A 125,989-nucleotide genomic window follows, 5' to 3' on the forward strand; every position below is an offset into this window, starting at 1 on the left:
TGAGGGCCAGTGGCCTTGTGGCAGGCTCAGAGGAACCAAGATGGGAAAGATATTTCCAAACATTCATGACTACACATTGTTTATTCCTGTGTGTCCTGAATTAAGGCGGTGCTGCAAACCAAATAGCATATTCTTAGGAAAATAAGGTATTGAACCATAAACAGACAGAATTAAATCCAAGCTCAGAGTAACGAAATAGCAAATACAGGCACATTTGGTGCAGCATGTCTGCCCTTGGCCATTCACCTGATATGTCCACAGGCACATGTGTCAGATGAATTGTGGTTAATCCCATAATGAATGTCCACAGGTTTTACTGACTTTATAAGGTTTGTTATTGTCATGAATACTGGTAGTTTAATTAATTCAGCCGAGTGCATTGAACTGATGCCAGTCCTCAAACTAATAGCTCTCCATGTATTGGTCAGTTATAAAGTAGGGCAGACAGGTTAAGCTTGTGTGGATAGAGGGGGTTACACAAATCACTTTGAAGTAACAATGCAACATTTCAACTAGCTGGTAGCTTAAGGTAACCTTGACATATCTATGTACTTGTTTGAGGAGGCTGAACTACTTATTTTATTCAACAATTAACAGGCCATTATCGTTTGGATAATTCATTACCATACGATTACATTCATATTTATTATATACATTTTACTTGGGAGTGAAGCTTCAGGAAAGTGCAATTTCATTCCCTTTCAATGGAATCAAGCAAGATATTTACGTTATGTTTATGCAAGCAATAGGTTCAACAAGCACACAAAACTGACTAAGCCAAAACTTTGAAATAGTGAAGACACAGCTTTTTGTATGGAAAACTCGTATTGCAAAACATAAAGGAGAGGAAATGGAATTACTTTCAAAACAACTTTAATAATTTGGGCATTGAATACAAAAACAAAAAGAATGTGGTCTTGGTTGGCTGACATAAAACCACAGTAAGTATTTACAGTCGCATATCTACAAGAAAAGGGTGGGCTGCTGAGAGATTTGCTTCACTAAATTAAAGTTAAGTGAACGAGGGAAAACTGGAGGGGGGTGATGGAAGTGCCAAAGATTTCTTAAGGGCCGGTTTGATGACGAGACAGCTCTCCAACTCATACACACTAGAGGGATCGCAAGAATGTTAAACTGCCAAGACCATATTTGTATGCATGTAAATCAGTATTTGCCTACACTCTTCACTGCAGCTCTGTCCGGAAGTGGCCTTGATTCACCCATGGGATGTGGCCAAGAGTGGGTCTCATTGTGTGCATCAAGTCCTCTGGATCTCCTGTCCTCGAGGGAACACCCCCACTCCCACTGGAGGAGCGCTTAGGAGGCCTCCTCGTCGATCTTGGGGGCCAGGTAGTATTTGACGTGACCCATGTCTGCGATTTTGTACTCGACCACTGGAAATAAAAATAAGTTTGGTTAGTTCGAGATAGGGGGGGACATGCATGTAGTAAAAAGAATGACGAATAAACTGATCCAATTGGCAAACATGATCTCCATCACTGACCTAGGGGGATATCTGCAGACATGCTGAGAATGACGGTCTTGGACAGCGGCGTTGCTTTGGTGAAAAAGTTCAGGTAGTTCAGGGCGAAGATCAGCTGCACCGGCTCGTTCATCTCAATGGTCACCTACAACACAGAAAACAAACGCGTTTTAATACAACGGGTTATGAGGCCAAAACCAGCCCACATGGCTTCACGGTGAACAGAGAAGGACTTACAGCCTCGTCCTCCTTGTCAACGTTGCTGGTCTGGGACAGCTTGACGTTCCCGGTCCCGAGCTCTCCAGTTGCGGAGAACTTGACTCCGTCCTTGGCACAGGAGATCATGACGGCGTCTCCGATCTGGGAGAGGTCCCGGCAGATACGGGCAAACTCCCCCGACGGCATCTTCACCACACAGCTGTACTCCTGCTCCTGGAAGCACAAGCAGACACACGGTTAGACCAAGCGCGTGGGTACCACCTAGTGGTGCTTCTCTGTAGTGTTTACATAAAAAATTGTTTTCTTCCTTGAAATATGTGCTTGTGCCTCCCCCCCCTCCATAACAGAATCTTAAGCATATTAAATAGCTTAATGTAGCAAACACTTACTGGGATCCCCAGTTGCTCCACATCAAGGTCCATGAGCTTCATCTCATAGTCTGAGACTTTCTCCTGGTCTGAAATTGGAACATGGAAACATTTAACAATTGTATTTTGGGGACCGTGACGTCAAGGTAAATACACAGCTGAAAGGCTGACACTTACTGATGGTTTCAAACACAAGAACGAGCGTGTCAGCATTGTCTTCTGCTCTGAGGGTGATGATATCTTCATTTCCAGCACACTTCAGGATCTTTGACATACTGTGAGAAAAACAAAAAAATAATCAGAAATGTGCAACATACTTTTAGAATGACTGAGAATGAAAATGTATTCTTATGGATGAAGATCATAGCAGAGTTGTTTAGAGCACATGGCTAGTCATCGACAGCAATACAAAAAAAAGGGGCAAATGATCGAATGAAGTTTAACTGTGCGTTTGGTCTTGCAGCATAGTGAACCATATGGACAAAGAGTTCAGCGGCTAAAGCTGTCATACATGTGAAGCGGAAGGAGAAGTTCCCGGGTTCAATATTTCCCGCCATCCACCAAAGGACTTTGGCGCTCGAATGACGTAGTGAATAAGGACTTCGAAGCGCGCCTAAGGTTTCGAACCACAACAATGGATTTGTTTCAACCTTGAGAAATCGTGTGGAAGACAATAGAACTATTCGAGAAACAAAATAAATATAACTACGATCTCTGATGTCATGGGCGAGAACTCCGTTTACGCTCCAACCATAAAGGCTTGCTCGGGCAGCTCTCTCCAAGCAAGATGGCTTCTTTGTGACATAAGCTTTAGGAACTAGCCATCTACGTACGCCTTTACAATAAAAGCGCACGGACATTTAGCTCGCATTTATTGACCGCTTAAGGCTGGTAAATATATAAATAGCGCGAGTGAGTACAAATCCCCATCATTTGTCTTTACCAACTAGACTATCCACTGGCATTAGTCCAGGCACTGTGCTAACGGTACTCACAAGCAGGCCAAGTACCACCGTCACATAATATACAGTGAAACAGTAAGGCAGTTTAAAGAACAAATACAATCCTTGAAGAGGCACTTTCACACATGGTCAGATGTGTCATGATTAGAGTTCTCACCTGCTGAGGTTGACTCCCATGGCGAGGTTTCTGTCGCAGCGGTAGGAGTCAAACCCATCGCTTCGGAGTGTGAGCTGGACCAGAGAGACGTGAGAGGAGTCCATACTCTGCAGCGAAATACCGAACGAGCTGACATCCCAACACGCTTCTGTGATGAGATCCTTCAGAGCCTCCAATACTTTCTTCAGGATTGAGCCCTGGACCAAGCGTGCCTCGAACATGTTTAAAGTTGTATTTGTTGGCGTGAGTTAAAGAATCAAAACTTGCTGCGACCTTAGTCGTCGAATTTAGACAGCCGGCAAAGAAATAGGGCAGTCGATCAAACCTTGGCGGTAATAATGGGTTGTTTGTGGAGCAAAACAGCTAACGCTACAGCATCACACAGCAGTGGATAAAGAATGCTCGGAAAGCGCGCGCCAGCGTAAAGCTTTAAAGACTTGCGTAATAACGTCATTTCCGTGTTGCCAAACGTCCCTTCCCTCGACCAAAAGGAGTACATGAAGCGCGCCATTTTTAAGAGGTCGGATTCAGATCTGTATGCGTTTGCGAGTGTTATTCCCTTGTGTCAGTGAACTCTTCATATATTTAGTTCACTTATATAAATGAGCTAAAATACACTAAAAAGACTGTTATGCTATTTATTATTAAAATAATATAATTTGCTATGAATAACTGAGATGGGAAAGTACCTCATTATGCCTGTGGGTGGCTTTTCTTATCTTGTAGAAGACACTTTGTTGAGAACCTCAAGCTTCTAAAAAACATTGGATATTCTAAATGAAAACGACTGTGTGGAGATATACACAGGGTTATACCTCAATACGAAGTCAGTTCAACGTTACAGTAGCTAAACCTCTGTGCTTGTCTGCAAAATACACTAAAAGTTAAATAATTAGAGAATTTAACTACTCATAATACACACACAAAATAAAGGACTTAATCTAATCTAAGAAAACTCCAACAACTCCCCAATAAATGGATTCAGAAAACGAGATTACATTTAATTTTTTTATTGAGTGGAGTGCTTGTTATGGCAGTTTAGATTTAATCATACGGCCGTTCCCTTGATGACACACAGTAACAAAACACGCAATAAAAAAAATAAAAACGGTATTTGTGTAGTGCTGTGTCCCCGCACCTGAGTACATGGATATAGGCCACTTATGTTAAGAATGGGGAACATAGGCACAAACTGAGAAAAGGGTGCACCTTCCAAGGAAGGAGAAGACACAAACACAACTCAGATTCATGTTTGATCAGAGCAGTAGTCCATGTTGGACACAAACTACTGTAGTCTGATTTCCCTCCGTTTGATTGGCTCATGGGCTGGTGTTGAGCTCGGAACAAGCGTATTACAGATTGATATAGTGGGTTGCCATGGCGAGAATGGGGGCTCCTGTTGGGATCCCGGGGAAGGGGCCACTGGAGCCGGCGATGTCGATGTGGGAGTACGGCAGGGGCTTGTCCGAGTCCACACCGAACTGTTTTGGGGAACCAACACAGTACCAATGGGTTAGGAAAACAAAAGGGTAGAAACATGGGCAGGGAATTGACTATTGGTCAATCTTCAGCACCTCCAATGACATTAAGTGTGCCTCGCTTTGAATAAAAGCGTCTGCTACACAACTGAACAGTAATAGTAGTAATGGAGGAGTGACTCTGTACCTGGTCCAGCCCTGAGGCCATGATGAGGAAGGCAGCCGGTGCCTGGTGTCCTCTCGGAGTGGCTGAGGAAGGCAGGTTGTTGCTCTGTAGGATGTCCTCGTATTCAGACTGGCCCTTGTGGAACTCGTAGTCCTCACGCCTGATGCTGGAGATCTCAAAGACATCCCCCAAGACATCCCCGGCTGCCCAGGAAGGGGAAAAAAAAAAAAGGAACGAGAGAGAGAAACTGTTAGACGGAGGATGTGAACTTCAAATCAGGAACTCTCACAACTACACGTAAATACGAAGAGATGACCATATTGAAATCTGATGAAATGAGTCCTACCTTTCTGCCACTTGGAAGCATTTCCAGCACGATGGGCTGGACCATTATCCATGATGATCTATAGAATAAATGAATACAAAAAAATACAGAACTCAGCAAGCATTCCCTTATACTGTTGTCAATCCTTACCCAATTTGTGCAAGACTAGGATCAATATTCATGCAAATATATCGACTGAAACTCATTTTGCGGCTACACTTACAGAGTAGTTTGGTCCCATGGCCCTGATGGCATGGCCGGTCAGCGTGGCAATAGTAAACAGCTGTGGAGACACCTCACGCACAGCCTAAGGGAGGGAATACAAGCAGAAGAATACACGTAAACAAAGATCTACCACAGCAAGCTCGGAAAGCTGAGATGATTGTAATTGAGATGATTCATTGGTACAACTTTAAACTGGAAAGTTGTTTAGTAAACGAATAAACGTACGCGTGAGGTGTGTAGACGGTAAAGTTGAGGTTCTCACCTTCTCCTTCATCTCACAGAGCAGGTCCACCATGACCATGCGTCCCTCGGCGTCAGTGTTTCCAACCCTCACCCGTCGTCCGGCACGGGACACAATCAGCTCGTCGGCCACGTAGCAGTCTACCAGCCGCCACGGAGAGGAGCATGTCAGTGACAGAGCACGGGTCAATGCTAATGGTGACTGTGTATCCGATACTACGCCTGCACAGACGTATTTGGTAAAGAGCATCAGGACCAGACCAGAATGGCTTCACCTCACCTGAGCCTACGCTGTTCCTCACCATCGCCATGGAACCCATCACCTTTAGATGCTTGGGCTTCAACTTGGCCAGAGTCTAAACGACACAGGGAGGGACAGTTGGAAACACAACAGCCAGTGCAGGATGTTCTGAAGTCATGCCAGACAGGATGTTGCTCTACCTTCTCCACCATGTGTAAACCTAGGATTCCATTCTAATCAAATGTAACCCCTCCACAGTGATCCGAGCCCGGGACTACCACGGGACAACCATACGCTTGCTTTTCAAACCAATATGATCAGGGCTCTGTTCACCTGGAAGAAGCCAGCGACAGCAGCGGCTCCACACTTGTCCCTGTGCATGCCTGCCATGAAGCCTCCAGCTTTGATGTCGGCGCCACCTGTGTCGTAGGTGATCCCCTGGAAGAAAACAAGGAATTACATTGTTTTTAAATCATTAAAGCAATAGTATCATCACAGCATGTCAAGATATAATTAATCTAATGACGCCATGAGCTATGGTCTCTTCACGCTCCGTTAAACTCTTTCTCTGATGCCAACATGTCCTATGTCAGAAGGCGGGGGGGCCTCTCACCTTGCCCACCAGCATCAGAGTGGTCGTAACGGGTCCCTCTCCACAGTACAGCAGCTTGATGACTCTGGCCTGATGGCGCTGGACGGCTGCATCAGAAGGAGCAGAAACCCAGCCAGTTAGCGCCACGCACGTGTTCAGAGTGAGGCTCATCGGACTGGTGGCCGCTGATGAGGGGACCTACCGTGGGCACATCGGTTTACAGCGGCCAGGCAGGGGTATTCCTTCTCCAGGACCTTCACGTCACTCACTATCTCCACCTAGAGTACGGGCAGCACACAATACCCATCTTTGATATTTAATCCGACATCACACACACGTAGATAATAATTAATAGCCACACAAACAAAAGGTTGTTGATCGAATAAAGCCAACCGTCACAGGGCTGTCCTTGAAGAGCTCCTGCACATAGTCGGCCACACGGGGAGCCGCCATACGCTCAGGGTCTGAGCCACCGATGTCACGGCAAACCAGTCTGAAAGGACAGGACAAGACGGCAAGTGTTGGCCGAGCAGAGCAGGAAAGCAACCAAAAAGAAACATACATCCAAGAAAGGGATTGAACTCGCTCACCTGCCACTCTCAAGAGCAATGGCCAGATCAATAATTTTCTTTCCCTCCTCCTTCTTTGCAACCCACAGGCCCAGAACACACACCTTGTATGGAGTGGGGTTCGCATTCGCTTCCCTCACTTCAATGGGCTACAGCAGAGGGTGAAACACCAATATAAGATCACACTGAATGTTTAACACATGCCTTGGGGACCAGCGAGGCAGAGAGAACACACATAAATCCTGTTCACACAGTGAAACGCGTTTCGCACCATGTAAAGAGCATGAAGAGCCCCCAGGGCAGCCACCAGTGTGCTCGTCTCATAGTCTTTGTGTGGAGGACACACCAGCAGGGGGCGCTGCATACCAGCCTTCATGGCCCTGTAAAAGAGAAATTGGAGAAGGTTGAGAGTTACGTGCTAATAATAATTAATTGCATCGCTAAAGCACTTTTAAAACAGTAACAATGGCAATACAACCACCGTTTCCCCCGGCCTCCCCCTTCACGGAACCCACCGCTTGATGCCACAGATAGCCGCATCGCTGTAGCGCCTGACGTCATCGTAGTCACGGTTCACCGGGCCAGTGGAAGCAAACAGGAGCCGGTTGCCAGGGCAACCAGGGACCTGGAGGACAACAGCCTCCTCGCCCAAGGCACGGTCCACCTGCAGGGAGGAGCACAGGTCAGGCAAGTGCTCAGCAAGCAACAAAGTCAGACAGTCTACGAGCAAGAATACATTTATCTGATCATGTGACCCCATGTGTTGTTGCGCGCGAGCGCAACAACACATGGGTACAAACACTTACAACACATCACAGTTACATTGCCCCTTCAGAGGCTTTCACTTCCTCCCCTCTCCCCCTTATGGCTGTGTGAGTGTGTGATGGAGAAGCTAAGGAGAAGTAGTAAAGTAAAAGGGAGAAACACACCGAGCTGTAGTCCTCCAGAGGGGACTTCAGCCATTGTAGCTCTTCAGGCAGAGTTTTAATGCTCTGAGTCACCAGGACGATGCCATCAAAACTAGAAAATAAAGAGAAGAAATCATTAGTGAGCCATGGAAAACATTAACTAGCTTACAGAGAATCTGAGATCCGTCAAAACTCACTTCTGGTTCTTGCAGTCTGTGATCAACTCGATTGGTTGGATTCTGCAAATGAAAAATAAATAAATAAACATCTTATCTTCATCATCAATTGGGGTTTTTAATAGACGGAACATGATAAAGACCAATATTGTCGGAATATTAACCCTATTCCCTTTGTTCTTTATCTAGAACTATACAATGGATGAACAGTACAGTAGGTCAAAGTCTGGAACTCTACAAGCGCCATTAACCTCGTTTTAATTAATCTTCAACAGGGATTTGGGCTTTCCTGTTATTCCCCAGACGACAAGACTAACATTACGTTTAATAACGTTTCTTCACGCACACAAATATACGGCTTTTTTGTCCGCATAAGCCATTTGCACTTAGAAATATTTATAAACAGAAAGTGTAAGACAAGCCGATTATGAATAATGAGTCCAAAGTAAGCGAACCATATATTCCTAATGACACACACATACATCTAAATAGTTTGACCTGCTGGCAAGCTTACAGTACAAATATGTAGTTAAACATCAATTGGCTAGCAAACACAGCTAGAACCATACCTGGTACACATTGCAGCCTTCCTGCTCCGACGTCTTCTGTAGAAGAGGGACGTGAGACACTGATCGCTCCCTACCTTTCATCTGCTAACATGCGGATCACGTGATATTCTGGCTGGAAGCCGGGAGTTGTAGTTCTTTTGTATTTTCTTATTCAAGAATCATTAAAAAGAACAATAACGTTATGGTATTTTTTGCATGACTTAAATGTATTTATTTTCAGTCCACAATAAATACATAAATATTGAATACGCACTAGTTAGTACCGGTTTTAACATTATTGTTTATGGATGACAGGACTACAATTATTTAACCCGGATTGAGCGTCGAGCAGAAAGCACGTCCTCTCCTCTCCCTCTGCTGTCCACGCGATTTTCTGGGAGCTGTAGTTTTTTATTTTAAAGATAACTTCCAAAACTTAACAAGGAATACTTTTTGGTATGCTTTGAACATCGCTTTTTAAAACCACATTTACTAGCATCATGGTACGTGGGCATCTGTACATTGAATAATGGTCTCCATATTGACAGGAATAATAGCCTAGAAACACAAACCCGGAAGTTAGTTTACCTATTTGTCAGTCAAGACATAGGACGAGCTGCACAGTTTACATGACAGAAAACGTGAGTTACCGAGTCTAAAGTCCAGTTCAAGCTAGTAACTCTGTCATTTTCCTCTGACTCGGCAGCAGTGTCATGGTTATCTTGAGTTGTACGTAATTATACAAAGATAACTATTTGTGCACGTTCCAACTAGTTGCCTCCAAGCGTGTAAGTAGAGAACTGTTAAACCATGCAACTTGTGTCCATGTACCTGAACTAACGATACTATTATTTAGCCGACTCATTAAGTGGGAGTCTGATAAGAGTTTAACATTGTCTGATTGTCTTTGTATTTTTCCTCCCTCCTTTACATTTCTGCTTTTTTTTTTTTTTTTTTACTATTCCCTAACTATCTTCTGACAGTAATGTCACCTTTTCTCATCAATAGATGAGACTTGCTCTCCACTCGTTCCCTCTGTCGAAGACTTTCTATTCTACTCTAGTGAGAAACCAAGCCAGAGGCCTGTGTGGGGCAGCCATGCGACTGGTGCAGTTTCATCGCCACTGCGATGAAGGTGCGATAAGAGTGGGAGTCGAACAGGCTGAGGGACTCGGTGTGGTTGACCTCAAGACCTTTGACCCTTCTATGCCTACTACGATGAGAGGGCTTCTGGAGCTTGGTGAAAAGGGAATAGAGTGTGCCCAGAGGTAATGCAAAATCACCACAAGCAACAATATATTTCATTGTCGTTGTTGGCGGTGTTAGACTTATTAGCTACATTACATTTTGTTCTTCATCTGTCTTCCAGAGCCTTATCATCTGGTCAATGCGTGTTGAATAGGTCAGACATCAAGCTGCTTTCTCCCATTCTTGCCCCAGAGAAGGTGGTTTGTGTGGGCATGAACTACCGGGATCATTGCCTGGAACAAAACGCACCCATCCCTAGTGAGCCTATCATCTTCAACAAGTTTCCCAATGTGATTACGGGCCCATATGATGACATCATCCTGCCTTCCGAGAGCCAGGTGAAACGGTTCTCAGAAAACAGTCTTCCTACCGACTTACTTAAGTAGTACAAAAGAGTAGCCTACATTTGGTGGTGTTAATATAAACAGCCCGGGAAGAGTCAAGCAGGAACATGAAACAAGGAACAACTAGGAGAGAACTAAGATTATAATGCATTTTAGGTAAAATAATTATTAAATATATTTTATTTGTTTCTTTGGACGTTTTGGGCAACCGAGTGTTTGCGTTGTACTGTTGCATTTCACATTGAAATGTTTACATCATATATATTATCCTAAAACAAGCTTAGAATGATTACCCTTGCGGACTTTATCTCAATAACTCCTGTCACATCTTGAAAACCGACTGAAAGAATATCTTTGCTTTTGTGATATTACTCACTTCCATTAAAACAGGATATGAGGGTGACACTCGACACTAAAGACGGTGGAGGGATGTGTATGGCTCCTCCAGGGTTTGATGAGTGCTAGTGGGGGACATGATCATCACAACCTCCAAAACTGGTTTCCTCAATTGAGAGCAAATAAGCCAACAGGGTAAAAAATAATCATTTGTTGCCTGTTCATTTGGTCTTTCAGGAGGTGGACTGGGAAGTGGAGTTGGCCTTTGTGATTGGACGCAGTGGAAAACACATCAAGGTGACTGATTGCCACCCACACATGGTGGTTGATTTTTCATTTAACCTTTCATTTTAGCCTATTGATGAACCCATACTCAGAAAAGATCCACTCTAACTATCTTTTTTTTTGGCAGGAGGAAGATGCTCTGTCATATGTAGCAGGGTTCACTGTGGCCAATGATGTCAGTGCACGGGATTGGCAGATGAAACGCAACGGAAAGCAGTGGTTGCTTGGGAAAACATTTGACACCTTCTGTCCTCTTGGCCCTGCCTTAGTAACTACCGATGCAGTGAAGGGTGAGCGCCTATTATACCCATTATGAACGGAGCGAGGGAGAACAATCTATATTGCTAACTTCTAAAAAATCAAATTGCCATCCATCTTTTTTTTTTTTCTTTTGTAACTCCCAACATTGATCTCATGCTGAGATTTTCCGAAGCATCAACCAGATGCTAATGGACTAAATGTCAAGTCCATGTTATCCTGCTTCTAGATCCACACAACCTCGGCATTCGCTGTCTTGTCAACGGAGACGAAGTCCAGAGCAGTAACACTGACCAGATGATCTTCAAGACAGAACAAATAATAGCATGGGTCTCTCAGTAAGTCTCTAACTCTTGAGGTTTGGCTCATGTTTGGTACCTCCTCGGGCATCTGATGTAGTTTGTTGCTTTTTAGGTTTGTGACTTTAACTCCAGGAGACGTGTTTCTGACGGGAACGCCACCAGGCGTTGGAGTTTTCAGAAAACCAGCTGTTTATCTCAAGGTAACAGTCAAAACAAGTCATTGTCGATTTTATTTGCCCCTCAAATCTTAATCCAGAACCCATTTTACCACCAGGGGTGATGTCTTTAGTGAGGGTGGACTTTTATATATTTTTTATCTGATATTTGAATTAACCATTACACCTGCCCTTTTACCTGCATTGACATATTGTAATCAGATGTAGTGCCCATAAGACTAAGTCAAATTAAAAACCATAAGACGCGGTGTCTGGGCATTCTGTGTGGTCTTAAGTGTTTTGAGCAGATGTTTTCCCTTTGTTTTCCAGAGAGGAGATGTGGTGGAGTGTCAGATAGACCAGATAGGGTCTATAGTCAACAAGGTGGTCTAACGACGAGATGTCAACCACAAGAAGGTCCCTACAACTGTCCTCGATACCTCAAGTTTCTTGACAATGCAAACCCAAACAGACATATCATGTTTCAGTTGATTAGATGGAAGTTGTCTCTAGATATAGAACATTTGCACAACATATTATTAGCTAGTGATGACCTAATGGGAGCTTATCAAATTTGTGTTGTTTTATGACATGTTTAAATGTATTTTGTAACCAATTACTGCACATTCAAACTTTTCTTTTCACATAAGGCACCTGAATCATAATTTGACTCCATTTATCTTTCAACTATCATTGGTGTTGTATTCATCTGAAGGGGCATCATGGATGGATGCTTTATGACAATTCAGTCATAGTTTTTGTGACCGAACAAGAATTAATCTTTTTGAAGGATACAATTATATGACTCACCATGGGAGTGAAAACGTGTTCCTTTTGTCACCCTTTTCCACTTCCAGCCTACACCTCTTGAATAGCTATTTACCAGAGCCACCCAGCCAAATAATACGGACCCGTTGACTATATTTCATCAAGTTCGGGATGGTCATCATGTTATTAGATGCAATGTGAAGGGATGACAAATCCATCCACATTGCAAAAAAAATGATTAATACTTGCAAATTCACGTTATGCTTTTTCGTTTTGGATCATACATTCAATTGAGTAAAGTTAATAAATTGGGTATGGGTATAAAATACATTGTAATGTATAATATTTTATTCTATGATTTATTAAAAGGGAAGCAAAAGTGTTCCAAACCACGAATTTCTACATTCTCCAGTGGTTGAAATGGGTGGAGGTGATTTCACAATGAGTATTTCCTATGGAAGTTCCCCTCTCTAAAGTGTGATAAACAAAATCCTGATTTATATGGTTCAACAGATATTATATTTCAGATAGTATTTACAGTATTTAATAATGTGAAAGAAGTTAGTTGGGCTAAAGCTCCATACTGAATTCCTCATTTTTTGATTATTATCAATTGTCTAAATGAAAACGATATATTAAGTTGGACTACAATGTTGCATATGCAATTCACTAGCACAACCACCAGATGGCTCTAGTGTTTCTTTATAGTTATACAGAGATAAATAAATGATTATTCTGGTTGATGTGTTGTGGAGACCAGATAGGAAGGCTAGCAACAAACAACACAACCCAACCAGAATCCCCACATATTTAATGCTTATAGAGAAATCTGTCTTGACCCCCGGCCCCAACATTGATTTCTTCCTCTCAACCACAGGGTCGAAGGCAAATAAGTCTCCGGAGGACCAACTCAGCACATCCAAGACTTGGGGCAGATAGGGAGCTGTTCAGACTGCTAAACAACACTGCTGTAAATATTGTTCAAAGTTACTGTATAGCAGACACGCAACACAAACTATGTGAAAAAAATAAATGTGTTGATATGCGATTAGAATTTTAATGCTGACAAATTCTGAGAAATACAACTTAACAGATAAATAGAACACAAGCTCTTCAAAGGCCAAAATAAACAATGTTGTACGTTAAGCAGCGTTTACTAAATACGTATATCACATGAAAAACACATACAACACAAATTGAAACGTAATTTTTTTTTTTTTTTTTACAAATTATAGATCAATGTTAATGAAACCTCAAACGTTCCTACAACATCTCCATGTCACCCAGCACAAAAAAATACTATTACTGAAGCTGAACAAAACTCAATGGCCAACCTTTCAAAATCGTTCATAAACAACGACCCTTCAACAGTATAAAACAGGCCTCTGCTCGTGGGGACGATGGCGCTAACGCCCAGCCTTATGGTTGGCGCTGGGCCCTCAGCTGTAGATGTACTGGGTGATAAAGCGTTGCAGCTTCTGTGTGTTGTCTGGCAGCAGGAAGAGGGGACTGACGGCGAGGTTGGTCCCGTTACCCAGCGGCTCCTCCACCAGCACCTGAGGAGACACACCAGACCTGCATCACCACTGGGGCTGTCCTGACCGGTTCACCTTATAGTGGGAAACCTGATTAACATACTGCCTGATGCCCATGAATACAAGGTCAAGGTTTTTAATCAATGTCTGCACCAGACGCTTTCCTTCACGTGGAGATGAGGAAGTATGGTCAGAAATGAAACGTGCAAGGAAAGCGCAATGCGCTCTGACTAAGCAGTTTAAAAGTAGAGTCGGGATGGAAGGAAGAGGCACAAAAGAGGAAGATTATTTGACCTCTTGTACCAATGTTATCTTCTCTGCTTGGGAAATGACTTGAAAAATGGTTCAAGAGGAAAACGAGACTTTGAGGTATTAGGTTTATCTAAAAGGGAATTCATTCTGATAGTGGAGCTTCTGAGCCTGTCCCTTTGGTAGGAGTCTTTGTACAAGGACAAATAAATAGTAACGTGCAGTAGAAACAAAACAAGGAACCAGAGAGCCAGAAATAGCAGGTCAGTTGTTTAAATCTAAATCATTAGTGGAATCTTTGATCTAATTAATTCTATCACTATTTCCAAATCTTCGAAGAACGTCGCCTTACCCAAGCTTCTCAGATTCTAAGGGGAGCCCCCCCTTTTTTAAGTATGCAACATTTGGGTCTTATCCGCCATCCAGCTTTACTGTAAATCATCATCTTATCCAACAAAACCTGCTGACTTTCCTCAAGGTTTAATATATTCAGGACCAGATGTTGTATTTAACCCAATGCACTATTGGTAAAGAAAAGTCAATTATTTACGAATTGACAGACACTTTTGGCAGTGTTCTGATCCATTTAAAATAAACATAGGTCAAAATAGGGTAAGGTTATCACTTGGATGACAAGACGAATGAGAAGCAGCACGTTGTTGTCCCATGGTCATCTTGATAAAAGCATGATAAAACAACTTTTTGTATCCACTTTAAACACTGTGGGATGTGGGTAGCCTTATATTCTGGCACGGCATGATGGTTAAAAAAACAACAAAACAACTGTGAGTACCTTCATATTGAGGGTTCTGACCCTCACTGTACAGCAGTAAATGTGGTTTATTATGGGGTATTTCATGCAAAATCTGGCACTGCAGCCTTGACGGGAGCCAACTGAGATGCAGTGAGATGGGCTCTGACAGCCAACTGATGAGGAGGGATAAAGAGCCAACCGCGGCCTGTCCAAAATATGTTCCACCATTTACTTATTCATTTATTCGCTCACTCTGAAATTATTAGCTGCCAGGAGTATGTGTCTGATTTGATAAAATCCCATTACTCTTTTTAGTATTCCGAGTGCATAAAAGATAGCCAAGGAAATTCCTTCAGCTCCTCACACCTGGCCTCAGATGCTACGGTTCTGAGAATGTGGAGTGGGAGACACCACGGCGAGACAAACCACACAACGCCATTCATATTAAATAATTATAGTGGTTTCTGGACCAAAGTCTGACGTTGATGATGTGTAATGTTACATCATGACCAATGAGTATGAGTACCGTACCGAGTACTTTTTTTCCACCTGCTAACTTTATTAAGGTTGGCTTGTATTTCAGATTCAGCTTGAAGATGTTAATCAGAGATATCAGATACAAGCACTTGATCACAAATACATCTTAGCAGGAGGTATCTGGAGCCACACAGACTCCAACACTCCCCACTCTGCAAAGCAATCGCATCTTTAGGGATTCCTGAAGCACACACGCAGGTACGCAGACACACACGCAGAGTTACTCACCCCGAGGTCTGTCAAGGTTCGTACTGCTATGCGTGCCGCCTCCTCAGTGCAGCTCTCTGCGTCAAGAACAAGAGGCACTGTTTATCAATCCAACATTCCTAACAAAACAAACGGGAAGCCATGAAGAGTCCAGGATGGCCTTAATGACATTTATAAGGCTTCTAGAGCTATTCAAAGGGAGCTTTTACAGGGCTCGTTAAGCTCAGCAATTAGGGTATTAACATATATATATGTGTGTGTGTGTGTGTGTGTGTGTGTGTGTGTGTGTGTGTGTGTGTGTAAAAGAAGGTTTTATGAGGCATGGGGTTCTGCTCACCATATTGTTTGTCCTGGTTAGCCCTGCTGCACAAATGCAAGTGTATCACAGCTTCACATTGAGCCACTGCAGGGCGAAAGAACAAAGACAATTGATAATTGACTGATAATAGACGGCAAAATCAATGGAACGCTGTGAGAAGCAACCGAATTAGGATTTTCACATTTTTTGTTTTGAGATTGCATGACATCACACAGCTTGATGGCTCGTCTACAAACCACTCAGTGAATATATTAATAGGGGTGTCGCATGCCCGCACCAGCAGACGTACCCGGCATAGGTGTGGTCAGGTATTGGACCCCTTCAGTGGCCCAACAGAGCGCCCTTAGGTGGCCAGCTAGCATACTGCAGAGGAAGAAGAGCATCTTTGGACACTGAGACGGCTGGCTCAGCTATGGGAGAAGACAAGAGACAGTCAGGACGTTTACATGCACAGCTTAATTCGATTAAAGCCATAGATCGACTATGCTCCGCAATCGGACAACTGCAATTGTCCGATTATACATGGCGGTGAGAAAATCGATTCATTGGCCGAAGCATTTCATACCGCGCTACGATAGGTGGCGCTGTACCCATTTCAACTAGTGGTATGGAACCACTTGTTGACCTCTTTACGTCTCTAGCAACCACAAACTCAGGCGGCCTTTAAGAAAGATGTTTTCAGTAGACGGCTGTCAAGACTATTTCGGGTCCATGTCATTTCTCCGAAGCTCCATTGTTCCGACCTCTCGGTCGTATGCAGACTCCTCCGGCGGCGGCGGAGCAGCTACTCTGGGAGTCGGCAAACGGCAACAATCCCTTTCTCCTCCATGTAGCGTTTCAATCTGGACTTCAAAGAGTCAAGCCAAAGTTCCTTTCCCCTAATTCCTTCCCTCCAATTCCTTCTCCACCATGGCCGAGATAACCCTAACTACGAGTCTTTACTTGTTGCTGAAATACCAGAGAGTCGGAGAACCCGACGTAGTCTTCATGATTCATAATATCGGAGAATATCCCTGTCAGTTCGGCCGCGGCGCAATGAATGAATAAAGATCGTAAAAAAACAGATATGCCTGAAGTTACTACTTTACAACCTCGTTGAAGACCAACATTCAGAAAGATGATGTACTTTTAATTCAGCCTTGGCTGAAATCGAAGTGTTACACCTTTCCTGCTGTCGGCTCCCAGACCATAGTTGAGGAGCACAGGAGAGATGTTCCCTCCAGGGCCGATGTTCTCTCGGGGGTAACACCCTTCACTTTGACCGGCAGTGGGTCTGCTTATAGGTCAGAATTAAGCGGCCACCGATTATTGACAGGCTGGGTACCTTATTTGAAGTTCCCCTGACTTAACAGTACATGTTTGCACAGACACAACCAAACTCGTTCATTCACTAAACTGACACACGCAACCGCTTGCTCTCCTCGCTCGTCCACTCACTCGCTGAAGTCACTCACATACACACTGCCATTCTCGCGGGCACACATACGCTACTCTCGCAGCAGAAGCGTAGTGTGTATTGAATGCATGTTGTGATGATCTTATAGTTGATGCATGTTGATGATCTCGAGTATGTGCAGAACGCATAATCCAATTCCAATCCGATTTACCGTATAGATGCACGCTTAATTCGGCTAACAATCGAATAATCTAGGGGTCTTAATTCGACTATGAGTAACTCGATTCGATTTTAGTCAGACTAAGGTGTATATATGCATCTTAATAATCCAATCATAGTCGGACTAAGAAAATTATTGGACTTTCTTGAGTGTCATGTAAACGCACAGTGAGAACAAGACTGGCTCAGCTATGGGAGGAGACAGGAGACGTGAGAACAACACTGGCTCAGTTAAGGAAAAATAAGGGGTGAGGCAGGAAGTACGCACTCAAACCAAAGAATAAAGTTACGTAGTGACAAAAGCTAAACCTACATCTGACCTCAGGCCAGGCCACGGCAAGTTATTTCGTCAATCCATTATCAATGAAGGCCGTCAAGCACAGCGAGTAAAAAAAACTCCAGAAAAGTTTGTATGGGAGTGACTAGCGGTTACCTTGTAAGACCTGGCTTCAGGCTCCTCACAGTCAGAGTCGCTGTTGTACAGATCATCCATGGTGCGCCAGGACTGACCTACGCGCCTCTTCCAGCTATCACATACGGGGGTGTCTCTTGTTATCTGAACAGAACCAGAAGAGTACAAAAGAGCCAGATTACTACTGATGTTAATATACCAGAGCATGTTCAATCACGTTTTCTTGTCCCTAATCGCAAGTATTCCATATGTTACAGTACAATTGTGCTTTCCAAAACTTGGGCTAATGGTAGCCATTGTCCTGGATAGGTTATAAATCGCAAAAGGGGTTAGCTATGCTTACCAAGATAGTTGGATAGGTACTTTCTTCATCCCCAAGGGGAATTCATTGTAACAATTATCAACTAGGAAGGGTACATCCTTCCACCGTTCAACTGAAAGGGTTTGATTGTAAGGGCAGCTCCGGCGCTGAATAACATGGTAGAAATTGCTGCTTTGAGGGGCTATAAGGATCATATGACTCCACATGTGTCAACGAGGCGTGCAAGGGATAATGTGGGTACGGATTACAAAGGGACCAATGTCTCATTAAAGGCATTGGTGATAACGACAGGATTTCACCAAAATAAGTGCTAATTACAACGTGATTCCCTTGGAATAGCACATTGAAGGGGTGGGTGACAACGAGGCGGATGATTAGAGGTCTTCGTGAGCCCTAGCGTAGCGGCTTACTCCCTTACCTCCTCCATGACGAGGAGACCACAGCGCACCAGACTGTCCACCGCCTCCAGGGCAAAACTTTGGGATGACTGGCAGGGCTGGAGAGTAGAGAGAGGTAGAGCATTAATGAGAGAGAGAGACACACTGAGAGAGAGAGAGAGAGAGAGAGAGAGAGAGAGAGAGAGAGAGAGAGAGAGAGAGAGAGAGAGAGAGAGAGAGAGAGAGAGAGAGAGAGAGAGAGAGAGAGAGAGAGAGAGAGAGATGTAAAGCGAAAGGCAATTGATATTGAGGAAGAGTAGGTGGGAGAATCATGGGAAGAGAGCAAGAGAGTGGCAAGGAGACAGACAGAGCAGAGAGTAGGGCGACAGACAGGGAGAGAAGGACGACAGTGAGAAAATGGGATGAACAGTGATAAGGATGAAGATAGGTGGGAGAGCGAGGAGAGACAGTAAGGAGATTGGATGAGCCTCATCCCATCACTCAGCTCTTTCTCGCCTCGGCGGGGAAAGAGACGTGATGTTATAAGGCTAGTTTCAACACCTCACATATCTAGTTAGTGCGGGGGGGGGGACGGGGGGGACAACATCAAGTGTTTTCCAGAGATGTTGTTAAGATCAGAGAGGGAGAGGCCAGCCAGGGGGGAACTAGAGGGAAGACAGATGTTATTTGGTGGGGGAGAGAGAGAGAGAGAGAGAGAGAGAGAGAGAGAGAGAGAGAGAGAGAGAGAGAGAGAGAGAGAGAGAGAGAGAGAGAGAGAGAGAGAGAGAGAGAGAGAGAGAGAGAGAGAGAGAGAGAGAGAGAGAGAGAGAGAGAGAGAGAGAGAGACTGTTAAAAGAGACAGGTCAGTGATTATTAGAGCTTGGTGAGCTCAGAGAAAAGGAGGTAGTCTTTATGGGAAGGATCAGGAGATACTGGATGTGGGTTGAAACACACACACACTCACACCACATTCCCACACAAACAGAAATCCACGCACACAGACACACAAACCCACACACACAAACAGATGCACCGCATTACAACACAAATCCACACACGCACCCCAACCCACCCACCCACCTACACACACTAGGAGCAGGGGTTGTTCTGCTCCATTTAACCCTCCACTGGATGCCAAGCGCTTGATAGGGGGCGCGTGAGCGGGTCAGCGGTGGCGAAGGGCCCACGCGGGACGTGATCAGAACACCAACTCACCGGGATGAAGCCCGGGGGCAAGAGATGGTAGAGCTGCAGGCTCCGTTGAGTCAGCTGCGTCTCACAGAGCGCCACGTCAAACTCCATGTCGCCCCTGACCTCCTCGCCGCGCTGCCCGCCACTCCTGACTCGGTGGCTGACGCCGCTGGACGCCACCTCGCTCAGCATGGCCGACACTGCGCACGCTGCACACAACAACAACAACACAATGCTCACACTAGGGCTGTCAAAACGAACTTCGCTATTCGAATACAATTCGAATTTTCCAAAAAAGGAGAACATTCGAGTGCGGCAACTAACGTTAATAGCAAAAAAAAACTAACGTAATTTTTAGCAAATTTTATTGACAAGTCAAGAATTACATTTAACTTTTGCCTAGCAACGACGCAAATCAAAGTCAACGTTGTGCGTCGTGACGTTCGGCATTGTATGCTTACAATATGGCGGGGAGCAGCGCGCGAGCAGACAGAGCTGGAAAGCATAGGTACGAACACACCAAACGCGTACCCGCGTAAAGATTTACGCGCGTAAAACGCAGCTAAAATGTTGCTTGACCATTTTGTGTCAAAAATGGTCCTACGCAGCTACGCGCCTACGCGCCTAGATGAATCCATGTCCATGCAAGTGAACGGAGCGTTCCCTCTTCGTCATAACTATCAAACCAAACATCCTTCACATTCACCGAGCGAACATTACGAAAGTAAAATGCACATTTCTCGCTAAAAATGTTTCCATAAACGCATTTAATGGCGTAACTATGTTACTATTTCCACCCAGAATAAAGAAAGTTGTCGGCCGTGGCTGCGCTGGAGTCCGAGGTAGGAAACCCAAACGCCGCCGTGTTTGGGTGATAGAGTTTAGATCGGGTTAGATTAAATAATCTCGGATATAAATAACAATAATCGGGTTAAATAACTTCACATGGTGTGTCTGGTGTATTTCCAGCATTCGTAGTGTTGATCAGCAGATATATAGTCCGCCAAGACGTTGAGGTTGCTTAGTAACCAGAGACTCTGTCCATGCAAGTGAACGGAGCGTTCCCTCTTCGTCATAACTATCAAACCAAACATCCTTCACATTCATCTCGTTGTCTGCCAGCTGGGCGGCAGACAACATCTTCATTAAACATCATTGCTTGAATATTTCTGGCGTTATATCTTACCTATTTATATACGTTTTGTATTGATTTTGTAAAACTTGTTGCAAATGTTACATAACAGATTTGGTTGACGCGCCCTCTAGTGGACGCGGGACGTAGGCCTAATAATAAGATGGTATCGGTGTATATAATGATATAATAAAAAAAACATTAAAATATTCGAATATTATTCGAATATTCAACATAGGAAGCATTAGAAATTCGAATATGATTTGAGGGGAGGATTGACAGCCCTAGCTCACACCATGCGGCCGACCCCTGTCTGAGTGCGTGACCCCTGCTGTTGCCACTCAGCAGACTGGCCGGAGAGATCTCTCCCCGGCAGAACAGCCTGGACCCAGAGACGACCGTCTGGGCTTCTGCCGCTTGGTTAAGGACTCTCGGGTCTGATGGGTTCCTGCTTCCAATGGGTCTTGAAGGCAGACGGGGAATTTCCTGTCCACGGCACGGCACGGCACGGCCGATAGATTATGTCAAAATATGTCCGTTTGCCGACATCAATGCTAGACACAGATCAACACGATTGAGAGACTTCTGACATTATTCATTTATTTACAGTTATTTCAGAACTTTTCACCTTTAGACACGTTGTTTATGGGTTATTATTTGCCTGCTTAGGGCTGTCTTCAAATTTCGTTTTAAAGAGGGCTTCTGAAGCCCGTTTAGACGGAATATAAATATGACATTTAAGATGGGGGATGTTGGACTCGGAAATGAGCTTAAAAATTATGCATAGACACAGTTTGATCAAACTTTGATCGTGTGGTTTTGGAAATAGGACAAGACATCATCAGAAAATGACTGTGACTGCAATTGGAAATAATTAAAATTAAACTTAACATGGTATGAGCAATGAGGCAACCCGCCCACCAGGCTCTGCAGCGGTAGAGGAGCTAACCCCAGCCGAACCCAGACGGCCACAGAACCAGGAACATATGACGGCACCCCAGAGAAAGACAGTTGGCCGACACGCTCAAAAGTTAAGTTGCCGACACCAAGGCATAAACAACTCACCCCCGACCGCTTCCGCTATGAAGGAGTGGGTGACAATCTGTGTGGGGATGGAAAGGCTGGTGATGGCGTCCACGGAGGGCCTTGGAACAACGAAGATATCTTTCCTAATAAGAGAACGGGGTGTTGAGGAGAAAGACAGACATTTTGAGTGTATAGATACACAGTGATATTGACACATTATTCTTTCACAAAAAATCAAGCAGATGACAGATTGTAAGCTCTGACTGATGTGTAACTACATACATATACAGTACATTAACATATATATATGTCATATACATCATACCAGCTGGACATCACACATCAGTCATAGCGTGTTCTTATTGGTCGTAACCAATAAAAACCAAAGAAACGTTCAACCAAAGAAAGCACACAGAGGGACAACCTGGAGGCGGTAGAGATGATGGTGAGGTGAGGGCCAAGCAGCGCTAGAGCGTAGCATACCACCTCTGGCAAGCTGCCCCCAAAGCCCACGTCTTTGTTCCTGAACAGAAGCTCCTCTGTCAGCCAGGCAACATCACGACACAGAGCAGACGCATGCACTCCCTGGGGAGCAGAGATAAACGCAAAATAATCACGCATGAGGCGAACGATGAAGCCAACCCAAAATGAACGTTTGCTGTTTTTTACCAGCTAAATGGTCGCAATGAAGGAGAAACATTAGCCAGCAACCCCCCCCCCCTTCAATAACACAGCTTAGACAGAGCCTAGCGAGCATGACTCAGCCAAACCCGGTGGCACTATGACGCACCACCAGGACTTACTGGAGGGGGTCCAAGGGTGTACCAAAAGAATAAAATCATTAACATCGGCAATGGGAAATGTTGCCAAGCAGTCAGAATATCATAAAACAAGCACATGCAGTTGCAAACACAAACACACAAACACACACACACAGTACACATACCTTGCGGTGTCTATGCAGCATAAGAGTTGCTACCAGACTGGTGGACATCACAGCCATACAAGAGGTCGTAGCTGAACACGAGGAGAACAATAAATAATTGAGTGTAACAAGGGGGCATTGAGGGGCGATTTGCATGTTAGGATGTAAAGATACAAATGAGAGACACATGACCGACCCTAGGTGAGGATGAGTGTATGTAAGCATATGTGAGCAGCATACAACTATGATCGGTTTAGGGTGAAAGGTTATACATCTCCAGTAGGTGAGGTGGAGGGTGTTATAGCTACAGTAGGTGGGCTGGGTGGTGTTATAGCTACAGTAGGTGGGCTGGGTGGTGTTATAGCTACAGTAGGTGGGCTGGGTGGTGTTATAGCTACAGTAGGTGGGGTGGAGGGTGTTATAGCTACAGTAGGTGGGGTGGGTGGTGTTATAGCTACAGTAGGTGGGGTGGAGGGTGTTATAGCTACAGTAGGTGGGCTGGGTGGTGTTATAGCTACAGTAGGTGGGGTGGGTGGTGTTATAGCTACAGTAGGTGGGGTGGGTGGTGTTATAGCTACAGTAGGTGAGGTGGAGGGTGTTATAGCTACAGTAGGTGGGCTGGGTGGTGTTATAGCTACAGTAGGTGGGGTGGGTGGTGTTATAGCTACAGTAGGTGGGGTGGGTGGTGTTATAGCTACAGTAGGTGGGGTGGAGGGTGTTATAGCTACAGTAGCTGGGGTGGGTGGTGTTATAGCTACAGTAGGTGGGGTGGAGGGTGTTATAGCTACAGTAGGTGGGGTGGGTGGTGTTATAGCTACAGTAGCTGGGGTGGGTGGTGTTATAGCTACAGTAGGTGGGGTGGAGGGTGTTATAGCTACAGTAGGTGGGGTGGGTGGTGTTATAGCTACAGTAGATGAGGTGGGTGGTGTTATAGCTACAGTAGGTGGGGTGGATGGTGTTATAGCTACAGTAGATGAGGTGGAGGGTGTTATAGCTACAGTAGGTGGGCTGGGTGGTGTTATAGCTACAGTAGATGAGGTGGAGGGTGTTATAGCTACAGTAGATGAGGTGGAGGGTGAGGGCTGTGCTGAGGTCCCTTTCGGACTGGACCAGTTCAGGAGTGTAATGTGACGGCAGGATCCAGGACATCTTCCTTTGCCCCACTATCTCCTCCGTCCTTGGGGGGGGGGGGGGGGGGGGGGGGGGGGGGTGATAAGGAAAACCTTTGTATTTGACGATCGTTGAGCACTGTCCCAGAACAAGCAAGCGTTGTGGGAAAACCATCAATTACATGCTTTCGTGTAGTGGTCGTGCATTTAATCAAATTGCGTTTATTTTAATAGATTGATAAGAACACTCAATAAAACCAAGATTCAATCACATGGTGAGGAATAATGTCCAACAAATGGCAACTGTATTATCTGCAATCAATTCAGACTAACACATTATCGATAGCCATGATTGATTCTCCATGATAAGGGGAGAATACGCTGTAAGTCACAATGATACATTTTCTACCAGTGTGTAAGACAATGTGATGTATAGTGTAGCCCTAGTGTTGGCTTCCTCATATTGAACTAAAGCAATACTGTGGGTGAATGAGATGTATGCGCTGAACTGAGTGTATGTGAATGTGAACGTGTGTGTGTGCGCGTGTGTGTGCGTCGGTGCGCGTGTGTGTGTGTGTGTGTGTGTGTGTGTGTGTGTGTGTGTGTGTGTGTGTGTGTGTGTGTGTGTGTCTGTCTGTGTGTAAAGGTATTAGAGAGACGGCAACATGACAATTTGTCTCCAACAATAAAATGCTATTAGGATTGACATTGTCATTTTCAACCACAAACAAAAAATGTGTGTACACCTGTATACGTACTCTTTAAAAACACTAATAGATGCATGTGAGTAGGTGTTTCAATATTTGCAGCATTGCAGCACTCCACGGCTGTGCATTTGTAATTTGTGAAACCACCAGAGGAAAAGGGAAATCTGAGTGTGGCAGATGCGAAATGGAACAGAACGGAAGCTTTTTAATAACTCTAAAAACCTCAACGATTTCTCAAACGCTGATAAGAATTTGCGTCCCACTCCATCACTGCGTCGTTACAGCTCTTATATTCGTTGTCTTTTGTGTTACGGTTGCCGCCTACGTCTCTAACACAACAATTTAAATACGCACACAAAAAAAAAAGATTTCAACCAAGATTGAGCAGAGATGATAAAAAATGTTGTTATCTTTTCCACTGGCTGGCAGAGTATCTTTGGTGGCAATTAGAGCGGGTCTAAGAGGATGAAGGCTTGGAGGCAACTCGCTGCTGTGCCAGATCTAAGCTTAAGAGTGAACTTTATATCAAAAGTTTACACAGAGAAAACTTTTCAATTTCACAGGTATTAGACACAAAACAAGCCTGCCCCGCCCCCCCCCCCCCCCCCCCCCCCCCACACCCCCATGTAGTAAGGTGCAGAAACAAGGAAGCGCACACATATGCAAACACACTGGCCTGATTGGCTACCTGCCGTAGAGAACAGCGGGCAGAAGCAGTTCCTGTAGAGGGCGCCATCCATCCACCCGGCATCTCCCTGTGGCGCACGTCTCCTGTGAGGGGGCACACAGCCAATCAGACACATTTATGCTGGTTAAACGCGTGCAGGCACTTACACAAGGTTGTTCAGTGAAGTTCATCAGTGCTCCAGCAAAACGTTCAATGATAAAAATTATAATAATACGCGAGTGAACAGTTTTAACTGATCAGGGAAATTAAAAGAAACACGCAACCACTTTGCGTGGGTAACACTGCCTTAGCCTCCTCAGCGGCTATCAAGCGCTGACGGTAACTTCAAGTCAACATCCCACACTTTGTGACGGTTTAGTTTGACATGCGTTTAACTGTCCGGGTAAATGTCAAAACGCTGAGAGTGGTCAGCATTCGACCCTGATTAGTATGCATATTATGGACACAATGCTTGGTTCCCCACGTACCTTGAGAGAGAAGGGTTGGGCAAAGTGAACCCTCAAACTGCTGCTCGGCTGGGACCAGACAGCAGCCCAAAGGCGTCTGAATAAAGAACCAAGGCCAACCTGTAGAGTAGCACAGACTTAATAAGCACATGCAGTTTACATAATCAACGGGTAAAGTTGTAATAACGTAATGAGAAGCTGTCAGTAAGAGGTCCAATACAACACTGTCATGATGAGCAGGATACACAATGAGTAACACCTCCCAACAGCCTGCTCCAGAGAGCATGTGTGCTGTGTGTGTGAGTGAGTAATACCCTGCTGGTGGTTTTGGCTCCTTAAGAGGACCTTATTTTAGTATTATAACAAACACCAAACAACACCTTCTCTTCCCCAGCCCCCCCACAGAGCACAATCAGCTTACTAATACAAAAGGGCACACGTGATTACCTGCTACAGTCCCCACGAAGATGCTCCAAGCCTCACATCTGAAGCTTGACTGTTCATTGGCTATTTTTAAGTCTTCTGCTATTCTGAATGTTCTCTTATGACCCATAGGACATTAGCAATACAGATGGTAGCCAATAATAAGAGCTGCATGTCTCTGTGTGTGTGTGCTTGATCTGTTTACATTTGTTTGGGGTAGTTTTGTGTGCCATTTGTCTTTTTTCATCAATGTGTATGCACGTTTATTTTGGTTTACACATGCGTGTGTGTGTGTGTGTGTGTGTGTGTGCATTCATGGGTGTCTGTTTCCATCTAAATGCATCTGAGTTTGTTCATGTCTACGCATTTGGTAGTTTGTGTGTGTGTGTATTGATGGGTGTCAGTTCTGTGCCTGTCCATATGAATGTGAGCATGTTTGCTTCCACATCTGTGCATGCATGCATGTGCCTTCATGGGTGCGTGGGGGACGTCTGTGTGTGTGTGTATGCATGTGTTTGTACGCATGTTTGTGTCCTTTATTGAAACACACCGGGGTGCCTGTGTTTGGGATGCTGTCGTAGGAGATGCCCACGGGGACCAGGCTGACATCAGGCACCACTCCCTCTTTGATGATCTGCCTGATGCGCGCCAGCCACTGGCCACCGCGTCCGGTCTCCCTGCACACGCTGACACTTAATGCCTGGCCCTCGCAGAGCAGCTCACGCAGAAGCTAGAGAAAGAGGGAGGGAGGGAGGGAGCGGTTGAGTGACAGTGAGAGAACATATTTAAAGTCTCAGTGGAGCCTAAGAAAATCCCTTTTGGTTTTTTTAACTCTTTGTATTTTTTTCCTATGATCTTCAACGTAGAAAGTTATGCTATTTCACGCTGTGGCTAAGATAATAGTTGAATTCGCAAAAAAATGTGTCCCATGTTTCTGCGAGTCTCCGCCAATTGGTTTTGAACATTCTTTGGTGTTGTTGCCGAGAGGCTAAGGCCATGATGGGTGCGGAACTCTGTTTGGGCAGCGGTTAATGTTGACAACTGTCCAAGAGAGGTTCAGCTTCTCGGATACTTGAAGTATTACAGCACAGAGTGCATTTCATAAACAACATTGTTCGTTATAACGCTCATACTCAACAACATTACTAGCTTAAATAAACCCTTCGACAAATTTCAAAAATATAACCATATTATAATATAACATCCCCTCTCTCCTTTCTAGAACTCTCAGGGCAAAAACATTACTAAAAGGTTTAGTGTTCACATTGGGGGTTCATGAACACTTAAACCTAATAATTTGAATGGTTTGTCTTCCAAACCATTCAAAAATTGGAAATTGGAATATTACATGCTGCTATTGTACGTGTGCTTTTGATTTGTTTAATGATTACCTCTCTTTGTTTTGTTTATTCGCCAACTGATTTGGCATTGCAGGCGCATTATTTCACTGCCAATAAAGCTACTCGAACTGAATTGAATAACCAGAGGGTGCGGCGACAGAGAGGGGAATGGAGGACCACAACGGAAAAGATAAAGGCTTACAAAGTTGTGGGAGTATGGAAGCACGTAATTAACTTAAAGAGCCTTTGTGCATTTGAAAAATAAAAGCCAGTAAATACAGGCCAGCACTGCAGTAGAGAACAAAACACAAGCATAAATAGAAGCGGCTCTATGTGGGGAAGGAGGGGGGTGTTGGGACAACGGTGCTCAGAAACAAGTGGCGAGGCCAAGTCCAAACAGAACAGAGCTGAAACTCCGACAATCCCCAGGATAGATGTTACTGCCTCAAGTGTGCACTCCTTCGGATGGAAGGAGGGGAATTCAATTTGTATTGAACGGCAGCTGAGCAAGCCTACACTCAATCAGCAATAAAGGTCTATTAACATTGAAATACAGCCAACCAGCACCCTGCCTTCCCCGTCGCATCCAATATGCTAACTCACATAAATGGTCGATGTAAGGAAATCCTGTGTCCCAGCCTCGCACATAAACAACCTGCTCGTGCTCCATTGTGGCTAGGTCTTTTATACTAATGTCAGCATGAGCTATTTTATGGTGCCATATAGGACAACATTGATCTGATTAAATGCGGTAACTTCTCCAAAAGAAAAGCACTTAATTTGGCAGATAGATGTGTAGGGGAGGGAGCTCTCCACCCGGATCCAAAAGGCGCGCGGCGTCTTTGCGCGAAACGTGGGAACAAAATGATGCCCGTGATTAAAGGGAGAGTGGATGTCGCCGAGCGCAGAACCGAAACGTTGACGAAATGGGATGAATAGCTGAAGGACGGGCAGAACCCATTCACCATCTACCTCTTCCTCTCTCACACACACACTTTTCCCCCTCTCATCTTTCCCTTGCTCCTTCCAGGCCACTCGATGACTAGGCCTATAACAAAACCCCTGACGGTTGGTAATTTGTGGGAGAGAGATGGTGAGGGCGTCAGCGTAAGATGAGGCTGGGGAAAAGGGACAAGAGTAATACGGTTGCATTTTGATGAAGGAGCAGCCTGTGAAAATGCTATTCTAATAGTGGTATTGGGAAGGCTGGGAGCGTATGTGAGTGTGTGTGTGTGTGTGTGTGTGTGTGTGTGTGTGTGTGTGTGTGTGTGTGTGTGTGTGTGTGTGTGGAGCTGCCACCGATTAGACTGCACATGTCTTGTGTTTTTCTGACAGCATGCTTGTGGCGTGGAAACCAGAAGTGGGTGGTACTGAAACATTCTACCAGGGGAATCAGGCAAATCCTAATGAATCAGGATTAACGAGGGGAATGTATAATTTATGTAAAATGGAACTCAATGATGATGAAATTAGTGGGTTATAATGAGACAGACAAATGAAATGTGGGAGATGGAATCAACTGCCCCCGCACACTGCCAATCCGTAAGAATACTTCTACCTTCTTGGATCACTTCCATTATTTTATTTGGGGGAAATCAAAGGCTGGATATTGCATTAGGTCTACTTTCACGTTCGATGATTCGTCAAAATACATCATTGGTGTTTTTGGTTTTCAGGGTAATAGTGAATTTATTTGTCTGTTTGCTTTTTTTCCTGTGAACTAATAGAATATAAGCAGACACAGACTGCTTCTCCACTGTGTGCTAGCCAATCACACAGTAACACAAAATAGAAAATACAACAACCAACCATGCAAAACCAAGCTTTGTCCCCTCATAAATTTATCAACACAATATCTAGAAGATACTGATCATGATAAGGATCGATATGAGGTGAGAGCGAGCGAGAGGAGTGAGTCGTTAGAATCTATCATTATTATCCATTGGAGTTTGTACCCAGTTACTCACAGCTGTCATGGTTGGAGAGTACAAATCGTCCAACTCAGCATCGTCTTCAGTCGGCACATTAGGAGGTAGGAAGACCACGCCCACTTTCTGTAGGATTGACCTATGAGGGGGTTCGGAAAGAACAGCTGACTGCAGGGTAAGAACTCGACTTCTGTTGGATTTCTTTGTCTGTGTGTGGGTGAGGGGTGGCTTGGTGTAGTGTGGGGTTGTGTGTGTGGTCAGTCATTGTGTGGGTGTTCTTTTTACCGGAGCCAGGAGCAGTTCATCTGCTGGGGACAGAAGGTGTAAGGGACTCTAAGGTTTTGAGTGAAGAGCAGCAGGGGAATCAGGACGAAGTCAAGGCTGCTCTGACGCATAAACACGTACACCAACGGGGGGCCCTGAGTTAAGGAGGAAAAAAACGTCAAACGGTCCAAAAGTTAAAAGAGCCTGATGTTGTTTATCTGACCTTTGCCATGGGAATTATCCCCGTCGGTCAGAATATTATTAGGAGACTTGCGTCTTCTTTGGGTGCAAAATCCAGATACTATCATACAAAGTAAGGATTTACATGCATTTTTTTTATATTAGATTATTATATATGACATATATGATATGATGATCAAAAATATGCTCTCTCAATCAATCTGAAAAATCGCAAGAACCAAAATCTCTGGGCCAGGTGCATCTTGGGGCTTCTCTGGCCCTTTAGAAACCCTTAATTTCTAGACGTCCACAGCAGAGAGTACTTGGTGATTACATGCCTAATGACAAACACCGGTTTCATTAAACGGAGAGGTATAAAACTCATCTTCCCACCAACATTACCGACGACATTAGTCTGAGGAAAGCGGCATTACTTGCCGTAATCAAGTGTGTGTGTGTTGGATGTGCACCTGTTGTGACGCCCGGTGGAGCGCGGCCACATGGTTGAGGTTGACCTGGATGCTGCTGAACACCGATCCAAGGGTCTTCAGGCACAGCCAGCATCCAAAACTAAGCAGGAAATGAGGAGTCACTGAATGGCTGGTGGATAAGAAAGGGTCCATGAATAGACACTGGGTCATTTAAAAGCAATGATGATATTAATCTAAGATGGTGTCCCAACACCCTGGCTGGGTTTGGAAAGAGTACGGCAAACAAAAGGATGAGAGTCAGAGAGCGATGTTAATGAGATTCACAGATGACACCGATTAAAGTGGAAAATGGAATCAATAAATCAATATGGAGATTTCAATCAAGGAACACAATAGCAATAAAAATACTATGGGGAGAAGTGATGTGAGATTGACACAAGATAAGAACTGGAAAGATGGAAGACAAGCCAATACTTAGAGCGGGCTTTTTGTTTGGATGTATTTTAAATTTATTTATAATCCACTGTTGTGTTCTTTGTTCCCAATCTTAGAATGGCCCCTTTATATCTCCATAGGGAGCAGGTCGTCTTCCTTGGGGCCCGCCATGTTGCTTCAACATGGACGTTCAGTGGCCCAGAATGGACAAACAACCTATAGATTTACCGACTTAAAATCTAAATGCAATTTGTAAATCGAATGAAGGAACCCCATCACTTGACACTTGGCCACATGATGCTGACAATGACGTCAATTGGCATTCTTTTATCAGAAAGGGGAGGGCTTAGGGGTGGGGGCGTTCAATTGGTTGTAATCTGCAGCCTCACCGCTAGATGCCACTAAATCCTACACACTGCACCGATAAAGACTGGTTGGTTCCCTTCTCACTGCGCCATGACGAAAAACATTTAGCTGTCGCTTACGCAGAACACATGCCAGAACAATTCCACATTAATTTGAAATGACAAAGAGAAAACACAACTGGAGGACAGACATGTGCACAGCTGTCTAATGTAGTGTACATGGGGTCCAGTATGTTGGCCCTATGCATATCCCGAGGGTTACGTTAGGTCTTAATTATACTGTGCTGATTGGGAAAATTGAAATGGCTACTGCATAGGCCAATCGGCTAATTTGGACCATTTCTGTTTTACATTTGTTCATATGTTGTATTTATCATATGATGCATTTATCAACACACACACACACACACACACACACACACACACACACACACACACACACACACACACACACACACACACACACACACACACACACACACACACACACACACACACACCGTAGAAAGCCGGGGGAGATGCAGGTGTTGATGAGGGAGGAGAGGTAGGGGGGTAGGCGGCTGCTCTCCCCCTGGTGGCCCGGCCCTGGAGGGGCTGCGTGTTCCTCACAGAGAGCCTCTTGCACTCTGAGACGAGGAGTCACAGGACAGAGGGGTTATCCCGGCACAAAGGCCACCTTTGTGCAGCACATAGACAAACATTAACACCCACCTTCCAGTAAGACAACAACATCCTTTAAATAAGGAGGTTACATAAAGGTCAAACTCAATTACGTTGCAGGAGAGGAGAACAACAGATACTAACTGAATACCCACTGACACAGATCGGGTCTGACGACGTACCAAAATCATCCTCTTCCCCGTGTATCCACCCCTGTGCAGAGCCGATGTTGCCTTTATTTTCTATATCTGTCTCCATCTCTCATCATCCTCCCCTTTTCTCCCTTCTCATACTCTCTCTCCAGACAGCCAGGAACGCATTTCATTTTCTCTGCCTCCGCCTATCTCTTGTTTGCTCTTCTCTGGCATCTCTTTCCCCATCTGCGGTACCTGATGCTCTGACGGACTCGATCGAGCCTATCTCCGGCTGGACTCGGGGAGACACTGCACCCAGACACAAACAGGACACAGCAAACTCTGCGGACCAGCCATCCGCGGTACCTTTGGTTTACAAAAGCACAGGCATTTTAGGAAACGTAGATGGGTGTAGAATAGGTACTTTAATCGTCCAAGAGGAGAAATGAAGGTTCTTCGTAAATCTTATCGCATCGTAAAATACAATAGTTATAAAAAGTAACAATGGAATAAAATAAAACATTTTAATACAAGTAAGCTGAACTAAAATGTAGACCACAGCTAAACCAAAAAGTATCAAAAATGTCTAAAAAGTGGGTTCACAGACTAACAGGCTGTATAGATTTTCATGTAAACTAAACTCCACCTGATTTGTGTCTCATCAACAGCCAGGACATTCTGGAAACCAAGAGAGGCAGTCTTCTGTCCTAGTGTCTTGCCCTAAGCCATTGACCAGGGAAGATGAATGCAGAGGACAAACACACAGACGTGACTGTCTGACTAAGGCAGTGATGCAACCCATACCAAACGCAGTGGAAAATAAACCCCCTATATCACGTTAAAGAAACTTCTTGAGAACATCAAGAGTCCCCTGAAGGAGGGCATAACAACAAGGCAATCTATTGAGGTGCCCATGGGTTTACTGTATTCACTCTGTGCGTCAGGTCAGTGGCCTCTAAGGTCATCTTCTATCACCAACTTGTTTAACTTGTTGTTGTTCAATGGATCATGTGACTGGTGAGGCTCTTCAGGAGGGGACATTGTGAGCATGGAGAAAAACAACCATCAATATCCTGCCTTTTTTTCATTTCGACCTTACTCATCTCTCCCTCGGTCGCGACTGAAACTCCCTTCTGTGAAACGACATGACCCGAGCGCAGCAGGCATGTTTTCTGAAGGCTTAAACAAAGGCTGCTGTTTGCACACATCTCAAATGTTAACAAGGACTATTTTTTGAAGTTCTTCGCTTCGAACAAACCTTGGAGGAGCAAGGAGGGAGACGCGGAATACACAAACAAACAGACTGATACAGAGCAGAGAGCGGGGGCGGCAGAGCCTTTTACTGGGAATGATGGACGGAAGATCATTACGTCCCAATCTCCTACCGCAGCGGTGGGGGTCACAACGACCAACTTTGATTTAGCCAATCGATCACACACGTAGAAAACACATCAACATTGTTTGCTTGCATGTGCTCAGATATTAACTCTTCATCCCCCCCCCCACTCTCGCTCCCTCTCTGTCTGCTTTGCATAAGATGCTTGCTCACCAGACTGTCTGGGGTGCACTGATGGCAGCACTGGCCTACGGTGGGTCTGAACTTGCCCAGGTAGGGAGTGACAATCTTCAGCCTCTCCTTGACCTTCACTCCCCAGGAAGACTAACAGGCAGGAGAAACAAAACAGTACACACACTGTCAGACACAAAAAGGGGTTAGCGCCGCAACTACACAGAGTGTCTGGGTTGGAAGTTCTCCAGTGAGCAATGAATCTCTCCGGCTGCCAAGTCAGTCCACAGCGAATGTAAATATGATCCTGAAAAACTATAATTTAAAATAGTGCCGTCAGTGAGCTCACTGTGCTGTCTTTTTGTGCGCATGTGTTAGGCTTGAAGAAGTGATATTACTCTACCTATGCTTGACATGGAGGTGTTGCATTTGGATGCCAGATTGATTATCACAGCTAGGTCTGAATTAGGCTCATGAATCTCCTCACATCAGCGACAGTTTACTTCACAGTTGAATGGGAATGATGAATAACGCGTAACAAGAGTGGTTAAATGAAATACCATACATGACTAACAAAAGGTCAATTTCAACAAACATTACCATTAAAACAAGGCTAGAGTTTGATCATCGATAATTTTTGTCAGAGCTGAGCAAGTTGATCACACACACCCATACGTTTAACTGAAAGGTTTTCAGATTATCTGAGGAATAGGCCTTAACCATTAATCCACATCAACGTAAATCAATTGATTCAACACGATTAACGTTTCAATCCACAAGCAGCCCATTGATATTCACCGGGGTTGTTACTGTGAGCAAATGTTTTTCTGCAATATCAAATCAAGGGAAAATCTCATTATACTTGGGTGCCTGGGCTGTATCTTAACCTTTTGCGGCACTATAAAGGCATACCTCTAGCCTCTTGTCTTTCACGTCGTGAAAGACATGTATATATCGACATAAGCTAAAACAAATGATTACAGTCAGAGCAACATGGTGCAACCAACTTTGTCCATTGACTCAGTCAGTTAAGTGATCGGGAGCACGGGGGGCGAGTGCTTCAGTGCCTTTGGAAGAGGATAGCGGCGAGGCGTAGCGAGCCCGGCGCACATCCACAGGACTAGAATAAAGATCACTGTGATGTTGATTATACTCTAGCGGGAGATACAAGGTAACACTGTGTGCTGAATGAGGAGGTAGGCGTTGGGACAGAGAGGACCGTGTAGGAGGCTGCCGTTTTGTTATTTTTTTTCCCCGTCTTACCGCAGGTTTGTTTTGGAGAGCCGGAGAAAGGAACACCTCATCGTTGAGGTGGGCGTCCGCGTCCAGCACCATCCTGGGCTGCTCTTCACAGGTCTGCCTCTCTCACTGGCCTACCTACAACGTACGGAAACAACCGGAAGCTTGAGGATACTGTAAAGGGGCAATCCCCCCCCACCCACCCCTGATGTTTGACAGCAGTTCCATGCGTGTAAGTGCAGCTGTATGCAATGCGAGAGTGTGTGGGTTTATGTATTTTTTAACTCAGGGTTATGACACCAATTTCAGAGAGTGGGCTTGAGCCCTCCCAATTAAAGTAAACACAAACACACACACACACACACACACACACACACACACACACACACACACACACACACACACACACACACACACACACACACACACACCATTTGTGTGTTTGCTCTTAAAGACAGCCGTGGTGCTTTAAAGCGGATGTAGCATGAATTGATACATTAGCTACAATTGCACCTTATTGCTCACCACCGTAGGTTCTCACCCTCTTCCCTTTGGTCGCACATCTTCTCTCTTTTATTATCAAATCCCGCCTATCCCCTTTAGACTCATTCAGTTAATCTACAGACACGTTACCTTACCTAATACACTAGCTTGCCAATCCCTTTGTCTCAAAAGATTATTGGATTTGAGTGTGTGCGTGCGTGTGTATGCATGTGGGGAGGGATAGAGTTACGAATACCTTAGGGGTTATTCCATCCAAAGTAAATCGGGGGAAACATTTAATTATTCAAGTAGGGGACCGAGTTGTCGACTCAAGACCACTTTGGTGAGTGTTGCGCCCATGCCTCATTTCACAGCTACAGAAACACTGGGCTGAAGCGACACGCTGCACGGCAAAACACATCTAACCCATCCGTGCCATCCACCCAGGCACCTAAAGAGTAAAGAGTTAGCTATTAATACCCAGCGGATCTCACAAGGTCTCGCCTCTTTCAGGTGTATCACATGCATCCAATGTGTTATCAAAACGTTATGTGATGCATCACGTGACATAGGGTAGGAATGGGCGAGGGACTAGTGCTGGGCAATAATCATGTATTATTGTTTATTGTCTGAAATTAAGGTATCGACTTATAGTGATACCCAAATATATTGTCAAAAAGTATTGGATAAGATATGGGGCCAATTAACAAAATATCAGGTGATAACGTACAAGAGAGGTTAAAGGTTAGTTCAATAAATCCTTATCAAACTCAATGTAATGATGACCTTCGTTAGACTGCTTAGATTGATATTTGGAATTCACAAGAGTGTTGTTATATTTATCGACATTGTGTGCAGTTCCCCATGATGATTGTGATGTATTCCCATATTGCCCAGCCCTATGAGAGACTAGACATATAGAGTTGTCTTGTCAATCAGGTTCAACCCTGAAGGAGATGGAGCTTATTCTGTCGTCTGTAATAGGTTATGTTTCCTGCCCGGTGTTTGATTGTTTTTTCAATCAAACACCGGGCAGGTGTTGATGTATATTGTTTAGTGCTGCATGCTGCCCGGGACTCTCTAGTAAATATATTTGTTCCACTAAAGGTTAAGTACAAACAAATAAGTCACTCGGCAGAACCATTCCAAAGTGTCACCTTTTTCATTCCGCCTAGCTTTAGCATTTAAGTCATCCGATTTTCTGGTTGGATGGTGAAGGCATCCCCCGACCCCACCCCCAAACTCTACACCACCGTACACCCGCCTGCCCTGGCCTACTAACGGGGCTAATTCAAATCCTACAATTCCCTATAGGGACGCGTTCCGTTTCAACTGGCTTGGGTTCCCACAATCATTACCGACTCCAGTGGGGTCACAGTCATCGATTAGAGGCTCCCTCGGCTGCGTGGAGCCTGGCAGCAGCAAAGGGTGACGGGGAAGGTAAGGGAAGCCAAATGGGAGGTAAAGGCTGGTAATTAGAAGCTTAAAAGGATTGGGAATCAGCACCTATGCAGAAAACGCCCCGACGGGGGTTTATGTAAGCGGCCCCACCGGGAACAGCACATCACGTAGAAAAGGCTGAAGATGGCTCATACAGCGTATGTAGGCCAGGACTAAAATGCCAAAATTGTAATCGCACACTATACACAAACTTTGCATAACAGGTCCCCTCCCACACAGACACACGCCCCTCTAGAGAGTGAATTCAAGTCAATGTCTGTGGTTCAAGGATGGCCCCTGTGCTGCTTGCAAGTCCCCAGTAAATAACATATTAATCAAAAGTCTTTAATTACGATGCCAGATCATATCAATGTGTTATATGGGACAACCCTTCGACAGTACCAGCATCTGTTGTGATTAGGAACCGCCAAGTCAAATTAAACCCAAGTCAACTTCACAGCAGCACTTTAATATCTGTTAGAGTGTATGTTTCGATTTCTTTATTGAGGTGCGTGAAAATAAATCCACCTGATGGATAGAGACGTGTGGCTAAAGGAACGCCATACTGATTCGCACACTGCAAACACATACACATTGTGATTCAAAGGCTTGTCTCGCCTACACCCTGAGAGTTCTCCACATCCCCATAGGTCAACTCTTTTTGTGGGTGACCTTTGATTACAACAATAAACATCATTACAACGTCATACATTTTTTTGTGGGGATTAAACAATTCATGCTACCTGTGGGGAAAACATTCCTAGTTTGCCACAGCTATAACCATGACAGACGACTTGGAGATGGTAGAAAAGAACGCTCTTGTTGACAACAGAATATATGAATATATTTAATCAACCCAGCATCAAGGTAACAAAATGTTTTCAAAATAGGAAAATATGGCGTTATTTATCAGCCTGAAAGTGTTTACATTGCATCTTTGACATGCAAATGAGAATTCGGAGTGGGCCCGAACTGGGAGCACGCATTGTGCTGAGCACACGCATAGATAAAGCCCAATGGACAGGTGTGATGGTCCGTACTTACAGGAGTACCACAATCACAGCCTTTCTGGGGAATTTTAATCAGGTGATGACGCAGAGGGCCCAATAATGACGCAGTGGGCCTGTCAAACACACACACACACACAATGGAATGACCCAACCTACACTTGCAGTGTTTCCCCCAGTAAATGTCTTAGTCAAGGTGGTCAAGGAGCGGGGGGGGGTCTCCCTGGTTAAATTCAATTAAAAAAGCTTGATGTCACGACCATTGTTGTGAACACCGATGCATTATTGATCTTTATTTTTACACCTGACCTGATGGAAGTATGTTTTCTTTCCCTACGAGAGTTTTCTACTTAGTTAATGCATAATAATTTAAAAAAAAAAAAAAAAAAAAAAAAATTTTGGATTATTTTTTTTATTTATTTTATATACATTGGTAGTCAAGGCGGGGCCCTATTGTTGATAAGGCGGCCGCCTTAACAACACAGTGCTGGGGGAAACACTGACTTGTAAACACTGACTCGCACACATGCACCTACACACACACACACACACACATGCACATACACACACACACACACACACACACACACACTATCAGAGCAAAATCTTTGATCTGTTCCCTTATATACTATTATCCCCATCTGTCCTCGACAACATCACTTGTACAAGGCATGCAGTAGAACAATCCCAGTACAGCCCTGAAAATCCTGGGATTTAGGTAGGTAAGACCACTAGGTTCATATCCACAATCTCCTAGCTTTAAAATCTGTAAGTGATTCCTTTTAGCACGAACAGCATGAATTCAACAGTCATTCTCGTAAGTCTAATTTAGTAGGCATCACGATCCGCTGGGATTGCTTTTACAATGTCTCTCTATAAAATTATTTTCTCTTTATTCTCACTTTGTTTGATCAACTGTAGGTCCTCTTCCTACACCAACTGAAACCAACAGTCCCTAGAGTAGTGGTCCCTAGGAGGAGGTGCGTGGTTCCTCACACCAATAATTGACCATGATTACATGTGTTCACACATTTGCTCACACATTTAGCTTGGTATACGCGGCACAGTTGGCACATTGTATGTGTTCCCCTCATGACAGGCGACAGACATGATAGAACCTGATTTCAAAGCACTTTGGTTTGGTTTCACTTTCAACGGAGGTGAGTCCAAAAAGTCTCAGCGCTTTGGAACAGGAGAATACAGATAGTGTTTGGTTTTCTTTTAATAACATGGCATAGTTTGGTTGGTTTTTGCCTGTAACTGCCTCTTTAACAAACCTAGTGTTTAGCCTAGACCTGTATGAGCCTTAGGCCAGAATATTAAATGTGAATAAATGTCCTATGATTAATACTTCATATGTGCACTTTGACCGCATCATCAAAGCTATGATTGTGAATGTCTTATTACTTGGAGCGTGCGTTAAATAATTTGCGTTCAGAGTGTCAAGGCCTCCGTGTCAGAGCATCAATGACCGAAGTGCTACTGACAAAGCAATCCACGCATGGCTAGTGGGGCTGAAAATCATTTACAGGCAATATCACCATATAAAACACATCCATAACCATAAGGGTGTAGGCAATAAACTGCAGCACCTCAACCCAGCTGTCAGACATGCTGTTTGGTTGCTTTTAAGTGAAGAGTACATTTCAACCGATCTTCTCACAAAAAAGCCATTAAAAGCATAATCCTGGCACAGCTTGATTCCAAGAAAAGTCACAAGGTATGGCATATCGGAGCAACACACTATGCCTATGATTTAGGGCTTTGACTCCGAACCTCGTTATTTGAATATAATTAGAATATCAAAAAATAAATCAAAATTCGAACGAATATTAGGCAGCCCTTAATATTCGAACCCGTTATGGGCAGGCCAAGAGGGAGAGACGTCGGAGAACCCGACGCAGTCTATTCATATTATTGTTCTGACCACGGAAGAGGCAGTCAATGAAGTATTGATTAGACAGCGATTTATTAGAAACCTAATTACCGTTGGAACACGAAGACCGGTAACCATAGCAACGCGGTAAACAAATCTTGCGAAGCCCAATCCAGGTCTTACTGAAGGCATTTAATGGTCAAAATATTTGTAATAAATATTCGAATATATTCGAATATTAATATTAATAAACAAACAAACTTCGAATATGATTTTTGGGCAAAAGTCAAAGCCCTAATATGAATTTTCAGTGGAGAGTGGTAGGGACTTTCTCCAGTTGTGCAATGCAGTCTTGTATCATTGGCTATTTGTATCGATAGGCTTATTTGACAGGATGTCTCTGATGCGGCCTGACATAGTTAGCCCCAGGCTGTAGCTAACCTTCTGCCTAAACCATTGTCTCAGAGGCTGCTGCTAACCTTCTGCTGGCACCATTGTCTCAAGAGAGAGCATCGGGACAGAGGAGAACATAAGGTTATTCAAAGAGATAGACCAAGATAGTGCGTGTGTGTGTGTGTGTGTGTGTGTGTGTGTGTGTGTGTGTGTGTGTGTGTGTGTGTGTGTGTGTGTGTGTGTGTGTGTGTGTGCGTGTGTGTTTTGTGTCTGGGGGAGGGTGAGCAAGAGGTATGCAAGCAAGAACAAATATAAACTAGAACTGCAAGCAGTTATCCAGGGGTCCAAGCGATGTGCATTTCGCCGGCACAACGCGAAGCATGTATTCACCATTTACGGTTTGGGCTGTGGTACCACTTTTAGGGGGGTTAGAATAATAAGAACAATCCTTACAAAGACAATAGGGATCCAACCTGTTGGCTTGGAGCCCTAAAAATGGCAACTGCAGACCAATAGTAAAATGCAATGTTGCTGGCGTTGAGTTCAGTTAAGTTGAGTTCAGAATCAAACGTGCACATAAAATAATGAGAATCCAAGTATGAATAATTGAATGGCTGAACAATTTACCTGGGGTGTATCCCAATTCAAAATCAGAAACTTCAACTCTGGCTCCCTGAAGTTGTTTTGCCGGACAGCAATGATGTTTTATTAAATACCGCAGAATACATATTCACCTGAGCGCCCAGGCCTGGGTGGAATGGTTTAAAAGTAAAATTACCGAGAGGCTGGATATTATTGTGCAGATTTCGCACTTTGAAATCGGGTCCCATACAGAAGCACGCATGCATAAAATAAGCAATTAAACACACGGCATTCAGGACCTTGTACACAGCAAACAAACCATGTATTGAACCTAAGGTAACAGTATTGGCAATACAGAATAGACCATTCAACATCAACATCCGAAAAGAGGAAACATAAAATGTAAACATGATCTACTTTGGCTCATTGAACCATTTCAAACATGATGGTTCTCTCAATTTGGCATTGATACTAAACAAATAGTTTGTATGATCACTACTGAACCACTGGGCCACAACACACTGGGCCAATATTACACTATTTGCGTAATATTTCAATTCGTACAGTAAACAAACGTCTGAATTCATCTTCCACCGAGGGCCAGGTCTGATGTGTCGTGATACTAACAGGCTGTGCATCACGTGAATACCAAACGTGTGTGCTCCAATTTATGATCCAATTCTGAGCATGACAGACTACCGAGCCTAAACAGCATTTATGGGCCTCAGCTTGAATGCAGCTGAGGTGGTAGGAGCAGCTCAGAATAAATGCTATAGAAGCTGTTGGCTGAATCATATACTCTTAATAACCAGACTCTTACCGAAGCCCACTACACCATTGAAAAAAATGCATTTCCGAGGATAGGGGCAAATAACTACATAAATAATCGCGCAACATGATGACATAATTATAAGAAAACTGAAATATGCAGAAGAAAAAAGATGCAGGACTGGGATTCGAGCATGGGAAAGACAGACAAAATGTGTATCCGCACCCACATGTGTGTGTGCGCATCCATGTGGGTGTGCGTGTAGGATCAGCGCTTTTGTTTGTGTGTGCATGCTGGCTTTGTGTTAGGAAATGAGGAGATTAAAATAACAGCTCGCTGCTCCTCTATCAGAGTTTGGTTGAGACAGTTACTCTTTATGGATCCTTCAGCTTTTACAACATGCTAACAGTAGTAAATGGAAATGGCCCTTTAAAAGTCCCTCACTCAGCAAGTTAAATAATTGGACCCACTACTCCCAACCTTTCACCTCCATTCCGACCCAAAAGGGCACACATAATCTTACATGACCCAGAGCCACAACTCCCCCAACACCTCACCTTCCTTCCCTCTAGTCACAGACTCACAATCCTCTGATGCATAAGGGCCCGTTTTAGCAAACCATCTGTCCGTTCTGCCATCCCTGCCCGCAATAATCAGGCTGTATGTAGTCAAGTGTTTTGCATTATATGTATAAATCTTTAAATGTGTGGCCACTTATTTTAAGGACAATAAATGACTTATTGATGTTTGGGTTGGCATAAGGACAAGCATGTTACACACTTATTTTGTATGTCTGCCCTCTCTCTATGGTCATACCATTCACTGGTGACTCCTTATCACGATATTGGACCCACAAAGTCACAGTCTAATTGAAGGTTTCTGTGCACGACTCAATCAAAGGAAATCCTATTGGTCAACAACAAGTGGTACGTGCTTGATTAGAGGACATGCCTGGATGTAATAGTCCACCACTTCCAGTGGTACAAAGCAAAAAATACCTAGTGGGGCTACTTGCACATGAACACACAAACCAAGTGCTTCAGCTGAGTGCCAAGATTGATGAAAAATAGTCTGTGAGACAATGATTGATATGAGTTCAGTTGGAAAGCCGTTGCATTTGTCACAGAGATAGAGAGTGAGAGAGTAAGAGAGAGAGAGACAGAGACAGAGACAGAGAGAGAGAGAGAGAGAGAGAGAGAGAGAGAGAGAGAGAGACCGAGAGGATAGAGAGAATATGATTTTCAATGATATCCTGCAGATGAATAATGAGATAGCTCAGGGATACATGCAATTAATATGTATGAGTGTGTTGATGGCCAAAAGACTTTTATCCCCTTCAACTCTGACATTAAAACAATAAACCATGGATAGCCTGTCCCGGGGCAGAGAGCAGGTGAGCCACGGCACTTTAGATCCGATCCATTTCATATTTAAACAGGCTTGGGCTCGTGACGGATCGAAGGAGACCACCCCTTGAGAACTGAACCGTGAGATATTACCTATGCATGAGGATCCCTGCCCAGGAGGGTTCAGCTCCACCAGAATACGTCCCCAGCAAGTCCTTGAATGTAATCAGGTGCTCTGTTATTCTATAGGGTCCAGCACATCACGCAATGCTAGTTTGGTACACCCCTTCCCCCCCAACCCCTGATGAGCTGGTTGTTGACGTGCATGGTTGAACTAGTGCTGCGAGAACAATATGAATACCTTCCATTAAGCGTTTGCTAACATTATTTCCCAGAGGGATCAAAATAATAAATTCTAATAAAATCATACTTTATACACACCTCATATTTGATCATATCTGTCGGAACCATCATTTGGTGTGTAATGCGACTACAAAGGGGTTGTCTGTCAAAAGAAGAGTGAAGTGGAACCTTATAAGTGGTCACCCTGTTGAAAATCCCTTAGGGATTTTTGCACCATTATCTCTTTTATAGCACGCTTTTATAAAACTTTAGGCCGTCAAGTGTAAAGTGTGGGTGCTAATGTAAAACTGAGGGAGAAGGGGGGGAGAGAGAGGTAGATAGAGAGCGCATGAGTGAGAGCGAGAGAGAAGTAGGGAAGGATGTAGCAAATGGCCACAGGCTGGAATGGAACCAGGGTTGCTACTTTATGCAAGTATAAAGAAGCCACTTTATAAAAGTCTTATGATCACTAACTATAAAAGATCAATCTAATACAATCAAGTCTAAGGGTTCTGTGGTTTTATGTGAGTGTGTGAATGAAGACATGTGAGGATCACTTGGTAGGCCCAATAATAAGCCTGTGGGTGTGTGTGTGTGTGTGTGTGGGAGTGTTCTCCTCTCATTCCCTCTCTATGTATGCAGGCCTATTGCAAAATAATATACCGGCTGTGTGAGGCGTTTTGCTCCTTTCTTTGGCTTTCCCCTTGAAAATCGAAATCTGGAGGAACTTGCTCTCACACGGATAATGCAATGCTTATCTAAACTTAACAGATTGTATGCCACATTCAAATCAATGATCAAAATTAAATGTCACTGTGCCATTTAGGCTTCCGGGGATTCAATTTTCCGTATGAAAAACACAAGGTCACAGCATCTAAATAAATTTCATGAAAAATGAAACAGAATTGACATACTTGCCTTTTTGCTATGGCAAATATCCAAGTTTGTGTGTCTGATTTGGAGAGATAAGCTATCAAGTCTAGAAATACCAATTCTGTGTCAAGGTGTCTTGAAGCCATATTCCTGTTTGTTGAATACCACGTAATTCAGAACATTCCTGCACCCACGCCCAATAAATCCAATAAACTAGAATGAAAAGAAAGGAATAAGCTTATCAAGCCAAAACCAGGTTTGGTAAATGGTTTTGAAACATTTTTCTTGAGAACATGGTTCAAAAACTTCAGAGCACTTTTTGGACACTTGACTTCAGAGAGATTACACGTTTTTTATCCTATTCAGAACTTCTCTGAATTAGTACAATTTCACGCTTTTTAGTGATTGAGGGCTTTAACTTTTACACACTCCATCTGGGAAACGTTGACAGGATGGATATAACAGGATGGAGAGCGAAGAGGGCCTGGGAATGTAAAAACGATTGCTCAACAGTGATGAACTGACCTTTGACAGCAATATTACAATTTTGATTATCTTTACATTTACATTTACATTTAGGGAATTTAGCAGACGCTTTTATCCAAAGCGACTTACAATAAGTACATTTGTCATAATAAGTGCAACAATATATCGCTTTCGGTACAGAAAGCATGTTCATAGAACCAAGTGCAAGTACAACAATCGCTAGGCTAACCATTTCCCTGTGTTACAGCAATGATAGCAGCTACTGCAGTTGCTAACTTGCTACACAGTTAAGTACTATAATACAATACAATACAATACAACACAATACAATACAGTGTACAATGGTGGCCAGAAGGGGGAGGGTGGCTATGCAGAGTCGAGGTGGACTCTGAACAGGTGAGTTTTGAGTCTATAGTGAGCGACTCTGCACTCCTGAGAACGGCAGGGAGCTCATTCCACCACTGAGGTCCAAAAACCGAGAAAAGTTGTGACTTTGCTGAACGGCCTTCAAATTATTTATTTTTTTGTCAATCAACAGAGACACAATTTGAACGCAATCAATCCATTAAGAAATGGTGTGTTCAAGCTTACACTGATTACATATTTAAACTCAACCTCATCTGTGTAATGTATGTGTTCATGAAATGGTGAAATAATCACATTGAAAAGTCTTCAGAATTCATGACAATAAAGTGATGGCACGTTAATAGAGCATATATAATAATTGCTTAAGCATTGTTTTTAAGCAAAAAATTGAAACGGAAATGAGAAATTTAACAGATAAACTTCCTTATTTATTCATTATTTAATGGATTTAAGCAGCATAAATCTCACACTTCCCATCACGAGTTCTTCCTGAATAAAATAAGATATTGTCAAATATCATCCTTGCATGGGAAATAGTTTGGGCCTCAAAAGTCCCCCAGAACTGACCGCAACATTAAACGGAAAAGAGATGAGCAGAGTGCATGAAAACTCTGTGGGGGTCTTCTTCAATGGTGGGCTTGCTCCGAATGCAGTTAGCTCCTCTTCAATACTCATCTCTGCGACCCTTAATATCTCAGCTCCTTCATTCTGCCCAAATAGATCACACACATCATTCTCTCCAAATCTTCCACCCCACTAAAAATTCAAGACCTTACAACAGCACAAACTAGGGAGACAATACAATTTGCAGCTTCGCTAGTACTGCTGGGTCAGCAGTTGAACAATATCGGGAGGTCAAATACCCCAGGACGGGATGCCCAAGCAATTCCAAGGAAGAATAAACTCAGCGGCTGTTCACGCTCCCACACCATAAACCACATTTTGCAAACAAAAAAAACGATGACAATGCATTGGAGGTCGGTATTGAAAACTTAACAGGATTGTATTCTAACAGACCTCCTGGGTTTCCTGGATTGCAGCTTTGAAGGTCTTACATGCTGTGGGGCTAATCTACGAGGCCCCATGCACTTGGAGTAAGTGGGGGCACCAGCGCATTACACATACTCTATGCAGAGAGCTAAAGAGAGTCTGCACAAAGAACCACAACAGGGAACGGAGATAATGAAGAACATCATTTTGCCAGTGCCAATGAAGAGCACACCGTGTTATAATATTTCTTACTGTGTACTGCTGAGCTCCTTCGACATTAAGCTATGAAAAAAGGAATGCTGCCGCTTTGCGAGGTCAGCGATCAGGGATGGCGGCTTAAAATGTTTGAACCTTTGGCCGAGGGATACAAAGCCTGATTTGGGCACATTGTCAAGGGCCAGCACCCAAATACCTTTAGGTAAAGACAAAGATAAACACACACGAAGGGGTAGACAAAAACCTCCCACACTGTTTTTTGTCTTATTCAAACAGCACTCGTCATTTACACTCTGCCCTTCCCACTCTTAACCATGTGTAGCTATAAACAACAGCGTGTTGAAGTGTTGGCCAGCCGTACTCCCGAAACAGCTCATAACGGGGCTCACGAGTGGGCGCAGGTAATGACTTCACAAAAACACTGCAGTGACTTCTGCTTACTGTGCTCCGCTGTTGACGTCCTCTACTTCCGCCTATTCCTCCTCCTCTAGAACTCCATTTAGCTCCCTTTCTGTGTGCATTTGGTGTTATGACCTTCCCCTTTCCTGGCTTTTTAACAGAAGACCCATTGAAAGAAACATTTTTGTTTTTTCCCCCTCTTTTGTGCTGCTTATCTGACTCATCTGCAAGTAATGCCAGCTCTCCTCCCACCAATCACCTCCTGTACTCCTAGTTTTCTCCAATTATTAGGCAGCTCTTACATTGTTATTTATAATATTCTCTTCTCATTATAAACTACAGTGTTCCCCTTTATCAAGAAGACCTAATTTGTAACAATAAACGGTGCATGCTCCAATATAGTCCAATGGTGTTTTTTGTAATGAAGGAACCGTTATTCAAGTCTTCATCAGTAGGCCTCTCTCTTCTATTACTGCCATAAAGAACATACCCAAAGTAAATAGAGAAAAATATAATCAATGTGATGTTTAGAGCGAATACTGCCTTGTGCTTTATTACTTGGTAGCTCTACATAACATCTTGGCCATAGCATCACATTTGATGAGTATCTGGGTCAATGTGTGATGCCAATGAAGTGAAGGAGAGCAAGGTTTTAGTAGAGGTAGGATGAGGTGAATTCTCCAAATAGAAAATAATCCAATGCAAAAACGACGAAACAGATGTATATCTCAAGAACCTATTGTTACATTTTTCACATCTGATCCCTCTATTGAAAGGACAAGTTGAATATAATTGAATGAAACCAAGCCCAGTGAGGGGTTCTCTTTTACTGAAAGGTTAACTGAAATTGGTGCAAATCTTTGGGATTTTGGCCCCGACAATAACCCCCTATAATAAGTAGCCCTCCACGTCCATTGATACTTAACTTTTTCTGTCCACCAGTGGACCCATTCAATCCCCTGACTAACAGGGGACTGTTCACGCTATTTTTTTTAATAAATAAAGCGTACTATCTCATTTACCCATGTAGTGAAACAATTGACTAATTTTCTTTTAAATAGATGGACCGTTTACGTCTTTTTCCTTGAATCAGACCAACGGAGAACACAAATCACAGTAGAATGAGGTCAATTGTTGAACTTTCCAACATTACTTTTCGTGGAAATGAATTCGACCATGAAACGCGTTGTAACAAGTGCATGAAGCAGTGCCCTGGTATATTAGCAAACAGCCTAGTGTCACGGTTCCTCTTTAAAGATTCAAGGAGACCAAGGGCAGTTCATATTGATCTGGTACAGCTTCTGAGGGAAATTTTTATAAAGTTTCAAAATACTTTGTAATCAAGACAAGTTGATCGATGAGCAAGAAAGGTGAAGGTATAAGCATTTTCAGAAGAAAATCAATATGCCTTCTCAGATGCAGTAAAAGTAAGCTAATATGGTAATAATAATTTGTTATTGATCCCTGCATTGAAAATCGACCTGTCTTGATAGTTAAGAAAACATTAATCTCCAAACAAATTTCTTGATCCGGAATGGTAATAGTGTTTTGTTCAAGATCAATGTAAAAAGGTTACTCCAATGATATGAGGTGGCCAGGTTGCTTGCAGGTAACCATTTGACTGAAACTCATTAAAAATCTTTTTTCAGCTATATCCTATATCAGTATCCTTCTCTTATTGATTAATGGTAAAACAGGTCTGTAAAGGATGTCTTGTTGATTTTTTGATAGAATAAAGCCTCTAAAGGATTACCAATAAATACACATTTCTGATTTCCATGGCTACTTTGCAGTCACTCCAGTATATGTTTTTTGAAGTAGGTTGCACATCACTGCAACATTTTAGCCACTCTAATTTTCACTTTGATTGTTCTCACCCTAACTTGTCTGTGGAGAAAAGCGTCTTCTAAATGACCAATATATAATGTAATGTAGCCTCCCATGAACCTAACTCACACATGATATATTAATGTATAACCCGTTCCTCTCCTCATATGGGAATCATGAGATAGGAAACTGTCATAATAATCCTTTCTATAACCGAATGAGTTAAGTTAGTTAAATGTAAGTAGCCTGTTGGCATTATTGTGTAAATGTCCAAATAAATGTTATCTCAACATTATTAGAAGAATAACCCCTTAAGATGAGCCATCTAGTTTCCTAGGGGGTCCAAAGAACAGATACTCATTACAGACATTTTATTATTTGCTCACAATCATATTCCTACAGGCTATATGGTTATGAATAATAAAAAGTATTTTTATGACTAGATGCATAGTATCTTTTTATATTAGAAATTCTTATGAGTAACCATCCCAAGGAATATATAACAAACAATAATATTGAAATACCGCCCCTACTGTGGGCTGTAGTCAAGAGAATCAAACTGCATCTGGATCTTTCTCCAATGAAGAAAATGGGCAGGGCAAGAAACAACGTGTTTGTGACCAGTCTGCATGAGACGACAGAGATTCTCGGGGCAGCATTAAAAGTGCTTTTGTATAATATCAAAGAGGAGGGAATGCATCCCTCCTCTTTGTACACCCTCACACTCGCTGTTCCCATTTCTCACTCCTTTATTCACGCTTCCGCTCAACCCCTTTTCTTCTCACCCATGTACCTTTCAACTAAATTTAAATCACTTTTATGTGCTAAGTAAGGCAGATAAAGGACAGCCTATGATCTGTTTTTGGCCGTGCTCTAAGCCCCGTTCCCTATGACCATCCCAAACCAGTACCAGTCGGGTCTTGTCACTGTCCCTAACCAACGGCGTTGTCTTGTCACTGCCCTAACCAGGGAGAAGACAGTGTTTTCTCCCCGGTTAGGGACCATTGAAATAAGTTTGACCTGGCATCAAACTTATTAATTGTTATTTACTTTTTCACTTTCCGCCTCTGATTCCAACATATGAGTCAATCTCCAGCTCTCTTTCTCACTCACTGTTCACTGTCTCCAGCAGGTTATTTCACCGCCGGGATCCAATCTCCCCGTGATTGATCCTCTCATCTCTTCTGCATTAGAGTGCGGGGGAAACCGGCCACCCTTTTAACAATGGCAATAAAAAGAATGACGCGAATGAAGCAGAGCCGCATAATCAGGAGGTGCTGATATAACTTAATGGAGGGAAATATCTCAAGAGTTCCCTTCTCTCATCCACCTTGCGTGCACAGATGGGCAAACAAACTAGAAATCTCTCTGTCTCACACATACACACATACACCTAATGGAACAAAATCTGGGCAAGATCTATTAAAAACTGTAATTTAAGAATAAGACCTATTCATTTCTTTCTAATGCATCAGATTAGTTTTTATATTAAATTAAACCCAATTTGCCCAGGTCTATATTCAGCGCAGTCAAGCATCAACCCAGATACATGCACACACACACACACACACACAAAAAAAAGCTGACTGGCAGTAGTAGATTTGGACAGAAGATGCAATGCTGTGGTGTTCTAATTCTCTAGTCTCAGCACATTCACTCATCGGATCCTCATCAAATGAAGTGCAATTACTTTATGCTCAGGCTCACTAGAAGCATTAACCATCTGTCTCAGCAACTAAATGAATCATTGAAGTGTTAAATATATTAGTATAGGGTAATACGAGAGCATAAAGGGACATTTCCATTTTCCATATATAAATATATATATATTCATTATACAAAGAGAACGCATGAGAGAGAAAGCGAGATCAAAGATCAAGTGAGTATATGAAATAGCCTCACAGTTCTAGACTGCTAGAGTGCCATTTGGTTGTGAATACCTCATACGGTCGCTTTTAACAAATGGATTACAGTGACCACTATACCAATACCAATGTTCTTCCATTAGAATGCTAAACATCGCTGTGGGCCATCTACCATGTTTCTAATTAGCATTATTCTCACACCAACGTGGTTGTCAAAGACCAAATCCAGGTCCATTACTCAGTCCATTAAGGCCTTTCTGTACAGCTGGTGTTTAATCAGACTATTATATATGAGAACACTCGGCACTTTCCACAAATCATGTCGTCATTCATTATCCTCAAAACAGTGTCCAGCATGTGAACTGTACATTTCTGTTTATTAACTGGATAACTGAATGTGTAATTGATGGTCGTAATGACATAATCCAGATTAATATACACAAAGTCGTAAACATATCAACCTCAGGAAGTTAACCAGGAGATAAAGGCTTGAGGTATGCAGCAAGAAAAATATTTTTAAAATGAGCCATTTCTAAATCGTTATCACAACCTTGTTTTTGTTGCCGTTATTAGCAGAATTAGGGCTAAATCAAAGTTGAAAGAATCGTACATCGTACCTTCTACTGCACCGCAGTAGATAGCATGCCAATCCATAAATCACAAAACCTTTATCTTTCTGATCAGAGGAATATGTGTCTGTGGGTCGAAGCGTTTGTGCAATTGGTCCTCATGCATATGAATGTATCCATGTGTGTCTGTGTGCCTTTGTGTGTGCACATGCGAGTCCTGAAACCTCTCAAATTGAATAACGATATCATAAAGCCCTTCTTTAGCCTGCAGGCAGACAGCAGCACTAACCACTGTAGACTCAGATTGATTTGACCAATAATTCTATCACCTGCTCATTTAGGAGAAACCAGTAACTACTGTGGAGGCTGACCCAAAGCATCTGGGTAAGGGCTGGCGGCAGTGTCCTATCGCTGACCCACCAAGAAAGTGAATCTGGAGGGGAAACGCACAAGTGTATCTGCGATTGGCTTTCATCCACACTTTAGAACCATCTTCCCCCCTGAATGAACCAAGACAGGAATGTTTGGATACTTCGCAGGAATGCAGGTTTTATTGTCTGGCGTCTCAGCTGTGAATGATGAAAGATGAATATAAACTCAATGCTATTGGAGCTTAAAGGGCGCCATAGACAGTGACTCCTATATGAATGGCGCCCAAAGAGGAGACTTGTTAGTTGAAAAATACCCGGCTGACAAAGCTCAATGATTTTACGACAACGACAAGGGTGGGTTGTAAATAGACTGACTAAGATAGATCATCATGTAGACTTGACATGTTAGAATGCAACAATTCCAATTGGAAACATTTGTTGAAAACTGTCCTTACAATCAATCTCTTTAGTGCTACCCAGGTTATTGATAAAGATATAAAACTTTTTAGTTAGCTTTTTGGCACATTTGTTAGATTTCATACTAAATCCCTGTAATCGGCTTACCCAAGGTCTTTCTCAATGTATTTTTAGGATGTCACCTCTTAAACTACATCCGACGCATGTTCAGACAGTGGCGCGATTTTCATTCCGCACCCGTCCAGACCCGCTATAAAATGATATTTACGCCCGACCCGCACCGAAAGAAAATTAGACACTAGATGGAATGCCAGGGAATTACACTATCTGGTGTTTGGCGTGGTGCTTAAGATTGCTGTGCAAAAGAGCTCATCATCCACTGTTGACGGTTTTAGTTGACTCCACCGCTCCTGAATAACATATCAAGCACCGGAGAGGTCTCACTCAAAATCGCAGAACAGGCCGCGACCGACCCGCGCTGTTCAGGCCTCCGAGCCAACCCGCACCCGTGTCCAACATAGGTACATAATTTTTCACCCGTTTCATCCAAATTGTGCGGGCCGGATACCCGAACCCGTGCTGGACTCTGCTTCAGGTGCCATAAAGGGCTTATCACACGGGAGGCGTTTGACGCGCCTGCTAATGCAGGCACCCTTGTCAAGCAGGCGCACTCCAGGGAAACTGTCGTTTCCGTGCTCGTCGAACGCATGCGCACACACATGGTAACCGTTGGGATGGATGAGAATCACAATAAAATGTGACACTGAATTTAAAACGGCATATTGTAATAGCTGCAGCTATTATAAATATATTTATGAGTAATACAGTGAAAAATTGTAGAAATGTGAATATTTGGTTGGCATGTTGATTTATGGTGTTTGCCCCTAACATTTCTGGTTGCGCCCCTAAAATTTTCAGTTAGGGGCCACAGTGCTCCTCGTGAGAAAAGTAAGTCTGGAGCCCTGCATATTGTTTTAATGTAGCAAAGCACACTGAGTGTGATGGTAGCAGGGCTATTTATTTCCCCTTTCTTTGAATAGGACTTAAGTTTGTTTTTGACCGAAACAAAAAAAAAAAATCAGACTTCCCATCTGTCCCAACATGCCTGTGTGGCTTTGGCTTTAGAGACGTTACAAGCAATGGTAGATTAGTGAGAGTAGTCCTGTCCCTGGCCCTTTTCCTTTGGGGAGGTAGACCTATGCCTGGGGTTTCGTTCTCACTCTTCTTTAAGGTAAAGATTCTCCCGATTTTATATCGTTTGTCTATCCTATAATTATTACATGTTGTTGGTGGAGGAATCAATTTATATCTACTGTCTGCCAACACCATGCATAATTAGTTACACTGAGCCTCAGAATCCTCCACCGAGACGGGCAGCAGATACCTGTACACAGAATCCCATCTGTTCATCGACCCATTTCTACCCCTTTCCACTCACATGTTTCATCTGCTCCAGTTTCTCCAGCTTCTATAAAAGCGGACCAGGGGGCTAACTCACAGAACGTTGTTAATCAATTATAACATGGGAACATCTTATTTCACCTTTGAAAGACATAGAAAGCCAGATGGGACAGCCTTAAAACCCCATTACTGTTCGCACCTATGTAATGAATTATTGCATGACATAAGACGGGCAACTGTGGAAAAGTAGGCAAACACTTATGCCTGCTATAGTTACTGAGGAAAATCAACCTCAGTCATTTTGAGGTGTCACTGCTTGAGTCATACGTCAGGAAAAAAGTTAGTGCAGAAAGAGTGGCGATATTTGGCAGTTGACTTGGAGCTGTAACTTCTTAAAATGTCAAATGTGTGATAAACTGACTACAGCCAGAAAATGGTTGCCTTAAGTGACAGTATTTATAGCAAGCAGGAACTGTTGAAACGCAGATAAAAATTAAACAAGCTAACGGAGCATCAAAAGGCAGTTGTGGTCATCGGAGAGGTATATTACAAATAAATTCGATTTTCAGCATCACAGCTTGAGTTTTTCCCCAAAGCTATGTCCTAACTTGCTTAATCTCCACACAAGTATAATGTGGTTACAGTGTAAGCAATAAAGCATGTGCATTAGCTATTTACTACACTTATTTTCAGTGTCCCTAACCCTCACCCAATTACTTATTCAATTCTTTTTTTTTCTTTTTTTTTTTTGCATTTTAATGCTTCATTATAGAGTGAGATAGAGAGGAAGGTATGGGAGATAGAGGGGAGGACATGCAGCAAATGACCACGGGCATGACTCCAACCCGGGTCGATGCGTTTAAGGACTGAGCCTATATGGTACGCGCTCTACCCGGTGAGCCACCGGGGCGCCCTTACTTATTCAATTCTAAACATATATTAATACTATAATAATATTAATACTAATTAACTCAATTTATACTCCCAATACCAATACCACTATTGCTCTATTTGGTTTTGTAAGCCTTGATACAAAATGGGTAGTAAATAATTAAAGCTGAATAATCACTTCTTGCAATGATCTAATCCTCCCAACAAATCCTGTATTAACTATCTACTTTCATTTATATTTTTTGACGTGACCCGTATATAAATTCAGGCATCAAGCATAAGGCAAGTCTTGAAAGAACAAACACAGTTATTAACAAATATGTAAACAAAAGCGTAAATGGTAAGAAAAATCTAATCTTCAAATAAGACACCTTTGTTGCAGTGTGAGAGAAACAGAGAGAGAGGCAGCAATAAAGAGAGAGGGACACAGAGTAGGGCAGAGAGAGTGTGGTAGAGATAGACTGAGATTTGATAAATTCGAACCCTAGTAGTAGTAGTAGTACTACTAGTAGGTAAAATATGTGGCTGCTGTGAGAATAAAGGAATTGTTGAAGAGCCAGTACCCTACTGTTTCATCTGAAATTCGAACACTATGAGATTAAAAATAAATCGTTTTGATCTGACAGTTCTAGGAAGGAGAAGAGGCATGTTATCCCCATGGTTACAACCCCCAGCAACCTTGTGATACTTTTATAGCACCGTCATTGTGTATGAGTGTTATAGTGAGCGATGTCTTATTTGAAATGTGCAACACATCATGGCTTTAAACTTGTGGAAGCTTAGCCCTCACTCGGCTGTAGACATTAAATAACTGGCTAACTTTACATGCTTCAGAGAGTGTTGAAGATGGCAGATCAGATGTCCCTTCTCCAACAGCTGGGGGGTTCTGCAGATATTTCCATTTGGACAGAGTAGAAAAAGTGAGCCTAATACAAGCAAAGTAATGAAGCTTCCCTTCATTATGGGCTTTCCTTTCCTGCTCCTCTATTCTCAGTTTTCCAAATTGCGCACCTGAAGGCATGGACCTTTTCATCGTGGAACACTTTTTGTACTTTATGATCAGTCGGTCAGCAATTGCTTGTGTTCTTATGGCTATGACTTGTCGTGATGCGCGTCGAAAGGTAACCCATCCCCCCACTTTCAGTGCCCTCTGCCCATAGTACAAGTCCCCACGGCCAGGGCTGATGAAAAATTGTATCAGTCGGTTTATCACCAGGGCACCGTTTACAGTCAGGACAGGAAGACACCAGCGGGCAGGAGTTAAAGAGGTATAGCAGGTATGGAGGACCGGGGTAGAATCAACACTAACGCTCAGGATGATCACCGTCCCTACGGCTCAGGAGGCTGGGTATTCTCTCTACCTCATAGCACACATATATGCTGTAAACCTACACAATGCTATATTAAACTACTAACTGCTTTGTGATACATATGTCTTCTTTAAATACAGATATATTAATATTTAGTTAGTAGTTAAATACAGTCCAAACTACTACTGTCTAAGTAGTAAGTAATTTAATATATAAATGTGAACACAGCCTTTATATGGATGTCCTCTTGGGGTCCTGAACAAGTGATCTTTAATGTCAATGGCAGCTAGAGGATAAAGCACCAGGAAGCTACGGCTGATAGGAGATAAAGAGGGATGAAAGCAAACAGTGGCCGTCATATTCCATCTGAAGTTCTTTGACAGGCATATGACATTGAAACATGCAGTGGCTTTTTGACAACCTCTGCATCAACAAACTAGCCTGTGCACACCAAACTTCTCGCTCTAATGATTGAGTTTGTTTCCGAGTTGAATGGCTTTTTTTTTTTAACACAAAGTGGCACAATGGAGCTGTGTGATTAACTCATACACAACCATACACTGGTGCTGCTTGATCGCAAGATTATTTGCTCATGTATTCAGGCCAGGAGTGCAGTGTTTTACACCTGCAGCATAACAGGCTGATTACACAGGAGGATGAAAACGTCATACAACATGAGCATGTCAAGGAGGTCCCTATTTTTAAACCAAATGCAAAAGCAATAAGGATTAATTAAGCAGCTTAAGTCAACAGACATAAACACAGGTTGCTCTGCCTCTTGGGCAGCTATGGCACATTATCCGCAGACAACGCACAAGGCTTCCCTCTTCATTGCAAATTCAATGCACTCAAAAGTCAAGTAAAAGCAGTAACTTGCTTTGATAAGAGCCGCATATGTGATAGCATAACCTCCACCTGTATTGAAAATTCCAATGAGTTCTTGCTTTCAGTGAAGTTACCTACGTCATCCAATGTACTGCAGTTTGTTGTATGAGGCAACCAGTTTGTTTGATGTTGAAACAAGACCAACAGCCTTGCTTTCCAACCAAGAGCAGTGATTTATTTAAATAAAGGCTTACAGAGCATGTTGGCATTTTCTACAGAGCCAATGTTTATGGAAAGCACATGAAATACATGCATGTGTCGCCACCGCTTGGTGGGAGACAATGAAACCGAATTCAGGATGAATGGACATTTATAGGCAGCCTTGATGTGTCTGCCCAGGAGAGTAGTGTGTGCTAGATACTGCAGAGACTTAAACCAATTACACTCTCTGGAGATAAGATACTAAGAGAAGCCAGGCAGGTTTATAAATAGTTTGGGTCTGAAATCGAACCCGCAAGGATTTTAAGTAAAACAATCCGGACGAGGAGCAACACAAAATGGTTGCAGATTACATATTATAAAACAGTTTAATGAACATAGATCTTTCTAAACACTGTTTATACATGCAACCAGCATCATCATGATTTTTAATAGACTTACCAAATTTAGCCTTGATTAGATGAATTGTGAATCATCATTATGTCCATGCAAGGAAATTATTAGTGCAAAATGCATTGAAAGATTTTCAATGGAAAAAATGAATAATCCAACCATGGTGGCAACAATTTGCTAGGTTGTAGCACCAGCGCCTCAAGTGGAAGAGATGTTTGTGTTAAGCCAAGTCAATGTTTCCATCACATTAAGTCCATATTGACTACCTGAAGTGGGGAGAGTTGAAACACACGTACAGAAACAAGGTGAATCATTTCTTGCCTAGTCCGTACATATCCACTATATATTGATTCATGTCAGGAACATCCCCTGTGAGGAGGCTTCGTATTTCTTTAAGATTAGATGAGGGTTGCTGCTGTCTGATGGTATAAAAAAGGAAAGTACATCGAAGGTGACACTAAACATTCATGAAGACCTGCCTTAATTAACTCAGCGGTTATTTGGACTTCAACAATACAATACCTCTGACATTAAATGTATTTATTATTCTATCTTTCTTTCCCAAAGTTGGTTGCTCCCATTACTCTACAGTCGTGAAGCCAAACCCATGGTAAACTGATAAAGAGGCTGTTCATGAACTGCTCCTTTCCTGCTTTAGTTTCTTTTGGTTTCAGAAGGCAATCTGTTTGTCCTCCTCTGTGCACAATTGGGATGCATTCCTCTCCCTTGAAGGCTAGAGTGACATTTGGGTGAAATAAAGGGTAGAAATAACATCAAGCTTCGGGACACTTGAATGGCTGAAGGCGACCTGCACACAGAGGGACACATGGACGCCACCAACACGTGGCAGGCAGCCACAGTTGAATCTCGTTTACCAAAAAAACACATAAAATCCCTTACCATTGTAAAACATAGCAGAAGGCGGCAAGCCCTGCTGGCTTATCAATTTCTCACTCCTCACTAAATATTTAATCTGCTTGGTCTTCTCTCAACACACTCCCTTGGAAACCTCAACTCACTGGCGATATACTTTCTTGGTCTTCCTAACAATTAATCCCAGATAAAAGTAACGATATAACCAACAATATTAATATTTGTAACAAAAAGGTAGCAGCCCGACTTATTTCCCTATAGCTTCATCTCTGTCAAACCCTATCACTCAAGCCTCACAAATACAGACAGGCCACCTGTGGCTCAGCTGGCACAGGAAATATATATGCTGCCCTTCACTCTCAACCCTTCCTTCAAGAACCGTCGCCTTTAACTGTTTTTGCGCTCAATAATTTATGTCAAACGTCATTAATATTCAGCAGACTTCCAGCTGACCCTGCCCTGAATAGAGACTTCTTGACAGCAATGGTACTGGTGTCCTCTGCCTTGTTCTAAACTAAAGTAAAGAAATTAAGTTTGGGGAAAAGTGATCTTTCTTTCTATAAATCAATCAATGTGGACCTTCATCCCTGACTTGAAACATGGTTGTCAAGTTACGCATATGCGAATAACGTCAAATCCCAACGCAATGTATTGCATTGGCAGCAATTAACCCATGAGCCGTGAGGGGGAGAATCCTCCCAATCCGGATCTCAGCCAAGCTCAAATAAAAAACGTTCCAGAATTTGCCATTTGCAGGAAATCAATGATTATTTTTTTTCATTTTAATGTACCGGTACCTACAATTGTTCAAATTATTTTTAATAGCTCTGCAACATATGATTTATTTTTCAAGTTTACTCGAACAGTGTAAAATGAAGACTTCTAATGGGAGAATCCCGGCTGTCATTTTAAAGGGATTCCATACAGTTGCTGTTCTTCGCTGGTTGAGGAGAAGCTACCGGAGCTCAGCCCGGGCTGGTGCCAGCAGTACCCCTTGGCTATGACAGCTTGCTGGCTTACTTGGACCATTTACACATCCTCCATGGTTGTTGGCAACGCCAGGCGGCCCTTTGGGCTTTATCTGCCCCGAACACACACTGGGAATAACCAATATATCAAAACCATTTACACACATAGACTTTCAAATCAATCCACACAACTGTATTGTCTCACACTGAGACATACACACACCCTCGTGAAAGAAGGATTGGAATTGTGGCAAAAGCTAAAGCCCAAAGCACACAGCTGTGTCAGGATGAAACGCAAAATAATGTTATTTTTCCTAATAACCGTGTCCGAAATAGAGTCTTTAGTGTGCTTTTCTCCATTAAGAACGGTACGATTCTATTTGGCTTTTGCGTGGCCCTAGAAACATGATCTGTGTGGGTGGGGCTTAAGGCAGAAATGAGGGGGAAAGAATGGCCACAGATTTGAGAGACAGACACACACACTGATTTAAGCACACACAAACAATAGCCGTCAATAGATTTGAGAGAACCCCCCCCCCACACACACACACACACACACACACTTGCCATCAATAGATAAACTGATAGAAAGCAGTGTTTCCCCTACGATTTTCCAGCAGTGGTACTGAGGGGTTATATTGTACAGTGGTGCACATTGTTTTTCTGCACAGTACTGATGTGTTTGCAAAGTGCTGATCTGCACGGGCGGCGGGAGGTTGTGATCACTGATTATAGAAAGGCTCAGGTGCACACAAATGCTCTCATAGAATGGTAAGAAAATAAAGCATTGAAAAATATTCCATGGAGCACAATTTTCACATACACTCTCTGGCAAATAGTCACAGCACTAAACAACAATGAAAACAGTGAGTGTTATTAGTCACACATTTAAGGCTAGTGGGAGGGAGTCACCGGAGCCCAGGGCCTTCCCTGGGCTCCGGGGCTGTAACCACAAATGGAATTCCCCATGCCTTTGTTTGTACTAAAGATTGACTCAAGTTCATTGCTTTATCTTAGTCCATTGAATGCATTAGAGGGCAAATGTTTGCAATTTCCCTGGGATGAAAATAACCAGCTTTTAGTGCTCTGGAAGCTAATGTGATTACAGAGAGGAACTCAAAAACACAACCCCTGATAAACTTGGTTGGAAACAGCATCAGGGCTTCAATACCATTTGTTCACAGACTGTCTTCCTTTACTGATTAAAGAAAAACAGAAATTATTTTGCGCACTGTGTTATGCAATACTGTAGCATTGAGTGTTTCACCCTCCGAGGATACAACTCCAATTGTTTACGTTTAGGTTTGACTGAATGTGGGCAGAGGGCTCTTCAGCATGTCCAATTTCACATGTGAGTGAGAACAATGCGTTTTTCCGGCACATCTGATGTTATGTCTTTTCAATACAGCTCGTGATTTGAAAGCCTGTATCCTGCTGCTTGTTGAGTGGACACTTTACTGTGGGCCTGGGAACTAAAGCTGAAGATTTTAATTAATTTAATTCCCATGATTTTCTATTACTTCTGAGTGAAGTGTTCAGTTCAGTTTATGTGTGTGCATGTGTCTGCCTGAGTATGTGCGCTTGCATGCGCGTGCATGCGTGAGTGTGTTTAGCATTTGCAATTATTAGTTATGCTAATTTACTTTGATCAGTTTCTGTACACCATGCTGCTTTGGAAAGTTTCATTATTAATAGTATATTAGGAGGTATCTTTTTACAGGTCAGACAGATGTCTACAAGCACTAGTGTAGTACAAGTGGTTTAGCAGTTAGATTATACAGTCTGCTCTTTCACCTGCTTCTGTAGTCCTGCACCTTACTATAAACTATGTTGGGCTATAAAGTGATACAATTATCCACCTGATTGATTCAATAAAGTATGGTGACATCTCCGGATTAAATTGCAGAATTGATTCACCACCTCCATTAACGGCAACAACAAAAAAAAGCGCAGAAGTACATTCATCAAGGACAGCGCCTGTTTCATCACGAGATTGTTGTGAGGCGGAGGGCAACCAACTGGGAAATACCCTGATAAACTGTACATTAAGGGATGGGCAAAACGATTATTTTCCACAAATCAGTTCTTTCAGTTCCGTTCACTATCACGATTCGTTCGTTTGTTTCGTTGGTTAAGTCAGATGGTCTGTTACGTCATTTGCCAGGGAATAGGAAATTATGGAATAAATGTTAATCAACATCCATGTAGCCTACTACTTTCTAATGTTCTGACGAAATTACCCATGTTAAGTGTAAATATTAAGCATATATATAAAGCACTTTTATTTTTTTTCAAAGCTCTTCTTTTCATAAATATCCTTAATACATCATGGGGTGCAGTAAGAATTAAATGACGTCTTCCAAGTAGCACTAATAAGCAGTGAAGCACGTTAGCAAGTAGACCAAACGAGACTCATAATGGTAGGTAAAACAATACTGCATTAAATCATGCAATTGTGATGTAGAATAGAATAAAAAGAAAACATAAAGTGCTTGCATGATGTTGAAGCCTACAGCAATCGTTAGTTAACTTGTGTTAACTGGTGGTGCCTTATCATTTGTTTACCCATGGGCCATGGCAACGCGATTGCTACCTGCTCTCATTGGCTGAATCAATGAGAACGTTTTAGACTCAACATAATAAGGTCACGGGGAGACGAAGCTCTGTTCGCTTGTATATTTTATTTACGTGACCATATTTTTGCTATATGCAGAAAAAAGAATCATTTCTCTTGTTTTGGGAATCAGTTCTCGTTGTCACCTTCGGGATTTGTTCGTTCTGAGTGACCGAATCGTTCGCGACCGACCCATCATCACTACTGTACATTTGTAACATTTTTCAAAACATACCACCCTTTCAGTCTTACCTGTTATGATAGTATGTGATGAATTGTGTTCTCTACACAAATAGTTCAGAATAAGACTCAGGGCTGAGATAAACTGTGTGTGTTATCACTCTTTTCCTTTTCCTCAGAGCTCTGTATGGATGGGATAAAACTATTATTTAACTGCCTGGATAATGCAGAAATTAGGTACGTAAATGAGATTGCGTTGAGGTTAAGAGATGCATTTACTAAGACTGCTACTATCTTTAGATTCAACCATCATTTCGTATGACAAATTACTGTTATCCACTTCAAAAGGTAAAAGTCAACTTGTAACTGCTTCAATGTCTACCTTTGTACTTGCCTTGTCTATTACCTAGCTACCTATTAACTTGTCACACTCAGTCAGGTGTGTTTCAGATGCTTACAACTGAAAGATAAAAGCCATTTTGAATCAAATGGTATACCGATAAAGGGATTGATATGTACATCACAAGAAACAAATATTGAAAACTGGATATCTGAAACCCTGTTATGACCTCAACATATTTGCGCCAGTGGTCATTTCATAGTGGCTGGTATAATGCTATTGGCTATAACCAGCCTCATCGCCATTGGTCCAAATGGTGCAGTTTTTCCCCTTCCATACATCATCATCATTATGACTAAAGGAAGAGCTGCGGTCTGTAAGCCCATAACGCTCGGGCGTCCACGCACCACGATGTGGCCGGTGATAAAAAAGTTATCAATCTCGAGCTCACTGAAGCCCTCTGCAGATGATGGGTATATAACTACCTCTATTAAACTCCAAGTGACCATCGTCCTTCTTCTGCCACGATTCTTGAGAGGGAATCAGATAAGTCATACCGCGCCAAAGAGAGTTGGACAGTACAAGCTTCATGCACCAAACTTTCTGAGCGGGTACGCTTTCACAACTTGGTGAGAGTGACATGGAGAATGGAACTGTACAATAGCAGCGCGTCTTGGAAAACATCATTTCACAGAACTCAAAGAATTATTATATATTATTCAACAATTATCTTTAGCAGGTTTGATTATAGTTTGTTAACATAGTTGCTACGTTCAGCTGGATACATAGAGGCCAATTTCAGACGAGAATGTATTGATGCTTAATGAGGGTGAAATACATTTTAAAATGGTTAATAGATATTAACTATCTAATATCTGCTTTCCTAGGCCCATGGTTTATTTTCAACCAGATCCGTAGGAGGGCAAACAGAATATTAGCAATTGGAACAGGATCAGTTTCTCTCCAGTTGCTTCATTAGGGAAACTGGTGTCAAAAAACAATACCATTATGCCAAGATACTAACCAAAAGTCCTGGCGAACAGTGTATTTCATATTGCATTTAGATTATTCCTTATCAGTCTTTCATTTCAGCTTTGCCACATATTTTCTGTGTCAGATAAATTTCCTTCAACTGAGCCAGAAATAGATGTAGTCACAGTAGGCTGTTTTGATTGTTTGTTTGTTTTGTTTTGTCTTGTTTTATTTAATTTTTATTTATTTTTTTATTTTTTATTTTCCACAATGTCTTGTTTTTTAAACAATTTATGATGACTATATGCTCTGTAAGGTGACCTTGGGTGTCTTGAAAGGCGCCTCTAAATTAAATGTATTATTATTATTATTATACGATGGAGTTACGCATCTACTGCACATCCGGCAAATATCGTCACTATAATATCTAATATAGTAATCAGGAGAATGACAATACCTCTAAGAGTCACTTCATAGTCTGTTTTAAATAATATAATGGGCGCATGTCGGCTCTACCTCCCCTCCTCCTCCCCCCCCCCTTTTCTCTGGCTACACTTTGATGCAATATACTTAACTCCACATGAAGTACTTTACTTTAATGATGGTCAGTGGATTAGAGCATTTAGTGAAATTATTTCATTATGCCAATGCAGTGCAAAAGGTCAAATGATTGTCTTGAGATTTCATCTTTTGGATCCAGCAGCGCAAGGCTGCATTTCTTAAAGTAAAATGACGAGTGAAATTATGTTGAATTTTAAAGTGATGAATAAGATGACATTAACAGAGCTGAGGACAATTACACTATTGAATGAGGAAAAACACTTTCATATATCTGGATTATGGGTAAAACACAATAACTAAAAGGAAACTTGATGAGAAACATAATCTATTCAGTATAGCTCAAGGTATCCCATAAGATATCTTACTACTATATAATAGCAGGCCTGTCGGAATAGTTACACGGAAAGTTGGTCAATGCGCATGTGCCAAGCAGCCTGCAGCTCACACACACACACAGCACGCGCAAATGCACACATACAGCGCACGCACGCACACACACACACACACACACACACACAAACACACACGCTCACACACACCGCAAACACAAGAGATACATCGAGATAACAGCCCCGTCGTCGACACACTCTCCCAGCTGAGACGTTATGTCTATAGACCGCAGAAATTGCTCAAACATCACGCCGACCGGCATGTCAACAAAAAAGATGCGCAATCTCTTAAAGAGACAGCGTCCCTAATACACAACGAGAACATGAGAATAACACAGTACGGGGAATTATGTTTACAGAGTCCACCACAAGACTACACTTTGTTGCTAAAAGGTAATATTACTCTTCTCCTTGAGCCTCCCGAAATGTCTACACACTTTGTTGCTCAAAATTGTACATTACTCTTCTCATTATTGATATCCCCCCTGCCGACTGTTTTAGATGTTTTATTTTACTAATGTGTGTAGACTTTGTGTGAATGTAGGCTACTGCACACAAATGAACCAAATTTTCAGTTTCAGAAGTTTTAACTAACATATAGTAGTTGCCATGTCTCGTGCCAGTCTCGTGTTGATGACGCTTCAGTCTGCATTTGCATGTCATTGAGTCGCCACCTAAATGATAATCAGCCTGTTGCCTTTTGTTCGCTGAATGGTTGAAAAATATTTAAAATTTTGGCACTGCTTTTCAGAGTCATTCGTTGTGAAAGCTAAACGATAGGTCTCATCATAACCCTAAAAGTACACATCATACAATAAATTACAATACATGAGTTCACAGATGCACGTGTATATAGTAAGTTTTTTTTGTTATTATTATTGACAATTAGCTGAAGATTATTTCTCAATTATAATCTTTCACGGATCGATGCTTTGGATGTTGTGAATGCAACGGAATATATGATGCATCGTTGCAGCAACATTGAAGAGGATCGCGATGAGTTCTGCCCCTTCTGCCTCCGTGCTGTCTGCGGTCAAACCAAGACAAGCTACAGTGACAGCGGCCGTACTTATCCCGCCTCTTGCAAAATTAGACCCTACGTCATATACCGCACCTTGCAAGCCGACCCCCCTTAACCCCCCGTTGATTCTACTGAGGTCTGAACGTCATCGATGTCCGAATATACATGTAAAGCATCAAGGGTGAATCACCCTCAGGGTTGAATCTCCTGATATACAAATGTGGCAAAAATGTCCTTAAAAATATTATGCTTGCATCATAACGTTAAGAGAAAATTATTATGCTTGGTTCATTGAGTAATAGGTGAACCAAAATGTTATCTTTGTAACATTATAGGCAAATGTTATATTATGCGCTCAGAAATTTGTTTTATTATCGACTGGGTTTTCCACATTATAGCTATGGGTTTAAATACAACCAGAGGTTGAGCACGTGTAATACTCGCACAGAAACTCTATTGATGTCAAGGATCTTCCTTTTAAACCCAGCTCGAGCATTCGATTTATTTGAATGAAGAATAACTCTTCAATTCAGCCTTAAAACGTATACATATTTCCTGCCCTAGGATGAATTGAATGTGTGTAATGTAAAAAACGATTCACTGATTAATGCAAATTAAGGATTCCAATACTTTGGGAGATGAGCTAGCACAATTTTTTTTCAAATGTTGAAACCACCACTGAAGTGAGGAATTATAACAATTCTTTCATGCATAAAAAATGCAGCCCTTTCAGATATGCTTGCCTTGACAAATGCCACCACACACTTGCTAATATAAACCATTACAAAGTTAAAAGCGCTAAATCTTTACATCTTTAACAGGAAGCTATGACTTATTTAGAATCCAAGCACAATGTAGGACTGTTAATCTTATTTCCAGTGCACAGAGCACAAATTAATGTAACCAGGGCATCTTAAAAAGTCTTGCCTGGAGCATTCAGCTTTCTCTTGGCTGGCTATTTATATAGCTGATGTGACCACTTAAAGACCGGCCATTGGTCGCTTCAAGTGCCACATCTGCAATTCCAATAGAAGCTTCTGTTTGAGGTCTGGCCAGGCAGAAAAGTGGAGAGAAATTGGGGGAAAAGGTTAAAGATGAGAGAGAGCCCTGTTACTGCCAGATAGCACAGATGGAAAACAAGCAATTAGAGCCGTGTGGAGGACGGGCACGAGTTCTCCACTTAGACAGAAGCTCTTTCTCTCACCAAGAGTGTTTGTGTCTGCTCTGTGTGTTGTGGAAACACTGCCACCCTGCCCCAGAGTCACAGCAGAGTAAACTTTATCCAACAGACAACAGGGAAAAGTCACAAGTATCAAACAGACTGTCAGGCACGGGAAAGGGAACAGGGGAGGGAACATCCACCATGCAATTGGTTAACACAATGCAGGGGATTGTGTGGTTTCAAGTTACCTATTTTCAAGCCTTACCCTGTCTTACATTTTAAATTATAGGTTGTTGAAGCTTATGTACAAACATCCATAGTTTGGTGATTTTCACACTGCTCCAATGACTAATCTGTAGTGTGACAACATTATTGTAGAAATATCTAGCTCTACCTCTCAAGCAACAATTGAGTGTTTCTTTTCTTGATATCTTTGTTTTGAAGAGGTTGGTTCTATCGAGGAGATGCACTCTGGTTAATTTAGCTCTGTTGTGCTCTTCAAGGGGATGACAATGCCATGGCATATTCTCAGTCACCACACGGATAAGTGTCTGCCTAATTATAAATTTAAATTGGAGATAACACAAATAGTACATAACATGCTTTTGAATAAGTAGAAGATCTTTTAACCTGCAACATTTAACACGTCATGGGCATTTTCTTGATATGCTTTCCCTTGCACAGACCAAAGTTATAGCAGAAAAACAAAAGCAATGATGCCAACGTCCCTGTTTGACTGTTTGAAAGGGAGGGTTCAGAAGATATCTAACAAAGCTGCATTTAAATAGGGTTGGTTTTGGGACAGGAAAAGAGGATGAAATCTCTAAAGGAGTCAGGATTTGTGGAGAGCTGGATTTGGGATAGTTTCATTGGCCTGAGGGATCTCTGACCTGAGAAAAACCAACAATAATGTATAAAACCGAGGATCACAATGTGAGCACCTTTTCCCCTAACAATCACATTTATGCAAAACTCTAACGATCTGTTAATTTGTCGTAGATTTAACATTGATCCCCTTATGCTACATATCTCTGTACACAGTATTTTTTATGTCGTATTTTCTAGAAATAGTAATTGACCTGTTTAAAGAGATATAGCTGTCCAGCATGTAGAGGTGCGGTTATTATATGAGATTGTATCAATTATATTTTCCGTGCTCTGCAACCAGAAGAGGCTATAGTATGCTGTACTTGTCTGATGTAAAGTGCACTACTTATCGAGATATATGGAGAACATAAACAAGCCAGATCAAGTGTGGCTCTTGGCTATAGGATGGATCTGCTTACATAAACTCCAGAAGTATCCCTTTGGAGTGTATGAGTGTCTGGACAGAGGAGGGAGAATATTTGGAAAACAAAGTTCCTCCTTCCCGTGCAAATGGGGAACAGGGCTTTAGGGCACCGCATCCGTGTATGGATCAAAAACATGAATCACTCCATCATTCAATATCGCCCACGGCTGTTTGGGGGCTGAACACAGGAGGTCTCCTGCTGTGAGTGGGTATAATGATACAGGCATGGGGTCTTTGTCTGCCCAAAGTGGGTGTAGCGAGGGATGTTGTGAAGCAGGCAAGGTCTCCCTTTGTTTCTGAAATCAATAGCCCTGGTCCATTCCTACCCTGAGGGGTCACTTGCCAAAGCTAAAGAGATCTTTTAACTTTCTAAGACACCAGCAAGACCAGACCCCCACCGATGGAACATGTAGTCAAGCTCCACCAAAATAATCTAATTTCATCTTTGAAAAAGTTCAGCTAAGCCTGTAACCATCACTGTCTTTCAACAAAGCGTTCGATTTTCATTTTTAACAGAGGGGTCTTTTGCAGAATACAGACATACAGGGTCTTTCTCAGGTTGAGGATTTACAGTCTTCAACAACTCCGAGTCCTATAGTCTTCCTTTTGTAGCCCTTGCGATGTTGGAAAGATGGATGAAAGTCTTTAACATTTGAAAGGAGAGAAAAGGGGGAGGAGAAGGCTCAGCAAGGCAGTTGCAACACACCAAAGGCAACATTAAACAGACAGCGGAAGAAATAGAGAAACCCTCAGGGAAAATGTAGGAGCGGGATATAAACATAAATGTGACAGCTGTGGGGCGGGAGGGTGGGCAAAGAGGAAGAAGAAGCAAACGAGCGGTATCCTGTACAAAGAGACTAATCTAGCTGAAGATCTGAGCTCAGTTTACTGAAATCCACACAAGGAGGGGAAAAATTAAACAGGAAATAAAGCGAAAAGGGGAAGGCGGGAAAAACACAGTTAGAAGGCCGCGGTAAAACCAAATGCATGACAGCTGGAGACGAGGAAAGTCATAGAAACCCACTGAGAGGATATATAAAATGATGACATGGAAATGAGAATATGATGGGATGGATAAGATAGGAGCAACACATGAGATAACGGTGAGGTGATGTTAGAGGGAGGGACAAGACAGCAGAAATGTAACGACAGCATGGAGAAGGATGAGCAGGAAAACACTTGCATGTGCATGAAAGGACGGCAACAGTTGGTGAGAGAGAGAGAGATCTCTCTTTCAATTGACCAAATATCACAAAAAGGACAGTGTCCAGGAGCCACAAATTAATAGGGTAAATTAAAAAGGAAGGATAGTTTTAGCTCAAAAATTGCTTTTCCACAAAAATCTAGATTTTTGGAATTCATTGTCAAGTACCCTTTCAAAAAGAGAGTGTGCTTGTAAATTGACCTAGAACCAGTAAACAATGAAAAGAGGATCCTGCCAACGACAAATCTCTTTTGTAATAAAGATTTGTGCTTGCACTGTAGAGTTTGACACAAACGTACAAGCCAAAGAAGCCAGGTCAAAGATCCCTCAGACGATGGAAAATGTACGCCCACCTCCAGCTTAACACATTTCGGTCTTTGGTCTCATGGGTGCAGAAAAACAATGCTTTAAATCTGTATTAAATCTGACCGAAGGCTACATTTGTACAAGAATGGGGTCAAAGAGCGGCCGCTTTCACTTTACACTCTTTGCCAAATGGCAGAACATTGTAGGAGTGATCTTTAAAAATACAAGGCAGAGTATTACACTCCCTTGAAAGGGCTGATGTTAAGGTCAAGTGTGCTGATCATAGAATCAGCCTGGTTTGATCCCCGATCATGAGGCGATGCTCTTCCGAATGGCCGGTGCTTGAATCATTGACATTCCTCAAAACTTGGACATAAAAGGAATGTATGATAAAAAAAAAGACTATTTTAAGAGTTGAACAGGAAGAGGAAGAAAAAAAAGTCTTCTGAAACGACTGTGACATTTCAAAAGGCCAGACTACCTGAGAGGCATCGACTCTTCCGCCATTAAGGCAGCACAACACCTTCTCGAGAGGCACCTACCCGTCCGCTATGAAAGCGGCGCAATGCCTACTTAAGGCTTTAGGTATTTTTTATAAAACATCCAGACCTTTAAGTAAGCATTTAAACATATAGTACCATTAAACACAAAGTATATGTAGTTTGAGAGAGTTCGGTGGTGTTGAATAATAGAGGGATAATAAATAATTACAATAATACCAATGATAATATCATGTCAGGTATATTTCACAATGGCAGTTGCAAATTGCTTCATGTGGATTAAAAGAAGGAAGGCCTTACAGTGCTTAAGGTGTGATAAAATAACTTGAATCCGGAATGTTTTTGGAAGCACGCATCAGAAGCCATGAATATTAGGTTGTGTGGGATATTTGCCAAAGATTAGTTAGTATTCTGGCTGCAGCTGTTTGCACTTACTAGAGGCATTATAGTTGTAAGAGCCAATATGCCAATAATTGATTTATAACAAATATTTAGCTTAAAATTATAAAAAAAATGCTACTAGTAATTTTATGTTAATTCATAATGTGTAAAACTGTTAAAATGCATACTTTTGTGAGGTATAAATGGTAAATATGTTATTCTCTATGTTTTGGGATTTTTACGTAATGACGTCAGTGTATAGTTATAACGGTAACGGCGGTAACGTAATTCAGTTTGGAGTTTGACATTGATGGAAGCTACAGTTTTTTGACCGTGCGTAAGACCGTAGTTTATATCGTTGAAGACGTGCATTTTGTTTGAAGACTTTCAAGTAAACATTTAAAAACAAAGGAACATTGTCTTGTCTTTTCGCCGTGTTGCAAACGCTGTTAGCTGACTCCAACAAGTGGTACAGAGGACGAGTAGGAGTGAGACGGAGTGCCACTATAGTAGTGATGAATCATTGAGACAGGTAAGAACAGAATAATTACAATAATCTAGCCTGGATGAAGTCATGCATGAATGCTTCATGTTAGAATCCACAGGAGGAATGTGAGGATGATTTGGTGAGCAAATTATAATACGTCACTTTTTTCTGTATTTTATTAAGAGATTTTACCCTAACTTGCTGTCACTAATTGTATCAAAAACAATAGAGATGCCTAATTAATATAATTAAAAAGGCGGCAATAGCAGTAAATGTAGACCAGTCACGACACAGGGCAGAGGGTGACAGAGCACGAGGGATCAACATGAATTGTGGCCACTCTTAAATGTATGAGGCAGCAATTAGATACATTTGACTTGTTACCAGTCCATTAATCGAGTACCCCATATAATTTAAAGGTTTGGAGTCTCATTTCTACTTCTATGTGTATCATCAGATGGCCAACTCGGTGTCGTGCAGCCATGCCCTCGTCTCTGGTCCTAAGTCAAATAGGCAAGCTTTTGAGGGTGGGCTGTATAGGGGGCAGCCGGTGATTATGTGCTCGGCAGTCTGTTCAGGTTCGCCACACTCGCATTCCGCACTGTCCGATAGGCCCCACTAGCATGGTTCTACCAGACTCTCGTACTTCACTTCATTTCATTTCATTTGTACAGAGAGTCTGGACCTAATCAATTGACAAACGTTAACTCACTAGAAGGCGGGTGTCTGTTGAAGTTTAAAATGATTGGATCTGCCCAGTGCCACTCTGGATCTGCCATAACCAATCGCTAACGTTTCGTTGTGACGTATGTCATGCGCCGGGAATCACGCGCAGGTTGTACACAAACCAAACACCTTGCGCGTCTGCACAAAAATGTCCGTCAACGACAGCTGCAGGTTTTGTTCGTCGAATTTAATTTATCAGGGAAAAATTGCACATTGTAAATCAATATTTTATAGTAAGGCCAGAGATGATGTATGCAGTCAACTTTCGAAGCTGGGTCTAATCGTTGACAACACGCCATCGTCATTGTTCTCAGACACGCCCTCTGTTATATTATTAAGTTTGAAAAAGTCAGGCCCCAGGAGTAGGAATATAATTAACCCCTAATTATTCTGGTTTGCTGTACATGGTAGTTACAATAAATTAGCATCAGCCAAACTAAGTAATCCAGAACATTAACATTAAACATCATAGCAGTTAAAAAACAAATAACAATTAAAAGGCAAACCCAACGCAACTCATGTAGTTCCCGTTTACAGGCCTTCTATCACATGAATTATACCAATATCCCATAAAATAAAACATTATCTGTTAGTATGAAAGAAAGTAAAGAGCTAAGAGAATGTTTGTGCTTACACAGTTCCTGAATGCTTGGTGGCTATGTTTGAGCAAACTGCAATGACACCTTGCTGATCAAACGGTTTTGTGACGGTGTATGTGTGATGGTGTTACATCTGGATTGGGTGCACAGAGGTGTCCTTTCCTTGAACTTATTGAGGTAAGATTTCGGCATCACATGTTTTGTATTCATGCATACGGTATTGCTCATGTTGTCCTGTTCTTTTAAGTAGCAAGCTCCTTAAAATTGGCTATTCAAGCACTCCCACTAACACCAGAGGCACCAGCGAGGATGTGGAGAGAACACACAGCAAGCAGAATGACCAAATAGAAAATAGGATGAATACTGGAGCATGTGGAATCATGGAAACTTACTGGAAACCTTACTGCGCAGTAGATACAGGATTCATGGCTGTACAGAACTGAAATATTGACAAAATTGGCAAGCTCAATAGGCTACTGAACAATGCAGTGTATAGCCTATTTCCATTGCAAACTGCAGCATGATTACCTAAAACCAAACTGATTTACAGTTACTGCTCAATCAACTTTTTACCCTATGCTCAATCAACTAAAAAACAATGTTAATCCCAGCCTCAAGTACGGATGGGTATCGTTTGGGTTTTATCCGATACCGGTGCCTTCTCCGTACTTTTTAAACGGTTCCGGTGCTAAAACGGTTCTCGAACCGGTAAAAACGAAACCGCACACACTTGCATACATGCACGACTTGTTATGAGTTTCACATTAAGCAGAAAGTCAGCGACGCTGAGTTGAAGTTTAGGACACACACGCTGTCACACACGCTGTTGAATGGCAACGGATTTTGCTAGCCTACTTGATATGCAAGATTCATGGTTGGCATTAAATTACTTGACTTAAACGAAGAGGAAAGGCTGCTGTGACTGCAAAATATTTTTTTTACATTAAAAAATAAAAATTACAAATAATAATAATTGTTCGAAAGCAGGCAGGCAGGCAGCTATGCTGCTCGCGTTTAGCCTTGCATGCAGGGTGGGGTTTAAAACATTACTGCCAAAGTCATATGGGGTAATATAACGCAGGTGCACAAGGCAGCCACAGGAGACGCCGACATTGTTATCAACCGCTCAGTATCGCACCGAATTAATTCCCAAGTTTTGAAAAGAAAAGGAATAAGCGACTGTTTACTTGGTTTTGAACAGATAGTTTTTGATGCATGCATCGACTTTGAGTTTGTTTGTTACTTTGAACTCACATACGATCGCAACACACACACACACACACACACACACACACACACACACACACACACACACACACACACACACACACACACACACACACACACACACACACACACACACACACACACACACACACCAACCTGTCGATCTTCAATCAAAACAACATCAAGTAAGTGATGCCGCAGCGCGTTGAAAAGTCCGTCCCGAGGCGCCAATAGGCTTTATGCTTTATATGTTTTAAAGCCGTGACACACTCTTTCACCAGTTGGCCTGAAATACCACGCCTATCCGTCATGGACCTAAAGTCGCAGTCGTAGGCCCTACCATGCGCGTTTAGAAGAGCAACATTGAGAAGGGTCCCGTCTCAAACAGTGACCCGCGGCGTTCCGAACGTTGTGTAATCAAATACATCGGTATCGTGGTATATAAAAAAATCATATAACGAAAATACACACCGTTATTCGGTGCGAACCGGTATACCGCCCAGCACTAACGCAATTTGACGCCGCAACACCATGGGGGTGGGGCAGGGGGCGTTAAAAAAAGTCTGGCAACGTTATGAGGCACCGAAATGTGCGTTCTTATTCAATCTCGGTACTACCGTTCACGTTAGAACCGGTGCCCTACTGGAACCGAGTTTCGGTGCTCAACCCTATCCTCAAGTGGCTTAATGCTTTTATTAAATGGTTACTAACTGTAACTATAGACTACCTCGTAAGATAAAAAACAACAACACAGTAACATAAAATGCAGTAATGTGGAACTAACTTTTGGTTCTGGATTAGAATATGATTGTTTACTTAGTGCATCTCTCCATTCTTAATCACTTTGATATTTGAGCAGTTAAACTGAATCAACATGGGCCATGACTATTTAAGGGTTCATTTGAAAGACTGGTGAATGTTGGTAAGAATGTAAATATGAAGCCAGAAATATAGCTGGCAGAGCAGATCTTGGAACCGTGTTCCCTGTTGGCAAAACCAAATCCAAGAGGAAACAAAGCAATGTGTGTCTGTTATTCGTGAAGTTATGTTTAATTTTGGATAAACAGTACACAAACTGTTCAAATGTCCGCAATAAAAATATTTATGAGGATAATAACCGTGAGAGCAGTTTACACTCACTGCTGCTCTATTGCCAGACATACTGAGGCAGCTTTTCTATGGGAAAAACCACACAGTGACGTGACTAATTTAAGTGTTTCGGTTCATTTATATTAGAGAAGACCAGGGGAATCAGCATGCAGAAGCTTAGTCACATGACTGGGATGTGATTCTGGCCGCCAAATGTAAGAATGAAAAACATGCTGCCGCCACACAGTCTTTAATTACAGAAATGGACCTCTGACAGACCCTTTTGTGACCTGGTTTATTCCCTGGAGAGGGCAGACACACACACACACACCTTTTTTGACCTGGTTTATTCCCTGGAGAGCACGCACACGCACCTTGCAAGTTTATCTATATCAATGATGAGAAAATGATTTAGCTGCCACTATACCTCCCTCCAGGCTCCTCCTCACCTTGCTCCTTTCATGTCTCACACTTTTTTTATGCTGCCTATAGCCTGTGTGATTTATGATCCAATGAAAACTATTTACATACTACCATTAGGCAAATTATGTCAAGAGGGGTGCTGGATATGCAACCCCAGTGTCAGTTCAGTCCCTGGCCTGGATGGTCAGCTCGGATTCAGCCAGCCAAAACGCACACTGATACACAAATCCCCAACTACATACATCTGTGAGAGCAGAACAAACACAGAACCGGGAAACGCGTGGTTTCCTGCTCCTTTCCAGTGTTGTCATTGACCTAGCTAGCGGCTATCCAAGATACCAGAGGTCAGTTAAAGGCAGGCCGCGGTCTGGGGCAAGACCAAGATGTGCCCTGTCCAGACCCGGACGTATTACTGATTTATACATTCATGACGGAGGGGTGATAGTTTTACTGGATCAGCTTTTCTAGCCATTATGACACTGGTTTATCGACCCAGGAATCTCATAGACCAATTGCATGCGTAGTAAATCAGCCCAGGTGATGCTACTCAGCTAAACAAATCGATGCATTCCGATAAGCGTTTTGAGGAGAGTTTGTAAGTGAGACACAGAAAACAAACAGGGGAGGGATGAGGTAAAAAGTTATTAAGCATGGTCAAATGTAAAATGTTCTGCTGTCTACTAGGCCTGCACGATAAATCGTTAATAAAATCGCGATCTCGATTCGCCCGTGTGGATTTAAGTTTAAAATTACTTCTTTTTTTTTTAAGCCTTCATCTACAGGTGTGTGGAGTTGGTTCAGTAGTTATAAAAGGCCATCAACTAAAGACAAAGTGCTGCTATATGTACAAAATAAATCAATCCGTTTTTGATACTGCACTTTAATCAGTTATAAAGGGCCATATGAAACGCAACGTGCTTGAGGTGCAAAAACACAATGTTTGGTTTTGCTTTTTTTTTTGGCATGGTTCATGTGTGCAATAAAAAAAAAAAGCAGAGAATCGTGATATCAATTCTAAGCTAAAAAATCGTGATTCAAAATGTTCCCCTGATTGTCTACCTTTTTACAGGTAGACAGTGTTTACCAGAACATCTAGAACATGGTGCGGCCCTATACATGTGTATAATGCAGCGTTTCCACTGCCAAAAGTGGGCGTGACCCGGACTTAGCTGTACCCATTTTGGCCTCGTTTTCAGTACTCCTCCGTTGGGGTACTGAAAACGCGACGAGACGCCTGAAAGGGTCCCGGGAAATTCTAGCTACACACCCCCTCCGTTGATTGGTCGACAGAATCATCACTTCGGGGCGACGTGGGGATAAAAACAAAGAAACAGTAGCCTTGAGGTATTATTCTTTACAATTAACATGTCGCGTATAACGCTTGCTTGGGTGAACAAGGAGGCGGAGACGTTCGTCTGCATTCTTGGGGAGGAAGACGTTTACGATGTTTACGTAGCTGCCGCGGTGATCGATATCCGGCCTATCTTAAAGGGTACTGTCGGCGGTGGAAACGCGACCTCGGAACTGAGCTGGGCTATACCGCCCCTACCGCACCTTTGCGAACCGAATCGTTCCGCGCCCTGCAGTGGAAACGCGGCATTAGATGGCCCTGAAACCACTCCAGCCCAGATTTACAATCCTGGCAGGACGAGCACACTTCTCCCTCTGAACCAGAGAAAGCGGGGGTGCAGGATATAAGAGGGAAAGAAAGAGAAGGAGTATGCAAAGCTGTTCAACTTTTACAATGTGTTGAGATGGTCAAGCGATAGCCTTTTTATTTAATTTTTCCAAAATATAGCACTTTACTTAATGCATAACTAGCTGCAATTTATTTGAAATGCAGCCCTTATTTTACTTGAAATGAGAAACATATGCCTGTTTCCAATGTGCCATGAGCTACTACACTCTCTTGTCCAACAGGGAGGAAGCAAACATCTCAAAATCCCTTTTTCCCCTATTTATGTTTCATACGCAACACAATTAACACATCCAGTACAAGGCTACTAGCCATGTTTAAATAATGGACTAGCGATGAATTATGACCTTCATAAGCTTGTTATTCATAACTTCTCTAAGTAGGCTAGGCTAGACCTGTAAGCCAAAAGGAATTATTAAATCAGCATTATATCTGCCAATAGACAATAAAGCAATAAAGCGAGGGCTACATTTGGGAAAATATCAATCTGGGAATTCGATCTTTCATTCAATTGAGGATTATCTCAACAACAGCAAATTCAAGTTATGCCGAAGGTCATTCTTTTATTCTGCACGCCCCCAGATCAGCAGCAGTTGGAGAAATTCAGAAAGTGCAATAAAATAATGTTAAACAAGCGCTTAGGATGAGGCTATAATTGAGGTTAATATTTTGATCCACAAATATAATGGTGGATTTTTTTCTGATTGAATCCTTTACTATGTCACTCACACACAGCAAATTAATTGATATGCAGAATCTTTATTGAAATGCTCATTTGAAAGATGTATTCATATTATAATAAGCTGTTAACAATATAACCTTTTTTTTCTTACACGATCCGTTCATTCAGACAATTTATTGTTTGTTTATCCTTGACAAAAAATGTAAATATGCCATAACATTGGACACTGTACTAATTTGCAATACATACTTAGATTTCAGGCCAATCTCTCAGCACCCACCCTGCCCACCCACACCAACCAATATTTACATATCTTTACCATCTTTGAGTTAGGGAGCACAAAGCTCTTCTGTAAATGCTAACCTTCATCATTATCAACCAAGTGTTTAATTAGCTCCTCTGTAAGCAGGTCAAACCTGATTAAAATCAGTACCTGGACGGATACAGAAGCAGTATAGCTCAATGTCAAATTAATAAAAATGCAGACATAGAAGGAAAAAGCTTGTTACTTTTCAATTCCTTTGTTTAGTGAGTATGTAAATTAGGCTTGGGTGAACTTATTTCCCAGTTCTCATATCAGCCAGATAAAGAGAACACCTGTTTCATTAGAAATTTCAAAGAGGAGGAAAGCCTCTGGGAATCCAGGAGACGCGTCTCAGAACTCTGTTGCCTTCTTGCTGGTTGGTTGATTCTTTCTACTTTCAACACCTCATGTCGGTTTAACAAGATTTGATCGGAGGGGGGGCAACCCCCCTGGTTGTTCAGCGAAGCAATGAGAAAGTTGAATGCACGAATTACTGTGGGGAAGTACTGTGAAGATTACAGTAGGCGTGGCGTGCTATTCTGTGGAGGGTATTATTGAACACTATGATCAAGGCCAGAGAGGACTCTAAATGGATTACAGGACCTAAACATTTATTGCTTTATTTGACCAATATTGGCTGATGTGTGCCTTTTTTTCACTTAAGAGAAATGCATTGTATAGCTAAAGAGCTAAGGGAAACATATTGATCAGGATTGATGACGAGTAAAGCTCAAGGGAGTTCACGAATACTACAGTTGATGTATTGGTAAAAATAAAAGCAACAGTGCAAAAGCGACTATTTGGTGCACTTGGGTATTCATCTCCAAGATGGAGGTGATAAGACGCCTCTGCAAGAACCAAATAATTGTCCCCTGTCCTTTTTATTTCCTCAGTGCTATATGGCTTATAAAATGCTGAATTGCTTTAGATTAGATTTTTTGGAAAAAGGCTAATGACCTCTCACTTGACCCCTCTTGGCAATCTCCCCCCCACTTAATCTTGAATTGATCAACTCTCATTCAATAGGCTATGCAACAACTCCTGACTCATCCTTTATGTCCCTGAATGATCATTCTGTACCACATCCAAACAGATAATTGTTCACAATCAACACCTGCCTGCAACTAACTAATTTGGGACGCTTCAACCAGATTTATATGAAAAACAATAAACACTATAATACATAAAAAAAACACAACCCATGCTCCATGCTAAACAGGACTATTGCTAAAACCATACATGATTAAATGTTGTATAATAAGAAAAAAACAGTTAGAAACATGCCTTTCATCCAGAGATACTTTGAATCCTAAAAGGTTGTTGAACTCTGGGTTTATGATTTCCCTGCTCATTATTCCCAACTTGAGTCCGGCTTTGGCCTCTATCATTAGGAATCCAGCTTCTTCCTAGACACTTAAGTGGTAATAAACCTGACGGCCAAAGCCAAACCACCAATCAATTAGTCCCCTCTGCTCCATCTCTTGCTCTTAGAGTGTGATTACACCACATTTTTCCCCAACCTCATCCCATATTACCTCATTATCACTTTCTTACTTCAATAATGTAGCATCAGCGTCTCTTCTTCATTCCTTGTCTGCAGTTTACCCTGAAACACTTTCAACAACGGATCCCCCCCGCCAAGATCTTCCTTGTTTAGTTATCTTTGGAACAAACAGCAGATACATACTCACATCTGATCAAAATTACACTGCTTCTAGGGTTCCAGCTGAACTCTAAATGGTTATTGTTAAAGCAACTTTAATATCGAAATGAGAATAAAACTAACTTTAATGCAGAGCTGCAAATCAAACAGTGGGGAGGATATTCTTTGCATATGATGAATAATAATTTGCAAATTAAAAGATTGTGTTGATTGCTGGTAAATGTGGAAAACACTTGTATGTTAATGTAAAAACATTCTCAGAAGACCAGTCCAATTCAATCATTGCTCAAATCATTACTAAGATGAAAAACGCAAAAAACAATCACTAATTTCCTATTTGGAGATATCTCAGCGCAGCCTGCGTCCTTTGGCTAAGAAGAATCAAATTAGCTTGAACTTCAGATATTACATTTCTGAGCAAATTCAATCATGCCGTTTGAAACAAAACAGAGAGAGGAAGCGAAAAGAAATAATGGGAATGAAGATTGAAAAATCACTTGGACATGTAGGGATGCTTCGATCTGGCTTTTAAGAGTTAACACATTTACTTACTTAGTGTCTATATTATTGTCAATTTTCATTACTAATCAGGTTAATTTTCATCTTCAGTAGACGAAACCCAATAATCTGTATGAATTCAGTCGCAGACAAAGTAGTACAGAAAGAGTGAAAAACAGTCAAACTATCTGAAAGCTCCTCCCTCAGTTTACATGACATGCACATGTGTTTCTTGATCTTTCCCAGAAATCTTTGACAAAATGCAACATGCTAAATATGTCCTTAATGTCATCCCTAGTCATGATATAGCCCGCCTAGGACTGCAACCTAAGACCAATTCATCGAAAAACTGCGACTACCTTTTATTCACTTGTTGTGTGTCTTTTAAGGCTGTCGTGTATCTTTGGGATAACATAGTAAGAAAAGAGTTCCATGTTTAACTGAGTCGGCCACACAGCCTGCTTAGACTTCCTTCCATGTAAATACCGGAACGTCAGAATAGATTAGCTGGGTGGCTAGATACCGCACAGCAAAAATATCTGATATCATATTATTAACGAAAGCAAGATTAGGCAGGGAAAGACCAGTTATACATCCATCTTCTACATGTTTATATCCTCTTGTACCAAATGTGGGTCAATTGATGTCATCAGAGACAGGGTTTGTGAACAAGGGATTGAGAAATGATCGTGTAATAATTAGGATATTAATACATTTTCCAATATTCAAGCGAAGCCAGCCATCCCAAATAAAAGATCTCCAGTGGTTCACAGCCCTTTGGGCTTTGCAACAAGCATAAACAAACCATTAACTACTCTGAAACAAATACCATTCATCAACAAACAACACACATGAGCTAAATGTCCCCAATTTTACTAAAATATTCTAGTATAAACATGCATTGATATTTGAGGGACTTTTTTTTACCCATGTTTCACTTCAGCATGCATGAGCCGGAAAATAGCCACCAATGCATGGGTGATTTCCATAGCAATCAGCGGCCACTCTCCTGCTGCATATCTCCCATCACCAGGGGATAGGCCTGCTTGTTACCCGCTTGCCTTGAGATGTTGAAAGGCAAGGTAGGCTGACTGTCCTGCCCCTGGAATGCTAAGGAGTTCTGGTGTCTGCTACTCTACGAGATAGATCTATATCTATATCTATATCTATATATATATATATATATATATATATATATATATATATATATATACACACCTCAAATTTCTCGAAAGATTTGCATGTGAATTCAATTTGGGATCCTGCACATATTTGCAACACATTTGATTGAAAAGGCATGCTAGGCCTTTTATTAGAGGCATTTTTTGTCACAGTTGTTGCAATTCTTGTCATATATATATATATATATTCTCGGATATCTATGGCTGTTGCAGGCCTGTAAAATGCCCTGTAATTCAGCCCAAATGAAATGATTGGCCTGTCTGTCTACCTACCTACATGAATGACGGAGTCATCCATGCAAGTGTCCTAGCTTGACCTTTTGCTCAAGCTAGTGAGCCAGTCACTTGTTTTGGGAGTGGCTTTGGACGGAGCCCTGAAGGGATGGGTTGTGATTATTTGGTTGGATAGTTTACAAAAAGTATTTTTATCTTTTTTTTTTATCTTCTTGTTTATACAATTTGCCTACAATTCCTTTAATATGGATTATTTATACAATAGTTTAATACTTAACCTATAAAAAATATTTCCCCTAAAACCTATGTTTGGAGACTACACAACAGCCAAAGGAAAATTGCATTTGCTTCACTGCCAGAGGTCCACTACCGCCAGTGTATCTTCCACGCAGCCCAACAATGGCTCCTTAAACAGTTATACCATGAGTGGCGAAGACGGAGCAGCCTCAAGAGGCTTTTTCTTCCTCTGTATAAAGGCAATGCTGGGAAAGCGATCACATTTTTCAGTAGCATGGCTTGCAGAAACACCGACACTAAGCATGGAAAAAAGGCCACTGTCAACCTTAATCAAGATAAAAAACAGGCTTTAGGCCTCAGTCATGACACTTAACACATGGGCCATTAGTGCAGTCACACAAGCATGCACATACGGTTACACAGACGCACATGTACTCAGAGTCAAGAGGCCAAAGACAAGTTGACTAATGTCACGGGAATATGGCAGTAAAAATATCCGTCAACCAAGCAAGGCTTCACTCTCTGGCAAAATATCCCTTAATATTATAAACACACAATACTTACGATTGTTACGTTTAGTTTTCCAAACATACTTTGTCTTCGTCAAACATTCGTCAAACATTTCATTATATTTAATTAAATAAATATAGGATAATAACTACAATTAAAATCCCCAGTGTAGCAAACAATGACACGATAGCCATTTGATGTTAATCATGCTCCAATTGTTATATTTGATACTCAATTATGGCTCTACTTAGAAAAGATAAATATAACACATTGAAGAAGGCCCCAAACTATTAGAGCAATAAAACATTTCAGAAATTAAACCCTGATTATCTACAACAGTCTTCGCAAAAGATGGGTTCATGATGAGTTTGTTTTGAAACACAGTACAAAACCTATGGGAATCTTTTTTAATCACAAATAAACGATGACATATAGTTCCCTGAACAACGAATCAGATAAATAAGGCATTTTAATGACAAGCCCACTCTCGGATATGGAGCCAGAACATTTAGAGATATGTGTAAACATCCTACCAAAATCACTCCAATTCCCCATTGACTGAGCATGGGTAGAGAAAGAGAGACGCAATGAGAGAGACAGAGGGACAGTGAGAGAGAGACAAACAGAGAGCAAGCGAGAGAGAGACACAAACAGAGAGACAGCGACAGAGAGACAGAGACAGACAGAGAGAGAAAGCGAGAGAGAGACACCCAAAGAGAGAGACAGAGAGACAGAGAGACAGAGAAAGAGAGAGAGAGAGACACACACATATACAGACAGAAAGAGAGACATTGCAAGGATTACATGTGATGGCTAAGTAAAGTTTGAAATTCCATAAGTCACCCGCAAAGTGAGAGGTTTTTGAAAACATCTGCCCCAGTTTTTATTCATGGATAGAATGGATCTATCCATGGAGGCTCTCTAGTGAATTGTTGAAATGAATAAGCACTCCATAAGACCCTCAAATTCAGCATATCATTCACACATAAAAACTGGCAGGCACTAACGTGTGAAGTGGACAGAATGCCAAACGAGTAGAAAACTGCATAAAGTAAACCACCCAATAATTTACAAACTTGAATATACTCTGGTGATTTAAGGTTTGATGCGGTCACCAGAGTTTATTTTAGAGCGTTTGTGTTCAATACAATTTTTTCTAGGTTGGAGTTTGGATTTGAAGGTTCAATAGTTAAAGTAGCAACTCATTGAATGTAGGTACTAAGTATTTTGAGGTTATACAATGAACACGCAGAATTGGGAAGAAAGATTGTGCGAGGAAAATGCAGCTCGTGAAACAACACGTGCTCCACTGAGACTGAGGGGGCATTGGTATATATAATCAACATGCACTTTTACAAGTTGCATTGAGTATAAACTACAAATACTAACTTAACCATCAATTGAACCATTGAACCATTGCAGCACATTGGCCTCGAGGTTTGCGGAAAAACCCTTGCTCAGCGGCCAACATCGGAACGGCAAAATAATTTGCTGCTGGACACAGAAAGCCTTGATGTGTATCAGGAAAAACTAGAAATTTGTTTCAATATTATTCGAACATCACGTCAGATTTATAAAAAAGAATTACGCCCCGTGCCCACTACCTCCGTCAGTTGACCGTTGCCCATTGACTTTGAATGGGGACGGACGCGCAATGCATTGTGTATCCGTCCGTTCAGTTGGAGCGTTCGCCACTGTCAGAAAGTTGAAAAATGTTCAACTTTTTCGGCAGCGACGGTTCCGTCATCCAATCAGATCGCGTATGCAAATGTAGGCACTGTGACGCGACTCGGGCTCTGACGATACTGGAAAGCGGGAAAGCGGGTCATCTTGCCTCGCAACAAGCAGGAAGAAGCGGGAAGAACCCGGCGAAGCGATTTGATTGGCTGACGGATGCCTCTGCAAAGACTACTCCCCCATCCGTCAGCCACGCCTTCCCACGTCCGTTGACTGACGGTGCAGTGGGCACGAGGCGTTAGGTGTTTTATGTTTGTCTCTTCCCACCCAGAGGAATGGTGGTTTGAGGAAAGGCAGAAAGACATGTAGCATGTAGCACAGGACCAGGGGTCGGATTCCAACCTAGGTCGATAATACCAGGATCCTCTCCTATGGGGTTAGCTCATTAGTGGGTTGAGCCACCGGTAGGTGGATACCTGAAAAGGTCTCCCAGAGCTATAGAAAGTCATCTTTATGCATGTAATGTCATGGTATGAGCAACGCACCAGCTTTCAGGCTACGTGTTGTGAATTCTCAGTCAGCAGTCTTTACCTTGTCTGTTTACTTTTTGTGACACCTCTCTTACCTCGTTGGCATCTAGCTAAAAAATGCAAATTAGTGGTGTAGGCACAGATTATTTTTTAATTGGTTTAACATTATAGACCAACTCAAACGTATTTGCTTAAAGGTGCCATGGCATGAAAATCTCACTTTATGAGGTTTTTTCTAACATAAATATGAGTTCCCCTAGCCTGCCTATGGTCCCCCAGTGGCTAAAACTTGCGTTCGGTATAAAACGAGCACTAGGTGTTCTGCTCGCCTTTGAAAAAAAAGGAGGCTCAAGCGCGCTGATTTGGAATGTGGTTTCATACGTCGTCACATAGCATCTAAGCTCCTCCCCTTACTCTGCCTGGCCCGCCCAGAGAATTTGGCCCGCCAATGAGACATGACCGTGCGAGCGCCACATGTGTGTGTGTGTGTGAATACACTCACTGTAACGCAAGTGTTTCTTGTCGGTTCTTTGACGTCTCTTGTATTTCCACAACGAGACTGTAGTGGGGGTTATCTCAGCCATGGTTGAGAAGGAATTGTGGGAAAGGAACTTTGGCTTTGACTCCCTGAAGTACATGAACTGCGACATGCCACCGGTTGCTGCGAGGCACCACCGCCGCGAAGCACCACCGCTCTGCAGCGGGCAGCCGGCAGCAGGCAGCGCGCGGTTCAGTCTACTTCAGATTGATGTGAAAGTGGAGGAACCAGAGACGTCGGAGAACCCGACAAAGTCGTTAGTGATTCATAATATCGTCTGGAGGCACACACAGCTTTTGGCCGTAATAATATGTATTATATGATATAGATATCTAGTAGGGGTGTAACGGTACACAACAGTCACGGTTCGGTACGCACCTCGGTTTTGAAGTCACGGTACGGTACAGGACGGTTCGGTTCATAGTTATGGTGAAAAAACGGATTGCTTGACAGAACGAACATAAGTTTAATTAGTAACGAATTAAACACAACAGTTTTAGCTGTCAGTATGAAACATACAAATAAAATGTGTAACAAATATAAAAAAAATACTGCAGCAATTCTCCAATAACCCTAACATAAAATGAATGAAAAATCCAGTGTTAATGCTCAGTCTAGGCTCTTTAAGCTGGTATGTAAACAAAGAGTATGTAAACTTTAAGGGTTTAAAGAAAATATTCCTGCAGCTCTCTAAAGCTCTGAAGTTCTCATAAATATAAATATCAATCATTAAATAAAAGTGCAACTGCAGCCTTAACTTAAATCACAGCTAATGTATTTTATAATCTATTGGTGTTTTCATTGCCCCTCGTAGGTCAGAGGCAATGAAAACACCAATAGACCTGGTGATGGCATTTGCCCGTTCTGAATTCCCAGACAGGTGTAGGGGTTGATTAAATAGTGTAGGGAGCTGGGTTTGAACGGTTTGAAGAACTTTTTTTCATTTCGCAGCGGTGACAGTAACACCTGGATGGTGCTGTCCATCAGCACCATGAAAATTTTGTGCATGTTCGATGTGTTTTCCATTTGCTTAGAGACGATCACTGTTGAACAATGTCTGCACACAGCTTTCGACTTGTCCACTCGTCTTTCCCCATTGTGATAATTAACCTGGAATCCAAAGTTCTCCCACACTTGGGATTTAAATGACAGGGGGGCATCTTCAAGCTCCGGTTTTCTGTTGTCGCTCGCCATTCAGTTCGCTCTCAGTTCGCTAGTAGACATCAATCCACACACAGTCGCGATCGCGCTCTGCTACTGCTACTGCTACTACGCGGAGGTCGCGCACGTGCAAGCCGAGCCTAATAAGGCTAAACGGTCCGGGGGGAACTCCGACTTCAAGTTTTAAGTTCGGCACCGCAAAACAAGCCTTTACATTCGCCATATTAGCACTATGTACGCCACATTTACGGACAGCGGTACACCTCTGTAACCGCACCGAAGTGCCTGTACCTCGACGGTTCGGTTCAAATACGTGTACCGTTACACCCCTAATATCTACGTATGTATTATATGATATTATTTAGATATAGAGCTCCAGGACTGTAACGCAAGTCTTGTACACTTCCTTGTTATTTGGATAACCGTTCTGCTTTTGGTGTTATGGCGCGTAACACGTCGGACTCACGTCTTTGGTATTTCTACAACGAGACTCGTAGTGGGGGTTATCCCAGCCATGTTTGAGAATGAATTGGGGGGAAAGGAACTTTGGCTTTGAATCCCTCAAGAACATAAACCACGACACTGAGGAGAAAGGGATTGTTGGCCACAAATGTCTCCCGCTTGAGCCCCGCTTCCGAGGGAGCGCTACCGAAGGAACCACCGCCTCAGTGCTGCAGGAGGCGGAGGTGCCTAAGCGCTGCCCGGCATCAATCCCAGTGTTTCCCCTACCATTGTTCAGGCCTGGCGGGCCGCCAGGCCAACGAGCGCCCCCGCCAGGCCAACAACCGGCCAAAAAAATGAAAAGAAATGAAAAAGAGAAAAAAAAAAAAAACTTTTTTTTTTTTTATTATTATTATTATTAGCCATAATATCATAACCATCCAAGCTCACCACCAGCTATCTCAATATGTATTGGTGCTTTATGCTCCTGTACATGAAATTAGTTTATATTAAATCAACTTTGTTTTTAGAAAAACACTGTTTATTCTCCGGCAGAAGAACTATACCATGAACCGATCGCGTAAATGCGACGTCTGATTGGTTCAGCCCGCCGTTACCATGGACATTTTTACCGCCCCCGCGAAACACTAGCCTCGTTCTTTATATGTCCATAACTTAACCAACTTGTGATGGCTAAGCAAGTGTTTTATTTGGAAATAACCAACAAATACTCTAGCATCCCGTGAAAAATGTATAACAAATCACACCATCAGCTCTTACCACCGGGCCTAAAAAAAAATTCTAGGGGAAACACTGAATCCCTTCCATGTCGCGGTTCAGTCTACTTTAGATTGATGTGGACGTGGAAGAACCAGGAACGTCGGAGAACCCAACGCGGTCGTTTGAGATTCATAATATCGGCTCACATAGCTTTTGGCCGTGAAAATATATATTATATGATAAAGATATCTATGTATATGATATTATTTAGATATAGAGCTCCAGGACTCCTGTGTGTTCTAGAATATTTACAGAACACGGCGAAAGGCTGTGTGCGCCTCGCCATTGCGATACATCCACTGTAAACAGAGTGCATGGTACCGTGGATGCAAGCTGCTCAGGGCCACACCCCCACCCTCCTCCTTGACCCGCCTCGCTCCTCCTCATTTGCATTATAGCTACAGACACCAAAACAGCGCAATTGGGGGAAGCTCAATGTGCGACTGGCTCGGAGTGGCTGTAAATCTGCACCACGGCTGAAATTTGGGAACGTCTTCGAATACTGTGTTAGTGGCCCACTAATACTTATATTAAAGCATCCATAAAATAGCATCTCATGGCACCTTTAACAAAACCTGTGATGGGCCTTTCACGCCAAAAAGAACCAAGATCAAGTTCCGGGCTGGTGCTAGGGCCAGTTCAAAACAGGTTCCAGCCTTATCCCAGTTATGAACCAGTTGTTTTCACACCGGCCAGAGCCAGCCATGGAGCCGGCGTAAGCAACGTCATGACGTCACTGCAAACGTCTCCGCTTTCCCAGCAACCCTCGCGCCTTGCCGGAAATGTACAATAAGAAGAAGAACCCTCGCGCCAGTTTCAAACAAAACAACAATTTCGTCTTCACAAAAAGGGCAAAAGGAATAATCTGTGTATGGTTCGTTCTTTGAATATTCAGATTTAAAACAAAATCAGAAAAAACAATTAACAGTCATTTTTGTTTTTTTCTGATTTGGTTTTGAATCGGAATAAGGGAAAAAGGAATAAACAAATAAACGGCATTAATCCGTGTATGGTTCGTTCTTTGAATATTCCAATTTAAAACAAAATCAGAAAAACCAAATAACAGTAGTTTTTTTCAAATAAACAGCATTTTTCAGTTTTTTAAATCAAAACGGGAATACTGAATAATCCAGTTGCTTGTTTTGTTTGTGTGATATTTAGATAAAACCACAATGAATGCCGGGAAAAGGGCACGTGGTTTTAAAAAAATACATAGTCTCGCATTCTACAATGGCCAGCTTTATTGTTTTCCGTGGGAGCCGGCGACTTAGTCTGCGAGTGGACGATATGACCGTGGAGAAGATCGCCATGATATTCCAGGTGGCTGTTTACTAAGAAACCTAGCTGGTCATAAAACATTAAAATACATCTAAATGACAAGTAGCCTACATATTGTACAATAGGCTACATAGAAGAAGAAAGAAACTAGATTTCTTCTTCGAAGGTTGTGCTCCACACAGAACCTCCTCACCATCATAACGGAGCACTTCGGTGAACCAGATTGCTTTAGAGCAGTACTGATCTCGTCGTGTGTCTTTCAATTGTCAAATAGTTCACGAATAAAATCCCCATTTGGTTCAAGTGCGGCCATAACTAAGGCTAAATATAATTGGACAGTCTATTGCTGGTTTAGGTGGTAGGCTCTTTTTTCTTCGCTCGCTGCGTTCTGCCTTCTGGTGTAGCCTACAAAAAAACCAACAAACAAAACACAAACAGAAATGAAATGCCGTTTATTTGTTTATTCCTTTTGCCCTTTTTCCGTTTCAAAACCAAATCAGAAAAACCAAAGAACGACTGTTATTTGGTTTTTCTGATTTTGTTTTAAATCGGAATATTCAAAGAACGAACCATACACGGATTGGCATTTTATTTGTGTCTGTGTTTTGTGTGATGTTTTTTAAACCCGAAACAGAAAAGCAAAAATAGATACATTTATAGTTATAGGCTACACCAGAAGGCAGAACGCAGCGAAGAAAAAAGAGCCAACCACCTAAACCAGCAATAGACTGTCTAATCATATTTAGCCTTAGTTATGGCCGCACTTGAACTGTATGGTGATTTTATTCGTGAACTATTTGACACTGGAAAGAAACACAAAGCGATCAGTACCGCTCTAAAGCAATCTGGTGCCCCGAAGTGCTCCGTTATGACGGTGAGGAGGTTCTGTGTGGAGCACAACCTTCGAAGAAGAAATCTAGTTTCCGATTTAGTTTCAGATAGTCCACTCGCAGACTAAGTTGCCGGCTCCCACGGAAAACAATAAAGCTGGCCATTGTAGAATGCGAGAGACTCGATGGGACGTTTGAAACGTCTTTATATGTATTTTTTTTTAATCCGCGTGCCCTTTTCCCAGCATTCATTGCGGTTTTATCTAAATATCACGCAAACAAAACAAGCAACTGGATTATTCAGTTTTCCCGTTTTGATTTAAAAAACAGAAAAATACTGTTTATTTGTATATTCCTTTCGCCCTTTTTCGGCTTCATATTCATGAATATAAAATGTTGAAGAGCACATTAACATGTTGACTAATGTCAAGAGGGCCTTACTTTTGATACAACATGTGGGAGTGAGCTTTTGTTTGACACTGTTTCAATTATACATTCATTTAAAGAGATATTTATTCAACATGTGTATGGACGGTCATTATGAACAAGCAGCAAAAAAGCAAAAGAACATTCCAAATTCAATGGTAATTGAGTGTGCTATTTGACCCAACGTTCTTCGTATACTTGTTCAATATACTAATCAATAAATCAGTGTTGGCTATGGAACTGCTATTGGTATCCCCTCCCCCCTTCTGAGTTGTTTTGACTTTCGTTCCATGTCATGCCTCACTGAGACTAATCAATAAGAAAGGTGTAATAGGTAAATATTTACAGAAGGGATCATTATAATAATAATAATAATAATAATACATTTTATTTATAACGCACTTCATTAAGCAACAGTTAAATGTGTGTGGCGTGGTGAGGGAAAATCAAGACTAAACAAGATCAATTTATCAATTCATTAATTGATCTCAATTGACCTAGTTGCAGATATCAATTGACTAATCAAAGACATTCATACTGTAACTCTAAGCTGAATGCTAAAGGGTAGGGCTCGGCGATATGGACCAAAACTCATATCGATATTCTTTGTTCGAATGGCAATATACGATATTATAACGATATTTAGAATAAAACGGGTAAAGTGTAGTTTTAACTCCACGCCACAAGCATTCACCATCAACCGTTTATTTAGGTTCTGTTTAATTTTTTTTTGTTCAACGAAGTACAGCTGTGCTTTAACAACAGTTGAACGCCGGTCATTATCGGGAAAATAAGGCTTATTAATAGGGCTTATTTTCGATAATGACCGGCGACGTTCTATTACATTACATTATCCCGCTTATTATACGGCTACTTGCCTGAACGAAAAAATAACTTCATGGTGTGTCTTTTCAGCAGAGAAATAGTCCGCCAAAGACGTTGACGTTAGCATCGAAGGCGCTGGGGCTGACAAGTTAACGGACTACTTGCGGAGTGATGCCAAAGACGTCATTAGATGCAAAAATTCCTTTGTTTTCCTTGACGTTGGTCAATTATACTTGGCAACGGTGAATTATCAAATATAAATTCACTGCCGGAAGTTGTGAAGGGCCCATGCAATTGAACGGGGCGTTCCACGGCAATGAGAAGAGTCGTGTAATAAAAAACAATAGTGAACCCGCACAGGGGACACGGTTACTCCAGGGCCGATGCTCTCTCGGGGGCAACACCCTTCACTTTGACCGGCAGTGGGTCTGCTTATAGGTCGGAATATGGTCGGTATGAAGCGCCCCCCGATTCTTGACAGGCTGGGTACTTTGTTCTTACACACAACCGGACTCGTTCATGACTTCACTAAACTGACACGCACGCTACCGCTCGCTCTCCTCGCTCTTCCACTCACTCGCTGACGACACACACACACACACGCACACACATTGCCAGTGATATGCGTACGATGCTTTCTCGTGCGCACACGACACTTTCTTGTGAGCACCAGATACTTTCTCGTGCTCACGAGAAACGTTAGAAACATTATTTTACCCCATGTCCCTTTACGGGTTCCGTACTCTCTACCACCAAGTTTTTGTTCGAAGTTTGTTGTGATGCGTAACGTGGGTGGGAGAACACTACGTACATTTAAGGGGCGGGGTTACTCATTGCTCATTGCAAGGGGGGTTGGTTGTTTTCTTTTCGCTCGGTTCTAGCCCTACTGTCGATACGGAGAACCGAGCGAAAAGACTACAACCAAACATAAACATGTCCGGTTCCGGTTTCAATGGGATTTACGGAACGCCAAATAAAACACAACAGAAACTGTATTTCGCTATGATACTTGATGATGTTGTTAATACCAGAATTTTCCTTTAAACATGCGCTGATCACGTGAACGCACAACTTTTTTTTTTATCAGCCGATCCGCGGATCACTTGCGTCCCGAACCGTGAGGGTTCATCCGTACGGATCACGGGTAACCCGTGAACCCTTACACCACTATTATATAAATACCCATATATAATATTATTATTACTATTATTATTATACTATTATTATATTATTATTATTTACGCAAACGGCAACAATCCCTTCTCCTCCATGCTGTGGTTCAGTCTGACAGCTCATTGGTCAATGGGCAGCAGCTCATTTGCATTAAAGCTACAGACACCAGAAACATCGCATTCTGAAGGGACTGAAACAGAGGGGAATAGCGGTAGGCGAGATTTTATTTCCTAAAAGCTATTTCCAGCAAACAGCTTCAAAAACATGTTTTCTGGAACTCAAATACTATGTTACTTGTTGTGAAAACGCCATAATGTGTCTCCTTTAATGGTAAATATCAAGCAGAACCAAAATCAACGCTTGAGGAAAAAAAGTTTTAACCACACAAACTATTTTAGATACAAAAGTTGTTTACCAAGTCATAAAGAAAGACTGAGAGGAGGGAACACTGGTTGTGGTGCTGGTGGTCTAGGGTGAAAGATCAACAGATATTATTAGGTACATATGTACCCACAAGACCCAAAATGCCAAGCCCATGTCTCCTGGCAGGCAGAGTGTGACACGATGTGCAGTAGGGAGAGAGAATGGCAGCATTGTCTCTGCGAATATGCTCGAGGATGAACGAGAAGTTTGCTGAAGTGGAATGGAGCAGGACAAGTCAGACGTTCTGCCTGAGGCTGAGTGGTTCAGCAGTCAGTCACACCTCGGAAGGTAATAGGGGAGAGAAGGAGGCAAGTGGGATTAAACAGAGAGAGTGTCAGTTGACTGTGCGGTGGTCTGCTCAAATACAGCCGCACAAACATTGCTTTCAATGCAAGCACTCTGGCTGGAATTCAAACTAGGGATGCACCGATATGAACATTTTGGCCGATACCGATTTTTGCTGTTATGGCTGATAACCGATATTTACAGATATCGATATGTTTTCAAAAAAAAGTTTCTGAGATAAAATGTTTTACAGTATGAAAATCATGCAAACTGAATTTTTGAATGTCTTCCTTCATTTTCAAAACGTGTTTGACTTCCAAATAACAAGGTTACAGGGCAACCATAAAACATAAGTAACCAACCTTTACCAACCAACCTATACTCTAGGGCAGGTGGCCGCAACTGGCGGCCCACGCCGCAAGACATAATATCTGGCCTGCCAGATTATTCTGAAGTTATATTAATATATTTTTTTTTTTAGAATATCAAATATCTATATCTGTTAGCTTAAAGGTAAAGGGCCGGATACAGTGAACTTTCTTTTCTTTCACAACCGTTTTTGATTTTAAATGTAAATTTCAAATCCTGCAACTACTCCCAGAAGGTTAGAGATACACTCGTCACGGTCAGGCGTAAGCTGCGAGGGGCTGAGCGGGAGTTAATGGAAACTATATTAAATTAAACGGAACTCCCCTCTATGGCCTATATACAACAACCATGGCGACACAACTGGGTGTGTCGCCATCCTTGTACAGAATGAAGAGGTGCTGTACCAAAACGTTATTATAATTTGCATAAAAAAAATAAAAAAACGCTCATAAAATAATTTGGGTCGCACATAAATTGACAGGGTCGGTCGGAAACCGGAACCAAACAAAAAACATTTTTAGGCCTTGCGAACCAGACGTTCATGTTTTTTCCCAGGCTATTAAACATGTTGCAATCTATACGGCCTGATTATGTCATTATTTAAGTTAAATAGCCTAATAAGAAGCGATAATAGGATATTTGACCGAAAACGAAACCTACGCAGGTCACTTTGACCGGCACCGTTTTTTCTAGCGGGAACGCTGGTTAGTGCTACCAACTATTTGAATTGCTATTATTTATTTGAAATTAATATTTTCAAATACGTAAGCCTAAACCACAAAAGTAGTTGAGTGTTTTTGCCTTGAATCAGTTCAGTGTTCCAAATTATTTGTTATTAAATGTTAAATTAAGTTAATTGTTATATAAGTTTTGTTTAAATAAAATGCTTTTCAAATTAAAAATAATCGTGGGATGTATCGAACTCGAAATCGTGATAAAAACCGAATCGTGAATTGGTGTATCGTTACAGCCCTAATAAATACCAATGACTCGAGTGTCCAATCAACTCCAACTTTCCGTGCAGTCTTTGGAAAAAATTCTATTTTCTCAGTAATGGCTTCACGAACTAGAAAAAGGCATGGTTTGTATTTGGAAAGCTAAACAACACAGTTTCAAGATTTTCTTTTTGCATCCTCACATGCCGATGATATAGAACAATAGGTTGAACCTTCGCTGGATTGTTAATGTCACCCCCATGTTAGAGAGACATGGGCTCCATTTTCAGAGCGGGATGTATCTCATGAAAGCGGAAACCCAGACAACTTGCATGCATGGAACTTTTGAAGGAATTTGACGTCTTCTTTCAAAAGGTACAATCCTCCATCAAATGCACCAAGCAAATATAATGTTACATTTCTTCAGAAATATGTTGATACAAAGCACTATGAGTCTTTATTTGACTCACTAATTACATGGGGGTCGTGAAGTAATTGCTGTCCAACAAGTTAATTCACAGAATTCCAGAATTCAATGAGTTACTTTCCGCTGAACTCGACAGATATGGTGGCCGCGCATTCCACCCGCAAGTGCTAGTTGATACATGTTTTCTTCGGGCAGATCATTTTATAAAAGCATAGCCGATCAAAGCTGTCGCACTCTACAGCCCTGCAGAATGCCGAACAAATTAGGAAGAATGAAATGAATTGCTTAGGCAAAGACATGATCACTAAGTCAATAGAGATAATGTGACTTGAAATGTATGCGATTATGTTTCATTATCTCCGCTTTGATTTTGAAAGCCATTGGCCACATTGACGTAAACAAGGCATGTCATTTCAACCCCAAATTGTTAAAAGCTATGCAAGGCCGTCTGGAGCAACCAGCATGAGGCATAATCAGCATAATCAACCAGCATAATCAATGATTGTAAAAGCAAAACTATATACATGGATTCATATATATCCAAATAAAGATGAATAAAATGAGAGGCCTTTGCACATAATAAATGAGAATCATTTGAATCATATTTGTAGGTGGGGAGCATTTATTCGGTAGATCTGTGCTCAATATAATTTACGAGATCTACTGTCATAATAATGACCAAGTCCCTACAGGTAAAGTATAAATGTTCATGTTAAACTTTACGCATTATGATTCTATATTTGATTATCTCTGCTTTGACTTTGAAAGCCTCTAGCCAGATTGACGTAAACAATGTACGTCTTTTCAACCTCAAATTGTTTAAGAGGTTTTCTAACATTAATATGAGTTTCCCTAGCCTACCTATGCTCCCCCAGTAGCTAGAAATTTCGTTGGGTATAAAACGAGCACCAGGCATTCTGCTCCGCCTTTGAAAAAACGAAGCTCAGACGTGCCGTTTTGGAATTTTCCCTGCATGTCGTCATAAGACAGATGAGATGCCAAAAGAGATGCCACCACCCCTTTTCTCTGCCTTGCCAGCCCAGAGAATTTGGCCCGCCAATGAGACAATGAGCTACGACCGACCGAGCGATGTGTGTGTGTGATTACACACACTGTAACGCAAGTGTTGTCACTTCTTTGTGATTTGGATAACCGCTCTGCTGTTGGTGTTATGGCGCATAACACGTGGGTTCTTTGACGTCTCTGGTATTTCCACAACGAGACTGTAGTTGGGGTTACCTCAGCCATGGTTGAGAAGGAATTGGGGGAAAGGAACTTTGGGTTTGACTCCCTAAAGTACATGGACTGCGGCATGGAGGAGAAAGGGATTGTTGCCCGTGGTTGTCTCCCGCCGGAGCTCCGCTGCCTGCTGCCCGCTGCTGCGAGCCACCACCACCGCAAAGCATCAACGTCCGGCAGCCGGCAGCCGGCAGCGGGCAGCAGGCAGCGGGCGGTTCAGTCTACTTCAGATTGATGTGGAAGAACCAGAGACGTTGGAGAACCCGGCGCAGTCGTTTGAGATTCATATCGTCTGGAGGCGCACCCAGCTTTTGGCCATGACAATATATATTATATGATATAAACAGCTATGCATAATATGATATTATTTAGATATCGAGCTCCAGGACTGATTAAGCGTCATGCGTTGGTGCGTCAAAAGTTAAATTTTTTGAATTTTTTGAACTCCGCGCGTTGGTGCGTAGGGCGCGTTATTTAGGTGCGTAAAATGCGCCTAATAATATTTTTTACAATGCTAGTCAATGGGAGGACAGCAAGGACGTCTGGCCATTACTTTTTTTTTGGGTCATTACTTTTTTTTTTAAACCGATAACTGATAACTTTCAGCTCCTAAAGGCCGATACCAATAACCGATAACACACCCACATATACATATATATGATCATGACCCAAGATCATGACACTATGAAAAAACAAACACTTTTGACTAACAAACACAAACAAGCTTCGGCGGCAGTCCGGCAGTGTACTCCGGGAGCTGAACTGTGGCCGAAGCTTTCCGACTGCTCCAGCGGGTGTACTCCCGGAGCTGAACTGCCGCCGAAGCTGGCAGGTTCGGCGGGTGTAGGTCTCGGCGGCAGGCCGGCAGCTCCGGCGCTCTCAGCTCCCGGAGTACAATTTCTCCTCCATGTCGCGGTTCATGGACCTCAGAGTCAAGGCCAAAGATCCTTTCCCCCAATTGCTCTCAACCATGGCAGAGATATCCCCCACTACGAGTCTTTACTTGTGTGGAAGTGCCAGAGATGTCAGACGTAGTCTTTATTAGGGATGCACCGAAATGAAAATTCTTGGCCGAAACCGAAACCGAATACCGAATGTGGCTTTTGCTGTTGTTCATTTTGCTTTTATTTTTCACCATTGCATAATTCAAACAATTAAATGTCCTCAATAAACTTTTTGGTCTTGCTTTTCAATAAAGAAAATCAATTACAAATTTGATACAAAATATTTATTTAATACTGAACGTTTTCTAACATTCCAGCAGACCTTATAGCAAGAATTTAAGAACAATTTACCTTTAAATAAATGAGTAAAACAAATATATATTTTTTTTTTATAAAAAAAAAAAAAAATAGGTGTATTTTTTTCGGCCTTTTTACTCCTTCGGCCGAAACCGAAAATGATGTTTTGCGCCATTTTCGGCGGAACATTTTCGGTGGCCGAATATTCGGTGCATCCCTAGTCTTTATGATTAATTATATCATCCGAGGCGCATATAGCTTTTGGCCGTGAAATTAGATAAAATATTATATAAATACCCATACATGATATTATATTATTATATGATATAGATATAGAGCTCCAGGAGTCCGCAAACGTCAACAATCACTTCTCCTCCATGCTGTGGTTCAGTCTGACAGCTCATTGGTCAATGGGCAGCAGCTCATTTGCATTAAAGCTACAGACACCAGAAACAGCGCATTCTGAAGGGACTGAAACATTGGGGATTTTTTTTTTCCTAAAAGCTATTTCCAGCAAACAGCTTCAATTTTTTTTTTTTCTAGAACTCAAATACTATGTTTACTTGTTGGGAAAACACCATAATATGTCTCCTTTAATATCGTAAACATTTGGGAATTTCCAAAATCTAATTGTCAGCACATCTCATCTTACATGGCCCTTGTGCCATCGGTTGGGTGTCATTACCATGAACCGTAGGATGAGGGTGAAGGAATGATAATAATTGAAATTATAATAACACTGTGTAACACTGCAACTAAACAGTTAATAACGAGGTGGCGTTGACTCAACCACATAGCCACAGGTTCCCATAAGGAAAATCTTGTTAAAGAAATATCAAACAATGCAATCATTGTCGACAAAATGTGTCCTAGAAAAAGGGACACTTCAAAAAGACAGGATGTGGTGTACGCAAATTCAATTAAGTTTCATTGTTATGTGCAGTGGAGAAAAATAGGGCTGTGGCATTGGAGCCCCTGTGCAATACATTCCTGGTGAAACCCTGTAAGAAACGACCCTGAAAAATCCTCAGATGTAAAGACTAGTTCTGACCTTTCTGAACTTGACTTTCTAAATTCTGGTCAAAACTAGGTCTCGCTCTGACCTAGTTCTTACCTTTTCCTTCTTAATTCCATTCCATTAATGAAATAAGTGTCTTCCATCATTCAGGGAGCGACAGAGAGGTCAATTGTCACCCACAGACATCGCTTTTTGCCGAAAACAGAATAACGCTTTCTCCCTCATAGTCCCATTTGTGTACTGTTGCCATGGTCACTTGTAGCATAGCAACAAAGTGATTATTTCAATACACACTGCATAGACCAGCCTTGGACCCCTCACCAGTCCTTGAGAATGGCCCCGGTTGGAGAGGTCCATGTGTGAACTTTAGTACATGCTTCTGTAAGAACAAGCGAAAGGGCAGAAAATACTCACATGCACGACTGTGATTTTCTTGAGGGTGACAGAAAAGGCTTACCTTCTTCCACAGATGAGGATTAGGAGTAGCTCGGTAATCAGGGATGTCTTCACTGAAAGAAATCGGACAGACGGACGGCCGCACCCCCAGTAGCTAGGGTTAGGCACGCACGCACGCACGCACGCGCACACACACACACACACACACACACACACACACACACACACACACACACACACACACACACACACACACACACACACACACACACACACACACACACACACACACACACACACACACACACACAGAGGAGTGGATTACTATTTGCTTCAACAGCATAATAAACAAATCAATATCAAAGCAAGACAATCCCATATTAATGCTTGGTCGCACCTCAGGTTAATTAGCCGACTCCGGTCAGCAAAGCCCTGAATTGCTGATGGTTCTACCGTTTTTTTTTGCAAGTTTATCCTGTGGTGTGGGTTATGTTAAGAGTATGCACGATCCGATGTCCTTAAGTGTGGGGGGAACCCTGACGACAGCCGAGAAGCATGCAGTTGATTGTCACATGTGAACGACGATAGCCAAATGGGAGCCACGCTGACTTGATGTAATCCCAACAATTCATCAAGTAATCATAACAGAAGCCTTGGTGGCAAAACCAAAAGTTGGGTGGTCCTCCGTAATGGAGGAACAGCTTGTAGAGTATGAAATGTTCAGAAAAAACATTTGCAGAAGCTTGCACAGCTATTTCCTCCTGACAGTCATTGCCCAAGCTTTTTATACTAAAGTCACGATTTTGATCGCAAGAGTTTGGTTTGATTTCCTGTTTTGTATATCGTGACTGGGTTCTTTTGAAATGGAATCGGTTAGTGTCTGGTATTCTTAGATGGCAAGATTTTTCCTTCCACACACATTAATTGTATCTTTATCGACGATTAAGTGGGGAGTCTCAGGATTTTCAATATTGAAAAATCATCGAGTGGGTACCCAGCATAACGGCTATCCATTAGTCTTAACATAACTTGACAAATAGATATGGATGGCTGTGTTCTTAATCAGTAGGCTGCTGTTAGCCTGGGAAGCAGACAATCTCGCGAGGTCATGTTTCATATGGTCTGCAGATAAGGTCCCCTCTTGGGGTGCCGCGGTATAGGGCTGCACGATAAATCGTTATAAAATCGCGATCTCGATTCACCCCTGTGTCGATTTAAGTTTTAAATTAAATCGATTAATTCGATTCTCTTTTTTTTATGAGCCGAGTCCGACTGACAAACGCGATGGTTTAATAGCACTCCCAAGCGCGCTCTCCCTTCTAGGTTCTGAGAAGGGCTTCACCCTCAGCCAATGACGAAGCGCCTTTTAGTCACGTGTTTCACTCGTTGCGCAGCGGAGAGCGCAGTAGTTCGGAAAGCTAGCTAGTGCGAGTGCAACATGAGATAAACAGTGAAGACAAAATGGATGTTGATGATGAGGACCCAGCTACTAGCGGCGCGAATCAGCCAACCTCTCAGACACAAACGGAACTCATTCCAAAAAAAGGCTTGCATTCGGTGGTGTGGAAGTATTTCGGCTTTAAGCAAAACGACGAGAGTCAGTCTAGAGTGATTTGCAAGACATGCTTTGCGATCGTTGCAGCACCGCAAAGTAACACGACTAATCTATACCAGCACCTCAATCGTCACCCCAAAGTGCAATATGATGAAGCTGTACAAGGCAAGAAGAAGTCTGAAAGTCGTCTAACAACAACACAGACATCCATTACTGACACCTTGTACAAGGCAAGGCATTTATACAACGGGGGACCTAAATCCAGCGATCTGATTGGTTCCCAACTGTTGTATAATGAGCGTATACATAACTGCTATGACGCCCGATCATTTTGTGAAAGTTTGCATATCACTCCGCGCCTGGAAGTAGAAACAGTTACAAAGTAAAACATATGTTGGATGATGGAGAGCGTGTAAATGTTGTTACTCCGGGATTGAGCGAGGCGATGGAGAGACTAATGAAAGCTTAGGCACACGGCGAGTGAACTGCTCCATAGGATAAATTGCCGGCGAACCGCTCTATCGGAGCCTTCTCTCGGAGGGACGCTAAAGTGTGTTGCATAGCGACCGTCGATGCATAGCGGCAGCCAGGAGGGACTACTTTTTTGTATTCTTTAAGAAAACGGCTACTTTGACTTTCTTGGTTTCTTTTTAAATGTAGTGTGTCTATGACTTTCGTTTCGCCATAACAGTAACCGTTGTATAAAAGCAATAGATCACTTCAGTCAGTGGCATGTGCTCATTATACCACTGTGAAGGGGGTCGCCGGCCCTCCGCTGCGCGTCGGGGCCGGAAAACGCCCCTTAACAGTGGTATAATGAGCACATACCACAGCCTGGTGTGATCTATTGCTTAAGTATAACTACAAACAATGGATCAAACATAGTGAAGGCTATCTCCATCAACCACTGGACCAGACTCCAATGATTGGCCATAGGCTACATCTGGCAATTGGTGAGTTGTTACTCTACTTGTTCTACTACTTGTTGCTACTCTAGTTAATCTAATACTAATACTAATAATAATTAGGGCTGTCAAGCGATTAAACAAAGCATCACAAGTCCTAGGGCTAGGGCTCAGTAGTGTTTCCATCGGACCGAGGGTGCGGAGGAGGGTGAGGGGGGCTATTTTGACCTAAGGCACTAGGATATTTTTGATCTATATTCGCCAAAAATATCTATTCCACCATATGGTTGACATTGGATGACATTCCTGAGATTCTAAACTTTCAAACGGTGTATGACATGACTATAACACTCAACTGTATGATGCCGAAAATTGACCCAGCATGTTGGGGGGAAGGGCTGGTGTAACGAAAACTTGCCCGCCGGCGGGATTTGACCGTTAAAGGTTGTATAGGTGATTTGCTTTTTTGGCCATTTTTGCAAAATTACTTGAAATCCTTATCATAACCCGCTTACAGCCACTGAGTTAGAAGTACTGACATGAAAATTAAACAAGTCAATCATCTGTGGAACGGGCAGGGCTCGAAAAACTCCAGCCAATCATTTCCATTGCCACCGAGTTGCATTGGACAGTAAGTACGTCAATCAAACGGTCGTACTGCACTCCCCCTCCCCCGCGCCCCGCGCGCGACCCCTTCGTGCAGTACTCGTGACCCAGAGCTCGTGACCCAGAGCAAGCTCCTGTTTGTTGTTATCCTGCGGTAGCTACTGGAACTAGTTAATCCACATTTGGACCTAGCAGTAGAAGACAATTTCCATGGCAGACAAGACGCCACCATCCCCACCACCACCACCACCACCACCAGCAAAGAGAAGGAAAACTCTTTTTCAGAGAGTAATTGATAATAAAAACGCTGAAAGAGAAAAACTGAAATCAAGAATAATCCTAGGCGCTGCTTTCGAACGTTGGCGGCAACTGAAGGACGAGAAGGGTCTAAAAACCGATGCTTGTGTGGCGGTTGACCTAGTTTCAAAGTTTATACCGTTTATACTCGGTAATACCGGTGTGGAGACGAGTGTATTACTCGGTGTGAAAATGTCCACACCGCGGCAACCCTAGTGAAAACCAGGACTTCCAATACAATTATATGAAACAAACATACATTTTCTAAAAATAGTAATGATTTATGTGACCGTTTAATGTTTATAACATCTGGTCCAACCATAGCAGCGAGAACGTATTCTCAGCAGGGGGTGCTGGGAAAAAAAAAAACTCAGCCTGCACTAGACTCGCAACTCGTTACATTGATAAAAAAAGATGTATAGCAGCGCAGCTCAATTACACCAGTGCATGCGCGGACAGTTGAAAATCGATCGTTCACATCCAGCTGCTCACAGAACAAGTTTAGCGCACCACCGCTACCCTCACACTTTTTCATATAACCTTTTTTCAGCACTAGGTCATATGAGCATTAAATAAATGCTGCGTCTCAAAATGCCTTGGACAGCAGCGAGGATGACTCGCTTTGCCACGGGCCGAAACAGTTCGGAGCGACCACAGCCAGAGCGAACACAGCGGGGCAGAGGAGTGTCAGGAATAGTCTTTGGTGTACACATCAGTACGGCCTATTTGCACTACTGTTTAGTGGCAATGCAGTGTTTTATTCGATGCCTTTTTATTTTCGTATATTATTTCAATGAATACAATTTATTTATTCATAAAAAACGGATCTGGTCTTCAAATCTTTTTTCCAAATATAGGTCGTCTTACAATGGGGTTTGTGTTTATATTCGGACCAATACGGTACAGCGGGCGCTCACATGACGTTAAGCATTTCCTGGTGCATAATGTGACGCTTCAGAACCTAAAATCCCGTTTCTCCCCTTTGACACGACAACACATAACCGGCGTTTTCAGAAATCTCCACTTTGGCCGGAGTTTTTAGAAATGATCGTTTTCTGTGATAAGACAGGGCCTCGGACAGGGGGTGTTGCAGCACCCCCAGCACTCCTACTTCCCGCGGTACTGGGTGCAACTTACAGCTGAATGTAGTGCCATGTTGTTAAACGAAAACCTACGCTAGCCTGGCTCGCTCTCGCGCATCTCTGTTCGCGCTCGTGCATGATTGCGCGTCCAGGTACTTGGAATGGGTGGAGTCAGAGTCAGCGTTGAAGGAGAGGGGGTAGGACCATTTGAGTTGTGTATTTTCAAAATCTGCTGGCGTTTCGCAAATCACCTACCCAACCTTTAAGTGGTAAAAAAAAAAAAAAAAAAAAAAATTTTTGTTATCTGTGAGAAGAAAATCGTGGCAGAAAATCGTGATATCGATTCTAAGCAAAAAACGTATACGTATTACCGGTGTTACCGGTGTTCAGGCCAACACCGATTATTCGGTGTTGCACACCGGCAAGTTATTTTTTATTATTTTTTTCCAGTAATAAAAAAAAATCGCCGTCATCTTTAGGCCTATTTGATAAAAAAATAATTTGGCAGTTTGTCTTTGCACTGTTTTATTTTTGATGTGTTTTTCTTCAAAAAAAAAAAATACAAACCTAATAGATAGGCTACCTAATAAAGCGTTGGAACACACAAGACCGAACCATAGCAGCGCCGGAAAACAAACCCCGCGAAGCCCTACGAGAGCTCCCCGCGCTACGGCCATCCGGAGGCGCACAGAGCTTTTGGCCGTGATATTATTATATAGAACGTTATAAGATGCAGTCAACGAGATTTGCCGCACTGCCAGACGCTCTCACCGAGTGTGAGAGGAGAGTTGACGGAGAAGATGGCGGTTGACCTAGTTTCAAAGTTTATACCGTTTATACTCGGTAATACCGGTTTTGACACAAGTGTATTACTCGGCGTGAAAATGTCCACACCGCGGCAACCCTAGTCCCCTCCCATACAAAATGAGCTCACCCTTGATTCATCTGGTTCCCATGCTACAGCAGCCTACTCTCTGATAATTACATTTTCACACAATATACATGTATAATGACTGGTTTACGTTGAAGAGAATGCAGTGGTCCAATTAACACATGATATGAACACACACACACACACACACACACACACACACACACACACACACACACACACACACACACACACACACACACACACACACACACACACACACACACACACACACACACACACACACACACACACGTTTATTATATAACATAGCTGCCGTGGACATTAGTCTAAATTTCAATATTATCATCACTGTAAACAATTTTGTTAAGGGCAGTCCATATCATTATGCAATAGCAAAAGGCGGCGGGTTTTAGCAACATGAGAGACTACTCTGGGGCAAATTGGTGGACAATGCTGATGACGGGAGAGTTGTGAGGGATGGGAGAGAGATGAGAGAGCACACACCATGCCTCAGTGCTCTTCTAATTGCTTGGCACCAACACTACTATGACGCAGGCAACGGTACTTACTGACACATGGGCTTGAATTCTGCTTTGATCACATTGCAGAAGAGCGCCCGTGAAACTTCTTTTGACCCCCCCCCCCACCTTTGAAACGCCTTTATCAACATGGGGATTTAGGAAAAGACAAGTGTTTCTACACACCCCTGCACGCGTTAGTTAGGGTACGCCAGAGATGGATTAGTTTCTGAAACCGCAAGCTGCACGTACAGGCTGTGATCCCTGCCTCTCCACCGGAGGGTGAAATGACATGATACCTTGGATCCTGTGGGAGCTTCAACACAAGGGCTTTCACACAGAGCTCGCACACCGATTCAGTCGCTCTTGTGCTTTACTCATGTCCGTCTCTCTCCGAACCTCAACCCTCGTCCTCATGTCATCATTTGTGTCTAAATATATATGGGAGGACTGTTAAACCCATGCTCAGCTCAACTCGGAGATGGATCTGTGCCGGACACGCGTTTGTCAGACAAATAATTCCAAGGACTGGATGAAAAGTATTCCTATACAGTGGCAGCTATAATGTCGGATCATAACCATGTTTTGCAATTAATGAAATGCATTAAGCTGTAAGTGGATCGTAAAAAATTTTTTTTTTCTTTTCATGATAAAGATGTATACAATACAGCTCCTACATCAAACTGTTGTTCAAGATCTAAAATAAAAATGTTGCAAAACCTCCTCCCAGTCTACACTTTCTATCCATGAACATCCCAGTTGAACTTGCTGCTCTTGGGCATGTAAGGGGTTTCAGAAGAAGGTTTGGCACACATTTGCATTCATCAGTATTTTCTAAGCATAAAAAGAACAGCATTTTTCTAACACCATAATTGGAACATTATAATTGTTTGCCTGAGGCCTACTAATAAACCAGTTTTATGTTTAGTGTTACCTCATCATGTTGAATAAAACAACTTCAAACCATAGCCGTTAGTACTACAGCGAGAGGCAAGATAAAAAGCCAGAGGTAAACTTGAACTAGAAATGGAAAACATAAAGTTAGCATAGAATAACAAAAACAGAAGTGTCTTCAGGCTATCACTTGAGAAATAAGATCACTGGCACTCCCCCCCCCCCCCCCCCCCCCGTGTTGGATCAGAATGACATGTTTACTGTAACATTTTAACAGTAAATGGAATATATATTGATTATAACAAAGTACGAATCCAAAAGTCTTCTGTCAAGTATGTTGCATGATGTCCCTGACAACACAGACCAAGGAAAGACTTTTGAAGGAAAATGGAAAGGACAATGCTCTTCGGCAAAATCGGTACGACAACATTTTGTTGCAAAAATGATATAACCAAGGGATGCCGTAGTCGTGCAGCCAGGGAGGTGGTAACGAAGATAGTTTGATCACCAATACCATGGTCCTGTAATCCTTAAGTATGGTTGTCATTTGAAGAAACGTTTTTTCTAAGGATTTTGAAACTGTATGCATGGATGTGCGTGTGCTTGTATATAGGCCTTAGGCTTTTACTGGCCTGATTTATCGAGAAGTAGGAGGAAATAGAATCATGGTTGATGCTCTACAGTTAATGCACAGGGCAGCGGGCAGGAATAGCGCGGAGCCCTGCAGGACACTAACTCACATGAAATGTACCACAACCATAAATTATCTACCTCACTGGATCACTGCCGGAGTGGTTACACGTTTGAGTGGCTGTATATGTGGAGAAAATATTGGAAAGACATAAAGACAGTAGGCAGTGGACCGCAACATTACATTAAGGCATGAGGGCCTGAAGGCCTTGCTTTAAGATTGACTTTTTGTCCTCCGATGCACTTTTTAAATACTTTGTTTGTTCTGAAGAAACTAATTGGTAATCGTTGCTTGATTAAAAAACGGTTGTTCTTTAAAACTCACTTTGAAATATGCTGTAAGAAATGAACAGTCATGCTCACAGACACATACTCAAGACCTGCATTAATCCCATAAATCAGTTGAAAATGTATTTATTTTGTGGAAAATCCAAACCAAGAGGGCCATAATTATCTACTGAAGTACATTATGAAGCAAAGATGGTAACATTTTCAGATGGTGGCTGGTAAACGACCAACATAGTTTTTGCATTATTTTCACTGCTGTTTTTTATGACCACCATTGTGTCCAACAACTATTTCCAAAAGCCATTTAGAATTTTTCTTTTTAATATACATATATTCATTGGTATTTAAGCCTTTATGGACACAAGAGTAAATTGAGACGGAACGTTGGGTTAAGAAATGTAGGGAATGACACTGCAGGTCTTTCTCAAAAATGAGTCGCATATGAGGTTCCCTCATATGTCAGAGCAGGAACTGGTGATTAAAGGAGCCTAACGAGGAGCCTAACAGCAGCTAATTTGGCATTATTATGAATTCAGCTGGATCTATTCTGATAAGATATATTTTATTTTATACATAATATATATTTTGCAGCCATTTTTGCCTCAAACTTTGTTTTCAGTCAAAAGTACAATACATTCATATATACATGTATAAAGGGCTGATGTGGGTAGAATACTTTTGGCATTCAAATTAAGAGTTTCTCTTTCACAGAAAAGTATATATCATGACATAAATGTTCAAACAACCGCTTATGGTAAATAACACATACAGGAAATGAGTTTTGATTTGTCCCAAGAGGGCTCTAACAGTAATCTTTATCTACTCTACAGAACTGTACAGGAAGTGCTTAGCTAACTAATATCTATATCATCTTCTTAGTTTAACAGCATTCCTCAATAATAATTAAAACAAACATCCGGCACCCGTAAAAACTTTCCCCTTCTTATAGAAATGTGATAGGCTTCTGCTTAAATATTTGTCTTAAATATATTGCCTCTCAAGCCCTTCGAAAATGTGACTTGTACTGTGTGACTAGTGTGCGTCTATGGTGATTAAGGGCTAAACAAATAAAATTGACTTGAGTTAACCCGACTTAAGCTGCAAGAAAATAAAGTGTCAGGACAACTTGTGTTAAAATGAAAGCCATCTAGGCTGGTATGATATAAGGCTCAGACACGCCTAGCTTGGCAGAGACTGTGCATAAATTGTGTCCGACTCTGTACGGGGGCTTTTATTGTGCCGTGTGAGGGAAATCAGTGTTTACAGTCAACAGATTGGCTAACTGGCACTCGATTCTGCCCAGGGTCTGTCAATCTGTCGGTTCAATATCGATAGACTGTGACTTTGTCTCCTTCATTCGCAAGCAGCCTATTGTTATAACTGACTGGAGCAGCTATCACACACAATTTGCACACTCGTTATCACTGTGAGATCATTTTAGCAGTGTACACACACACACACACACACACACACACACACACACACACACACACACACACACACACACACACACACACACACACACACACACACACACACACACACACACACACACACACACACAAATAAGTGTCAATCCATAATGAACCACGAAAGAGAGATAGAAGAAAATAAATGGAGATCAGAGTCCTCCATCCTATTACTGCTGTGATCCTCTTTAAGTATTGGTTAAAGTTAAAAATGAAATGCCATACAGTTCTGTAAGCAGTGTATTGTTGTGCTGGGTGGATGGCCTGGGGAAAGGCCTCTCAGAACCCCCATCCACCCACACACCGACACCCACTCACCTCTCCCCCCGGGGAGAATGTCCAGCAAAGAAAAAAAGAGCACAAGAAGACCACATGACGGGAAGCACAGGCCTAAACAAAATTCAGGATTAATGGAGGATATTTGAATTTTCGGGGTTCCGCAATATTGTTTAGATGTTTTGATGGTGTAGATTTGCCTTCCATCAGCAGTTGAAATCATCTATATTTGGCACATTGAAACTCTGGAATAGATTTGGCAGTCTTTGACTTTAACTCATTAATATATTATTCTTAAATACTTTTTAATTGATTTGAATTGTCGGGAATACATATTATGAAGAAAACCTAGCCAATAAGTGCCCAACCAAGCAAAGCTGTATTGGCTTTTTATAAAGTGTGACACGTTTCTGCGTCCAACTACCATAAACCGCAATTAGAAGTATATGTTTATCTCTTCCACATGAGCGTCATAAACAGTCATGGCTGCCGTGAGCGATAATAATTGGTAATCCCATCAGCACCAGTGTTTCCCCCAGTACTGTGTTGTTAAGGCAGCCACCTTAAAGGTCCCATGACATGAAAATCTCACTTTATGAGGTTTTCTAACATAAATATGAGTTCCCCTAGCCTGCCTATGGTCCCCCAGTGGCTAAAACTTGCGTTTGGTGTAAAACGAGCACTAGCTGTTCTGCTCGCCTTTGAAAAAACGGAGGCTCAAGCGCGCTGATTTGGAATGTCTGTATTCATGACGTCATCAGGAATCTCAGCTCCTCCCCTTACTCTGCCTGGCCCGCCCAGAGACGTTGGCCCGCCAATGAGACTCGACCGTGCGAGCGCCACGTGTGTGTGTGTGTGTGTGTGTGTGTGTGTGTGTGTGTGTGTGTGTGTGTGTGTGTGTGTGTGTGAATACACACACTTTAACACAGTTAAAGGGCCCTATTTTAACGGTCTGAAACGCAAGTGGGAAAGCGCAAAGCGCAAGTAGCTTTGTGGGCGGTTCTACGGCGCTGTCGCTATTTTACAGGCGGATAAATGACGCTTGCGCCACGGCGCAAGCGTCAAAAGGGTTGGTCTGAAGCAGCCTAATTACCCGTAGGTGTGGTTTGGGCGTAACGTCCAACAAACCAATGAGAGTGCCAGCTCCCATCCCCTTTAAGAGCCATGAGCGCATTTGAATCGGACGAGTTGATATTTTGACAGCGCGTCTGCAGTCTCCGATGAGACAGATGCACATGAATTTGCAAATGGCTTAGTTTATTGCCAAATAATGTGGCCTAATTCACACATGGAATAAGGGGTTTTCTTCCACAACTTCAGAAATACTGAGTCCTCAAATAAATTTCGGCAAAGAAAACGTATGATAGGCTATAACATATGATATGCGGTAACTGTGGTTCTATTTAATGATATACGCAATACATTATAAACATTGTTTCTTATCAGTATTGTATGCTATCCTAATATGCATGTGTCCCCGCGGTAATAGACATTGCCATTGATTGTATTATGCGTTACGTGTTTAGTTTGCCCAAGTGAAGGAGTTCAAGTAGGCCTACCTCGGGGTCTTGTTCGCAAGTGAGGGAACTATGGAGCGTGAGATTGGCCGGAGAATCGGAGCAGCGGGGGCGGTATTGCGTTCGCTTTACCGCACCGTTGTTACGAAAAGAGAGCTGAGCCGCAAGGCAAAGCTCTCAATCTACCGGTCTATCTTCGTTCCTATCCTCACCTATGGTCATGAGGGTTGGGTGATGACCGAAAGGACGAGATCGCGGGTACGAGCGCCGAAATGAGTTTTCTCAGAAGGGTGGCTGGCGTCTCCCTTAGGGATAGGGTGAGAAGCTCAGCCATCCGTGAGGAACTCGGATTAGAGCCGCTGCTCCTTTACTTAGAAAGGAGTCAGCTGAGGTGGTTCGGGCATCTGGTAACGATGCCCACTGGGCGCCTTCCTTGGGAGGTGTTTCAGGCACGTCCAGTGGGGAGGAGACCTCGGGGAAGACCCAGGACTAGGTGGAGAAATTATATCTCAACACTGGCTTGGGAACGCCTCGGGATCCCCCCGTCAGAGCTGGTCAATGTGGCCCGGGAAAGGGAAGTCTGGGGCCCCCTGCTTGAGCTGCTCCCCCCGCGACCCGACCCCCGATAAGCGGACGAAGATGAGATGATGATGAGAGTGCTTAGTTTGCGTGTTTTTAAACAGAGCACACACGCGCGCCCGCATTCATTAATTCTTTTTAACACTCACTCGCGGTAAAACAATGTTTTTCACGATCAAATAGGCCTACTAATCAACCCTTAAAGTTATGGGCATGTAGGCCTACACGATGTCTGTGTCAAGAAAATATGTGTTTGCTGTACGGTGTTTGCAGATGCATTGATTAAAAAGTAGCCTACAACTTATTACCGCTGCATCAGCTGTTCTTTCCCAAATAATTTACCAAGAATGTGCGGCTAGGTAGATGAGAGAAGCAAAGTGTATGTGCGAGGTGCACAACGCAATCCGTATGCATCGCATGCGCATGTATGCTTGCGCCCTTAAAATAGCATCTGAACAACGCGCCACTGACTTTAAACCAGGTATTTCCTGGTCAGTAGCGCAATGGTATTCAGAGACGGCAAAATACCGTTTGCGCCAGAACACGCCTCCTCCTTCCGCCGAACCGCCCCTTGGGGTGCAAGATCATTCCCTAATTTACCGGCGAGTGGCGCAGGTGGCAAAAGAGCGCTCTGCGCCAGTTGTAAACTAGCAACGACACATGCGCCAGTGACTAAGTCACTTGCGCCGGATGCAAGATAGGGCCCAAAGTGTGTCTTGTCGGTTCTTTGACGTGTCTTGTATTTCCACAACAAGACTGTTGTGGGGGTTATCTGAGCCATGGTTGAGAAGGAATTGGGGGAAAGGAACTTTGGCTTTGACTCGCTCATGCTCACAAGATACTTTCTCTTGAGCACCAGATACTTTTTCGTGCTCACAAAAAACATAATTATTTTTTTTTTACAGATAGTTTGGAAAATGCCTAATATCCGCCTACAATATCGGCTCGCCGATAAATCGTTCGGACTCTGCACTGTATGACCCACCCAAAAGAATTTTGACCATTATTAATAAAAGAAAAAATGATTATGTCTGTGATGAACGTCTTTTGACCTCCTGTCTTATAAGTCTTACGTATTGATACCTACGATATTATAACAGAAGCTTTGGATATTTGAATATCTTTATATTCGTAATTAATGTTTTTTTTAAAACATATTATAGCCTATTACTCAAAAATAAAACACATCGGTCTGCATATGTCCCCCCTGCCACTGTAAATAATGGATTTAGAAGCATCGTTTCCCTTTTGATAGCAACGCCTGCGCCTGCCACAAATGTTAACAATGGCAACAAAGCATTTCCCTCATTTGGAATCAAGAAAAATAACTAGGTTGAACAAGTCGACGAGGGTCAAGAATACAGATGGAGAATCTGAACCAGGGGAAAGGCAGGTAACAGCAAATTGACTGACATTAACCTCCGGACTAACACAGGAACATGGCCGAGTTATGAATAGTGTTATACTATGTTTAATACTGTTGCACAATAGTTCTGGCAAATACAACACTATCTAAAAAAATAACATTTGTCTTCTTGGCACTTTGGCACACACATTAAAATAAACGAACCAAGAACCTACCCACAGACTTCAATCCACAGCCATGCCTTTGTCATTTCCCCTAAAGATTAGTTTCTTTCGTAAAGCTCAGAACTTATGTCACAAGTATAACTTTTAAGAGAATTTCTGTCAATCAAGCTGTAAAAGCTATAAAATGGGAGTATAGTTCACCCATCTGATGAAAGGAGCAAATCCACTCTTGCTCACTGCGGTGGATGTTATCAGCCTTTGACAAGTTATAATTGGTTCTCTCACACATAACTCATCCGATCAGTACAATACAATATTCTACAACAGACAACTCAAAACTATGGCTCGTGCGGCAGAAGTATGGCATATTATAAAGGAACGGGTGTGTGCTGATGCCCTTGAAATAGGCGGTGCATACAGCGTGACTTTGACACGTCCAGCCAGTGTCACCCGCAGAGCATAAAGAAGGGACATAAATAATATAAATCAGACTGGAATAACAGTGAAGCTAGAAATTTACCACAGGACCTTTTATACATTGCTTGGTTCACAATTACATTAATCTACTCCCGTCGGTACAGAATATTATTGAAGTGTAAAAAAACTAATAGCAAGAGAGATGTATGCAAGCAAATGAGCCAAATTCATACTTCAAAAAAGCAATTTGTATGCTCCACAATGTTACAACTTCTGTACTCTTGGTTTTCAGGATCAGTACTTTGGAAAATAAGTTTTGATTCAATTTATTCAGGACACATGGGCACCACAATGGCCCTGAGTATAACACATGAAAACAACAGTACTTATTTCATGTGCAGTCCTCGATGTAAGTAAAGCTATTAGCATTAAATTGAAATTACATTTTAACACTGGAAATCCACTTACAACAGTCAATATTTTGTTTAAAGATTCAACAGTTGACGAAAGGGCCTAGCCTGATGATTATGTGACCATATTCATGATCACGATGAGAACACAGCAATGTTAACTGTTCAAACTGATTAGCATGGGTGAGATATAGGGCTGGCCCGAATTATTCGAATATTCTAATACTCGTTCGGAAAATTTCTATTCGAAGCTTAAAGGTTGGGTATGGAATTCGCTTTTTTGGCCATTTTTGCAAAATTACTTGAAATCCTTATCATAACCCACTTACAGCCACTGAGTTAGAAGTACTGACAGGAAAATTAAATAAGTCAATCATCTTGGGTGTCTTGAAAAGCGCCTCTAAATTAAATGTATTATTATTATTATTATCTGTGGAACGGGCAGGGCTCGAAAAACTCCAGCCAATGATTTCCAGAGCCACCGAGTTGCATTGGCCAGTAAGTACGTCAATCAAACGGTCGTACTGCACTCCCCCTCCCCCGCGCCCCGTGCGCGACCCCTTCGTGCAGTACTCGTGACCCAGAGCTCGTGACCCAGAGCAAGCTCCTGTTTGTTGTTATCCTGCGGTAGCTACTGGAACTAGTTAATCCACATTTGGACCTAGCAGTAGACAATTCCATTCGCCATGTTGTTTAACGAAAACCTACGCTAGCCTGGATCGCTCTCGCGCATCTGTGTTCGCGCTCGTGCATGAATGCGCGTCCAGGTACTTGGAATGGGTGGAGTCAGATTCAGCGTTGAAGGAAAGGGGGTAGGACCATTTGAGTTGTGTATATTCAAAATCTGCTGGCGTTTCGCAAATCCCATACCCAACCTTTAAATCAGTATTCGGAGCTTCGTTGTTTTTTTTCACGTGCCTGACGTTACCAGAGCGAGGGAGGCAAACTATAAGCGACACCAAGCAGAGAAGCGAGAGAGGTGGAAGAAGAATAGATATGTTTCCCTTTACTTTACAACACAACATTAGCGGGATCTTGGGAGGAAAAGTAATGCTTAGCGAGATGCTAACCTTAGCTTAGTTGTTTGTTTACGTTCGCTTTACAGCGCTGCGCCAATCAACTGTGACTGGCTTGCTGCAGAGCGTGAGCTTCTTGGGAATACCCGGTCAATATAATGGATGTAATATGGACACATAAGACAATCAATATTCGGTATATGTTATGGATTTATTGTACAAATTCCCTGAAAAGATGCACGTTGCAGGATGAATTGAAAAGCTCCCCTAACGGCTGAGATGGCAGAGGACAGCTGATTTGGAACGGAACGACAGCTGTTCGCTTCAACGGGGAAAAACTAAGGAACTCCAACGTACTTGGGCCTACTAATTAACGTTCAAAAGCTATTAAATCTTCAACAAAATATGCAGATACTGTCAAAATCGGTTCCAGGGAGTATATAGGGATTATTGATGTTGTTTTGATGGTTTGTTTTTCTGGAACGAGTATTCAAATATTCGCTCGGAAAAACCAACGAGTATTCGAAGCCTGAAAAATGGTATTCGGGCCAGCCCGAGTGAGATATGAGGCAAAACCTGATGGATAGCATAATTTACTAGAATGACAACCAGCGAATCTCAAATATGTTTTTTTAAACAGTCATGTACGCAAATTGCCAGAAAATAATTAATGTGGAGTTGTAAGATAGAAGAGTGAAGGCGAGTTGTAACAGATAAACATCCCTTCTTATAAAAAATACTTGTTGGGTACTTGGAAGTGTAGGAAAAAGTGCAGGAGCTTCAACATGCACAATTTCTACTGCTGCCATCATTTTTTTTATCCAAAATTCGATGTTCTGGTCTGTTGCTCTGCACCAAATTGATTTAGAGAAAACAGAAAGTGTTCGAGTTGATGGAACCAAGGGTGGATTGATAATTCAATTTGGACACATTTTAAAATCTATTGAAATAAAAGTGATGACTGCACTGAAGAAGTGAGATGCAAGTGCAAGTTTATTCAATTTACTAAAGCGTATGGAAAGCAGGTGCATGAATGTTGAATGCACACAAATGTCCAGGTAAGGGAAAAAGACCAACTGGGTGAAAACTTTTTCCTGCTGTGGTCAGCATATAGTTATATACCTATAAACAACCATAGGAACAGATATTCCTCTGGTTTACACTCCAGTGACGGCCTTTATGTGCTGCTACATAAAACTAAAATGTGTGTGTGTGTGTGTGTGTGTGTGTGTGTGTGTGTGTGTGTGTGTGTGTGTGTGTGTGTGTGTGTGTGTGTGTGTGTGTGTGTGTGTGTGTGTGTGTGTGTGTGTGTGTGTGTGTTCTTAACAAAAGCCATCACCCCAAGTCATTGAGTTACATTTTACGCTTCAATGCCAAGACTCGCTGTTAGAGAAATGAATCAAGCATTCTTTAGAAGTCATTGGCCTTTAAACAAAATGTACGGCTTCTTTATCTAGCCAGGCACTTCTCCGGGCAGGGCCTACATCAGAATAACTTCAAGTTCCCTTCACCATATATTGTTTAAATTACACTGTCAGAAAACGAGCAGTATTACACTACAAGCACACAAATCCTTGATCTTTAAGACCCTGCTACTACCACGTAGTAGTGGTAGTGGTACAGTGCTAGTAGAAGCATCCAGTATTTCCATTCCAAAAACAGCTGGCAATTGAGAGACCCAATCATAAAATATACTCTGAGATGGACACCTCCTGATTCTATAGTAGGACTGGGAGGCACTCTGATGTGTTCCGTCGCTGCCATGTGTGTTTTGATCTACCTGAGGCCTGCTTTATATGCTGTTGTTCTTTCTGTGCCCATGTTGTCAATGGTCTGCATGCTGCTCTACGAGTGTTATCACTGTGGGTTATATATGTGGATTATATTCCTCCAAGCCTCTTGGAACGGAAGTGATCGTTCTTCCAACAGGGCAGAGGCCCGCTCGGGTGATATAATACATGCCTAAAAACATGCACAACAAAGATAACATAAAAAACAAATGAGGTCTTATTGAACTTTTTACTAGTGGGGTTGGGAGTGCTAGTTAGAGGTTGTTATTAACTGCACATCAGTGTCATCAAAACGTTTAATCTTTTAAAGGGGACCTATTATGAAAACAACCCTTTTCCCTGGGATTTGGGGTGTTGTTTAGGGTCTGTGGTGCTCCCACACGCATGCAAACTTTGAAAAAAGTCTGTACCTGATTTTTGAGTGAGATATGCATTTCTGAATGTACCCCGCCTACAGTTTCGGCGCCACCTCCTACGTTGGAAGGGGGCAAAGTTTAATACTACCTCCCACTTCCCCACTCGCCTCCAATCAGAGCATAGCTAAGATTTTGTGGACCAGCGGACAAGCAACTCCGGCGGGGGGAACTCGGCGGCAGCCCAGCTCCGGGAGTACAATCCCTTTCTCTTTCGGACTGCCTCCGAGCTCCCCCCGCCGGAACTGCAGGACTGTCGGACTGTCGCCGAAGCTTCGGCTGCAGTCCGGAGGAGGAGACATGGAGGAGAAAGGGATTGTCTCCCGGAGCTGAGCTGCCGGAGTGCTGCCGAGCTACCCCCGCTGGACTGCTGCCGAAACTTCGGCGGCAGTTCAGCTCCCGGCGTACACCCTGCCGGAGCAGCCGGAAAGCTTCGACGGTAGTTATGCTCCCGGAGTACACCGGCGGAGTGATCTATTGCTTTTATACAACGATTACTATTATGGCAAAACGAAAGTCATAGACACACTACATTTAAAAAAAAAACAAGAAAGTCAAAGTAGCTGTTTTATTAAAGAATACAAAAAAGTAGTCCCTCCTGGCTGCCTTCAAAATGCACGACGGTCTCAATGCAACACAGCGTTCCTCCGAGAGAAGGCAATTTATCCTATGGAGCAGTTCACTCGCCGTGTGCCTAAGCTTTCGTTAGTCTCTCCATCGCCTTGCTCACTCCCGGAGTAACAACATTTACACCCTCTCCATAATTCAACATATTTTTAGGCTTCAGTGAACTGTGCTATAGCTTTTATACAACTAATTGTATACTTTGTAACCGTTTCTACTTCCAGGCGTGGAGTGATATGCAAACTTTCACAAAATGATTGGCCGTCATAGCAGTTATGTATACGCTAGGGCTGGGCGATAAACCGATTTTATCGATTAACTCGAGTGTGTAGCTCACGTCGACTTGTTTAAATGAAAATCGGTTTTCTCTTCAACATCCGCCAACGCTTCCCTCTCAGCTCCCGTAGTTCGGAATGGGCTCAGCCCTCCCCCCGCACAGAGCGCGCATTTACCAAAGTGATACACAAACATGGCTGCGAGTGTGACAAGTTGTATACAACAATTTATTCATATATGTATAATCTATTTTGAGGTAAACATAATTAATTTGAAATATATCTGTGTGGTTTAATAATTCGTCGATCTGTTGGTAATTCGTCGATCTGTTGGTAATGCCTCGGGGCTCCAGTAGGGGGATCGCGCTCCTTTTTCTCATTCAATACAGAAGAGTGAAGGAAAGAGCTGCGTGTTTGTCTTTCTCATTCTTCTCCCGTTACTATTCCCTTTTTTTTAAGGCAATTACCGTTTGCAAAAAAACTGTATATTTATGAACACATGTTGAAAGTTTGAATGTTATGTTGGCACTTTATCAGAACTACCTCTTATCATTAGTAATATTTTATGTTTACAGAAATATTTTATTTTATATTTTATATATTTGACATTTTATGTAATGTTACAGGTTACACCGTTTACAATGGCAGGGCCTGCCATAATGGCTTTTTATGTAAATCGATTTAAATCGGAAATCAGATTTTATTTTTTACTAACTTCATTAAAATCAAGGCATTGCAATTTTTGCAAATCGCTATACGTTGGTCTTTCTCAGAAACATTGAAAAACGTCCACGCCGCAGAAATATTGGCGCTTATCCAGACAAGCGTGTGCTGGCCGCGTTTTTTTTTTGCGTCATCACAAATTTCTGTCTCAGCCGTGTTGTTTCGGTGATAAAAGTATTTCGGCTGAAAACCAAAAATGCGTAACAAGCCTAACCTGACGCTTGATCATTGTGTGTCACAAAAATGGTTCAACACGCCCGCGCCTATGCAGCTAGATGAGCCCGCCCAGCGGAGGTGTATTGCTTCACCCTTAAGGGGCTTATTTTTCGATAATGACCGGCGACGTTCTATACGTTATCCCGCTTATTACACGGCTACTTGCCAAAACGAAAAAATAACTTCATATCGTGTGTCTTTTTACAATTTATTCGTTACCAGAATTCCTAGTGTTGATTAGCAGAGAAATAGTCTGCCAAAGACGTTGACATCACTTAGCAACCGAAGACGCTGGGGTTGACAAGTTACCGGACTACTACCAATGCAATTGAACGGAGCTTTCCACGGTATTGAGAAGACCCATGTAATAAAGGCATATAATATTTCTGTTTATGGCATAGATTTCTCCTCAGATTAGGCCAATAAAGCAATGATTAAGAAAAAAACACAAACGCTCGATGAAAGGCCCGGCCCGACCCGACCCGAGGACAGTGGTGGGAAATAACTGCCCTACCCGGCCCGCGAGTCGGCTCGGGCTCGGGTTTGGGCAGAGAATCTAAACTCTAGTGCATGCAGGGCTCCAGAGTGCGACCTATTAGGTCGCATATGCGACCTAATTTCTTAAGGTGCGAGTTAAAATTGAATGAGGTCACTCCGGTGCTACTTGCAGGAGGACGATCGAAAAAAAAAAAAAACGTTTTTTGTTTTTTTTCTTTATCTCCCAAATCCCGCAGTTGTGGTTGATAATAAAATCTTACTTCCTGGCTCATTCCTGCGAGTCCACTACTCTCTCTCGCTCCCTGTCTCTGCCTGCCTGTCTGTCTGCACCTTTTACAGTCTATGGTCTGCACACTACACGTGCACAGTCTTGCTGCGCACGCAGCACGCACAAAAAAGTAAACTAAGCAGATACAATATGAAGTAGGGATGGGCGTGAGGAATCGATTACTCGAGTACTACTCGTTACAAATGAACTCGGTTGGTGGACAGGCAAACTCGAGTTTGCATATACACACACAAACAAAGTTTTCTGAAGCAAATGTATCAATTTTCTGTCGGCGCCACTAACGGATGACGTGGGCACAAAGAAAATTAAATGCATCCATTTCCATGGCGCGTTCCGTGCCGTGTGCAGGCACGCCAGAATTCAAAAAGTTAAGAGATGGCGGTTAAAGCAAATCGCAGCGAAGAATTTAAATACTTTAAAGAAATAGGAGATCATAAGGTGAAATGTAAAATATGCCAAGCGAAATCGAGCTACCAGAAAGTACTATGCGGCAACATATGCTCCTGAAACACAACGGTGAGTTCGGGAAAGCAGACCCGCAGCAACGGTGAAAGTGAAAGTGTGTCGGCTATTTTCACCGCCGCAAGACGCAGCTGTAATCCCGGGCGTGTAGAGAAGATCACAACTCTGAGTATTTCCATAGTCCATTTGCTGCCGTTTTATTTGCAGCTTTAAGCATTTATTTGCAATGGTTAGGCTACTTGTTTCGTTTTTTTTTTAAACTGTTACAGGCCTTGGTTCGACGTGATTTAAATTGTGAGACGCTGCGCATATTTATTTTTGTAAGGAAAATGTGTTTTGAACGTTTGCAAAAATAAATAATGAATACTCTGATAACTCTGACTGTTTTGATGGAGAATAAGCATTACATGTTTGGTTGGTAATATTGCCTTTATCATCGGGCCTGCCGCCTATTCCTGCTGCAGATGCGTTGCATTCTAAAAATAGATTTGATTTAACGAGTACTCGATTGATCCTCGAGGAATTCCTTCGATCACTCGAGTTTGGAATTTACTACTCGTGCCCATCCCTAATATGAAGCGGTCGATAGTCGATTATTTGAAGAAAAAAAATGTGCCCGAGGAAAAAAATGAGGTTGTTGTTTAGCAACGGTTAACGGGTTTCCCGTGATCCGTACAGATCAACCCTCACGGTTCGGGACGCAAGTGATCCGCGGATCGGCTGATAAAAAAAGTTGTTTGGAACCGGAAACCGGAACCGGTCATATTTATGTTTGGTTGTAGTCTTTTCGCTCGGTTCTCCGTATCAATAGTAGGGCTAGAACCGAGCGAAATGACCCTTGCAATGAGCAATGAGTCTTCCAACCGAAATCAATGGATTTACAAAATGCCAAATAAAACACGACAGAAACTGTATGTCGCTACCATACAAAAAGAAGATGAGGATGTCTGCATTGTCTTGGGAGAGTGTAGACACTAAACTCTCCCCAGGCAATGCAGACATCCTGAATTTAAAGTTGTAAATCTAGGGTTAGGGATTATTTACTATCCATGTTAAAAAGAAGAAGGAATAATGCCTCAGATTGCAATTTTTTAAAATATTGACTATGCTTAAAGGAAGCAGGATTATTACCTAATTTTTCACTTATTTTGTTTTTACACATTTGAAGATTTCATTTAAAGTCATATTTGTCTTTCTTGCTGTTGATCCGAAAATTATCCGACCCGTCACTCAAAAACCGTGACATGATCCGAACCGTGAGTTTTGTGATCCATTGCACCCCTACTGTTGTTGGTGGTGGTGGAGAAGGGTTAGCAGAGGAAGCGACAAGAATCTCAGATTCTTCTTCTGAAGACGACAGTGACAGGTTGGCGAAAAAGGCGGGGGGCAGTGGGGAGAAAAAAAAAAAGTACAGTTTTCAACAACAATGGCTGGTGAAGTTCCCGTGGTTACGATATAAGGGTCAAGCCAATTCAAAGTTCAGTCATTAAAATTACACAACAAAAGCCAAAAGCACAAGACGTCAGGGACCGCTGCATCACACGAAACTCCCAGCCCCTCCCCACGTCATTTAATAGGATAGATGAGAGCAATCGCTCGGCGGAGAATGAAGAAATAATCATCAAGCTTAACACCGCCTAGAACTTCACTTAAGAGGAACTCCCGTTAAAAAAATAAATAAAATGGTGCTACCTAATTTGTTTTGGTGCTACTAAATGAAAAGCTAGGTGGCACCAGTGTTACCTGTGAAAAAGTTAGTCTGGAGCCCTGAGTGCATGACATCCTCCGCAGGCGCTCAAAGCTGGGTGAGTTTCACCACCTCCTCATCGTTTCAGCCCACACTGAAACGATGACTTGGTCGCCCATGTTCTTTCTGCTTCTGTGCGTCCTCCGTCTCTCTGCCAGTGACATCGGGTCAAGCTCAACGCTGATTGGCTATCTAAGCGTCACGCGTAGGCGCGTCAAAAGTTCATTTTTTTTACGTTGGGCGCGTTATTTAGGGGCGTTCAACAAGCCTAACGTGCTGCTTAGCGTGTGTGACGCATCTACGCGCCTAATCCAATGGTTCCCTGTGCAAAAACTCAGATTTTCAGCCGTAACTTTAGACAGTATCAGCTTCCTGTGTTGTCCAGGCCATCAGAGCTAATTACCCAGCACAAGATGGGCAGTACCGTGACTACCAGGAGACAGTAGATGCTCAAGATGAGCTGTGACTATTTTGACTCTAGCAAACGCACCCTTCGGTACACGTTACATTTTTGCAATTTATTTTTCTTTTCTTTTTTCATTCTTTTCTTTCATGAATAAAACTTCAAAATCATGTTGGTTGTTATGATTTGTTTACTAACCCAAGTGCTGTTAGAGTAAAGTAGGCCTACTGTATAAGAAAAACACTTATTTCAACTGGGGAGAAAAAGTTGAGTACAAATACTTGATATGCTGAGCAACTGTAATTAGAAAATGTTTTTATGCTGTACAGTTATATACAAATGATGCATTGGAAAAAACGATGGCATAAGTCTAAACTAGTCAAGTATCACGGGGATATGTTTTGCTCGCGCTCACACTCGCGCTAGCCTTCCCCCCCTCCGAACGGAAACAGGCGGGCGGTGTAGCCAGCGCAATGCACTGTGGTAGTTGGAGGATTTCTTACTTTTGAGCCAGAGAGACACTTTCGCCTTTTCTCAGGCTAGGATGAACCGATTTCAATTTTTTAGCACATTTATAATACATAGAATTATTTACCTAATAAAACCTTCATATCTCCACCGATGAAGTATCCCTTTAATAATCAAAACGCATCCGCGAAACGTCACCGTCAGAAACTCGCAGACATGCATGCACTGCACAGGCTACTAGCGCATGCAAGGGCCCTATCCAACGTTAGCTCGCCCCTATTTAACGTCTATAGTGTATACCATAGTCGGTACAATTTTTATAATAGGTGTAAACACGTAAACGTACGGTAATATTTCAAGGTTGCACACAGACACAAATTATGAAATGTCTATTTAGCAAGGGACGTCACCATACAAAGCACACGAATAGCCTAAAGCTAGCGTCGCCGTACTGTTGGCTCTATACAGCACGACAGGCTAAAAAGTATTAGAAGCTTGCTTTTGTAATGTATCCAAATAAAAATAAGTAAACTCACCGATATATTAAACTTGTTTTGTTTTAAACTTGAGGGGGTTGTGTTGGCTACCTTCTGAGTTCACAGCTGTGTCACCTGCGCCAACCTTAACCACGTGGGACAATGATTTGATGCTCCCGAGAGAGAATTGGTAGATCCAACAAGTGCTGTCGGTTTTGAGAAGACACGGGGAAATTAAAAATCAATAATTCGATTTTCATATATAGGTATATGTTGTGAGTTAAAAGGAAGATAAACAGCAGGATTGAAAAAATATGTTTAGGTTTGATGTTATTATTAATAATAGTTATAGTATAATTACTAACAGGGAGCATAATAGTATTAGTAGTAGTAATAATAGTAGTATCAATGGTAACATTATTTGTATTTTAAAGGTGCAGTTTACATCTTGATTCTCTAAAAATGTTTACATCGAATAGATTTGAACCACATCAAACTACAGACAGAAGCACTGGCATCTAAAAGTAAACAAAATGGTTCCATATTCATGTCATAGATCAAAGTATTCAGGGTTGTTGTTTTTCATTGGATGTCAATGGTGAGTGATCTCAAGAGCTCTGGGGAACACCTCATGGAAAGCAGGGAGCAGTGCTACCTGCTTATCTTCAGTCAGTTACTCTCAACTCCCTATCTATGACCTGGGAGCTTCAAACAGAGCTGGTCCATAAGGAAAGGACAAAAAAACTTCACCTTGTCTGCAAACACAGGCTAAAATTAGAGTAGGAAAAAATGACCTTCTTATCCTGCTGATAGTAACCTAATGTAAAACATTATTTATCCATTCTACATGTCTCGAAGAACCCTGTTTGCAACAGGTTCAAGCAGTGGCAACCATGGCTTTGGAGAGTTTGGCAGTAGCAGCGGGTGGATGTGTATTTGTTAATCTGTAGGAGGCCGTTATGTTGGTTTGGGGCATGTAGTTAATAATGACAATCAACTTAGGGATGGACTCGTGACACAGGCCGGGAAGACACTCTGTAAACGTTTTGTTTTATTGGTAAACAACATATTGATAGTGGAAAAATTTAGTTAAAGAAAGAGTTTACGCAGCGTTATACACCCACACACACATGCACGCACACAAACAAGCGCACACACATACACACACACACACATGCAAGCACACACACAAACACATACACGTGTGCAAAAACATTTCTTTAATTGGTGTCTATTAGATGTGGGCGTTCGTCAGCACCCCAACGCTTGCATCCCTCACATTCATCCCGGAAGGCTACAGACCTAATTAGGTATCTACCCACTCATGGATGCTACAGTATGCATAGCCACCACACACACATCGTCACACACGCACACACACACACACACACACACACACACACACACACACACACACACACACACACACACACACACACACACACACACACACACACACACACAAACACACACATACACACGTAAACTCACAGACATATACACGCTCTCGCAAACACACATGCTCACACACACATACACGCACACAAAAACACATACACACAGTCAAAGTGAGGACCCAGTAATGTCAGTCCCATATATCAATAAAATCCATCACATTATTAATACACTGATGATATTAGCACAGGAGAAATGCTTCCACACACCGCACTACCATCATCATTACCAGACCACAAATACGTGCACTAAGAATTACTCCATTAGCGACTTGCTAGTCTAATCACCTCTTTTCCCGTCCACGTCTCTCGTGATTATAGCTGCCGGGACTATTATCCAAGGCGGTGGTCTCTAGCCGTGCCGTGCAGTGGAGAGTGGCATAAATTGCATGCTTTGTATTCACTCAGGCTCAGCTTAGCCGTGCCTCTGTATGCATCAGTGGTTCTGCTGCTACACAGAGGCTCGGCGGCTCCAGGAGGACCTGCACAGCTGTGCTTCAGTTGCGTGCAGGATGCACTCCATATTTGTCCATTTCTTAGCACATTCTGTGTGTGTGTGTGTGTGTGTGTGTGTGTGTGTGTGTGTGTGTGTGTGTGTGTGTGTGTGTGTGTGTGTGTGTGTGTGTGTGTGTGTGTGTGTGTGTGTGTGTGTGTGTTTGCGTGCACACAATGTGTTTGAGTGCATGCGTGTCTGTATGTACATACGTTTGTGTATATATTTGTGTATCAGTTGGTGTGTGTGTGTGTGTGTGTGTGTGTGTGTGTGTGTGTGTGTGTGTGTGTGTGTGTGTGTGTGTGTGTGTGTGTGTGTGTGTGTGTGTGTGTGTGTGTGTGTGTACTTGTAACCGACATATGCAGAGACTGATATACACTCATAAAGTCTCATAATCCCATAAAGCATTTACTTTATGGATATGTTGCTAATCTGGGAATGTTTACCATTAGCTAAACTGCATGAAATCCAGCCTAGATTTCTTTCTAACCCCCCTCACACCCACACATGTGTCGTGGTGCTCGATGGCGTGCCAATTTACGTCATTGGGTCCATGCTGACGGATCAGCCAATTAAATTTGTTGATGACAGTCCTCCTATGAACTTCTCGGCTCTAACAGTGAGGGAGATGTTGGAGGAGATATGGTGCCACATTATCGTGATGGGGGAAAATGCAAGGCAAGCTGTGCATTTGGCTGCGGATCATGTGGTATGAAACAGAAGTGGGTGAACTAGTTATTGAGTAGAATATAGCTAAATTTGTCCCAAAAAAGCCCAAAACAAATCTCATCAAAATAGTGTCACCAGCTGATAGGCTTCCAATCCCAGCTGTCCCAAACCTTCATGGAACTGCAAGCTTCATAATCATCTTAAAAATTTAAATCAGTCAGGTGAGGGAATATATTTATATGTATAGGATTTTCCACTTGTGTAAGATGGTCGTTCCTAGCGGTTGGTTCTTCCTGAAATGTTTTAAAGATTTGTTTACATTCCCCAAATGACATTTTGAGATATGTCTGGGCAGTAAATGCAATTCAAAAGATAAACATTCCTGCAGAACAAAATTAACCTAGATGGTCACATTGAGTTGATACAGAAAACATCTCCTTTCTGATAGACATTATTTTAAACACAACAACCAGAAGACATCCATAATACCCAACTATTGAAAGCATCTACTCCTTTTACTTGAATATCTTTAATGAATCCTTCTTGGGACTTTTGAATTCAGCATGACTATGGCTAGAAGTATCAGTAGGCCTACAGTAGAACTTGTGTGCTCTTGTGTAGTGATCACTAAACAATACTGGGATTTATGAACATAATGTATGCAAACAAGGAGTAAATCTCATAAAGAATATTGCAATGTTTTGTCAGGGACACAGAAATGATTCAACATGTTTAACTAGAGGCTGCTTCCCATAATGTGGCTGCCAGTCTTTGAATAGATTTTTTAATTATGATTAGCAATGTATTTATTTTCCTACTCATCTGCGATGAATGGTGTAATTAATGTGAAGCTCATGTGAATGACTAAGAGTTACACAATATTTATAAAGGACCTCTATCTCTTTCATTGTAAAGCGTGTTAACTGTCCAAACTGTCCAAAACCATGCAACCGGAATGAGATGTTAGGCTTCCTAATAATATTAAACAATCTTCTTCTGCACACCACAATCCAATGAAGTTATTTGCAGGAGATAAGGGAGAGAAAGAACAAGTTTAAAGTTGGCTGTAGTCACTTGGTCCAGCTCAAGCTGTGTTTAAGATATCATCATATGCAAAACGACACCAACGTTTCCTTGTGCATCATATATATGGTGAATTCCATAGAGTGGAGTTAAATGTAAAGTTTCAATTTAAAATCATTTCATTGGCCGACCGCTTTGGAGATATTTTTGTAAAGAACGAATGAATGATCAATTAGAATACAGAATGTTCAGATACTTCTGTGGAGCATGGTTTGTCTGCCCTTGTGAACGATACTGGCAGATTTAGAATTAACTGCTGACTGCTTTCACAGTGGGGTCAAGGCTGCAGCCCACATATCAATATGCTCCTTGAACATATTGACATTTCTTGCAGTATGCCATGGCCTATTTAATTCATACCATACCATTGCTTGCTCCATGGGCACCTTCTATGTGGATAATGCCTGTTGACTGCTTGAAAATAATCTTGCATACATAAATATTGAAATACATGTACGTGTATACATGCACGTTTATATGTTTTTTAAATATATGCAATAGAGTATGCAAGCAGCTTTTTATTTAACTGTCTAAGGCGGTGACAGGGTTCGTTAATGGTCCAAGTTACTAACTTATTTTTACACAAAATATAAAAAATATATATGTTTTTTTGAAAGAGCTAACTACACTTGGTGCATACTACAGCTCAGCTAGAGTTTTGACACATCCATATAAACACTACATCCTGTTTTCCTGTCCATGCCAAAACAAACAGACACACAAACATACACCCCCGCGCCCACTCCACCCCTCAGCCCCCCTACCCCCACACCCACACACACGCACGCAGAAGGTCACATCAACAACAACAGCTCTTCCTTGTTAACTTTTCACCACCCTCTCTCTCACACTCTCTTACTCTGTCTGTCACATTGTGTATTTTTTACACTTACCAGAGGGAATGGCAAAGTGTGAAGCCAAGAAAATATATAATTGAGCTCATTTGACGTGTGACCTGCCGATGAGTATGACAATGTCTGATATCATCCAATGAGAGAGATGAATAAACCCAGCGGTGCCCCATGGCCAAAGCTCAAGGCTGTAGGGATGGGACAGAAAGCCCCTTAGAATTGGAAGGACTAGTTGGCCTGAAAATGTAATATTCCTAAGCGTATTAGGAAATGGTTCTTTAGGGGGCAGCGGGGGAGAGCTAGTGTGTTCTGTTTACCCTATTTCAGGACAGAGGAGAGCACGAGAACATGTCCAGACACCATGTCCTGACTATATTATCATATGATTAATATATCAATGAATGTACTTAACTTGTTTCACACACACAAACACACACACACACACGCACACGCACGCACGCACACGCACGCACGCACACGCACGCACGCACGCGCACACACGCACGCGCACACACGCACGCACACACACACACACACACGTACACACGTACATGAATGCTGATGTGTATATATACACCTACACACACACACACATACACACACACACACACTCACACACACACACACACACACACACACACACACACACACACACACACACACACACACACACATGTGTGCATGTACGTGCTGGCCTGTGCGTAAGAATGACCTTTCTATTCTGGTCAGGCTAAATACAGACAGCGCTCTGCTCCTCGCTGCATATTTGGAAGCCATGCTTGCATGTCTTTCACAAACACATGCACACATACACACGCGCATGCACACATGCACAGACACAAACACACACACTCATGCATGCACACACACACACACACACACATACACACACGGATACACACACACACACACACACACACACACACACACACACACACACACACACACACACACACACACACACACACACACACACACACACACACACACACACACACACACACACACACACACACACAAACAGCAACGTAATACATCCAGGAGTTTGTCACTGTGCCAAATATATCAACTCCTCCAACCCACTCCAGTGCTTACCCTCACTGCTGTGATTCAGCCCCTGCTACATCCATCTTGTTGAGACAACACTTACAACCTGCCTTGATTGTTTCCATATGGACTAGCAGAACAAGGTGCTGATTGGCTTGGGTTTCTCTTTCTTTTTACCCAGGACCTGTTGTGTTAATATGAGTCTCGCAGTAATTATAATGTGACGGTTATGACACACTTTTTACTGACACCAGGAGGCACAATAATGTGTCTGGGCGGTTGCAGACC

At 42.4% G+C, this 125,989-nt stretch overlaps 4 protein-coding genes across 12 annotated transcripts; 1 reads left to right on the forward strand and 3 right to left on the reverse strand.

Annotated features, from left to right (window-relative positions):
* Positions 1-856: 856 nt before the first annotated feature.
* pcna (proliferating cell nuclear antigen) lies at positions 857-3,606 on the reverse strand. Its single transcript, XM_030359151.1, has 6 exons — positions 3,190-3,606; positions 2,248-2,345; positions 2,092-2,159; positions 1,721-1,915; positions 1,505-1,628; positions 857-1,394 (listed from the first exon to the last, which is right to left on the reverse strand). Exons 1-6 carry the CDS (start codon positions 3,408-3,410, stop codon positions 1,318-1,320), a joined length of 783 nt encoding a protein of 260 aa, XP_030215011.1. The 5' UTR covers positions 3,411-3,606; the 3' UTR covers positions 857-1,317.
* A 577-nt stretch (positions 3,607-4,183) lies between these two features.
* zgc:152830 (leucyl aminopeptidase family protein) lies at positions 4,184-8,762 on the reverse strand. Its single transcript, XM_030358265.1, has 16 exons — positions 8,679-8,762; positions 8,131-8,172; positions 7,955-8,045; positions 7,541-7,689; positions 7,297-7,405; positions 7,047-7,174; positions 6,850-6,949; positions 6,659-6,734; positions 6,478-6,563; positions 6,198-6,302; positions 5,904-5,979; positions 5,646-5,764; positions 5,382-5,465; positions 5,180-5,237; positions 4,855-5,036; positions 4,184-4,670 (listed from the first exon to the last, which is right to left on the reverse strand). The coding sequence occupies exons 1-16, from the start codon at positions 8,687-8,689 to the stop codon at positions 4,542-4,544; spliced, it is 1,545 nt and encodes a 514-aa protein (XP_030214125.1). The 5' UTR covers positions 8,690-8,762; the 3' UTR covers positions 4,184-4,541.
* A 232-nt stretch (positions 8,763-8,994) lies between these two features.
* fahd2a (fumarylacetoacetate hydrolase domain containing 2A) lies at positions 8,995-13,401 on the forward strand. Of its 7 annotated transcripts, XM_030358270.1 has the most exons (9): positions 9,206-9,298; positions 9,666-9,925; positions 10,027-10,243; positions 10,823-10,882; positions 10,998-11,160; positions 11,358-11,466; positions 11,543-11,630; positions 11,916-12,002; positions 13,231-13,401. In XM_030358270.1, the coding sequence occupies exons 1-8, from the start codon at positions 9,287-9,289 to the stop codon at positions 11,976-11,978; spliced, it is 972 nt and encodes a 323-aa protein (XP_030214130.1). In that variant the 5' UTR covers positions 9,206-9,286; the 3' UTR covers positions 11,979-12,002; positions 13,231-13,401. The 7 variants fall into 7 exon arrangements, with proteins under 7 accessions (XP_030214133.1, XP_030214132.1, XP_030214134.1 ...); XM_030358273.1 differs by lacking the exons at positions 9,206-9,298; positions 13,231-13,401 and adding an exon at positions 8,995-9,160 and having other exon boundaries at positions 9,641-9,925; positions 11,916-12,745; XM_030358272.1 differs by lacking the exon at positions 13,231-13,401 and having other exon boundaries at positions 9,015-9,298; positions 9,641-9,925; positions 11,916-12,745.
* On the reverse strand, positions 13,395-120,288 carry gpat2 (glycerol-3-phosphate acyltransferase 2, mitochondrial). 3 transcript variants are annotated; one of them, XM_030358267.1, is made up of 24 exons: positions 120,165-120,288; positions 96,838-96,930; positions 34,835-34,948; positions 33,614-33,724; positions 32,711-32,784; positions 32,320-32,430; positions 31,771-31,896; positions 30,510-30,609; positions 29,881-30,014; positions 29,635-29,734; positions 26,878-27,057; positions 25,926-26,024; positions 25,459-25,541; positions 24,013-24,131; positions 22,976-23,046; positions 22,454-22,614; positions 22,069-22,172; positions 19,896-20,080; positions 18,722-18,799; positions 18,003-18,125; positions 16,244-16,364; positions 15,973-16,038; positions 15,657-15,712; positions 13,395-13,909 (listed from the first exon to the last, which is right to left on the reverse strand). In XM_030358267.1, exons 3-24 carry the CDS (start codon positions 34,904-34,906, stop codon positions 13,793-13,795), a joined length of 2,391 nt encoding a protein of 796 aa, XP_030214127.1. In that variant the 5' UTR covers positions 34,907-34,948; positions 96,838-96,930; positions 120,165-120,288; the 3' UTR covers positions 13,395-13,792. The 3 variants fall into 3 exon arrangements, with proteins under 3 accessions (XP_030214127.1, XP_030214126.1, XP_030214128.1); XM_030358266.1 differs by having other exon boundaries at positions 22,451-22,614; XM_030358268.1 differs by lacking the exon at positions 13,395-13,909 and having other exon boundaries at positions 15,667-15,754; positions 22,451-22,614.
* Between the last annotated feature and the right edge of the window lie 5,701 nt (positions 120,289-125,989).

Source organism: Gadus morhua, chromosome 6, assembly GCF_902167405.1.
Source record: "Gadus morhua chromosome 6, gadMor3.0, whole genome shotgun sequence".
Lineage (NCBI taxonomy): Eukaryota > Metazoa > Chordata > Actinopteri > Gadiformes > Gadidae > Gadus > Gadus morhua.

Bases quoted from the DNA above. Each gene is read 5' to 3' on its own strand.
- pcna (XM_030359151.1), bottom strand. From the start codon at position 3,410: ATGTTCGAGGCACGCTTGGTCCAGGGCTCAATCCTGAAGAAAGTATTG. The intron at 2,160-2,247 runs GTAAGTGTCAGC...TTCCAATTTCAG, and splicing joins TCTTGTGTTTGAAACCATCA to ACCAGGAGAAAGTCTCAGAC. The intron at 1,395-1,504 runs GTCAGTGATGGA...TTTTATTTCCAG, and splicing joins GTCTGCAGATATCCCCCTAG to TGGTCGAGTACAAAATCGCA.
- zgc:152830 (XM_030358265.1), bottom strand. The intron at 6,303-6,477 runs GTGAGAGGCCCC...GTTTTCTTCCAG, and splicing joins CTCTGATGCTGGTGGGCAAG to GGGATCACCTACGACACAGG. The intron at 5,980-6,197 runs GTGAACAGAGCC...TGTGTCGTTTAG, and splicing joins CTGTCGCTGGCTTCTTCCAG to ACTCTGGCCAAGTTGAAGCC.
- fahd2a (XM_030358270.1), top strand. The intron at 9,926-10,026 runs GTAATGCAAAAT...TCTGTCTTCCAG, and splicing joins GGAATAGAGTGTGCCCAGAG to AGCCTTATCATCTGGTCAAT. The intron at 10,883-10,997 runs GTGACTGATTGC...TTTTTTTGGCAG, and splicing joins GCAGTGGAAAACACATCAAG to GAGGAAGATGCTCTGTCATA.
- gpat2 (XM_030358266.1), bottom strand. From the start codon at position 34,906: ATGGTGCTGGACGCGGACGCCCACCTCAACGATGAGGTGTTCCTTTCT. The intron at 31,897-32,319 runs GTACCGCAGATG...TCCTCGTCTCAG, and splicing joins CGAGTCCGTCAGAGCATCAG to AGTGCAAGAGGCTCTCTGTG. The intron at 20,081-22,068 runs GTGAGTTGTTTA...TGTTGTGTGCAG, and splicing joins CATAGCGGAAGCGGTCGGGG to CGTGCGCAGTGTCGGCCATG.